Here is a 135,593-nt window from a genome sequence, read left to right as displayed (position 1 = left end):
ACATCCAGTCACGCTGGACTCTGTGGAGAACTCCGGTAGTGAAGAAGGGCCAGCAGCGCCTTCGCAATCAACCAGCACAACACAAGCGACAGCTCAAGGTACGAAAATGGCCGCTGGGCAGACTAGGCCACCACCAGACTTCGACTTGAGCCACCCCGAGCAATGGCCACAATGGCTCCGCCGAATAAAGAGCTATGTTCGGCTTCAAGGGTTTACTAGGGAAATTGATAAAGTAGATGTACTTCTCACTGTGCTGGGAAGTTCCGCCATCACTCTACTGGAAGGTCTGATGGCACCCAGGGACATAGAGGCCTGCACTTTCGATGAGCTGACACAGGCTATGACAAGACACCTCACGCCTCAGCCAACTAAGAACCACTGCCGCTACGACTTGGCGCACAGAGTGCAACAAGCGCAAGAGTCAGCGAGGGAATACATCACCGCGCTCCGGGCAATTGCGATGTATTGCCAATTCACTGACATCGAGGAACGACTTCTTGAAAGATTCATCACTGGAGTGCGAGACAGCCGTCTCCGCCGCAAGCTGCTGGCAAAAGATGACATCACAATGATAGAAGCACTAAATATGGCCACAGCCTTTGAGAAGGATAATGCCCATGAGGTGGCCTACAGCCTACATGCCGAAGTGAGAACTCACCGCATACAGCGAGACTGGTCATCTTCAGTAGATTCCCACAATGGGGATGTCCACCGAGCTTCGGACAGATCCGACCGATACCACAGCTCCCAAGCTACGAGCACATTGTCGAACCAGCGATCATCTGACGCACCTCAAGGGACCTGCGCCAGCTGTGGAGAAAACCACGAGCGGCGGACATGCAGGTTTCGGAATGCCACATGTCACCGCTGTGGGAAAACTGGGCACATTGGTCGAGTCTGCCGCTCCAAGACCTTCGGAGCACGACCCAAGCAACGTGTCCATGAGGCCTACATAGAGGAGGAGTTACAGTCCACCTCTTCAGCCAGGGTACTGCAACTTCCGTCCCCGGGGCCCAATAAGCTTAGGGTGCGACTCAAGATAGAGGGATCCCCGTGTACTATGGAGTTGGATACCGGCTCATCCTACTCCATAATATCTGCTAAGACTCTGAAAGAACTTTGTCCTGACGGCGGTCCTCCTCTCCGCCCGGCCCCCATAGTTCTGCGGGACTTCCAGAGGAAAAGAATACAGCTAAAGGGTATGGGCACCTTCAAGGTCCAGTTTAAGAAGTACACCAAGAATTTGAACCTCATCATAACTAAAGGCCCATTCACTAGCCTTCTAGGCCTAGCATGGTTCGGGCCATTAGGCTTAAGCATTTCAGGGCTTAATCAGATTTCCCCAGGGGCAGAATTCGAATCAATCTGCCAGGAGTTTCCATCAGTCTTTGATGGAACCCTGGGCCTGTACAACGGACCCCCGATTTCCCTATGGCTGAACCCCACAGTGCAACCCATCCGGGTCAAGGCCCGTAGAGTCCCATTTGCACTGAAACCCAGGATCGATGAGGAGCTTGATCGCTTAGTCGCACAAGGGGTTTTAGAGCCGGTAGATTCGGGAACCTGGGAAACCCCAATTGTCACACCGGTTAAGCCAGACGGCTCAGTCCGTATTTGTGGTGATTACAAATCCACCCTGAACCGGGCCTTACAGGACCACGCATACCCGGTTCCAGTAGTGAACCACGTGTTAGCGACCCTGGCTGGGGCCAAGATTTTTGGGAAGTTAGATTTAGCGCAAGCTTATCAGCAGCTGCCCGTTGATGAGGCCACCGCAGACGCCCAGACAATCGTGACTCACAGGGGTGCTTTCAGGGTCAAACGCCTACAGTTTGGAGTTTGCGTGGCCCCAGGGTTATTTCAGAGCCTAACGGATCGTCTCCTTAAAGGCATTCCCGGAGTCACACCGTTTTTCGATGATGTGCTGATTGCCGCATCATCAAAAGAGGACTTTACCGCCAGATTACAGACAGTGCTCCAACGCTTCCAGGCAGCAGGACTTAAAGTAAAGCAGAAAAAGTGCCTGTTGGGAGTTAGCAGTGTGGATTTCCTGGGGTTCCGGGTTGACGCGGACGGCCTGCATCCAGCAGAGGACAAAGTGCGCGCCATTTGCGATGCCCCAGACCCAAAGAACAAGGCAGAGTTACAAGCCTTCTTGGGACTTCTTAATTTTTATCATGCATTCCTGCCACACAAGGCAGCCGTAGCTGAGCCTTTGCACAGGCTCCTGGACAAAAAAGCACCATGGGTCTGGGGCCCTCGACAGGCCAAGGCTTTCCGAGGGGTCAAAGACTTGCTTGTGTCCAACTCAGTGTTGGCACACTTCGACGAAAAGCTTCCGGTGGTGTTGGCTTGCGATGCTTCCCCTTATGGAGTGGGCGCAGTACTGGGCCACCAGCTCCCAGATGGGAGGGAAGTTCCAGTAGCTTACTTCTCCCAAACTCTCACGTCGGCAGAGCGCAACTACTCCCAGATCGACAAGGAGGGTTTGGCAATAGTTAAAGGAATCAAAAAGTTTCATGACTTCCTTTATGGTCGGCCTTTCACAATCATTACAGACCACAAGCCACTCCTGGGACTCTTTGTGCCCGACCGCCAGACACCCCAGATGCTTTCGCCACGAGTATTGCGCTGGTCCATTTTCCTGGCTGGGTACCAATACTCACTACAGCACCGACCTGGGAAAGCCATGGGTCACGCAGACGCGCTCAGCCGCTTGCCACTGCCGGAGAGCGGCCCTGACCCTGCTCCTGCCCACCAGATCCTGCGGCTGGAAGACTTACCTGACCAGCCCCTGCATGTGAAGGACATTGCCGCCGCAACCGCGAAGGACAGACTATTGGCCCGTGTCTCGGACTGGGTGGGGAGGGGGTGGCCCAGGAAGCCGGGTCCAGAATTTTCATGTTACACAGCCCGCAAAGACGAGCTGTCTACTCACCGAGGATGCGTGTTATGGGGTAGCCGTGTTATAGTCCCCACCCCGTTAAGAAAAAAAGTCTTAGAAGGGCTGCATGTGTCTCACCCGGGAATTGTCCGGATGAAGGCATTGGCCCATAGCTATGTGTGGTGGCCAGGCATAGATGCGGAGATAGAGGGTTGGGTGAAACGTTGCGAGCCCTGCCAGGTCTCCCGGCCGGATCCACCCAAGGCTCCAGTACAGTCCTGGGAGTCCACACAGTCCCCATGGTCCCGGGTGCACGTGGACTTCACGGGGCCTTTTCAGGGCCAACTCTTCCTAATATTGGTCAACTCTCAGTCCAAGTGGCTAGAGGTGGTGCTGACCTCAACCGTGTCCACAAGAGCAACTATAAACGCGCTTAGGAAGCTATTTGCAACACATGGCTTGCCAGACACACTGGTGAGTGATAATGGGACTGCTTTTACTTTGGCGGAATTCAAAGAATTTGTAACAAAGAATGGAATCCGCCACATTCGTTCCACTCCTTTTCACCCAGCCACTAATGGCCAAGCTGAACGCATGGTCCGTACTACCAAAGACGCACTTAGGCGCATAGTGCATGGTGACTGGACTCTCCGGTTAGCGGAGTTCTTATTGGCCCAACACACCACTCCAAGCGCAGTGACCGGCCGGAGCCCAGCGGAGTTGCTTATAGGAAGGAGGCTCACTACCCTCCTTGATCGTATGCACCCCGACCGGGCTCTTGAGCAACGGCCATCGACTGTGGTGCGGGGGGCTCCTAGAGGGTTCTTCCCGGGGGACACTGTGTACGTCCGGAACTATGGGCCCGGACAGGGTTGGGTCCCAGGTACCATTGCCCGCTGTACAGGTCCGGTCTCCTACGAGGTAGGGTTGGAGGGGGGTCTGGTTTGGAAGAGACACCTTGACCAGATCAGAACCAGGACACCTCCGAATAGGGAACTTCAAGCGGAACCAGAGTACAGAGAAATGGGTACTTTGGGAGAATCTGTGCCCAGGCCAGGGTGGGAACCAGATGGGTTGCCGGTGACCGAGTTACCCCAGCAAGGTGACTTCAGGCCGGAGTCCTCAATGGTGCCATTGGCCATGACCCCTTCAGAGCTGGCCTCCCCACTTAGACCGCAGGTACCGGAGGAACCTCCTGGGTCACCCATTCGGGCACAGGAACCACGACGGTCCCAGCGGGAGCGGAAAAGGCCAGCACACTTGGATGACTATGTTTGTTCCTTTTGTTAGGAAGTTGGGGGGAGGAGTGTTATGTATTGGGTTTAACATGTTATGATTCTAACCAATCGCAGAGCATAGGTGGACGAAAGTTCTAATGGCAAGGTCTATCAACTGTCAACTGCCAACTGGCAGTTCTGGTTGGCTTTCAGAGTGTGTTCTTGTTTTAATATGGAGTGAGCTGTTGAATAAACGAAGTTACATTGGGCTTCTGACTTTTCCTGAATATTTAATACTTACGTTCCTGCCATTTGGTTGCCCTTTTCTGAACTTTTTCTAGCTCTTCGTACCTGTGTCATGCACCTCTCCCACTCCATTAAGCCTCCCTGTGTGCGCATTTAATGGAGAGGGGGAAGAGGCTCACAGAACTTCCCCTTCCTTTAAACAGCTGACTTAGGATGCCTCCCACTCGCACTGCTTGCTTGCTCACCTACCTGGCTGCTGTTCAGCCTGCAGGAGCTGGCATGGTTGCCAGTTGGCAGCCACACTAATTACAGCGTGATGACAGGCCCTCCGTTTTTATGTACAGTATATAGGAAGATATGTCCACTGCTGACAGGGCCAAACATATCCTGCTTTTTAAAAACCATTTCTTTGCAAAGTCTCAGAGTTTCGACTGAAGATAGGAAAATAAATCTGAGCTGACCTTGAGAGAGTACGTAAAGGATCCTGGATCTCTCCTCAGAACTGATAAAGCAGGTGAAGGACTGCTTCTTCTCAATACTCGGTCAAAATTGGATTCCTGTCGAAGGCGAAGTGCCCAGCTGCAGAAGCCAAATTAAAGGAGAGAAAGGATAGCACATAAAGATGTTCAATTCAGTTTGGTAAAATATAATGAAACAGACCTAAGCCATGCTGATTTCAACAGAAGAGACACATGCTGCCGTCTCTTCCCTGTGCATGTCTACTCAGAAGCAAGTCGCCAACATTTCTCTGATGAAAATAGGGACATCCAATTTAATAATAATAAGAGTTTGGATTTGATATCCCGCTTTTCACTACCCGAAGGAGTCTCAAAGCAGCTAACATTCTCCTTTCCCTTCCTCCCCCACAACAAACACTCTGTGTGAAGTGTGACTAGCCCAAGGTCACCCAGCAGCTGCATGTGGAGGAGTGGGGATGCAAACCCGGTTCCCCAGATTACGAGTCTACTGCTCTTAACCACTACACCACACTGGCTGAACTTTTTCTACCTCTTCGTAATAACAATAATAGCAATAATAATATTTCTACCCCACTAATCTGACTGGAGTTTTCTTGGCAGGGATACTGGAGTGGCTTGCCAGTTTATGCTTTTGAATTATGGTGCTGGGGGAGACTCTTGAGAGTCCCATGGACTGCAAGAAGATCAAACCTATCCATTCTGAAGGAAATCAGCCCTGAGTGCTCACTGGAAGGACAGATCCTGAAGCTGAGGCTCCAATACTTTCGCCACCTCATGAGAGGAGAAGACTCCTTGGAAAAGACCCTGATGTTGGGAAAGATGGAGGGCACAAGAAGAAGGGGACGACAAAGGACGAGATGGTTGGACAGTGTTCTCGAAGCTACCAACATGAGACTGACCAAACTGCAGGAGGCAGTGGAAGACAGGAGTGCCTGGCGTGCTCTGGTCCATGGGGTCATGAAGAGTCGGACACGACTAAACGACTAAACAACTACATCTGACTGAGTTGCCACCACTCTAGGAGGCTTCCAACACATATAAAAACACAATGAAACATTAAACATTTTAAAAAAACTTCCCTGTACATGGCTGTCTTTGGATGTCTTCTAAAGGTTGAGTAGTTACTTATCTCCTCGGCTTGGGGGTCATACCCTGCAACATTTCTCCGATGAAAATAGGGACATCATAAGGAAAAGTGGGACATTCTGGCATCCAATCAGAAACTGGGATGGTTTTGGTAAATATGGGTCTAGCCCTGGAAAAGTGGGGCACTTGGAGGGTCTGTTAAACCACAAAGCACTGTTAAAAGCAATACAGAGCAGTCATTAAAATGACTAGCTACTCAAGGAAAGTTTAAACAACTGCCTAGGCCTGCCTGTATAAAAAGGTCTTCCAGAGACAAATTCGAGCACACCTGCCAAATCTCTGCTGGAAGAGAGATCCCACAATGTGTGACTGTCAACACTTAATGCCTGGCTTGTGGGTGGAGGTCAACTGGGTCTCTGTGACATGGGGAACAGGTAACAGCACTCCTCTGGATGATCTCAGTGATCATTATTGGATAGAAGGACTCTGGAAGTCCTTAAAGTAACTCAGTTGCCCCTCAGTCTACAGATAAAAGACTTTAAAAGATTTTTAAAAAATGAATTATTAGACCAGTCATGAATTATCTGCCTCATATAAGAGTTCGTCCTCCCTATTATTGGTGCTGCCTCCATCCCCCTGCTCCCTTCAATGTTGTTATACTGAAATCCACAACTTGTTTACTTACAGTTGGTCCTATTAAACGTCAGTAGAACAGCCCAGGGGTTGAAGATTTCATCTCCAGAGAACGGTCTTGTGATTCTCACAGCGATTTACTAGCCTCTCTAACAGTTTCTGCGTTGAAGGCCATTAACCAGCTACCTTACAAGGAGAGAATTCCTCGAGCAGTTTTTGGTCCTGCGCTGTCTCACCTCTGCCAAATGGTTTGATTGTTTGTGTGCCAAATTCGGGATGCGTTAAGCCTTATTCACTCATTTTCTTTTGAAAATGGAAACCTTCGTTGCTCAGTCTCCACAAGAGTTCCTTGCTCCTTGGCTGCAGTCCACAAAGACTTAAGGCAGTGGATTTTTATATACTGCATGCAAACTCACTAGGGTCCCAATCCTGAAATTTGCAAGTGACCAGTTCAGTACCTCATGTCAGTGCCAGTGCATTTGAGAAAATCATTGTGCTTAGGAGGCAGAGGAGGAAAGTGTGGCTTAATTGCTCAAAGGATCGCATTTGTTCCCTAACAAAACAATGGGATGATTTCATCCTTCCCACCCAGCACCATGTGCAATGTTCTTTCTCCGTGTTGTTAATTGCTTCTCTAGATGACATTAAACAAAATGAAGCAACAAATGGACCCGCAACAAAATGTTACAGCGTATCCTGACTTATTGTTCTTATCCAGCCTCCAGTTTATGTACCACACAGATATGTTCTTTCCAGTTTCCCTTCCCAAAATTCTGTTCCGAAAGTGCTGCATTGGCTCCAAGTAAAACACCAGGTCCAGTTCAATGTGTTAGTACATTCGAGGTTCTGAAAGACCACCTTCCTCAGTATCAAGCCTATTGGGCTCTGTGATCAGCAGGTGAGGCCTTGTTGGTGGTGCCACCGCCTGGAGTTGCCTGGTTGGTGTTGACTCGTGACAGGGCCTTCTCAGTGGTGGCTCCCCATTTGTGGAATGCCTTACCTCATGAGTCGCACCTGTCTCCCTCATTATTGACATTCAGGTGGAATTTTAAAACGTTCCTCTTTATCCAAGCATTTCATGTCTGAAAAACACTGATCCTAGCAAACTTGAAATCACTGAACGAGATAATGTGATTGTTCTTAACTGTTTTTAGAATGTTTTTAAAGATTTTTGTTATTTATGTGTTTACCACCCTGGGCTTCTTTGGAAGAAAGGGTGGGATATAAATTTAATAATAATAATAATAATAATAATAATAATAATAATAATAATAATGTCCAGTTCCCATTAGACTGTCTTTTAAAATGTGTACAGTATAGTTTCCCCCTATTAGGCTCTTCTTGTTCTGTAAATTTTGGGCTTTCCTTTGCATGCTGATACCCTCCCGTCTTGCTTCTCATGGGCTCATTTTGGCTTCTTTGATGTACACAATTGCCATGTGAGTTTACTATTAGAAGGAGTTTTAACAATGCACCATATGCGGTGGGGGTGTAAGGTGATTAAACAATTTTGGACCAAGATACATGAAGAGTTGAAAAGAATATTTAAGAGCACAGTTCTCAAAAAGCCAGAAGCATACCTGTTAGGCTTAATAACCAACGATATCCCCCAAAGATAAAAAATAATACATTCCTCTATGTGACAGCAGCGGCTAGATTACTAGTGGCAAAAAAACTGGAAAACAGGAAAAATACCAGAATTATCAGAATGGAGAATTAAGATCTGTGAATTTATGGAGATGGCCAAATTGACGGCAACACTTAGGGGCTACCCCAAGCAAAAAATTAAGAGAGAGTGGGAGTGTGTAGAGATATATATGGAAAAATATGGATATGGAAATTAAGTTTAACATAAACCTAAAAGGAAAGACTTGCAAGGATACAAGATGGTATTATAAAGGATATGACTATTAAGTATAAATAGCTGCTAAAACAACAAGAAACAATAATAGAAATGCCAATAAGATCTCACATGGGTGAGGGGAAGTCGGGGGGGGGGGAGGAGTAGAGGAGAATGTGATATAAAAGCAAAATGATTGTGTTTTTAATTTGAATTATTTTGAATGATTTCCCCCTAGTTTTTACTTCTTTTTCTGTCACAAAAACTTAATAAATAAATAAATAGAAGGAGTTTTAAATATGCTATCACTGTGGCTGCGTGAACACTATGCCTTTGAAACACACTTTCCCTCAAAGAATTCTCTGCACCTTAGTTCACACCTCACACAGTTACAATTCCCAGCAACCCTTTACAAACTACAGTACCCAGAATTCTTTTTTTTTTGGGGGGGGGGGAATGTGCTTCGCATGTCCTTTAAAGGTATATTGGGCACGCAGCCGCACTCAATAAATTGAAAGTACGGGGGAGAAAAAGGCAGTCCTTGCAGCCTGACTGCAAAAGGGAAGTAAAGACGTGTTGTATTATTTTCAGTATTAATAGTGGTGGATAACTGAAAGGAATGAGAAAGGTTGTTCTTCTGTGCTCCTCAGAGACCTATTCCAAATTCCTTTTAATGCTCTGCACACCGGCTCCTTTTCAACTCCTTTGAAAAACCTTTTGATGCACATTATTTATTTTTATACTGTCAGCATTTATTATGAGGTTTTTTAAACATAAGCATCTAAGGCCAAAAAACGATACAAAAAAAAGTTCATGTACAAAACCAGAAAGAGATAATTTGTTCATTTACAGGACGGGTGGGTCTTGGGATCGAATGTGGCCCTCGAGAACACGCTACCTGGCCCTCAGGCCATGCCCCTTCTCTAGGGCATCCTGCTCTATGGTCTTTCTCAAAAGCTTTTGCTTGCCTGGATCGTGTCCTCGGACTGTGATAAAGCCTCTTGCTTACCAGGATCTCCATCCAGGTGTGTGTGTAGAAAGATCTGGGAAATGATATATAATGAAACGAAAAAAATGTTTAAAATAACCTTTATAAAGAAACTAGAAGCTTTTTTTATTAGGAATTGTAGGTACCGAGATCCCAAAGGAGCAGAAAAGACTTTTCATGTATGGAACGACTGACGCACAGATGCTACTAACTCAGAGATGCAAAGAAGATAAAGTCCCTACCAGAGAAGAATGGCAAATTAAGCTGTTGGAATACGCTGAAATGGCAAAACTGACCAGAAGGCTCAGGAACCAAGAAGACAAAAACTTCAAGAAAGAATGGGAAAGATTTATAATTTATTTAGGAGACCACTGTAAGCAGATGAAATTTTTTTTAGCAGGATTCTAATAACACTTGTCATGTAACAAAGACTATAGACAATATGGAGAGATATAAAATATGGATGATTAAATAATATGCAGTTGAAAATGTTGACAATAGGACCCAGGGAGGAGATGGTGGGAAGTCTGGAGGTTCAGAGAAGTCTCTAAACACGAACATGTATTTGGTATCGTTGTAACTTTACACTTGGAAAATCGAATAAAAATTATTTCAGAAAAGAAGAAAATCTGCACGGCTGCAATGTACTTTACTGAAGGAAGAGTTGCGCCTGTTGCTGCTCCCAATCTGGCCTTCAGCCAGTAGCAGCCGGTGAGGCAGAGTGGGGTGGCTTTGCTTATCAGAGGGAGAGCAGCAGGGCATCATGGATGTTGGCCCAGTGTGGATGGAACCAGTCCAATGCTCCTGGCACTGTGCCTACAAACTCCCTGCTGCGTCTGCCTCTTCAGCACTGGGAAGTCAGGTGAGCAATCCCCCTTCATCCCACTGGCTGCTATTATTTTTAACTCTACCCACCAGTTGCACGTGGCCCCCAGAAGGCTGGCTGTGAATGAATGTGGCCCTTAGTGTGGGAAAACCGTGATTCACAACAGTGCTATGAGTTTGGGGTGGGTGCCAGGCGCCTTTAATTCCAGTAAGTGATAGAATTTAATCAAGGCTTGGCATGTTCAACTGGGTGCCAGACACTGAACCCTTGGGTTCAGCAAGTGTTAAAATATAAGGTAGGTTAGCTTCCCCAAGAGGTAATTGCTTGGGAGATGAGCCATTAAGAAAATCATGATGGCACCAAAGCTTTCCTAAATCAGGGGAAATAGCCCTTTTCTCCTACCATTTGCAACAGAAGAAGGGACACTGTGGAGGGTGAGGTTCTTCCTGAGGTAAACAGTTGCCTTTCCTTCCTCTCAGTTTTCAGACAGTGATTCAGGAGGAGAAGAAGAAGAAGAGTTTGGATTTGATATCCTGCTTTATCACTACCCGAAGGAGTCTCAAAGCGGTTAACATTCTCCTTTCCCTTCCTCCCCCACAACAAACACTCTGTAAGGTGAATGGGGCTGAGAGACTTCAGAGAAGTGTGACTAGCCCAAGGTCACCCAGCAGCTGCATGTGGAGGAGCAGAGACGCGAACCCGATTCACCACATTACAAGTCCACTTGCTCTTAACCACTACACCGCACTGTAAAATATTATTATAATTGCATGGGGATCTTTGAAATGTTACGCTATATTAGAATACATTCATACAATGACGTTTAGGTTTAGGAGATTATAATCAGAATTTCTGTGGTAATGACTTGAGCAGAGTTTTAGAAAAGCCTGTGCTTTTCTTTCTCTTGGAAGTTGTATAAATGCAGTTCTGATTGTCCAGGAGATAATGTAGACAAATCTCTTTTTAAGTGCAGGCAATACCATGTCTTCAGTGTTAAGTGGGCAACCTTAGATTAATTAAATCATCCAAGTGCTTACACCATGAAAGGGAAATGAAATCCCCAAGAAACTGATTTCATCAAACTGAACAAAATTGCAATAGCTGTGTTTTGTGATGTAACTGCTAGGTGCTGTGATTCCGAACAGGCAATATTTTAAACCAAATAGGTGTTAAGTATAAATGTTTAATTGTACATTGAAATGGAAAATAACTGTGCATTGCTAAAGGTTTAATGCTGGAAAATTCCATTGAGTTATACTAAAGTTCTCAGAGTGCCTAACAGATTAATAATTAGTTGTTGGTGTATCTCCGCTAGCTCTCACGTGGTGTTTAACTTCGATCACATGAGAAAGGTATTCAGTTGCAAATCTCCATTTTGTGTGGGTCAGTCTTTGTTCTCTCTCTGAAGTACCAGAGAAGAAAGGATATGTGCTAAGGATTCTCTCCAGGAGAGGTATTATGCAACTAGTTGGATGTAGCCCTATTGTTCTGAGTGTCTGTTTTGGAACAAGTTCTGTTAGTAAATCTTATGAAGCATTTTTTTGAACTGGACAATTTTTATTTCAAGAGCAGTCAGTTTTTATTCATCCTGTTGCTTTCATATGTGCCATATTAATAACCACAATAATAGGATTTCAGGAGAGTTGGGGAGAAGCCCAAACCCAAGACCTGTGGGGATGAGTGGAGCTGGAATCGGCAAATCTCCAGCTGTCCCTCATTCCACCTCAATCAAAGTTATAACAGCGTAAGTTCCCCATCCCAGCTAAACGGCCTTGGTCTAGTATAGCCAAAGGTCCACCTCCATCGTTCTGCCCAGACACTGAGGTCCAGCACCGAGGGCCTTCTGGTGGTTCCCCCACTGCGAGAAGCCAAGTTACAGGGAACCAGGCAGAGGGCCTTCTTGGTAGTGGCTCCTGCCCTGTGGAACGCCCTCCCACCAGATGTCAAAGAGAAAAACAACTACCAGACTTTTAGAAGACATCTGAAGGCAGCCCTGTTTAGGTAAGCTTTTAATGTTTAACAGACTATTGTATTTTAATATTTTGTTGGAAGCTGCCCAGTGTGGCTGGGGAAAATTATTATTATTATTATTATTATTATTATTATTATTATTATTAGCTGGCTTAAGCCAGCTGAACCTGGAGAATGTCCTGGAAAGGGGGCATGGCTGGGATGTAGCAGGAGGGCCAGGGGGTAGAGTGGACTTATTCCTGTTCCAAAAGCCATTCCACTGGCAAAATAGGTGGCGTAAGTTGAACACTATGTTTTAAAGGCTTGTTTTTTTCCTTTCACAGGCTTGAGCAGCCCCACTCCTGAACGGAGTTTGGAATCGGGGTAAGTTACACTGGCGTAATTTTACGCCAATGTAAATTATCCTGTCTTCCTATAGTTTGGATTGCTCTTCCTGACTTTTGCTGATCCTGCCCTTGATTCCAAGTAAGCAGAGAGTTCCACAGTTCAGCCTTAGATTTATCTGGTAAATACATTTAGTACGGCAGGCTCAGAGTTAATGTTTAAGTCACCAGCAGCAGAATAACAATTTCTGCCATCCGGCAGTGAGTGGAACACAGAGTTCTCTCGAGAAACAGAGCGACCCGAGAATGACTCAGCTGAGCTGAGTTGTATGTTAAGTGGAATATCCATGAATGGATCTCCAAAGGTCTTTATTTTTACAATGTCTGGCTAAAGTGCACAGGCAGAGTTGTAAGTTGACCACGACTCGCTTCCATAAAGCACATGGCAGGACAGAGTTTCAAACAAAGATGTGCTCTCCCAAGCCCACATTTCCAGAATGTTCGTACTCCTGACTCAGCAACCTCTACACTGGCTTGGTCATGTCCGCAAAATGGAAGATGGCAGGGTCCCCAAGGATGTTCTCTACAGGGAGCTGACATTAGGGAGCAGGCCCTTTGGCTCAGCATTACAAAGATATCTGCGAACATGACATGAAGGCTGGGAACATCATCCCCGCCTTGTGGGAATTCCTTGCAGACAACCGCAGTGCCTGGAGACAGACTGTCAGGTTGTGCATTTGTAGCAGTGACCAGAGGAGGAATGGCCGCCGGGAGGAGCGCAGAGAGAAGAAACGCCATGGTGCATCTGCATCAGCACAACCGGACGCCTTCATCTGCCCCACCTGCAACAAAACATGTCTCTCCCGCATTGGTCTCTAGAGCCACAGCAGGTGCTGCAACCTTCCAACAGCTTGACCTCACCCCTGAAGGCATACTCCGTTGTCTCCCAATGGCTGCCAATGATGAGAATGATGAGATGAACCAGACTCTGATTAGGGAACGAAACTCAGCAGCCTATCACTGCTTACCGGTGCTACTTTCAAATGGAGGCAATTCATGCATTCAGCTGTGAGCCGTCAAGTAACGTATTATCAATTGCTCTCGATTAATGTATGTGGCATGTGAATCAGCACATATTTCTGAGAGTCTGAAAACTTTACAGATGTTTGGAACCTCCAGCAGATAACCCATTTAATGCCATAGGAGTTTGAATGGGAAGGTATTAGGCTGGAGCAGGTATCTTTGGCCTTTTCAGACCCAGGACCCACTTGTATACATTTGGGGACCCATTTCTTGATCTTTTACCATATAATTGCATGGTGCTAGTGTTCCTGTGGCAACCCCCTTTGTGGATCAGACTGCCACCCTTTAGTAGGTATTGGCCCACCATCTGAAAACCAGTGGGCAAGAGTGTAAGTAGGCACAGAACACCTGGGGTGGATCTACGCACAGGGGAAAAGCACTATAAATAAGTCAGAAATTAGATCATTATGACAAAAGTTTTTTAAAAAACTATGGAAAATTGTGTATAATTTTTCTTTGCTCTCTGGCACCACCTGGTGTTCCATGTTTATAATGCATCCAATTCATTGTTCTTTTGATTAATGTAGCTGAGTCCAAGGTACACACTAAGTAAGGGACTCTGGGATATTTTCCCCCAGGGATGAGTTCACAGCTAAGTCATTAAAAAGGTAGCTAGCTGTGGGCTGCACACAAGTAGAAAGGTTTGGCAGGAGCAGAGCCTGGAGCCACTGTGGGTGAAAAGAGTAGCTTGCAAACGCTACTACAAAAAGGCCCCTTTCGTTTGCCAGTTTAATTAGTGTTATCATGACAGACTGAATGGCTTTATGACCGTATGGGTTAATTTGAATTGGAAATTGAAATCTGGGCTCGAACTGCCCCAAAGTCTGGCACCTTGACACTGGACATGGAAGCGGGAACAGATGGAGAAGGAGACTGTCAAAAATGTCTGTCAAAAAAGGAAGCTATTCAATTCAAGAGAAGCAGTATGTTTATCGCTTCCCCCTCTTTCTAAGAGGCACCACTCAAAACTCTGCGTCACATTCTGGTGCGACTCTGAGTAACAGAACTAGGGGTAGGGTGAGGCAGATGAAGAGCTAAGGCTTTCTAGACTGGCCGTGTAGGATTGATGCTCAGAGGTTGGAAATATATGGACATTGTGTCACATAGTGCACCTTTTTAGTTTTTTCATATAAGTGAACGGTTGACACTGGCTCCTTTAGGCTAATGTTGCAACACTTGGAAACTCTATTGGGATGAGAGCAAAGGTTGTCCTCTTCCAGTCCTAGCTCTGGGTGATGGAGCCCTTGTGGATTCCTATCCTGTGTATGTTTAATGGAGGGATGCAATGCATCTCTGATCACAGAACATGTAGAGGGGCACTCAGGGGTCCAGCTGCTTACCCAGGGTTCATGTTTCCTTTGGAAATGAGGCACAGTAGAGACTGTGGTGTCTTTATGATATATGGTTTGTTTACACATATATTCAACCTGAGCCTATGATGGAGGGGCTCACAACATAAACACCCCAGGAGGTTCTTGTTTTCCTCACAGCCTCAGGCTTGGATGCCAGCAGAAATCAGCCATGGCCCTCTGCTCCAGCTTGCCGCATTTAACAGACTGCAACCTCTTTTACCCAGGTCACATAATCACCACTGCAATCCTAAACCCGACTCTGCCTTACCTCTGCTCATAATCTCTCAGTGGAAGGAGGGGCTCCACCACATTGCTGTCTGGTACAGCCTATGCTTTCTTAATGGCTATTCACCTCCCCTATGGTTCTTCTCCAAGGGGGAAATGAGTTTGGCTGTGGGGAGAGGGGAGATACTGTGTCTCCTTCCTTCTCCACCAGAGCAGGGGGATTCAACGTCTACATGCAGAAAGTTCAATCCTTGGCAGCTCCAAGTAGGCATGAGATCTTGCCTGAAATCCTGGAGAGACACTGCCGGTCAGTGTAGACAGTATTGAGCTAGATGGACCAATGGTTTGATTCAGTATGAAGCAGCTGTCTGCGTTTCTTCATTGAAATGAATGAAGTGGCTGTTTCGGGTCGTTGGGGAGAGTTGGGTATGTGACGCAGATCTTCAGACTCTAACGCACCCCCCTCCTCAAAAAAATTGCTTACGTCCATGTCCATCTCCTATAACAAATATGTTTGAGACAGGTGGAATTACTTGAATTGATTCCCCCCTCCCCATTTCCCCCCTCAGAATCTAGGTTGCTGACATACTGAAAAATTACAAGATTGAAATTAATTTCCTGTTGCTGTCCATTAACTTTTACAATGTCAAGTATTTCATACTCTCCGCAGGGGAAAGAGAATTCTGGGAAACAAACCTGGATGGTTTTTTTTTATATAACCAATAATATTTGACACACGCAAACTTGCTCAGAAATCAGAGACTGGATGCATCTTCTTGGAAGCGCATGGCAACCTCCGCTTTCTGAAATATAGAGATGGCCATGTCAAGTGCCAACATGTCGCCGTCGGAGCTCAGTCTTTCCATGTCACAACTTAGGTATGTCCGGGTTATTGTGATGTTGCAATTCTACTGAATCACGGCAGAAGTCAGGAGTTCAGGTCTCTAAACACATAATATGAAGACGTTATATAAATGATACTGTACCACTCATTTCTCCCCGTTCTGTCTGAAAGCTTTTGAAAACTCTGTCGTGGAATATGCTGCCAGATTGATTTATTCTTGGAGAGAGAACTGTGGCATTGTGTGGCAACTTTGAAACAAGAAATTACAAATCTTCCTATTTAGCTTTCTGATTGAGTTTTCAGAGACTTGTTTTTGCAGGACAGATGCCCTGTTTTCAAAATAAACTGCATTCTGGGCATGATGTGTCTGTTATATTCATATTTCTATATATATTATATATAGATGTTTATATATAGGGGTGTGTGTATGTGTGTGTGTGTGTATATATATATATATATATATATATATAATATTATATAATAAATATACAAACGTGTCTATATTTCCCTGACTATATAGCCCCGGGATTGAAACAATGGAGTCTGCTCCATTAGGGTGAACAGGGCCTTGCCCCACCAACCTCAGCCTGTCCTCAGCCAGCCAGCCCCTGCCATCTTACCTACAACTAGTCTGGGGGATGGCGGTGGCACTGTTTGCCATCTTCATCCTCTTTGGTTTCAGTGTTGCCCTTTTTTGAACTAAGCAGGAAGAAGGATGGGGACAAAACCAGGATTGGTTGGCTCTGCTTGCCACTGGCTCTGGCTCCACTTACAGACGCCAACCACTACTGGACTGAAATGTGAGTGTCAGGGAATGGTCTGAAGCAGAGGAGCGGGGAATGCATTCCCAGGCAGAGCAGCTTCTCTCAGAAGAGGAGCTGGAGGGGGAAGATTCGCCCCCATTGCCTACAGCTGTCTCAGAAGCGGAGACAGACACAGGCACAGAACAGCTTAGGCAGGAGTTACCTACCTACGAGATAACGGCAAGGGAAACAGAAGGAAGGGGGCAGATAGCAGAGACGTCATTAGAGAGTGTGTATACTGCTAAGTGACTTTAATTTAGTGCTTTGTACAACGCGGGTGGCGCTGTGGGTTAAACCACAGAGCCTAGGGCTTGCTGATCAGAAGGTTGGCGGTTCAAATCCCCACGATGGGGTGAGCTCCCGTTGCTCGGTCCCTGCTCCTGCCCACCTAGCAGTTCGAAAGCACGTCAAAGTGCAAGTAGATAAATAGGTACCGCTCCGGCGGGAAGGTAAGCAGTGTTTCAGTGTGCTGTTCTGGTTCGCCAGAAGCAGCTTAGTCATGCTGGCCACATGACCCGGAAGCTGTACGCTGGCTCCCTTGGCCAGTTAATGTGAGATGAGCGCCGCAACCCCAGAGTCGGACACGACTGGACATAATGGTCAGGGGTCCCTTTATCTTTACCTTTACAACCCTGAATACTTTAAAAATTAACTATCATTTTATAACGGTCTAAGTTTCTTTCACTTTGACTTGATACATAGAAGACATCTCCATAGCATCAAATTGCCATCACATCATATATGTTTTCTGATTCCGTGTGGGTTTTTAAAATGTTAGCATCCAGTTATAAATATAAACAGGGAAATAATATCAGACAAATTGCTCTAAAACCTTTTGCAATATATAAACACACCAGAAGTTGCTGTATGTAGCCAAAAGATATATTTCAGGGAGTAACCGTGAGAGACACACAATCTGACCACTTCTATCCATCAAAAGCCACATGGAGTAAGGGGGGGAAGATTTATTTCACTAACAGTAGATATGGCAAGGCCAATATAACAACTGTTTTTTGTGATAGCAGAGCTAAAAATAATTTAGGAACAGTTTTGGACTTCTTGATAAATCAAGCTTCTCTATAAAAAGAACACACCAATAGGAAGGGGGGGGGGAGGAATGTAATCTGGAGCCAAACTATCAGTAGGATTTAAAGCCTTTGCAGTTCCCAAAACACAGTATCAGTCTTTATCTGTATGATGGAAAGGAGTCAATTAATCCCTGGTCCATCTGATTCTCAAATTCTAAGGCAGGTCTCCCAAAGAGGGTACAACTTGCTTCGGCAACTGGAGATCCACACTGTTCCTTCGAAGCACATCCAACACAGAATCCTGGGAACTGTAGTCTCCCCCTTGCAGAGCTACACCTCCCAGCACCCTTAACAATGTTGCGGATTGCTCCATGGCACTGTAGCAGAGAATCGCAAAAGCCACAGGTTCTTCCTTGCAGTATTCTTTTATTGTGAGCTATATACATACAGACAGTTCATACAAAGACAAGTAGGACAACTTCACTCTCACTCTCTCTGACTCCACTCTACACCACCACACCCTGCTTAACAGGTTCCCCTTTAATACAAGACAACAGCCAATCATCTGTCGGCACACTCTTGCTGAGTCACTCTGACACAGTAAGGTTTGTAGGTCTATTGCATCAGCTTCTTTTACTTTACAAGCAAGCTCAAGCCTGCAGACTTACTAGGCTACACAACATTCTATGTATCCCGACAAACAAACTATGATTCCCAGGATGCTTTGGGGAAAGTAATGTGCTTTAAATGTATGGCCATCCACCCTCCATAGTTGGTTGTGTGAGTCTTGATACAGGTTGAGCCCATCTGGACACAATCCTGCCTTTTACTTTGTCTACCTGTTGTTGTTGTTGTTGTTGTTGTTTGTTGTTGTTGTTTTAAATTAAATTAAATTAAATTTGTATATCACCCTACACCTGAAGATCACAGGGTGGTTCATAACATAATAATACAAAATAGGAACACAAAATATATAAAAACAACAGCAAGAACAAAAACAAACCAATACCCCCCCTAAATTAAAAGGACATGGAGTGTTAATCAGCCAGAGGTGGGTTTAAAGAGAAACATTTTACCTGGTGTCTAAAGATATGTAATGAAGGTGCCAGGTGAGCCTCCCTGGGGAGAGCATTTCACGAATGGGGAGCCACTGCAGAAAAGGCAAATAAATACCTAGCTGCAACTGCTATCTGATTTGTCTGTCTAGCTATCTGCCTTCCTCTCTGGTCATGAAACACCAAAATTAAATAAGCTGCCAGGCACTAAGGGTTATATTCAATGTTAGTCCTAACTGTTTAGTTAGAACTCTTGCTTTCGGGTATCTGTCTATATGATTTTATAGCAATCGCACTTTAGCCACAAACAAAACCCGAACCAGAGTAAACAGGAAAATGAATAAAACCAATGATAATTTGCTGTTACAACAAAATAATTATCATAGATGCAACCACTCCAATAATAAATCCATAACAGGAAAATGCCTGTCTTCATCACTAAACCTGACAGATGTGTAAAAATTAAAAATACTAACAGATCAGGGCCTCTAGAATGAAAAACAACAAGCTGATACTCACCCATGGGCTTTGAGATTGCATATAAAACTTAAGAGGGAAAGACATCCATTGTAAACAACTGTTTTGGATAAACAAATGGTTCTTCTTTAATATGACCCATACAAACTTTCCCAGGCCAACTAATGCAGCCTACCACTTTCATATAAATGGATCTTCTTGTTCCAGACTCAAAGCCCATGAGAAGTAAGTGATGCAAGGATGTCTTGACTGACAGTTCATCCTTTGGGGGCGGTCGGTCCCGTCCCGTCACACCCCCCCCCCCGTTTAAAAGGAGGGAACAGCCGTTTTGACAGTGGAGAAGAGGGAGGGAAGAAGAAGGGTGTGGGGCCAGGATAGTGGTGGTTTAGGTTAGGATTAGGTTAACATGAAACTATAGATCGAAAGATGTTTCTGTATTACCGCAACTAAGATGGTGAATGCACGAATCTTTAAAACAATTATGTTCTCAAGAAAATAAAGTTCAGTTCTTTTTGGTGCCAAGTACAAATTGTCATTATTGGTCCAGCAGGGTATCAAATCTCACAGAGGAGTGGACTCAAGAAAGGGCAAAACTTACCTGAGGAAAGGGAGGTGATAGTTTGTGTCCTAGAGTCACACAGAAAAGGGTTAGATGGTGAAAACCTAGAGTGTCACGAAGTTGCCAGAGTGGGGAGGCAAATCGAGGCAGTGGGGATCCGAGCTGAAGGAGGCCCTTTACTGTAGGCAAGAGGTTGTTCATTTAAGTAACCCAGAGTGGTGAGGATACCAGGCCACGAAAGCTGGAAAAAGACTCTCATTACTATTAAGCCCTTGAAGTAAGAGGGGTTTGTTTTGAGGTGAACCAAGTGGAGGGAGGTTGGTTTCACCCCTGTACCCTTTTGGACACGATTTTGGTAATTGAGAGGTGGGGGTTCGTCGCAGAAGGGCATAGGAGCCAGCTCCTAGGGGCTGTGGGTTTTTTGGCTCCCACAATAAAATATCTGAGGGAGCTGGGCCCCCCAAAAAGTTAAGGGGCATTCCCATTCAAATGGTGTGTGTGCATTGCATCATCATGTTATCGATTATGTGGGGCAGGGCTTATCTGGGCCCCGACAATGTTTTATTCAAGTTGGCACCCCTGGGTCAGGTGTAAATGCCAAAGTTTGCCAAAGTTTTCAGGTACCACAAAAAGAATAAGTGGGCTGACATGCGAAGTTCTATTTCAAGTCCAAGTTCAGGAAGTGAGCAACACTTTCTAGACTCCCCTCTCCTACACAAAACCCTTTGAAACAAATGGGACTTGCGTATGAGCACAGCGGTACCTTTGCTCAAGTTGGGCCCGTTTCAATGGGTTTTGTGAGGGGGGAAGTCCCTGCTGCATTGTTGCATGACCGAAGCTGCTGTTTTCCCCAAAGTAAATAAAACGTTTACTTAAGCCGGCTGTGAAAATAGCAGGCTTTCCTGCTCTGACGTGTAACAAAAGATTTGGGGCGTCAGAACAGCGCACAAATTCTTTCCCCTCTAACAGTTCCCCTTTGTTGAGAATTGGGTAATGCTCTAGTATCTCGGTGAGTTTGTACACTGGATTTCGGCACTATTGCATGGGAAGGTGTTCCCTGGGACCGAGAACAAGCCAATGTCACAGCACCTGCCATGGAAGGGAAAGATAGAAAATAAAAATTGATTGAATCCTGTCCGTATAATTGAGTCATTCCCCACCTTGTCATAATTATATGGACTTAGTAGCAAAGGAAGGAGGTCTTTGTACATTGGCCTGACTTTTCAGATGCGGAACATAAAGGAAAGTAGTCCTAAATGATTCCAGTTATAGAACCCAATTATAGGGTCAATTGTGAAGGAAGGTGAACCCATTGTTTCCCTTGGAGTTAAGTAAATACTTAGGTCATGATTTAAACACACCCACTATGATCTTATATATAAAGGCATCACATCTTTTTTGTTTAAAAAGAGGCAGGGAGGGAACCCAAATGAGAAAGAATTTATTTTTATTTCGTCCCACCAACAAAGCCTGTTTTAAAGAAGCTGTTTTAAAATATATTAAGCATTTCAAGAAAATATATAGCAGTTCTAGGCAGTTTTGCTTTCCTAAGCAATTAGGAAAATCACCTCGATCCCTGGTTTTTTTTGTTGTTGTTTTTTTTTGCATGGATGAGCCAGTTTTCCAGACAATTGTCAAAGGCAAACTTGCAAAGAGTACAGGTATGTAGCAAAAGAATTTGTCCCGAAGCCTGCCGCACATGTTCTTCCAAATAGCAAAAAATCCCTGACTTTATCTAGAGATGATTTGGGGGTAATGGATGGGAGTAATTAAAGGGAGACAGGAAGGATCTGGAGCAAGATCTGCTGCGAAATAAATTGTGCACAAACAAAGCAAGGAGGAACTGATCTGGGGTGCGATACAAATTGAATTGAATTTGTCTGGAATGATTTGGATTGGGAAATTATTTGGCTTGCCTTCTGTGACATTTGAAATCTATATATATATATAAAATAGCCCAAGCAAATTTGGATCTATGAGCCCAGGTCCCAAGTGGGTATGCTGGAGAGGAGATCTTGGCAGATGCCGGTCTCTGATGCTGGCCCTGGATTCCAGTAATGAGAGCAGTATTATGTTTCAAACAGAGCCCTAGACTAATGTTTGTTTGCTTGTTTGTATTGTTGCAAGCCACCCCGATCTCTGAATGGTGCGAGATTTCAGGGGTTCCAGGGTTCGTGTTGCCTTTGGAATGAAGGACAGCAGAGACTGTGGTGTCTTCAGAATATATGGTTTATTTGCACATATAGAAACTTGAGTCTACGGTGGAGGGGTTCACAGCATTAACACCCCAAGAGGGTCTTGCTTTTCTCACAGCCGCAGGCTTAGATGCCAGCAGAAATCAGCCATGGCTCTCTGCTCCAGCTTGCCGCATTTAACAGACTGCAACCTCTTTTACCTAGGTCACATAATCACCACTGCATTCCTCAGGCATGGCTCTCTCTCCCAGCTGCCCAGCCCACAGACTTGCTAGCTGCCAACTTCTAGCTCACATAACTCTCCACTCTGGCTTTTGTCTTTCTAACTACCAGCAGGTTGAGAGAGGGAGGCTTGCCCATTTGCTATCCGGCATGGAACCACTTCCTTTGTTGCCTTAATGGCCCATGCTTAGAGGGTCATTACCTCATCAGGAAGCTAGCCTGGCTATTCTGGGAACTGAATCCATGCTGGACCCTCAAATTAGAAAGGGGCTCCCTCCTCTCCCACCCTCCTAGCAGTATTTATTAAAAGTATTTCTATATGCTCTACCACAAAATATCTGTACAAAAATACTGTACAGATAATCGTTAAGGTGACTGGCTAATAAAAAATTAAACAGTGGCAAAGGCCTATCAGCATTAAAAAAAAGGCATTCCTGAGATATAAAAGTCAAAACTCCCACAAGCGGGGTGTGAATGTGGTGCCTTTGTAAGCTTGTTCTTGTTAACAGTGCCTGGTGCTCAGAAGTAAATTTATTCCGCCTTTGAAAACTTCCCCCTCCTTTGGGTATATATTGGGTTTCCCTTTAAATAATGTAAGTAACTCTTGAAAATTAAAAGCTTTTTGGGGAGTGAATGTCAATGTGATTTAAAGGATAGTTACATCCAGGAATTAAAGCCATGCAATTAATTGTCATTCATAGTGCAAAATCTGAGAGCTGTACAATGCTGCCCATTGTTCAGTTTGACAGATCAAATGCATGCTTAATCAAGATGCTGGCTATTACTTGACATGCTTTCTCATCCCTCTGCACTCTAAGGGAGTATCCATGATGCTAAATTAATAATCTGTATTGCAATGCACTAACGGCTGTAGTGGCAGTGATGAGAATTGAACTGATTGACTTAGCACCCTGCCTATCACAAAGGAGTCAGTCAGAAGGCCTCTGGATTCTGCTGAGCTGAGCTCCTCTCTTCCATTGGCTGAGCTGTCTCAAAAGATGAGCCCTTCTGGGTCAGATCAAAGGCCTTTCCAGACGAGAATCTCGTTTCCCACAGTGGCCAGCCAAATACCTCTGAGAAGGCCACAAGCAGGACGTGAGCACAGTAGCCCTCAACTGCTGTTGTTCCCCAGCAACTGGTCTTGCAGAGAGGTTCCCTGCCTCTGTCGCAAATGGAGTTCAGCAGAATTTAGGGAGAGGAAGAAGGACCAAGGCAAAGAGGCACAGAGCAAGCAGAGACTTAGGAAAAGAGCAGGCAGTGGGGACCTTGGATTGCATGATAGCAACAGGGAATGGTCCTGAAGAATGCAAGGAAGAGGAGAAAAGAGGGAGAGAGATTAGGAGAGAGAGAAAATGACTAGAAATTTCAGGAAATGATGCAGTTCTCTGGTAGCCAGTGGCGTAGCGTGGGTTGCCAGAGCCCGGGGCAAGGCAAGTATTGTACCCCCAAGCCCATGGTCCGTGTGCTGCACTTGCCCCACGGAAGATGTTAAGAGGAGTGGCCAGGAGGAAACCTCTCCACCACCTAATAGGCCTCATGGCTGCCCTCAAGCCCAGCAACATGTCCACACAACCACTGTCTGTCCTCCCTCCCTCAGGAGATTGCAGCTGCAGAGATAAGAAAAGACGTTCTGTTCTCTGGAGAGTTCACTTCCTGGTCTGCATGGAGAAGCTGTTTTCAACAAAGCCCAGCAACGGAGGTGCGCTACTGTATTGAGGTAGCACTTTAAGAATTTTGTGCCCAGAGAAACCGCCCCTGTGGCCACCCCATGCTACACCACTGCTGGTAGCACATGTTTTGAATGTAGAAGTTCCCTGGTTTAGTCCTTGACATCTCCAGCTAGGGCTGGGAACGTCCCCCACCTGAAACCCTGGAGAAGCAGCCAGGGCTTTCCCGCACCTCCATTTGCCCTGCTGCTTCCCCCTGGGAAAACTCGCAGTTTACTGCTGAATCAGAACAAAAGGCAGTTGGGTTTTCTGCAAATTGCCAGGTTTTCGGGGAGGGGGGAAGGAGCAGTGGGGAAAAGGCAAAACTGCTCAGACCCATGCCTAGAAAGCATGGGGCAAGTGGAAAACCACTCGGACTGGAGTTATCTAGAAGCTGGGTAGCTCAGTTGGTTAGATTGTGGTGCTGATAATGCCAGGGTTGCAGGTTTGATTCCTGTATGGGACAGCGGCATTTTCCTGCGTTGCAGGGGGTTGTACTAGATGATCCTCAGAGTCCCCTTCCAACTCTACAATTCTATGATTTTAGGATTCTAGGACAGGGAGAAGTGTGGACAAGCCCTCGGTGTGGACAATACTGAGTTGGATGGACCAACAGTCTGACTCAACAGGAAGTAAAGTCTATGAACAAATAAACAAATAATAAAGTTGCAGACAAACGTATTTGGGATGCCAGCAAAGCAATGACACAACGGAGGAGCACCGTAAATGGTTCATTCACTTAAAAGCAACAACTTGTCTCAAAAGGACCTTTGCAAGCACAATGGAACTTGCCCCTCCTTTGGGTAAATATCAATTTTGTCTTTAAATAACGTAAGCAATGCTTTAAATTTAGCAGGTTTTGACAGGAAAACATGTTAATGAGATTCAAGATTATTTGGCGGGGTGTAAAGGAATTGCACAATCGACCAGCAGTCTGACTCATTATATGTGTCTCCCCTCATTAAACCCACCTCCTTGGAATCAGAAATTCTGCATTTTCAAGGCGCCAGCCAAGTTTGTCCCCTCCCCCCCAAGTGGGAGAAAAGTAATAACTCTGTGGCTTTTGCAGTAAGGGTGCTTAACCTGATAAGGTCTTTTACATCTTAAAATAGGGCGCCATCAATGGCGAAATGAGTCATTTTCTTAGGCTCTGGGAGGTTGTCTTTGAGCATCATTCAAACAGGACATTGAAAGGATGTCCCAGCAATGCTGCTTACCATCAGTTCGGCGTGTGCCTTAGCCACAATATTTCAAGGAGTATTTAAAATGATAATGAAGCAAAAAATTTTTTTAAATGATTTGACCCGCTAGATTCTCCGCTTGTATTTTCCAATTTTACAAGTTAAGCATTTTAGGGAGCCCCATCAGATGGTATCCTATGCTGTCCAATGTCTCTTGGCTTCACTTCATTGCCCTTTTCTTTGTCCCATCTATTTGTCCCTGTGCCATTGTCACAGACAAAATGCCACTTCTGCTTTGTATCTCTTGCCCTGAGGTTGTTTTTCCAATATGTCAGATCACATAACCATGCCAGCTTTTTGAAGTTCCTTTACAGAACAATATCTATTTGCTGGCGTTAATGTCTAATCTACAAGGTTACAAGATGAGGGATGGGGGAGAAGTTCAGTTTAGCTCACATTTTAACACGAGCCCACACAATTCAGACTTCCCAAGACGAAGTGAAGTGCAGCTATCCCTAGAAGTTCGCCCTTCGCTGAATTTTGCAATGCAGTTCTCTAACGAAAAAATGTGCCCCAAAATTCTGGGACAAAATGTGGAAAAAGCAAAAAACAACAACAACAAATGAGGGTTCTTACTGAGAATGACATACAAAAATGCACATATTAGGAGAAATTGTTTGCAAAATGTGTATATTAAACAAAATTGCATACGAAAATGTGTGTACTAGGGGAAATGTGCAGTAAAATGGTAACAGATTTTTATGAAGACCTTTTTTTTTTTTTTTTAAAGCAAACTGTTGTGGAAATGTGGGGAACTGGATTTAAGAACTGGAGAAAGGAGAAACTGCGAGAAACAAAACTGAGCAGATTCTTCCAGTCCTAGTATAGATTCATTAAAAGAGAGAGAGAGAGACAATGAGTTACCAGGCACTTTGAGAGCTGTGCTTCCTGAACTGCAAAACTACAAAGTTCAGCCAAAGCAGAGTCACACTGAGCACCGTGCTGGGAACAGGGGTGTAACTCACTTATGGTGTGCTGGGGCAGATTTGTCTTTGCTTGCTACACTTCTAGCAACTCATGAGGAGGAGATCCATATTCCCCATGCAGAGCTACAACTCCCAGACTTCTCTAGGAAGAGGGATTGTAAAACCACTCTGAGAGTTCCAGCTCTTTGAGGGGACTGGGGTGGTGGTGGTCTCCCAACAACTATTGGCACCCTTAACAAACTACATTTCCCAGGATTCCTTGGGGGAAAGCCATGACTGTTTAAAGTGGTATGATAGGAAGACAGAAGCACTACCAACGATAGAAGAATGGCAGATGAAAATGATGGACTATATGGAGCTCGCAGAAATGACCGGGAAACTCCGTGACCAGAGGGATGACGCAGTGGAAAAAAATGGAAGAATTTTAAATTGTATTAAAAAAAATATCGTATGATTGAAAGTTAGATATAATTTGAGGATAAATTAGGCTGTAGAGTAGATGATAGAGATTAAGATAGAAGATGATAAGGATTAAGATATAAGATTAATTAGTTAGGTAATGGTATAATATAGATTAAGAGAGATAAAATATTAATGATTTTGGTTATTAGAGAATAGAATAGAATTGTTGAGAATTTAGGAAGTTACGAAAAGGTATTTACAAGGGATGCAGGAGGAGGAGACAGGAGGAAGTCCTACCATGATGTGAGGAAGTAACATTAGTTTTAAGAAATATTTTTGTTGTTATGTATTGTTTTTATATGTAGTTAATGTAGTTGTGTTTATTTGTATGTGTTAAGTAAATTTTTAAATAAATATTATTTTTTAAAAGTGGTATGATACTGCTTTACATATGTAGTGTAGATGGGGCCAACACCAGGCAGAACCAATTAATCCCAGTGTTTTCTCGATCCTGCAAAACTAAAACTAAGGAGGAAGGAGATGAGGGGCAACACCACCCCCTCAATTGGGTTCTAACAGAGAAGACAGGAAGGTGGGGGCTGAGTAGGGGCAGAATGTGATCAATGGGGGCCATGGGGACGTGCCCCATTCACCGCAATGGATCAGCTTCCACTGCCTGAGAAACAGAAGCTCTTTTACTAAACAAAAACGAAACTCCTGAGTGTACTACTATGCAATCACTGCTCAAAAAATTGCTTTATTGTAATATTATCCAACCCGGGCTATAAAAATATAGTCCAAGGACAATTATATCTGTATTGACAAACACTGTATTGATAAACCACAAGGAAGAAAAGGCATTTATGAAAATGACACTTACTCTAGTTGGATAAAGCAGGCAAAAATAGAGAGCTTATTCTCATGGATAATATGCATAATAAGTAGAGGCAAGGGAGGTAAACTGTTACGTTGAAACGCCCTCATGCAAAATACATTCAATACATTCAACTAACATTTCTTCACAATGGTAAGAAGGCGGTACATTTAACAGCATTTGTCTCCCAGGAATCCTTCACAACCATTCATAGATAATTCAACAAAATCATGGACTTTTCGGCATTTGATAACTCCAGGATGTTTAATACTAGAAACAATAATTGCTAGGAATGAGAAGCAGATAGAACAAATTCCTTGTCGTTGTTGGTGGGAACCTACAGAAGCTAAAATGTACTAGCAACAAATTACAGCAAATATAAGAAGTATTTTGCAATATTCAGTTCAAAACGACCTGGTTCTCCCCCTCCCCCCTTACTTATTTGAAAAAGGCAGTAGGTAAAGATGATGGGAATTTGCTATTTCATTTTGTATCAGCTCAAGGATCTTATGTCTTGGTTACCAGATGTCCCCGTTTCCCGGGGACAGTCCCCGGATTTACAAATCAGTCCCCATACAAAATCCATGGAAGTTGAAAAGTGTCCCCGGAATCATTGAAAAAAATATAGTAACCTTATCTTATGCGAAAGATACAGTGGTACCTCTGGTTAAGAGCTTAATTCGTTCTGGAGGTCCGTTCTTAACCTGAAACTGTTCTTAACCTGAAGCACCACTTTAGCTAATGGGGCTTCCCACACTGCTGCGTGATTTTTGTTCTCATCCTGAAGCAAAGTTCTTATCCCGAGGTACTATTTCTGGGTTAGCGGAGTCTGTAACCTGAAGCGTCTGTATCCCGAGGTACCACTGTACTGGAGAAACAAAAAAACTCCCTGACTGAGAGAATGGTAAAATTTACTTGGACCCTTTAAATTTGACAAGGGGATAAAGGAAACAAAGAAACAGGTCTGAGCAAAACTGGCAATTGTTTAAGTTACTTTAGAACAGAAAACAGGAGACAACCCTATGGCAAGATTCACCGGGATGAGTAGTTTCGGATCTCTAGCTCAGCTGGTTGAATCCTGGCTCAGCTAGGCTCAGCATGTCGCATACTGCAGCTTACCCAATGATATGCCAGTGTAACTTGCTCATCCCAGCTCAGATCAAAGTGTTCTCATAGAAACATGTTGGGTAAGGTTTCCCAAGTTGTTTTGTAAGCTAGAGCCAAGCCATGGTGGGCTTTATATACCAATAGTAGCACCTTGATCTTGGCCTGGTAGGGAACTGACAGCCCCATGCAGATATCTGAGTAGAGGTGTGATACCGTAAGTTAGTGGATTTTCACTCCCATCAGAAATCATGCTGCTGTATTCTGTATTCTGCTATTGTGCGGAGTGCGGAAAATCCAGCCTCAGATAAAACAGCATAGTTAGCTTTAGTTAATGCATGAAGGTGTCTTTTTCCTAGATTCAGCTAGGTCACGTTCCCTCACCTCCTGTGACAAATTGTTAGGAAAGTTCTTTATTTGCTCCCCCCCTCACTGTTTGTCCTCTTCCACCATGTGAATCCGACCAGAGAGTTGTTCACGTGTGAGCTGTTCACTCCAAGCTCAGGCCTCATTGTTAGAAATGTTTTTACCAAGTTCTGTAACTTAAGTTTTCCTGCCTGCGCGTTTCTTGCTGCTGCACGGGAAAGCACATGAATCTGGCCTTCAAAAGGTTGTAAGGAAACCATTTTCATAACTTACTAAACTGTGTGTTCTTTTCTGTGCTAAAGGGGGGAAATGGGAAGCTCTTAAAGCAACTTATAAAGGGGATATTTTAAAGCTCTCCCAGCCTACATTTGTTGTTGTTGTTCAGTCGTTCAGTCGTGTCCGACTCTTCGTGACCCCATGGACCAGAGCATGCCAGGCACGCCTATCCTGGCCTACATTATCACACTTTATTTTGCTGCATGCTTTGTGGTTTTTAAATCTCTGCTGGGGTTCTCTTACCAGGAAAGTGCTTGCCCACACCTGAATCTAGGGATCCAGAGAAATTCTTCTTTTCTTTTTTTTTACTAACCAAAACCAATCATATTGAAACCAACACGGAGGTCTCAAATTTAAGCCTGCCCCCTGCTCTAAGAGTCACTATATATTTTTAGTTGGCCAAGCAGGCTGATTTCCCCCTTACCCCCCCATTCTACCCCCCCAACTAGTTCCATATATTCCAGAGGCACCCCGATTTTTGTCAAACTCTTTGTGTTTTTTAATAAAGTTATCTTTTAGTTTACAAGCACCTATACTCCTCTGTACCATATAATGCTTATGGATTTGTATTATACAGAACTGAGTCACGAAAGAACTATCCTGTCTTCTTAATGTTCTCAAAGATATAGAAAATGATATTTTTTTTTTAAATTTAAAATATCCTTCCTAAAGTGGAGAACTGGTAATAGCTTTGCTCTTTTTCTTCTTCTTGATCAAACAGCACCATATGCTCTACATCATTTTTATTGATGGCAAGGAATAAGTCACTGGTGCCGCATCTGTATTCCATTATGATTAGTGTTACAGAGTTGATTAAAGACATTATGTTCCAGATTAGCCATAAAGATTCTGGCACACTGTAACAGACACTCTCCTAGCATCTTTTACTAGCACATACAGACTTTGCACAGATAAATGGGCAAAGAACTGGTGCATAGGAAATGTTTGAGAAATTTCAGTAGGTCCGCATAATAACACCGAGTGTACATTTCAGCAGTCAGGCCCAGGTCATTCTCCAGCAGAAAACACGTGGGTGAAAAGGTAATGTGTGCATTAGCTGGTCGCAGATACAGTAAGGTAGCAACATTTCTGGTGGCTATTTTTGCATACAAATACATGAGATCAGACTAGCGAACATCTAGGCCAGGCATAGGCAGACTTGGCCCTCCAGATGTTTTGAGACTACAACTCCCATGACCCCTAGCTAACAGGACCAGTGGTCGGGGATGATGGGAATTGTAGTCCCAAAACATCTGGAGGGCCAAGTTTGCCTATGCCTGATCTAGGCCGTATTCACATATAGTGTAGTCATGGCTTCCTCCAAAGACTTCTGGGAGATGCAGAATAAGGAGACCCTTATTCCCCTCCCAGAGTTCCCTGGGAAGAGGGATTGGTTGCTAAATCACTCCTGGAATTGTAGCTCTGAGAGGGGAATAAGGGTCTCCTAACAGCCATCGGCATCCTTAACAAACTACACTTCCCAGTATTCTTTGGTGGGGGGAAGCCATGACTATATGAAGTGGTATCATATTGCTTTGAATGTAAGGTGTGAATGTAGGCCTAGTTATGGAATCATATAATTGTAGAGTTAGTTGGAAGGAACCACAAGGATCGGTCATCTAGTCCAACCCCTTGCAACGCAGGAATCTTTTTTGCCAAACCTGGGACTCGAACCCATGACCCTGAGATGAAGAGTCTCATGCTCTACCAACGGACCTATAGTCCAGCATTCTGCTTCCAACATTGCTTTTGGGAGGTCCACAATAAGACAATGAAGGGCAACAACTCTCCCCCTCGTCCCTTTACCCCCCCCCCAGAAACTAGTGTTGAGAGCCATTTCCATTTAGTCATCACAACTTGATAGATCAGCCTTCTCCAACCTGGTACCCTTCAGGCGTTTTGGACTATAACTCCCATCCCTGCCATGCTGGGATGTGGTATATGTTATGGATTAATCCACAGCCTATTACAGCTTGGTTGTGAGTCCTGGAAGACCAGCTCCCTGCCTTGCAGGCCTTTTTCCACCGAGCCTAGGAGGGCGGGACCCTGACTGACTCCAGCTACAAAAGCTGAGGCTGTTGAACAGACTTGTGCTGAGATGTTTTCTAGGGGGGTTGTTGCGGAGGGTGGGTGTTGTTGTCATTACAGTGGTACCTCAGGTTACAGACGCTTCAGGTTACATACTCCACTAACCCAGAAATAGTACCTCAGGTTAAGAACTTTGCTTCAGGATAGGAACAGAAATCGTGCTCTGGTGGCGCAGCGGGAGGCCCCTTTAGCTAAAGTGGTGCTTCAGGTTAAGAACAGTTTCAGGTTAAGAATGGACCTCCGGAACGAATTAAGTTCTTAACCCGAGGTACCACTGTATTGATATCATTTTTTTGTATCTTTATTTTAGAGCTTATTATATGATTTCTGTAGAAATTGTTTATTTAGGTTGTGTAATTTTAAATGTTTCATTGATTGTATATGACTTCTTTGGTTATGTTGTAATTATGGATTTTTTTCATGTTGTAAGCCACCTAGAGCATGGTTTGAACTATGGAAAGGCTACATACAAATAAAATTAAGCATATATCTATTACAGATATAATTTTTAAAGTACTAATTGTTTCCCTGTTTGCAAGTACCGCTTGCCTGCCCTCCACAGCATGATAACTCTTGTCCTTCCTGTTTAATACCCCCCCCCCCCAGTTTCTCTTTAAAAACAATTAACTTGTTTTACAGTTTGAGGCATGATTTCCTGGCTTTGCTACATATGCTCTGCGCTCCTTCTTCACTGGAAGTGAAAGACACGTTGATGTTGAAATGGCATTTCTGGCTGTTTAAAATAAGAGCACCGGGCTGTATGCAAGGATTTTTCTCCTTGCACAATGGAACGTGATCCCCCTCTCCTCCTGTTATAAGAAAAAATGGGGTTGGCTTTTACAGCCCAGCTCCCCAGCAAGGGATTCAGTGTCATCTAAGTCCATTATCGGTCAGAGAAGAATGAGTGGAGGCAGGAACCAGCCAAAGCAATGCAGATCTTTATTTTTCTGTTGCAACAGAGTTCCAAGTAAGATTGTCTTCCATAAACACGGTTTTAACAATGGGTCCGTAAGTGACTGTGGAGGCCAATTCTGGATCCACAAGTCCTTCAGCAGTGGGGACATTGGTTTCCGGGTGGGAGTTGATCACAGTGAGGGTTTGCCAAGTGTGCCTTCCCCTTAGCACGTTTCGCCCTTGCGTCCTGAGTTTGAGTGTCTTCAAAGCCCATAACACCTTTGGTCATAGCTGTCAAGTTTCGGATTTGAAAATAAGGGATCAGCAGCCTCACCTATCCCGGGGACAGTCACATGGCAGTGGTGGGCGGAGCCAGAATCAAAAGTGGGTGGCACTGGTGTGAACGCGCGCAGTAGGCTTACTGTATTTTGGAAACGCTGCCCGTGGGCTACAATGCCTGTAAGCACAGGAAATGGCTCCTGCTTGCTTTGAGGCTGCAAGGAGGCGAGGTCTTCCCAGTCCCTGGCCAGCAGGGGTGGGGAGAGGAGCTGCTTCCTTTGAAAAAACGGGAAATTAAAGGGATATAAAAAATAAGGGATAGCAGCGGGAAACTGCCTGAAATAAGGGAGATTCCCGGGGGAAACGGGATACTTGACAGCACTGCCTTTGGTAAAGGCTGTTCTCCAACTGGAGCGCTCGCAAGCCAGTGTTTCCCAGTTGTCTGTGTTTATGCTACATTTTCTTTAGATTTGCATTGAGAGAGTCTTCAAACCTCTTTTGTTGGCTACCAGCATTACGTTTTCCATTTTTAAGCTTTTAATAGAGTAGTTGCTTTGTAAGACGATAATCAGGCATCCGCACAACATGACCAGTCCAACAAAGTTGATGTTGAAGAACCATCTCCTGTCTGCCAAGATGCATGATAATGCTTGCTAATTGCCTTATCCTGGCCAGTCTGGGTCATTCTTTTGAAACAGTTAAATACCTTGACTTTTACAATCCATTGTCCTGGACCTCCTCTACTCATACACAAAAGGATTTGAAGGATTTGCAAATGAAAAGAAATATTGGGAAAGGTTTTTCCAAGATACTCCCTTCTACCACAGAGAAAATATTTAGAGAGCCAAGATAGTCATTTAGAGAGCCAAGATGGCTTTGGGATTGTTCTGTGTACTCATATACAGTGTCTATTTCTTCCCCCAGGGAATATTTCCTTATTTTGAAGAGTTGCTTTTCTGTGGAATGGGACCCTCTATTTGTGTGTACTTTAAAATTATTAAAGCACTCCCCCTGTGTGTCCCCTAAATATGTTCTCGGTTTCTTCCCAACTTTCTGCAGAATATTTGGGGACATCACAGGGTCCAAAGTGAAGGAAGGAGATGGGAGAAAGTCCCGTTGCTCTAGCTCTGATCCTTGCACTTGTACAATTATTTAGTTGGGTACTGGCCACTGTGTTAAATGTGATGGCTTCAGCGGGTTATTTTGGCCAGCAGACCAGAAGTCCTCCACCCCCTAGTCCACACTGCCTGGCAGTGATTCTCCAAGGTTTCAGATAGTGGTTTCTCCCAGTCCTACCTGGAAATACTGAAGAATGAACATGAAACCTTCTGCCTACAGAGAAAATGCCCTGCCACTGAGTGACACCCCTTCCCAAAGTTGGAAACAACACTTTGAAAATGCAAGCCGGACCTCTCTTAAAAGGTTGTTGTTGTTTAGTCATTTAGTCGTGTCCGACTCTTCGTGACCCCATGGACAAGAGCACGCCAGGCACTCCTGTCTTCCACTGCCTCCCACAGTTTGGTCAAACTCATGTTGGTAGCTTCGAGAACACTGTCCAACCATCTCATCCTCTGTCGTCCCCTTCTCCTTGTGCCCTCCATCTTTCCCAACATCAGGGTCTTTTCCAGGGAGTCTTCTCTTCTCATGAGGTGGCCAAAGTATTGGAGCCTCAGCTTCAGGATCAGTCCTTCCAGTGAGCACTCAGGGCTGATTTCTTTAAGAATAGATAGGTTTGATCTTCTTGCAGTCCATGGGACTCTCAAGAGTCTCCTCCAGCACCATAATTCAAAAGCATCAATTCTTCGCGATCAGTCTTCTTTATGGTCCAGCTCTTACTTCCATACATCACTACTGGGAAAACCACAGCTTTAACTATACGGACCTTTGTCGGCAAGGTGATGTCTCTGCTCTTTAAGATGCTGTCTAGGTTTGTCATTGCTTTTCTCCCAAGTAGCAGGCGTCTTTTAATTTCGTGACTGCTGTCACCATCTGCAGTGATCATGGAGCCCAAGAAAGTAAAATCTCCCATTGCTTCCATTTCTTCCCCTTCTATTTGCCAGGAGGTGATGGGACCAGTGGCCATGATCTTAGTTTTTTTTTTTTGATGTTGAGCTTCAGACCATATTTTGCGCTCTCCTCTTTCACCCTCATTAAGAGGTTCTTTAATTCCTCCTCATTTTCCGCCATCAAGGTTGTGTCTTAAAAGGTGGTTCTCTCTTACAGGGAGAATACCACTGGAGGTTTGTCTTGCCCCTTTATGAACTGATTCAACCAGAAGTTGTCAGGAATTATTTCATCCACTGAATTTCATTAAGCTCATCGTTCCCTTGTGTGCCTTGGAGAAGTTCTCTGGGCGTTTGCAATCGGTGCCAACTACTCTGCTTATTGTCAAGTTTCATCCGTAGGACGACAAAGCAGTCACTTTGTTAAATTCGTCCTGCAAACATATGGCAAGCGTTTTCTTAAACTTTAATATTCCGGTGCTCACAGGTACCATTTAAATTCCCTTTCCTTTGCTACAGCACCACTGTTCCTTTCCCATTTAATAGACTTCAGAGTGAATCACCTTGCCGGAGCCGGACGTGCAATTTCTCCACCTTCGATTGCTCTGAGAGGGAAGCTGTGCGCTTTCAGGGCCTGCTTCTGCTCAGCAAACAGGCCTGGAAGACGTATCTTATCTTAACTGCTGGGCCCTTAGCACCATTAATTCATCTTGTACACCATTCTTAGTTATAAAGTGGCATAAAGATAAGAGCTCAGAAGACAGTGAGTTGAATTCATAGCAGCATCTGGTTTCAACCCAGAACTGATAGGAGATGTACGCGCATATCTCATTGAGAGAAACTGGATGAATAGTTCTCTGTCCTAGGTATTATTTTAAAATTCATCATCTGTTATTTTATGTCTTGTTTTCAACTGTCTTTTAACTGTTTTTTTATTGCATCTTGTACATTGCCTTGAGACATTTGTGTGGAATGTGAAAATACTACTACTACTACTACTAATTATACTTATAATAGCAGCAATTATATCCCGCCTTTCCTGCTGAAGGAGCCCAGGGTGGCAAACGCATTCACATTTTTTAAAAAAAGGCATTCTAGAAGCAGTTTCAATTGAAAATGTCTAAAAACAGTTTCAGTTAAAAAACATTCTAAAAACAATTATATTTCTGCAGATGCCCATTGTGATGATGCCAAATCACAAATCATATTCACCTATGTGCTGACATAGGGCAAACATAGCCAGTTCAGAGCAAGGGAAACAGGCTAATAAAACACTTTTTGCAGCAACCAGATAAAAATCAACAAAGGGAGTCATCTTTCAACGCTGCTGTAAATATTCACCGGTCGGTGCTTTTTAACCAAACTGCATTAACAACCATTCTCCTTCAGATATACATAGAAGGAAGGAACCAATCTGTTTTAAACACAATATGACAACATCGGTAGCCTTGCCCAAACTGTGAAGTAAACTGTCTCACACATCATGACATGAGAACATTTCAGCCCCTTTGACATTCCGGGCTGTCAGCAGTTGTTACATACAGGGACTAACTCAGTAATAACACAATGTATTTTGTTCAGCCTGGCTTGGCTCCCTAGTTATGCAAAGTCGAGTCAAGACTGAGAAAGAACACCCTTGGGGAGGGTATATGAAACTGGATTAAACAGACACCCTAAATAAGCTGTAAGCTAGAACCAGCTCTCCCAGATTGCAAAAGGATCACTTACTAGAAATGTCACAAAGGGTCGATATTATCACGTCTGGAATCAGGAGAGTGAGGAGAAGTAGTTAGCAGATTTAAACAATACAAGCTCCACGAGCCTTCAGTGAAATCTAAATGTCTGTGCTGTTATTTTCATTGTTGCGTAGGAATGCACCACACTTTATCATCCCTGGTACCCCATATTGATTCTGTTCTACACCTGTGCAAGCCAGTTTGGCCCTGGGTGAACATTGAGTTGGGTAGGAGTGCGCAGCAACCACAAGAATAGGTTCAGATCAAGATATGGCCTGCCTCATCCCAAAGCTCTTGGTGGCTTGCCTGATTTGGCTTGCGTCTGCTTCATTTATCTTCCCTTCTTAACTTTTGGAAAATTAAGAAGAAGTAGCAGCAGCAGCAGCAGCAGCAGCAGCAGCAGCAGCAGCAGCAGCAGCAGCTATAATTCCCTTCCTTGATGGAAATGGATGGAGTTGGGCTTCTAGAATTTATCTCTTGATGTCCCTGCATTGCAGGGGGTTGGACTTGATGACCCTCAGAGTCCCTCCCAAATCTACAATTCTATGAAATGGCTGGATCAAAGCAACTCTTTCACCTGTAAACTGCACTGGAATTCTTCGTAATAGAGCTTTCTTTGGGCTGGGTCTGCACATTCAGGTTCATTCAAGGCTCTCAACTTTTGTGTCTAGAGCTGCAGATTCTTTCCTATTCTGTATTTAGAGCTGCTATTGCAACCATTATGTCCCCACTTCTCATTCCGTAGATTACTGCTTGTGAATTATTGTTATGTTGAAAAAGTACTTCAAATAGGCAAGATGGGATTTTGCACATCCTATTTGAAATTCTGATTTTTGAACTGGTTTAAAATTGTACTTTGCAAAAAGAAAGAAAAATGTTCTGTGCCTTGAGTGCGAGCATCCTGAATTTATGTAATTTGGCTATACAGAAATATATATATAATAGCTCAGATCCAGGGAACTGGGAGTGAGGCAGGAATATTCATTCCCTTTGCTGAATATGTAGACTCTTCCTCCCTTCCCCTTTACTTCCAAAGCCAAGGCAGTGCAGAGGACAGCCTGCCAGACTTCCCCAAGGAATATATGGGTTCCCATCCCTGCTCAAGCCATGAAGTCCATTAGGTCACTGGTCTTCAATTGGTGGGTGGGGACCCAGTACAGGGTTGCAGCCTGATCCAAGATGGGTCACAACAGGAGCATTGTTGTTGTTGTTCAGTCGTTCAGTTGTGTCCGACTCTTCGTGACCCCATGGACCAGAGCACGCCAGGCACCCCTATACTCCACTGCCTCCTGCAGTTTGGCCAAACTCATGCCAGTCACTTCAAGAACACTGTCCAACCATCTCATCCTCTGTCGTCCCCTTCTCCTTGTGCCCTCCATCTTTCCCAACATCAGGGTCTTTTCCAGGGAGTCTTCTCTTCTCATGAGGTGGCCAAAGTATTGGAGCCTCAGCTTCAGGATCTGCCCTTCCAGTGAGCACTCAGGGCTGATTTCTTTAAGGATGGATAGGTTTGATCTTTTTTGCAGTCCATGGGACTCTCAAGAGTCTCCTCCAGCACCATAATTCAAAAGCATAAATTCTTTGGCGATCAGCCTTCTTTATGGAGCATTACCAACAGGCAAATATATGGTAAAAGATTAAGAAATCAGTCCCCAAATGCATGTTTGGGTTAAAAGTATGCCCCAGGTCTGAAAAGATTGAAGGTGCATCCATTAGGTGACCTCCTGCAAGTCAGTATGGTGCAGTTTGCACATGGCTTCCAATTTTGGTTAGGAGACAAAATACAGTTTGTCCAAAGTGAACATTGCCCATTTAAGATGCAATGGCAAACTATGGTTTGATTAAACCAGGAAGGGAGAGAACTGGATTCTGTAAGAGAGGAGAAGGGGGGGTGCATGGGAGCCTGATGCCTGGGTGAAAATGGCCAAACAATAGTTTGCAGCATGGCCATCTGTCATGGATGATTTAGCTGAGATTCCTGCATTGCAGGAGGTTGGACCAGGTTGTTGGCTCTCTTTCAACTCTAAGATTCTATGATTCTATATGAGACAAGTGTGGTCCTCAGCCTAAATTGGCCCTTATGGTTGTAGTGAGAATAAAATGCAGAGGTGAAAGCCAGGTCTGCCATCAGGAGACGGAAGAAAGGATATCATGAGGGTTGGTACTGAGGATGTGGCTCTCATCTAGCCAGTTTTCCTACACCCTATTGATTACAACAACTCATTCCTTAGCACCACATTATTATTATTATTATTTTTAGTAAAGGTGGTACAGTAACTCTATTTGGGGACTTACTAGAGCCTTTGTATTAAGGCACCTGGACTTCTAATTGGTGAAACAACAAAAAATTATGCTAAGATCATTCTCTTAGCAACCTGTTTTTCAAAAAGTCTGAATTCCCCAAAATAGTTTCTTTACGTTTACAGAATTGAAAGACCTTAAAGGAACCCTCCTGTTAAACATTGCTACTATGTTTGTTAATGACTGTAGAACTGAGGAAACAGCTAGTTTTACAAGGGAAATTATAATGAAGGGTAAAAGCAATTTGTTCAGATACAGCTCTTCATAGAAACACCAAAGGAACCAGTATTGCACTTGTAAGAATTCTAGTTGAAGTGTCACAGCACAATCTCTCTCTCTCTCTCTCTCTCTCTCTCTCTCTCTCTCTCTCTCTCTCACACACACACACACACACACACACCCCGTAGCCACACTTCCACCAATACGGAACAGCAAAGAAGAACCTGTGACTTCCCAGATTTGGGCTACATCTGCCATCTTCCCTGACCATTGTGTGGGAATGTTTTGGGATGCAGGAGAGGATATATTGTTTAAGATATCCTATTCCAACTTGTGTTTACAAGTCCCAGAAATTAGCCGAGTTCTCATTCCCCTTTAAACACACACACACACACACACACACACACAGCGGAAAGCTTGCTCAGGTTCGTTAAAACCTCTGTAATAAATGTCCTGGTATTTTCCCCATTAATCTCTCTCAAAATAAGACATTACACAGTCTTCTATAAAAGCATAAAAAGTTTACTCACGAGAAATCATCTGTTCACAATTGGATCCCAGGCGGCAGACTTAAATTTAGTAAAAGTTACATTTACTCAGGAGACTGTTCCATAAGGGAAAACAGTTCCTTTGTGAGAGCATCCTAGCGATCTCACTTCTTTGAGAGCGTGGTCCAAAAGAGGAAGATGGAGTCTGGTCCCTGTGGTTTTGTGTTAACCTGCCCAGGTGAGACCACACCCATCTCCAGTTACACAGAGGAAGTCCATCCCAGCCCAGGAGAAACAGCAAGTTCCGACTGGCTGGCCTAGAGTTCCCCTTCTATGTCCACTCTAGCAATGTTGTGTTTGTCTGCTCCTGTGCTTTACATCCCACACATTGCCCATGCTGGAAAGGACTAATGGGAGTTGGAGTCCAGCAGTACCTGAAGGGTATAGAGGATATAGAGATTACTCCCAGGTGTGTCTGTATAGGGTTGCAGCATTAAGAATGAATGTTCTGATGGCGCAGAGGGGAGAAAGACTTTCTCCTCTTTTTCCCCCTCTCCTCTGCGAATGGCAGCAGCAGCAGCAGCAACAGAATCTTAGGATTGAGGCAAGCTGTGAGCAGATGGGGGAGTTTGGGGCAAACCGTGGGTCTTGATGACAGTAAAAGGGGGGCACATGAAGGCCTGCTGGGGCCTCCCATATGGTTGCCTGCTCGCTTATTCGATCGAACAACCACCCACCCAGATGAACATGCAGGGCAGCCCTAATTAAACTGCTTCACATATTCTCCTACAGTGAACACGCTTAATAATGCACTCCCTTGTGGACCTTTGGATCACTGACTTTCTCAAAGCCAGAGGGGAGGTGTACAGCTGTCCTGTAAAGTTTCAAGTCAGTATAAATGAGTGGTATGTCATACCATCCCTTAAAAACCTCTCTCTCTCTCTCTCTCTCTCTCTCTCTCTCTCTCTCTCTCTCTCTCAGCAAGCAAAGGTCCCTTTTGATCAATGAGAAAATATCCCAGATCAGAAAGAGAGTAGAATCATAGGGTCATCCAGCCCAGCCTCCTGCAATGCCAGAATCTCAACATGCAGTCCCCCATCCAATTTGAAACCATACCGGACTCCGCTTAGCTCTGCAAATGTGCAATTGTACTCTGAGGTGTTTTTTTAAATTGCTGCACCAAATTCTGGGAAGTAGCTACTTGTGCATTTTATGGCATTTGCAAGAGATGGTAAACAACAACCTTCCCACCCTCTTCTCACATACAAAATGAATGCGAAGAAATGGGATGAGTTTATAAGCTGTCAGAAAAACAACAACAACAACAACTCAAGGTCAAGGAAACAAAAGAGCAAACTACCCAGAGGTAGGAGAATGCATCAGTTGATCTTTGGAATCAGGTCTGTGGGACTTGTTGGCATTGCACGCTTCAGCTGCTCAAACCTACAGGTTTCCTTATGGGGACCCCCCCCCCAATAACTTGAAGAAAGGGATCTTTTTGGTCAGCAGCTTAGCTTATTGACTTGAGGAAGAGGAACTCTCTTTGTAGGAAGCAAATGCTTAATGGAGAAAAACCCACATTAAAGTTTGATGTGTGGAGGCTTATTTCTCTACTCCAAGCTGTGATTACATTAGATTTCCACTTCACTGCTGTATGAGTGCTCAACCTCTGCGGTTTCTTACTAGGAAGTCAATTGTTGCCTTTATTTTTAAATGTTGAATCCGAAGGAGCATAAGCACTGCAACATACAATAGTAGAAACACAGGTTTCCTTCTCACGTCTGCTATGGCATGCCAATAATACAGCCAGGACCAGCTCTGTCATTAGGCAGAGTGAGGCAACCGCCTCAGTTGTCAGTTGATGGGGGAAGCGGCGGCTGTTCCTCCTGAGTCCTCACGCCCTCTAGTTATATCCTTCCCATAACTACCCTGCTGCTCCTCTCAGGTAACTAGCTGCTGCTAGTTGCGAAATAACTGCCAGTCCAGTTCTCCTTGGAAAAGGAGGAGGGACACCATTTTGTCCTTCACCTCAGGCAGCTGAATGCCTTAAGTCAAGTCCTAAATGTAGCATACCATTATCTTCATTCTGATTATATGATGGCCCAAGCCACACCCCACACCCCCCATTCAATAGGTCCAGACCTTTCACTTCAAGTACCAGACCTCTAAACAACAATTTTTATTTTGTCATTTCATGAATTGGATTGGCCAAAACCGTCCATGTGACAGAAGCCTGAAGAAGAAGAAGAGGAGGAGGAGGAGGAGGAGGAGTTTGGATTTGATATCCCGCTTTTCACTACCCGAAGGAGTCTCAAAGCGGCTAACATTCTCCTTTCCCTTCCTCCCCCACAACAAACACTCTGTGAGGTGAGTGGGGCTGAGAGACTTCAGAGAAGTGTGACTAGCCCAAGGTCACCCAGCAGCTGCATGTGGAGGAGCGGAGACGCGAACTCGGTTCACCAGATTACGAGTCTACCGCTCTTAACCACTGCACCACACTGGTGAAGTTACCGTAAGGGGAGAAAACCAACATTAAAACAGAGCTCATTCTGATAACGATGTCAAAAAAAATTCTGACCTTTTTAAACCCATGCCAGCTGGTGTTTGTGTACAACTTTAATGCAGTGTGAATGTGCAAACTGCAGTATAATCTATGCTTGAGTTTGACAGGAGAAGATTCCTTTCCCATCCCTAGTTATAACCAGAAAGGAACTGAATGTATCCAGAAGACACCAGGTGTAGATACGCACGGGGGGACGGGGGACGCTATAAATAAGTCAGAAATTAAATCGTTATAACAAAAGGGGAAAAAACCCAATATGGAAAAGCACATATAATTTTTTTGCTCTCCAGCGCCATCTGGTGTTGCATGTTTATAATGCATTCAAAACACTGTTGTTTTTTTTACTAATGTAGCTGAGTCCCAGGTTGGGGAAGCCTGGCATAGGTGTGTGTGAGATCATGACATTGGTGCAAAAAGAATATATAGGTTTGGAATACTGTTGATGTAGGTTGTGAGAAGATAGTTGTCACAGGTGTGGGATCTTGCTTTGAAATAGATCCACACATTGCAGTCTGTGCAAATTCACATTGCGAGCCAGATATGATTGAACTTTACAGCATCACTATTCTTATACTTATTTCTCTTCCCGCTCACGGTTAGATGAAAGCAAAATAGCTTTCTTTTCTTTTCTTTTCTTTCTTTCTGCTGTGATTCATCAGCTAGTGCTTGGGGACTGGACAAGCTTTCTGTAAAATGAAAGCTAATTGTTGTGGTCTGTGGTTATCTGTTGCACTGGCAACGCGGAGGTCTGGTAATTCTACTTATTGGCAGAATGCATTTCTTTTTTGTGCTGTTTGCAAGACCTTGAAGTGTTGATTTACTGTCTCAGACAAATCTCATCTGGTGGCAGAATTCTTTGGAACTGGACACTTAAATCAGAGAAATAACTTGGTGAGATGCATTCTGCAAGGCAGTTGGCTATGATGAACATGGCCACAGGGATGAGAAATGACCGCAAGACTGTAAATGTAAGAAACCATAATGTCAAGAGCAGCTGCTGGCAGGGAGAATATTATACTGCCCTGGATTATGGATGGCCTTAATTTAAAGTTCTTTGTAGGTAATCTAGAACACTGGTTCTAGATTATTGGCATGGAGTTACATGGTATGGTGGCTAGGGCTGCCATACACCCAGAGCATAGCTGCCAACTTTTCCCTTTTCTTGCAAGGAATCCTATTTGGAATAAGGGGATTTCCCTTGGGAAAAGTTGACAGCTATGGCCCAGAGATTCCTGGGTGTTTCTGAGATTCTGCCCTTAAAAATGGGGGCATTTTCAGAATCGGCAAAATGTCCAGGAAAACCGGGAGGTATGGGGGCAGAATACATTGCTGGCACCTGTGGCAGTCCCCACAGCGATGCCGAGGCTGAGGCTGGCTGCATGCTGTCACCCAGAGGCCCGGGCATCCACATGAGGATTGGGGCACACACACACACACCATGGACTGGTAAGCCTGTGTTAAGGAAGTGAAAAGGCGGCAGTGGTTTGCGGGCAAGAGAGGGGTGGGCATGGAGAGTGCAGGCGCTGCTTCCATGAGGAGAGTTGGCAGCGATGGTTCTCTCTCACAAACTAGGCCCGAAGCCTCTTCACGAGGCGGGAGGAAGCAGGGTCAAGACAGGTAGACCGGAGAGAGATCAAGAGCTCTTATGTGACAGCAAAGGGAGGGTTTTGTGAGGTGGGCAGGTGAGGTGCAGGGATGGCAGAGGCAATGAGGGCAAAGGCAGCGAGGGAACAGGCAGGTTTCAGAGGAGGGAAGCGCCCTGCTCTTCTGCAGCCCCAAGCAGACTACATCTTGATGCTGGAGGTGGAGCGAGCGAGCGGTGGCTGTTTCCAGATCGCTCGTGGAGGCCTTCCACTGTCTTTTCGCTCTCTGCCTTCCCCATCATCGAGAGTTGTCCTTTCCTCCCTCCTGGGTCCCTGGCTGCGCCTCTCCATCCCTGGCTTGCCTCCTCCCGGTTGGGCAAAACAAGGTATTGTCCAGGAATCCTTGTCGTGCCATACCTTCAAGTTTTCCATCTGATCCAATATTTACATACAAGGAACGTTAGAATCCTCAAAGCAGCGATACGTGGAGCATCATAAGATGAGCATACCATATTGTAGTTATTGCCAATATGCCAGTTTAGGAACCGAATGGACTTTATCTCCTGACCATCCATGGGACTTTAATTTTCCTGATATGTGTGTACCAAAATACAAAACACACACACAGCGCAACAACTCTATCCAGATTTTCAGTTTGGGGAATATGGCAATTGTGACCATTGATTTATTGTCACAGCATCATAATATGCCAACAAAAACAAAATGTATCGGTTGTTCCAGCTAAGGAATTACAAGCAATAATTATTTTGGGTTTGCATATAAAGCCAATGATGTATTGGCATAGGTTTTGTGACCTAGTTGCGGGTTGTGTCCCACAGCTTGGGAAGCTTCTGATCTAGAAGATGTAATTAGGGTGCAATCCTGATACTAGCCACTGCCTTACAGAGCTTAACAGAGCAGTGTATGCTAGCCAGCCAGGGCTAAAGGGGGACATGGTGGGTAGGCAGATCACTGCAGCAGCCTGGAGCTGGGGTTGTGCTGAGAGCTGGGTTGGATCCAGCGCCATTATGGGGTTGTTTAGAAAGCCACGGGTACACTAAGACCCCTAGATCTTTTTCACATGTACTGCTTGTAAGCCAGGTGTTCCCCATCTGATATTTGAAGAAATCACCATCAAATAATTGTATGAGATACGGCAATTAGTCGACTCCTTGAGTGAATAAATGTAAAAGAATATATTTTATTTTTCTCTTGGAAGAAATAACAGTTTGGAAACAAAAAGAACGCCTGCTTTGTTTTTCAGTGAAACGTGTGTGTGTGTCACAGCAGGCATCATTTCAGAAGAGGCTTCTGCGTGAAAGAAAAGTAGAGCGGGGGACACATACTTCTCCAAGATGGCATTTGCCATCTGCTAGTTTTATAAGTGATTGTGCTAAATATAGTTTTTACAAATATCGTGACCAGGTTTAGTAGGGAACATGTTTATATTCAGTCAAGAGGAGTTTTATATGATTAATCCACCTGGCTAACTGATTGAGTCTTTTAGCACTGCATATTAGGATATATGACACCAGGTTTTAGAGGACCCAGGGGCAAAACACCCTCCAAAATCTCCCCGACTTCACTGAGTCTGCCTGTACTGCTCCCACCTGACATTCACAGACAGAGGCTCTTACCTGTGTGTAATGAGGAAATTTTATTTAGGCAAGTAGTGGTACGAGCTTGGCATAGTACCGCTTAGGAGCTCAAGCACAGAGCTCAGGATCCAGGAGCTCAGGAGCAAGGCAAGAAGTTCAAAACCTGATGGAAGGCAATGAAGACGTACCAACAAGTTTCCATGCCCGTTTCCACTACAGCAATTGTTGTTGAAGTATGCACATGTCATTTAACGGAAAGCTTATGCCACAATCCATTTGCTAATCTTTAAATTGCCACAAGTCTCTTTGTTGTTTCACCTGCAACAGAGTAACAGGATGACTTCTCTGGAACATATTTCTATATAATTCAACAACAAACACAACCCTACAGCAATGGGCACTTGTCCAATAAATGCGGTGACCTTCCCCATTTTGTTTTTCTAGTTCTCTGAGACTCTTGCGGCAAGGACTATTTATATCAAAACATAAAATCTAGCACTCCCCCAAGGTATCTCATGAGAAGAGTTTTCAGCATCCCACATTATGTTTAGTAATTTTGTGAACCTGGAGAAATACTGGTATTTTTCACATAGGAGTGCAGTCTGTGGCAGTAATGAGCCCTGTTCATGTGTTCAGGTAAACGCATGTGGGTTCAAAGTAGGGAGGGTGTGAGCTGAGCATGCAAGCCTATCCCATAATGTCCAAGCACAATGCAAACTTTACTGAGTTCAATGTGGAAGTCTGAAGGGAGATTCCAAGTGCATTAGAGCACACTTGAAGCGATGTGAGTTATTATCATATATTTATTTATAACCCACCTTTTCCCCTGACAGGGACTCAAGGAGGCTTACAGATAAAACAGGAACAGCTAAAAACATTTACAAAAAAAACAATTAAGCGTTAATAGAATTAAATCTCCCTCTCTTTTTCTTTGTGGTCTGTTAAAAACTTAAAGACAATCACATTAAAAAACAGCACAGCACCAGCCCTTTCTTTAAAAGCAGTCAGTTCCTGTAAGCGTGTTGGAATAAAGAAGTCTTCACCTGCCAGTGGAATGATAACAAGGAGGGAGCCAATCTACCAGTATGAAAGTATGAAATCTACCTATGAAAGGAGTTCCACAGTCTGGGAGCAACCATCTCCGAAAAACAATTGAAGAATAACAACAAGAAGAACAAGATTTCCTCTTGCAAGCCAACATAATATGGATTCGTTAAGCACAATGGAAAGTCCCATACCAGTGACTGTGATGGCAAGAAGGGGTTAACAGCAGAACTATGATATTGGGAACAAACAACATAGAAAACGCAGGAACAAAAATAAAAGGCTTTCTCCGGATCAGCCAGAACATGGGAAGCTCCACAAAATCAATTAATTTGGAATGTATAATTGACTTTTTAAAAAACCGGCAAGATTTGATATGTTATTAATTGGTATGTTATTAATGAATTTTTTTTTTTAAAAAAAGGAATGAGAGAAGGGCCTCCCCTGAAGATTTCAAAACCTGGGCAGATTTGTATGAGGGGATACAGTCTTTCAGATAGCCTGGACCTAAGCTGCACTGGGCTTTCTAGGACTTTATAAGTGCTTTAAAATACTTTGAATTGGGCCTGGAAATAGACCGGTAGCTAGTGGAGTTGTTTTAACAAGGGGGTCATATGCTTTCTATAACCAGCCATGTTCAACAGTCTGGCTGCAGCCAGTGTGGTGTAGTGGTTAAGAGCGGTAGACTTGTAATCTGGGGAACCGGGTTCGCGTCTCCGCTCCTCCACATGCAGCTGCTGGGTGACCTTGGGCTAGTCACACTTCTTTGAAGTCTCTCAGCCCCACTCACCTCACAGAGTGTTTGTTGTGGGGGAGGAAGGGAAAGGAGAATGTTGGCCGCTTTGAGACTTCTTCGGGTAGTGATAAAGCGGGATATCAACTCAAAACTCCTCCTCCTCCTCCTCCTCCTCCTCCTCCTCCTCCTCCTCCTCCTCTTCTTCTTCTTCTTCTTCTTCTTCTTCTTCTTCTTCTTCTTCTTCACACTTGACGTTTCTGAGCACTTTTCAACACAAACCCTTGCCAGAACAGCCTCAGACTGTCATTGGCTCAGCTGTTAAGACAGGGGTCCCAGACAGCCAGTGGTTGTAGCAATAGGCAATTGATGCCTTAGGGCCAAATAGAAAAACTTGTATCTGTCCTTCACCCTCTCCTATAATTATGAAGCCACATTATCTCAAGCTGGAAAAGGGGCAGGGGGCTCTCATTATTTCTTTTCCTTCATGTTTACTTCCATGACTCACCTCTGCCGAGGGATGGTTGTATCCATTGATTTTGCTTTAAGAAAAAACAAACAGAAGTTTCAGTAAATAACATTCGAGAAACTTGAATAAACATATAAAAAGGCAGCACATCTGAGATCTCTGAATAGCAAGACTGTTTTTATTATGAGTTTCACCTAGGATAATGATTGGGTCCAACTTATGGCTGTTGGGCATTACAGTGAACATTTAATAAGAAGTTTAAAGTTTTGCTCTTTTTACAGAAAGCTGTTAAGGGCTTCTGGCAGCGCTGATGAATCCTGCAAAAAGCTTTTCGAAGTTGCGTTTGAGCAAGCTGTTAAAAAGTAGCTCAAGGCAGACTGAGCACCTCAAGTTCTTGGGTCGATGTGGGAAGCAGTATACTGAGATACGCGTTATAAACTATCATGGCACCATAAAGCAAAGTTCTGCAGTGAAACCTGTGAAGACAGTTTTGCTTATGGGTTGCGAGAGCCTTCATAAACATCTATGAGCCATTTAGCAGATGCATTAAAAATTGCCTTCATTTAACGCAGCTGATATGACGAGACATGTTCGTTAGAAAGAAGAAAGAAAAAAGTGCGTGCGTGACAGTAAACAGATAGTATAAGAAAGGGGATTTAATGTTTTGAAACTGCAATGCCATGACACTACAAATCCAGACTGTGAGTCGTAACCAAATGCAAAACACTACTAAACCTTAGGTTACGTACCTGTAAAAACAATCCTAGACAACACACACAACGTAACAGGCTGTTTTTGACTATGTAACTTCTATTTCAAACACAATTCAACATATAATATCTCACTATGTGTAATTCCAAAGACCAACCCATCATGCCATACCTTCAAGTTTTCCATCTGATCTGATATCTACATACAAGGAACATTAGAATCCTCAAAGCAGCGACATATGGAACACCATAAGATAAGCATACCATATTGTGGTTATTGCCAATATGCCAATTTAGGAACACAATGGACTTTAACTCTTGACCATCCATTGGACGTTAATTTCTCAGGATATGTTCTGTTTACATGTTGGAATTACACATTGTGAGACATTATATGTTGATATTATATGTATTTCTGCCCAGGGCAGAAAACTCAAATGATAGAATAGTTTAAACATCATTAAAAATGTCTTTAATACAATTCTGATGCAGATGCAGAATGAGAAAGATCTCAACCTGAAAGACTTGTTGGGAGAGGAAGATCTTCAGCAGGCAAGAAAAGAGAAGAGAAATGACTGCTGTCTAACAGCCCTGCACAGGGAGGTTTATAATGTTTGATGTTTGATTATGTTTTTGGGTGTGCTGGAAGCTGCCCAGAGTGGCTGGGGAAAACCAGAAGAAATAAGAAAAATTATTATTATTATTATTATTATTATTATTATTATTATTATTATTAATCAAGGGGAGGGAATTCCGAAGAGTTGGTGCCACAACACCTAAGACCCAGTCTCTTTATTGTGTGGAATGGACCTCCTTATAAGATGGTAATTGTAGGAATTTGTTGAGAGGCCAGCAACATCTGGAGGATCACTGGCTTCCCACCCTTTCAAGATTCAGAAGGTGGCTACATAGGCTACTGTCTCAGAGTCAGTGCTGTCAAGTATCCCGTTTTCCCCGGGAATCTCCCTTATTTCAAGCAGTTTCCCACTGCTATCCCTTATTTTTTATATCCCTTTAATTTCCCGTTTTTTCAAAGGAAGCAGCTCCTCTCCCTCCCCCTGCTGGCCAGGGACTGGGAAGACCTCACCTCCTTGCAGCTTCATAGCAAGCGGGAGCCATTTCCCGCGCTTACAGGCATCGTAGCCCACGGGCAGTGTTTCCAAAATACAGTAAGCCTACTGCGTGTGTTCACACCAGTGCTGCCCACTTTTGCTTCTGGCTCCGCCCACCACTGCCATGTGACTGTCCCCGGGATAGGTGAGGCTGCTGATCCCTTATTTTCAAATCCGAAACTTGACAGCTATGCTCAGAGTTACCATCAAATTGGAAACCTACAAACAGCAAACTGCAGATTTTGCAGGAATTTTTCATAACGGCATCTCCACACATCAAAAAAACACCTCTCTTTTTTTTCAGAGACAAAGTTACAGAGTTCTGTGCTTACACCCCACATAGTCATGATATCTATTTGCACTGAGGTCATTTTGTAGCACTACAGATTAGGTGTTAGTTACATTTACACTCCCTAAAAAATTGCCTTTGCTGCAGCGTTGAAAACAGAATGGGAGAGGGAACTTATTTTTGACGTTTTTGACAACAAATTATTCAGCTTGGCAATGTTCACAATGCCACAGAATAACAGCTTACAATTTTAGGTGATGTTGCACTGGTAACAAACAAAATTCGAATGAGACTCGAATCTGAATGCGAACAGTTCAGTGGGGGGTGGGGGAGGTTTCTTTTCCCCACAAAAGAAAAAAAAGTTTGAGATATTCACTCATGAAATAGAAATTAAAAGTATTAAAAAATATCCACTTGTAAGAAAAGAGAATATTTAGGAATAGCTCACCAATATCACATTGCTTCCTGTCACATGGTTTCATTAGCATGTGTTGTTGTTGATTGTATCATTGTGGTGGTAGAAATATAATATAATATAATAGCCATATTATATAAGGATTGTTGTTAATTTATTCATCACCTGTACAATTGTACCAGAACTATCTACAATAAAAAAAAATAGTTTAAAAGGTTAGAAACATACAAGGTAAAAAGGTAAAAGGTAAAAGGACCCCTGGATGGTTAAGTCCAGTCAAAGGCGACTATGGGGTTGCAGCGCTCATCTCGCTTTCAGGCCGAGGGAATTGGCATTTGTCCACAGACAGCTTTCCGGCTCATGTGGCCAGCATGACTAAACCGCTTCTGGCACAATGGAACACTGTGATGGAAACCAGAGCGCACGTAAATGCTGTTTACCTTCCCGCCACAGCGGTACCTATTTATCTACTTGCACTGGTGTGCTTTTGAACTGCTAGGTTGGCAGGAGCTGGGACAGAGCAATGGGAGCTCACTCCATTGATGGGATTCGAACCGCTGACCTTCCGATCAGCAAGCCCAGGAGGCTCAGTGGTTTAGACCACAGTGCCACCTGCATCCCTAGAAACATACAACACCTCCCCCTCCCCCACCCAGAAATGGCCATTTATGAGAGGTTATGAATCAACACATTGGAGAAAACAATGCTAAGACTTTGACCATCAACCTTTGGGTAAAAATAATACAGTCCACCTCATCCCACTCATTCCTGTTTTATCTTAGGGCAGGAGTCCAAAATGGCCTTCTGGTCTCTCTATCTGGCTTAGATTATGGACTAGTTAGAAAGCCTCAGGGAACTTGGTACTATCAGATAAACAGGCCAGAGAGCCAAGATGCTTGATAATGTGGAGGAACATAATATTTTGTGGGTAGGTGCTGACAAGAGGTTGATATTTTTTTTTAAAGAGCATTATTTGTTTTAAGATACCCAAACCTGTTCCAGAATCCCAGCAAAAAACAATGACAGAAAGGGCATTTCAATTGTAATGCACACAGTGTGGAACTCTGTTCATAGACAAAAGTCAGGTCACATCAGTGTCCATCTTACATTGACAGATGATTTTTTTTTATTAGAAAAAAATCTAAATGCTTATCCCCTTTTTGTGATATCCTGTACTCTGCCAGTGACCTTTTAAAACATTGGTGCTTATTTCAATGTTTGTACTTTTCAAGGTATGCACAATCTTACACAGCTGTGAGTCAGCAGCATTTGCTATAGTGGGATTCCTGAATAAACATTCAAGGGCTCAGACCGCATGGCTTTTGCAGTTTTATTTCCTGTGTCTCGGAGTGTGGCCTGACAGTCGTGTGCTGCAAAACATCTGCCAAATAGGCCGGGACCTGGTCTGCATAGGAGACCATTTGGAATCCCTGCGTTTGGAAGGGTGGTGAAAATGTAACTATAATAAGGAAAAATGATATTCTGTTGTGTACACTGGGAAGCCTCGCTGAGTATTCCCATAGAGAGGCAGCTCAGAAATGCAAGCAAGCATAAATAAAACACATTAGAAAGCAATCTAAAATGTTTTCAAATATAAATGTTAAAAACTCAGCGAACATTGCCCAAAGGGTCTAATATTTCTGCAAAAGTGGTAACCTTTTCATAGTTATTGCAGTATTTTCCCTGCGCAGGAATTCTAATTTATATATTACCATTCAGCTCTTAATTCCTCACGCTTAAAATGGATATCCATCTTATTTCCAAACTCTATATCCGTCAGAAATGTTTTATCTGATTCATTTTGACACTTCTTATTAAAATAGCCCTATTTGGATTGAGTGCAAAGGAATGCAAGACAGGAGGCAGCAAGGCAGAATTTAGATATGAAAACAACTTGGTGGGGGGCAGTGCAGTATCATTATTTATAAATCCTCATCTTTGGTTGAAATCTCTAGGTGAATTCATGCCATCAAAACGTTACGAATAACTTTTTAAAAAGTTTTCTCCACCCTGGAGACACTATTTTTCATCCAGTCCTTATACTCACCCAAGAAGGTGTTGATCAGATAGCTAGCTAGGTCTTCTACACATTGGGCTATTTCCAGTATAGACGCACTGAAAGTGCAATGGATAACATAATTTTTTGGTAGAAGATGGATTCAGTGGAATGAAAACAGTGGTGTGCATGAACAATGAACAATGATGCCTTCTTACACCCCTAGCCTCGAGTACAGGAGAAGCAGTGCTCCCCCCCCCCCCCAGCAAGAGAAAATGAAATATACTTGGAGTCAAGTGTGAATTTCATGCTCTTTATTCAGCTTGTAGTAGCAAAAGAAGAATAAGAAGAAGAATGTCTCTTTTCCCCCAAAACGTCTGCTACATATACATTATTTACACAATGGGCCCCATGTGAATGGCTAATTCCGGGCTACTCCTGTAGGCCAATCAGGTTGCGGATTCACTTCCTCCAGGAGGCTGATTGGCTGCTCTCGCAGGCCAATCAGGTAGCTGATTCACTTCCACCTGGATGCATGAGCATCTTCAGTGTGCTCCACAACTCAGGCCCTCAATAATCCCCCCGCCTTTCAGCCCATGGCACTCCACTCTGAGGCTCTTAGACATGCCAAGACATGAGAACACGCCAAACTGAACAATTTATGTTTCATCCAGAAGGGATGAGCTGTTTAAGATCTTCTTCAGTGACCCAAGAATGCAGATCGAAAAATCGAAGATAAAAGAAGCTCAGATTTTTGTATGGATTATTCTGAATAATAATAATAATAATAATAATAATAATAATAATAATAATAATAATAATAATAATAATAATAGTAATACCATGTTTCCCCTATTTTAAGACACCGTCTTATATTTTTTTCCCCTCAAGAAAACACACTATGGCTTATTTTCAGGGGATGTCTTATTTTTATTACGTAAGCACGCACAGAACAACGGCGCTGGAAACTTACCAAGCGACGGAGCTGCTGCGAGGCTCCTGGGGAGCTAGTTAATCCGCCTTGACCCTGAAGGCTGGAGGGATTTTATTCGTCCCCCCCCTTTGGGGGAGCAACAGCCAACAGAGAGTTGTGGCTTTCCCTCCTCCAGCTCAGCCCGGCCACAGGTGGCTCATCGTCGCCACGCTGTGCGCTCCCGCCATGCGCCGCATGCGCGCCTCGCCAGCTGGCCTGAACAACAAGCAGGAGCCAGAGTGGGTGGCTGGAGAGAGCGAGGCGGTCGCTGGAGTCCCCGGCGAGTGCTTAGCCCCCAGCATTTAAAGGCACGGCTCTCCCGGGAGGGAGGCAGGTGCGCGCTTTCTCAGCCGCCCACCCGTGCCTTTAATGGGAAATTGAGCAGAGGGTGGAGGCAGACTGCTTCGTAAGCACATGAGAAGCTGGATCAGGCTGGAGCTGTTGCTGGGAGGTGCCGCTTCCAGCCCCGCCTCTTCCTTGGCGCCCTCCAGAACTGCGCCTATCACTATGGCTTATTTTTGGTGTACGGCTTATATTTCGCAAATGCGAAAAAATCCTGCTATGGCTTATTTTATGACTACATCTTAAAAACACGGTAGTAATGGTATTATTTATATGTCACCCATCTGACTAGATTGCCCCAGCCACTCTGGGCAGCTACCAACAAATTAATAAAATACAATATTTCACACTATAAATTAATACTTTGTTGTGGCTTCAGTGTCACAGAAATGTTTTTTTTTCTTAAGTACATTTCTATGTGTCTGTCTCTTTCCATACATTGTTTGTCGCCCCTAATAGGAAACGTCCGTATCATGCTACTGTCAGATTATCATACAGAGTGAAAATGTTATTGTTCATCTCTTAATGGCATATAAACAGGGCTTTTTCAATCTTCCTGGAAACCATTTAAGCTATACGACAGATGATGGGATGATGCGGGATTAAAACCACACTCTATATATCTACATATGCGTATCTTCAGGTCCTCTAATATTATCCAGATCATTGAGTGCAAAAAAGTTGTCATATTCAGTACGTAAGTACAAACAGCTGACCTGTACACACATTTTAGAAACTACAAATCTTCAATTTTGACCAAAAACGTGGAGCTACCAGTTGCGAAATATATTCTGAGAAACACTGTCTGCCGGACTTATCAATCATATTTCCTGAGATGCCAGCAGATCCAACGATGCTAACTGGATACACTCTCCGTTGAACACAAGCTTGTTTTGTGTGATAAAAGGCCCGGTGTCCTCACGAGCATAATCCTTTGCTCACCCGGCAGCCACAATCGGATGAGTCGACTATAGAGATCACATTATAAAGTGCTTTTAAAGGAATGGCGTAAGCATTGTGTTTATATTTTCTTGAAGATTCCTGTATCTTGCCAGCTTGAAATGAACAGGTGACTCATATATGATTGATGATACACCCTACATCTTGTGAATAAATAAATGTGTGTTTGTGTGTGTGTGTGTGTGTGTGTGTGTGCATAGGCATAGCATGAAGGGGCTGCTGGGGCGATGGCCCCCGGCACATTTTTTAAGAGGGTTGGAGAGGGGTGGTAGGCTGTATGCCTGAGCCCCTTCCTGGATCCACTACAGATCCAGTTAGCCAGGCTAGCTTCCTGGTGAGGTAATTGCTCTCTTAAGTATGGGCCATTAAGGTAACAAACGAAATGGTTCTGTGCCAGATAAAATGGGCCTCCAACCCTCAGCTTGCTGGTAGTTAGAAAGACAAAGGCCAGAGTGGAGAGTTGTGTCTGTGAAATATACTCGGAGTCAAGTGTGAATTTCATGCTCTTTATTCAGCTCATAGTAGCAAAGAATGGATCTTTCCCCAAAATGTCTGCAATATATACATTATTTACACAATGGGCCGCACGTGATTGGCTAATTCCGGGCTACTCCTGTAGGCCAATCAGGTTGCGGATTCACTTCCTCCAGGAGCCTGATTGGCTGCTCTTGCAGGCCAATCAGGTCTCTGATTCACTTCCACCTGGAGCTGGTTTGGGTGGCTCCTGCGGACCAATCAGATTGCTGCATTCTGGATCCTATTGTTCTAGGACCAATCAGACTGCTGCATTCTGGATCCTATTGTTCTAGGATTCAGCTCAGTACATAACACCCTGCAAGCTAAAGCAAGGCTGAGGGTGGGCAGCTGGGAGAGAGAGAGAACCATGCCTGATTTCTGGTGGAATCCAAGGCTTTAGCTATGGAAGAAGCAAGACCCGCTTGGGGTGTTAATGGTGTCAGCCTCTCTGTGTATGTTGTATATATATGTAAAAAACCCACATATCCCAACACACCACAGTCTCTGCTGTCCCTCATTCCAAGGAAACTGAAACTTGGATAAGCTTGGAACCCCTGGAATCTTGCACCACTCAGAGGTTGAGGTGGTGTATAACAATAGAAACACATTGTTTGCTGAGCTGTTCCCCATTGAAGTGTTAAATGTGTATATTTGTATTCTCTGTGTGTGCAATAAACATCTCTGTGTGCATGTGAAATACATGTCTATTGAAGAGGCTCACTGGAAAAGTTCTTAAGCCTTTTAACCACCGAGGGGAAAATATGTGGGGTGGGTAAACTCATGAGAGAATGTTTTCCATTCCAGTGCCAATCCCATCATCATCATGAACAATCTCTTTTAAAAAAAGAGAGTTCTGTGCACAAAGATGGAAATCGGACCTCAGCTTGCTTTCAACTTGTATGTATCAACAAGTTAATTTTTGTGACTGCATTTTTTTTTTGCAGCTGCCAGCTTTTAAAACTGCTTTTAATGATGCAGTTTAAATTGTTGAAACCCACCCTAGTTACAATAACATTATTATTGTTATTGTTAGTTACTAATGCTATATGTGTACAGTCTCGCCCAGCAAGATGTGAACCTCTGTTAGGTGCCCAGTGATATTGCCTCTCCCTCTCTCTCTCACACACAGCAGTTTAGGCCACAATCCTAACACTACTTACCTGGGAGCAAACACCATTCAACTTCTCTCTGAGTAGACACGGTTAGGATTGCAGCCTAAATCCCCAGGAATGGGGAAACAGTTTCCCTCCAAATGTTGCTGAACTACAACTCCCATCACCCCAACCATTGACCACAGGGCCGATGGGAGTTGTAGTCCAGTGACATTTGGATGTCTTACGACTTGTTCCTAAAGTACGAGGAGGCTTTCTTACTCACCCCAAAATCCCCTGTAAAACTTGAGCCGTTAAGTTAGCCGTTGTCAGAATTTACAGCAGTTGCTCAGTTGCCATTTCACAGTTGTGAGATGCCGCAAAAACATAAATCTGCTACGAGGGAAAACATGCTGTTGATTAAGCCCTCTCAATTTATAGGAGCCATAAAAACGTTGGCTACAGAGAATTAAGCGTTCCTTCCCGCTTCCCCCAAGCTTTGATTTTATTTTTTTATTTTTTGAGAAGTTGAGAGTTCCCGCACCCTGCCTCTGCTGTGCTGGTCATGTTGAACCTTTCCAGTTCCTTGGTCACTTAGGACTTGGGGCTACATTCATTTGGCTGTTCTTGTCTTTGTCCTGCCACTCCCCCTGCAGCGATGCAGCACCACTGTCTCAAAACATGGCTCAGATTTACCCAGGCAATCCTAGGAACATTTGGTGACTCCCTTAAACCACTCTGATTTCCCCCTTTCCATAGTGTTTTCTACCCTTTCTCTCCTCTTTTATTCCAGGTGAGTTTTCGCTTCTCCTCCATTTCTCTGAAAGGGCATGCCCCACTTTAATGCGATTCTGTCTCTTTCTAGATGCTTCACTCTGTCAGTTGCTCTGCTTAAGGGCTTGCTTCTGCAGTGTGACCCCCATACAACTGCAATCACGACTGAAAGCTGAAACCTTCGTCATACAGTTCCCAGCATTACGTAGTTTCTTTATCTTGGCCTTTGGCATCTGAGATACACATTATCAGGTCCCACTCTATTACTGTTACTGTGATTTGTTTTATTATGACTATTTTGTGTGTGTGTGTGTGTGTGTGTTGCATCAGATTGTTATAAGGTGTGCAATCTTTGTCGTTTCTTCAGCTTGCAAACCGCCTTGCATATAGTAACATAGAAAGGCAGTGTGCAAATTAAAAGTAAAATGGGAAAAAAGGAAGAAATTAAAATGTCAGGGGTCGATCCTGCAAGGGATGTGTGATTCCCACCCTGGATCCCTACCTCCACTCAACAGCTGTGGATCAGAGGGGGCGATCCTGTAAAGTATGGGTGATGCTTCGCTAGCAGCTTTACTTTAAGAAACCCCCAGGATTCAGTGGTGTAGGAAGGGTGGGGCGTGTTCCAGGGGAGGGGGGTGGCACTCGACGGCCCCTCCCCAAACCAAGCCCCGGCACCCGGCCGTACTGCTTCACGGACGGCCGGGGCAGCCCCACGACTCGCCTGACGTCATGATGTCACGACGCCCCCGCCTCCAGGGGGTTGCCTCCGTGCTGCTGCCCCAGGCAGCCAAAAGGCTTCCTCCGCCGCTCCCAGGATTGCCACCTCTGTTCAACAGTAGGGAGGAGAAGGAGACATGAGGGTACCATCTCCTGACCGTGTGTTTAAAACACTAATTAAACCCTGGCCCACCCCTGAACATATGCATACCACACACGGCCTCGGTCCAGTACACCTGAAGGAGCGTCTCCACCCCCATTGATCTACCTGGACACTGAGGTCCAGCACTGAGGGCCTTCTGGCGGTTCCCTCATGGCGAGAAGCCAAATCACAGGGAACCAGGCAGAGGGCCTTCTTAGTAGTGGTACCTGCCCTGTGGAATGCCCTCCCGCCAGATGTCAAAGAGAAAAACAACTACCAGACATCTGAAGGCAGCCCTGTTTAGGGAAGCTTTTAATGTTTGATGGACTATTGTATTTTAATATTTTGTTAGAAGCCGCCCAGAGTGGCTGGGGAAACCCAGCCAGATGGGTGGGGTATAAATAATAAATTATTTATTTGTTTGTTTGTTTGTTATCTCCTCATTTTGAGCAGGATATCCCAGAAGCTGCCTCAGCTTCTGGTCCCAATCCCAGGTCTCCTGCTTTGGTTCCCGTGCTCTGGCCGGTTTTGGTCCCACCCTGTGGCCCAAGTCAATTGACTCACACCAGAGTGCAGGACCAAAAAATGGAAGCAAAACTTACTTTGCTCCTGCATGTCACCACCCTCCTTCCTCCTTCTCCAGCCAGCTTCTGGAATTATGTCTGTGGTGTTGTTGGAGTGTCCAGATTTGCCCTACCAAAATGTTGAAGGGTATGCTTAGGCGGGAAAGGATCTGGGGAGGGATCCACCTTCCACCTTCAAACAACCCTTCCACTGCTGCAATAGGGAAGGGAATCCCTTCCACTCTAAAAGCAGTGGAAATGCACACTGGGTCAGAGCAAGAGTAATGGAGGAAGGGAAGAGCTTTGCAAACATAGATGGACAAGGCTCCCTTTTGATCCCACTGACCTGCTGCCAGCGGTGGAGGAAGCCGCTCGGGCGCCTGGGGCGGCAGGCCCACGATCAAGGCGAGCCACCCATAGGGGCAGGGCGGGGGCGGGGCGAGCCACCCATAGTGCACTGTGGGGCCTCCAGAGTCTGCCTGCCTCCTCCCACTCAGCCGCCCTAGAGCTGGGGAAAGGGAGCGGGGGGACGTTTGGGAAGCGTGGAGTATGCGCGTGCCCAAGCCACTGTGTTTCTCCCAGGCCTTGCGGTGAGGTGAGTGCCACCTGGCATTTTGTCACCCCCCTCAGTGGTGACACCCGGGGTGGCCCGCACCCACTGCACCCCCCTTCCTCCGCCCCTGCCTGCAGCCAAATAAATTGACATTCGGCATTTTCATGCATTCATCTAGCTGAGTTTTGAAACCAAAGAGATTGCCTTCGCAGCTCGTGCAGAGGTAAGGCCCTCTCATTTCAGTGGGATTGATATTCCCAAGCAAATGAGCGTAGGGTTGTGGCCTTATAGGGACACCCTTAAATGCCAATCCTGTCATCTTAAGTTGAATTTATAGGGCTAGATAAACAAGCCATCTGAACGTTAATTGTCTCTTACTGTGCAAACTGCCCCAGCCATTTCTTCCAGGCTTCAGATGACCTGTGTCAGATTATTGTTGCAGTCATTGTGTGTGTGTGTGTGTGTGTGTGTGTGTGTGTGTGTTTGTATGCCATGGCAATATGAATCCAATCTTATCCTGGATTCCAGCCTGAATTTATTAATTGATGTTTTGCATACTTTTGGACTTATGCAAGCTTCTCTCTCTCTCTCTCTCCTTTTACATAAATGGATCTCCTCACTTTATTGTAGTATAGCACCACTGAGGCATTGCAGTAGCAGCATGCATGGGTAGCTGCAAACTTCGGGGGTTCCTCCAACTCTGCCAGGGCCACTCTCTTGCACATGGTTCGTGCTGTTTCAGCTCCATAGGGCTGTCACTCAGAGAATGAATTAACTGTTAGTACATAGGAGGAGGGTCGTAAAATGTTCTCTTCTGGGTATGTTGTTAAGCAGTTAATGCTTCTCACTTTGACACAGGTCTGGCTCCAGTTCGCTATTTCAGGCATGCCCCACAGCTTTTGGCTTAGAACAGGACTTAGAAATTAATGCCTCCTCGATTTCAAAGGAGGATTGTCATATTGCGCAGGGGCCGCAATTTGAGAATCACAAACCTGCTTGTGTACAGAAGTGGCGATACAGTTCTTTGAATCCTGAACTTACTAATTTCATAGAATCATAGAATCGTAGTGTTGGAAGGGACCCCAAGGGGCATCTAGTCCAATCCCCTGCAATGCAGGAATCCATTTACAGGGTATATATGGATGGCAAAGGGACGCGGGTGGCGCTGTGGGCTAACCACAGAGCCTAGGACTTGCTGATCATAAGGACAGCGGTTCGAATCCCTGCGATGGGGTGAGCTCCCATTGTTTGGTCCCTGCTCCAGCCCTCCTAGCAGTTCGAAAGCACGTCAAAGTGCAAGTAGATAAAAAGGTATCGCTCCGGCGGGAAGGTAAACGGTGTTTCTGTGCGCTGCTCTGGTTCTCCAGAAGCGGCTTAGTCATGCTGGCCACATGACCTGGAAGCCGATGAAGCGAGATGAGCGCCGCAACCCCAGAGTCGTCTGCAACTGGACCTAATGGTCAGGGGTCCCTTTATGGACGGCAAGCAAGTTGTTTGCCAGATGCTGATGGACTCCCATCTCCCACCAGCCCCAGCTAACAACCATAGCTAATAGTCAGGGATGATGGGAACTAAGAAGAGAGCTTTTGGATCAGACCAAAGGTCTGTGTCACCTGGCATTTTTGTTCTCATAGTGGCCAGCCAGATACTCATGGGAAGCAGGATATATGAGCACGATAGCACACACTTGCTCACAATACACTGGGTCGAGAAAGGCCAAGAAGCGGTGCCAAACTACCAATTCAGACTCCTCGCTGTGTAACCAGTGGCAAAAATATCAGATGGAGAAAAGCCCTTATAGCTCTGTGGCTCCAATGCATGCACTCTGCCATAGTTGAAGGATGCTATCGCTGGAACCTCTATGAAGAGAGAGTTTGCCCAATGGGGGTGGGGTAGTAATGTGCCTAAAGATTTAGACCATTTGTTGAATCTACAAATGCTTTATGGAATCATAGAGTTGGAAGGGACCACAACGGTCATCTAGTTCAACCGCCTGCAATGCAGGAATCTCAACATGCAGCCCAGTGTCTTCTCCCTGTATCTCTACTTCGCCATCCCCCTTCGCTTGGCCAAGGAATGCGAGCTCCAAGTTTCTCATTCCTTGACCTAGTAAAGGAGGGAAAGGATTACAGCTTCCCATTCTGCATACCAGACAGATGTGTGAATGTATCATGGAGTGGGGAGGACAGAACACCAGAGATCTGTCATATAAAAGCTTGAAGGGTTCCTCGCCCCCGCCCCCCTTTTAAGTGTCAGTAAATGGTGTTTTGAAATCCTGGGCGGGGGGGGGGGGGAGGGCAACATAATCTCCTCCTCGAAACATTGCACTTGATATTCTGCTGCCATTGTATTTCAAAACCTAATTCTACATTTTCTGATTCCTGCAAGATGTTATAATGATTCATTAACAGGCTTCTGGTTTCCTTCAAGCCACAGAGTAATATCTCACATGTGGTCAAATTCTGAGGAATATTATGACCTTTTACACAATGTCTGATATGAAATAAACCTTATACAACAAAATTCTCAGAGCTTTCATTTTCATACAAATCTAATTGTATTTATCATGGTTCCATTAAAAGAGAAACCCATCATTTTAATAAAACCACAATCCTCCCATGAGGCAAAGCTTCCAAGTATATTTACCTTATTAGATCTTCCATTATGAAATATGAGTGCTAATGGAGAAACTTTTAGCATTCAAACTGGGTAAATTGTGAGTCCACTAAGAGTTCCTTTTTTAGCAGTCCCTGGCCTTTATATTTCATTATAAAATTTAAAATCTGCAACGTAGCTCTTAGTGGATCCCAGTATTTTGGCATGCTGCCACAGGGAGCAACCCTATTTACAGAAAGTTGGCATAAAGGAAGCCAGTGTGAATTAAGCTGGTGTAAAGTTACACATTAAATCTGAATCCCCTCATCTATTCCAGATTTGGCGACACCTTAACATTCTGATTACAAGCTGCCTAAATTTCTCAAATAGTTTGAAAATGAAAAAATAATAATAATCATGGTCTGTGTCAGTTTATGATAGTTTTGGTTCATAAAGAGGAATTTGCTGGATCCCTAGATCAAAACATGGAGCAGAATGCTCACCGGTGAGAGAAAGCCCCAGCGGAGGTTTTAAAACACAAAACATGCAGCAAAGTAAAGCGTGGAATGCACACTGTTAGAGCTTTAAAATATCCTCTTTATAAGTTGCTTTAAGAGCTTCCCTTTTCTTCCCCTTCATCACGGCAAAAGCCACACAATTTGGTAAGTTTACAATAATGGCTTTACTTACAAACTTCAAAGGCCAGATTCATGTGCTTTCCCATGCAGCAGCAAGGAAAACGCAGTTACAGAACTTGGTAAAAATATTTGGTATTTAATTTTGTTGGGACACTTTGAGCTTTGATTGTACAAAATGACTAACCAAATTCATAATTAATACAGTGGTACCTCTGGTTGTGAACGGGATCTGTTCCGGAGCCCCGTTCGCAACCTGAAAGGTCCGCAACCTGAAGCGCCGCATCTGTGCATGCGCGTGATGCGATTTGGCGCTTCTGCACATGCGCGTGACATCATTTTGCACGTCTGTGCATGCGCAAATTGCTGAACCTGGAAGTAACCCGTTCCGGTACTTCTGGGTTTGGTGCGTTCATATCCCATGACAAATGCAACCTGAAGCAATCGTAACCAGAGGTACGACTGTATTACAGATTAATGATTTTACCACAACTGAGCCTGGGTTACAATGTCATTTTGCAACAGAAACCAGATGTGCTTCTTTCTTTCCTCCATTCTCTTCAACGAGTTGTTTATCAATTTTGGAGGGCACCGAAGCAGCAAAAATCTGCTGAAGCTTGTTTATAAGTACTGTGTCAGTAGGCTGAATAATATTTTGATTACCCCCTTCTTTAAGCAATAAAGGAACAATCACAATGTTTTGAATTGTGGGGAGAATTAGAAATAATCATCACACACAAAACTGTGGTCAGTCCATAGCAGCGTTTTCAACATGTTCTATAATTCAGGGAGAAGCAATTACAGAATATTTTGGTTGGGTTTTTTGAATCCTATGTTTCTGTCTTTCTTGAGCCCCAAAGCAACTAACACAACACTAAGTAGTACTCCTAGCCTTTGATATTCAGCACAATATCCTCAACTCTGTGCACTATCAGCTAGTAAAAGAAACTGAAATCCCTACAAAATTGAGCATACTTGCCTAAAAATCTTATGAAAGATGGGAATTTGACAATAAGGAAGGCAAGCCTAAGTGGACTAAATTCAATCCAATTGGTATTTCTCTGCAACAGCGAGTGAGTTTGGAAAATGCTGTATCGTTTTCAAGTATGATTGCAATTACTTGTGAACCTTAAATGTGGTGTCTAATGAACTGGACGTTACGTAGAGATGACTTTTCCCTTTTCCCCAATGTCACGTTACAGCAGTGAGTTAAAACTAGTGTGGTAGATGTTAATTTGAGTTTCTTTGCTGTTTTTCTTCCTCCTAGCTTTTCGGGCACTGAAGCTCTCCTCCCTTTACCCTTTAACTCTGCACTCAGCAGAGCTGTGTTGCTTCCAATAATCATTCAGCCAGACCTTCTTCTTGTGGATTGCCTTGCCTCCTTCCCCCAGGCATCTGGCTGGCCGCTATGGGAGCCGGATGCTGGATTGGGCCACTGGCCTGATCCAGCAGGCTCTTCTGTGGCCCTTATGTGAAATTTGCGAATTAGATATTTGTCCAGAATAGACAGCCAGATGCCTAATTGCAAGGCATGCACCATGCCAAGTATGAAGATGGATGCATCTGGGTTAGATAAACACAATTTCCAGTCAGCCCCCTATCATGAGGCTGAAATACATTTTCGTAATGCAAGCCATCCATTTTATTTACATGAAAGTCATCCTGTAACAAGACCTTGTTATCCTTTATGCCTCTTCCCTCCTCCTCCTAAAAATAAAGAAAAAAAGACTACAGGCCATTGTGAATTATTATTATTATTTTTTTTAAAAAGAAATAATAAAAAGATGAGTAGATCATATTTATCAAATGTATTTCCTGAAAAGACAGATTAATGGCCAGCCTATTGTGCCAAAGTGAAAAAGAGATGGATGGCACACTTATAAAGTGTGTCAAAACTTTCCTAAGCGCTGTGCAGATATTAAAAGGATAAGGCAGTCCCTGCCACAATCATGATACTGGATTAAAAAAACAAAACACCCAAAAAGCAATGAGAGAGTAAAAGGAAGGCAAACACTGGAGCAGCCAGCTGCACCTTCTTTTGGTGAGGGTATCATAGAATCATAGTGTTGCAATTTGGAAGGAACCTTGAGGTCATGTAGTTCCGTGATGGGGGGCAATTTGATTTTTAAGGGGGGCAATCCGAGGATGAGTTATTAACAGTGAATCACAGACGTCCAGTGATCTATCGGCAGATCACGATCTACCTGTTGGACGTGCCTACAAGGGGGAAAGCAAGGGAACGTGGACGGCTCCGAGGGGGCGGGCGGGAACCGAGGGGCGTGGCTGGCGAGGATGGTGCGCCTCGCCTCGCATCTCGGCCGGGCACGCCGGAACTTTTCCTCCTGCGCCATGTGATTTTCTCTCCCTCTCTCTCCTCCTTCTTCCTTCTTCGCCAGCGGGAGCCGCGTAAACTTTTAAAGCCCCCTCTTTTTTTTTCTTTTTTTGCATAGGCTGCGGGCAGTGACGACTTTCGGAGGGGTGGTGGCGGCGGATCTCGCTGGTTGACATAGTAACTCCTCTCTTTCTCTCTCTCTGTGCTCGCCTCAGTCGGTGTCTGAGGGGCTGCTCGGTTGCTGCTGCTGCCGCCGCCGCCACCGCGTCCGCCGCCACCGCTACCTTCATGGACTGCAGCGAGCGACCCCGGCAGCAAAGCGAAGGAGAAGGGCTGCTCGGGGCTTCGCTGCCTCCGCTGGAGCTCCGGCGACCCCGGCTCCTTCGCCATGGGGACACCGCGCTGCCCGTAGCTGCGAGCGGGGCGGCAGGCGGCGGGCGCGCCCAGCAGGCGAGTCTCCTCCTCCTCGGCGCCGGGAACCCCGGGGCCACTTTTTCTCCTTATTTCTGAAGAAAAGGCAGCAGCCCCGAGTGCGAGGAGCGCCCCGCTCTCTCCCCCTTTGTATGTGTGTGTCAGGTTTTTTTTGGGGTGGGTGGGTGTCATCCTTTAAATAATAATTCGAGGAGAAGAAAACGAGGGGCTTTCTCAGGGACGACGACCCCAACCAAGAGCGGGGTGAAGCAGCAGCAGCAGCAGCAGCAGCAGCGCCATGAGCCAAATTTGCCAGCAGCCCTTCGCGCCTCGGCCGAACGGCTCTCCGGCGGCGAGCGGGGCGCGGAGGAACGACAGCCGCGACTACCTGCTGATGGACTCGGAGGCGTGTGAGGAGAACTGCGCGACGTCCTACGCTTACTACCCCGCGTGAGTGGCTTTTCCCGCCAAATCGAGGGGGGGGGTGGGCGCCGCTTTTTGTAGGGGGGTGGAAACTAAGTCAGGCGCGTCTCTCTACCTCACGCGCTGCCCAAACGACGACGACGGCGGCGACGGTGTGGAGAGAAGCCAGCTGCTGCCTCTCTCATTTTCGAAACACAAGAGTTCAAAGGGGGTCGTGTGAAACAGTAGCGGGGCTGCTATGAGCTGACTCGCTTCCCGGATCCAGAGAGCTTCCTTCAGGCAGCTCCTCGGGGCGCGCGGAGCTTTTCCCCTCGCGGAGCTGCACCTGTGGCTTCCAGCCTCCCCCGCTGGGAAAGGGAAAGCGCGCGGAAGATGCGGCAAGGCAGGAGGGGGCGATCCTTATCTAGGGAGCCTTTCCGCCATGGGGTTTGAAGGAAGCCTGGGAGCCAACTTCTAGGGGGCGAAGCCCCTTGGTCCCCCACAATAAAATATCTGAGGCCCTCCCCCCAAAAGTTGATGAGCATTGCCATTCAAATCGTGTGCAATGTCATGTGATCGATTATGCGGGGCGAGGTTTACCTGCCCCCCCTTCAATATTTTATTCAAATCGGCACCCGTGGAGGGAAGATAGGGAATAGGTTTGGTCACAGCTGCTTTCTCTCGTGTAAGAGTGCAATGGAGTCTGTGTGTTTCTCTCTGCCAGAGAGGCATCCTCATGAGTGTAGCCAGGATTTTTGTTGGTGTGTGTGTGTGCAGAATCTCAGATTTGTATTGATGTTGATTGATTTTTTTTTGGGGGGGCAGCCCTTCTTTCCATCACAGGGTGGTGTGTAAGATTGAGGGTGGCATTAGCTACAGGTAAGAATTAAAGATGTGGGCTGCTCGCTGCCCAGCTCTCTAGGCGTGGGGACTGAGGGAATGATGGGATGTAGAAGGTAGCCGATGCCCATGCCCAAGGGGCAGAGGCGGCCAACCTGTTGTCCACTAGCAGCGGAGAATTTGGGGCACCCCATGCATAGGAATGGAAGCGCCCCTGTGGGCTGAATGTGGCACAAGGGGGAGGGCTCCTGCCTGCCTGGCACCCCAGAACTGTTAGCTGCTGGCTGCTTCCCAACCCAGTTGAATGAATAGGCAAAGGGAAAACCCACACCAACACACTTATGTAGTGCCTATTTATAAGCATAGGAAGCTGCCTTATCCTGCATCCGATCATGGGTTCCACCTGGCTCAGTATTGCCTACACTGGCTGGCAGCAGTTGTCCGGGATTTCCCAGCCCTGCTCAGAGATGAGGGGGAGCTTTCCCATGCCAAGCATGCGCTCTCCCGCTCTTCTTGAGCACATTAAGATTTGAGGTTTTGAGCGCCGCTGCTTCTTCCATTGAGGTTGGCAACCATTTGAGCATGCGCCTTCCTGCACAGGTTTAGGGATGTGTGTCCGCGGGGAGTATTTTGGTGAGGACTGTAAGTGAGCAGCGTATTTGTGTGTGTGGCAATCAATGGGAAGTGTAATGTGAGGAAGAGAATGTATGTAAAGTGTATGTCGAAGGGGGGAGGTGACACACAGGGATGCAGGTGATTTCTCTCATGATGAGGAAGCCTGTATGGCCCTCTAAGTGTTGGTGGGCTCCAACTCCCACCAGGCTCTGCCAGCATGTGCAATGGTCAGGGAGGGTGAGATTTCTGGTTCAGAAACATCTGGAGAGCCACATGTTCCCCCATCCCTGCTCTTAACAAGGCAGGGTGCATAAAGAAGGTGGCAGTTCTTACACAGGATTGACCGTGAGCTTTTTGTTACAGTTACAGGTGTTTTTTTTTGGGGGGGGGGATAAGGTGAATGTGGGGAACTCCTATACTATGGCACTATGTTTGTCAGGGGGTGCTGTCAAAGGGAGTGTGTGTAGCTACGCTACAGTACAGTTCCATTACTAGCCTTAAACATCTTGAGGTCCTTTGTAGGCTAGAAAAGATTCCAGTGGGATGAAATGAACAACAGTTTCCTTCTAACTAGGGCAGTTACAAAATAAGGGAGGTGGTTGGGTGGGGCAGATTTCTCTCTCTCTCTCCCAGTGCATTTTCTTTTTTTTCCTTTTTTATATTTTTATATGAACTTTATTTAGATTTAACAATTTCACAACAAATTTAAAAACAGTGCATTTTCACATGTGCATTTTCACATGGAGTGAGACTCCTAAGGTCCACAAATGATTGCGAGTACAAACTAAGGGAACAGGATGCAAAGATGTGAGTTGATCTACCTGCTGCATGCTGGAGGAAGGCTGCGAGGCACCAGGAGTGTGTGATCGGGTTGCTTTTTGCCAGCAGTATGCAGAATTAATGGCTCACAGAGGGGTGGGGAGACAAGAGACCATCGCTGCTCAGTGGTGTAGGAAGGGCGGGGCGTAGGGGGCGGGGTGCCCTGAGCTCCAGGGGAGGGGGGTGATACTCGGCGGCCCCTCCCCAAACCGAGCCCCACCGCCCAGCACACGTCCGTACTGCTTTACGGACGGGGCAGCCCCACGACCCGCCGCTCGCTCGGCCGCACGCCCGTTCGCCGCGAGAGCAGCAGCACCGGCCTGGATGCACTGGGCATGCGCGGCATTTCCGCGTATGCGCAGTCCGTCCGATGTCGTGACATCACGACACGCCCGCCTCCAGGGGGGTGCCTCCACGCTGACGCCCTGGGCAGCCAAAAGACTTTCTCCACTGCTGTTGCTGCTTCCTGGGGGAAGCCTGCACTCTGGCCAAGGGAAGCTGGAAGAGAGATCTCTCAGCTGGCATTGTTCTCACCCAGATGCATCTCCGAAACCTCAAAATATCTGCTTCTCCTCCTCCCACTCCATTCTGTCTGCTGGCAATGATGCAGAGACCTCCGTCCCCCCAGGTTGACACTCAGTGGTCTCTTCCAAAGGAAAAAAAAGGGGGGTGGGTGGGTGGGAAGGGGACCCACAAGGAAGGTGGAAAAGAAAGGGGGGTGCCTCCAGGTGCCCAGAAGTACCTTTATTGAGAACTCTGTATTTTCAGTTACTGTATTTCTTGAGAGGCACTTTTAGGCACAGCCAACCTGAGTCTTTGGCCTCCCACTCTACTGCAATACACATACTTGAAAAAGATTTGAAGAACTGACAAATTCTCTCCAGATGCAGTGAGTAATGCTATCTCCTGCCTACAGCCCAGTGCAGGAAGTGGAGAGGAAAAAGGAAATGATAGATGCAAAAGAAAAAAAAAGAGGCATCTCTTTTCAAGTGTCAGAACTAGGAGTTGCTGCATAACGCTAGTCCGTCTTGGACTCAACATATGTGTAGGAAGGCGGTGTGTGTGTGTGTGTGTGTAAATGGAGCAGAAATGTGTATTTTTTTGGGGGGGGGTTGGGGTGGGGAGGGGTTGGGGAACCAAAAGCATCTGCCAGGTAAGTGAATTATGCTTCAGGGAATGTTAATAAGGGTCTGCTGAAAAGGAGAGATGAGCACTCTCTGGCAGTGGAATATCTGTGTAGGTCCTTGCCAGAGAGTTCTCATTTCAGCAGACCATTATTAACATCCCCTGAAGCATAATCCAGTTATGTGACAGATGTTTTTGCTCCCCTCCCCTCCCCAACCAACATTTCAACTCTTTCCCCTCCCCCGAGGAGTAGGGGGGTAACATCAGGAGTCCATGCCACACATGAATGGGTCACAACCAGTTGTGCATGCCTTGTGAATATAAGGGAAAGTTGGACACGAACCACTGCCATCTGCAGCAATAATTTTATTTTGCTAATCTGCATGGCATATTCCCTCACCCTACTGTGAAGACTTATCCAAAACAAGGTGCAGATGATTTTAGTTGGCTATCCATCCTAACAACACTCTAGTTAGCAAGACATACACACTGGTATATTCCAAACAGAATAATCTCCGCATAGGTTAAAGACTGCTGACATCAAGCTGTTGCAGACTGCAGCTCGATATGCAAAATTCCTTGGAAATGTTGACACTTAGTTTGGGATTTAGGTCACATCTTCTCACAAATTTTTGTGTGAAAGAAACCGAGGACAGCACCTCACTTTTCCACGCCTCCTGAGCTGCCAAGCCAGGTACATTCTGGGTTAAGCAGGAGAATCAGATTTCATCAATTTTGTCTCTGGCTGAGTAAATCTGAAAGCACCTTTCAGTGTAGCCATGCTAAACACATTAGAAATAAATTAATGAAGCTATCTTAAATGGTGCATTTGTGTTTGGTTACCTATTTTATTTTATTTATTTATTTTTAAATCCAGAAAGTATACTGTACATTCAAAATAATGCGTAGAAATGTATACAGATGTCTACAGGAATAGAGTTTCTGAGAAATTACATGAACTTCACATGCTGTGCTTCCTGTTTTTCTGTTTCTTGATTTGATGGTGACAACTTTAACTTGTTGATGTGTTTGAGAGGTACAGTCATTCCTCAGCGCAGAATGAGAACTGATTACACTATGTAACATGACAAGAATCTGAAACGTTCAGTGATGGCTGTAAGAGGCATAGTTTCTTCCTCGCTAATGCTTTCCCTTTGTATCTTAACTACTTAACATGAGTCATTTTGTTATCCACCTCTTCTGATTTATATCACTTAAACTTGCCAAAACCTATTAACACAGCCTGGCACAGAATAGGACTGTTGGTAGGAGGCAGCAGCAATAGGAAAGGATTAAGATTAAGGAGTTCAGTGGCTATAAATCTACATATTATTATCATCCCTATTATTCATTTCATTTCTATACTACTTTATATTTTTAAGGGGGAGGGGGAACAGTTTGCAGCCTACATAAAAAAACATTCAATAAAACATTTCTGAATAAAGTCAAATATGAAGTATACATTCAAAACAACATAGGTAACAGGAAACTAAAATATTATCTTGAAGATTTCAGTATAAAAATTTGCAAAGGAGGTCAAGTACAGAATATACATTTAACGTGGCTAACAATTTTTTTTTTTAACTTAAGCGTTTCAAAAGAAAACATGGCTAAAGGAAGTCAAATGCAAAATGCACATTTTAAAGCAGCATAATTAGCAAGGGGATGAAATGTTATAAACACTGAACGTATTTGCTGCTGTCACTGCCAATCCTGCCAGTGGTGGTGGCTGTGGAAGCTCAGGCTCGATGACCTGGGTCTGCACTAAGAGACAGCCATGATGGTCATACATACATGCGTAGCATAAAAGAAACTTGACAAATACGAAAACAAACTCTTAATTTTTTTTTTTTGGCGCTACTAACAATAAAGATACTAACAATAAAAACATAGAATCATAGAAATGTAGAGCTGGAAGGAACCACAAGAGTCTTCTGGTCCAACCCCCTGCAATGCAGGAATCTTTTGCCCAATGTGGGGCTCGAACCCATGACCCTGAGATTATTGTGGAGGATGACTTTGCAGGAATGAAAAAGGTTTTTTTTGGGGGGGGGGTTGCACTTGCTGGAAACAATACGGTGTAGGCGGTTTGGGAATTGTAGGCAGCTGCTGTGAAATAAATGGCCTTCAGTAGCCAATAAATTAATTCATCATAAGGATGTGACTTGAACTCAACAAAATCAACTCTCAGGCCACAAGATCACTGTGATTTGCAACATGCCCTCTTAGATTGTAAAACTGAGCAAAAATTGACGGAGTCTCTGGGTGAGCGCCATTGATCATTGTTTGTTGCCAACAGGAGGTTGCTGTGTGCTTGCTTAGAGAAAATTTGAGTCAAAATGACTTGCCTCACTTCATATCCTTTCTTTTTTCCTAATCGGGGAGAACAGCATTCAAGAGGGAAGCGATCCATCCATCCTAGGGCCTGGTTCTCAGAGGCAATATACCTTTAACATGTCTAGGTGTCCACTATTTGAGTGGACAGTCCACTTTTTCACATTATGTTCACTATTTCCCCCCACAAAATCGTGGACATTTTTTTATTCAAAAGCTTTACGATGATATGGTATTTTAATACATGTTAAAATGTTTGTAAGAAAATATATAATTCAATTTAATTTAACACCCCCCCCCCCCGCTTGTCCGCTATTTTTTGGAAGCAGACATGGCAACCCTAAACATGTTGTGAAATTAGTACGCCTGCTTTGAAATAATAATAATAATAATAATAATAATAATAATAATAATAATAATACATTATTTTCAGAGTGGGATGAAAATAAATTTAGGTGTGACCCATATGCTCATCATTTCTCAGATGCAGAATCTTAATGACTTCTCACCAAAGTTGTAGGAATAATAAAAGTTTGTGGGTGTCGAATGATTAGCACTTTAAATGTGTAAAGCAAGCAAGTTAATCAGAAGTAAAAGATTACTGGGTCATTCCTCCACCCCAGTTTAGCACATGACATACAAATGTACATTTTCTCTCTTCTGCAGACTTCCTACATAACCATATGTTTCCACATAAATCCATTACAGTTTTCTTATTAAGTCTAAAATAACTGCTTATAGGTTTGTGCACATGTCTTAGGCAGAGATGTGGTTGGGCTCCAACTCCAATCACCCCAGACTCACTGGCCATACTGAAAAGTTGCCTCATTCCCTACAGACCACATGTGGCAAAGCGGCCCTCTGCAACATCTGAGGCCCTGCCCCCAGCCCTCACTCTGCTGGGGAAGCGAGGCACTGGACTTTGGGAAGAATGTGTGAGGGCTCTGACAGGGTCCTAGAGTCCTCTTGCCTTCTTCCCAAAGCCTAGTTAGCACATTCCCAGCTTGGGGGAAAAGGTTGGAGGGTTTGAGGACCCTGCCAAAGTCTTGCACCTCCTACCCAACGCCCAGCTCCTCGCTTAGATAGATATTGACTACCAAATGACCCTGAAATAATATTACTCAAGCATAGAACATATCTGCTGCTGTTGCTGCCAATCCTGTCAATGGGACAGTTATTAAGTTACACAACCCTTTGGAGGGATCAAGGGAAAAACTTAATCACCTGTACATTCATTTACCATTAGCACTTCTATTAAGCTGCCTTAAGACTTCCCTAGTTAACACCAGAAACTCACATTATGCTGTGAACGAGTAAGCAATCTGCATGGATGTGGAAGGTATGCTTATTTTAATAGGTACAGACAAGTGTCCCAGTAAATATACAGTAGCCTGCAGTTCTGCAAGACAAAAATGTTTCTGCCTGCCACACAGCACACACAAACACTGTTTGCACAATCCAAGGATTGTCAAAATGCACAAAGATGGAATTCCCATGCAAGTGCAGCTTTTCCCATTTTCAGACTTAAGTTCCTGGCTGCATTCACCTTTACAGACACTTCTACACTGCAGCTTCATTCTGCAATGAATGATAAACAGGGTGCTGTTTGCCTGCAAAACATACTTCCAGTGCCCCAGGCACTGGGGAGGGAGGATGAAAGGATTTGAGGGTGAAGTAGTAATTAGAGGAGGGCAAATCCTTGTCGTGGCGAAGGGGCTTGAATTACTCAGGCAAGCTATGGACAGGTCAAGATGGACAGGTCATAGCGGAGAGTTTGGACCAAACGTGATCCACCTGGAGAAGGAACTGGCAAGCCGCTCCAGTATCCCTGCCAAGAAAACTCCATGGACAAAGACAACAGGCATATAAAAGATATGACGCTGGAAGATGAGCCCCTCAGGTCGGAAGGCGTCCAACTTGCTACTGGGGAAGAGCGGAGGACAAGTACAAGTAGATCCAGAGCTGATGAAGCGGCTGGGCCAAAGCCGAAAGGACGCTCAGTTGTGGATATGCCTGGAAGCGAAAGGAAAGTCCAATGCTGTAAAGAAAAGTATTGCATAGGAACCTGGAATGTAAGAACCATGAACCTTGGTAAGCTGGATGTGGTAAAAAATGAGATGGCAAGAATAAACATTGACATCCTAGGCATCAGTGAACTAAAATGGACAGGAATGGGCGAATTCAGTTCGGATGACTATCATATCTACTACTGTGGGCAGGAATCCCGTAAAAGAAATGGAGTGGCCCTCATAGTCAACAAAAGAGTGGCGAAAGCTGTACTGGGATGCAACTTCAAAAATGATAGAATGATCTCGATACGAATCCAAGGCAGTCCTTTTAACATCACAGTAATCCAAGTTTATGCACCAACTACCAGTGCTGAAGAAACCGAAATTGATCAATTCTATGAAGACTTACAACACCTTATAGAAATGACACCAAAGAAGGATGTTCTTCTCATTATAGGGGATTGGAATGCTAAAGTAGGAAGTCAAGAGATAAAAGGAACAACTGGCAAGTTTGGCCTTGGAGATCAAAATGAAGCAGGGCAAAGGCTAATAGAGTTCTGTCAAGAGAACAAGCTGGTCATCACAAACACTCTTTTCCAACAACACAAGAGACGACTCTACACATGGACATCACCAGATGGGCAACATCGAAATCAGATTGATTATATTCTCTGCAGCCAAAGATGGAGAAGCTCTATACACTCAGCAAAAACAAGACCTGGAGCTGACTGTGGCTCAGATCATCAGCTCCTTATAGCAAAATTCCAGCTTAAACTGAAGAAAGTAGGAAAAACCACTGGGCCAGTAAGATTCAATCTAAATCAAATTCCTTATGAATACACAGTTGAAGTGAAGAACAGGTTCAAGGATTTAGATTTGGTGGATAGAGTACCTGAAGAACTGTGGATGGAGGCTCGTAACATTATACAGGAGACAGCAACGAAAACCATCCCAATGAAAAAGAAATGCAAGAAAGCAAAGTGGCTGACCAATGAGGCCTTACAAATAGCGGGGGAGAGAAGACAAGCAAAATGCGAAGGAGATCGTGAAAGATACAGGAAATTGAATGCAGATTTCCAAAGAATAGCAAGGAGAGACAAGAGGGCCTTTCTAAATGAGCAATGCAAAGAAATAGAGGAAAATAACAGAATGGGAAAAACCAGAGATTTATTCAAGAAAATTGGAGATATGAAAGGAACATTTCGTACAAAGATTACCACAATTAAGGACAAAAGTGGAAAGGACCTAACAGAAGCAGAAGACATCAAGAAGAGGTGGCAAGAATACACAGAGGAATTATACCAGAAAGATATGGAGGTCTCATACACCCCAGGAAATGTGGTTGCTGACCTTGAGCCAGACATCCTAGAGAGTGAAGTCAAATGGGCCTTAGAAAGCCTTGCTAACAACAAGGCCAGTGGAAGTGATGATATTCCAGCTGAACTATTTAAAATTTTAAAAGAGGATGCTGTTAAGGTGCTGCACTCAATATGCCAGCAAGTTTGGAAAACTCAGCAGTGGCCAGAGGATTGGAGAAGATCAGTCTACATCCCAATCCCAAAGAAGGGCAGTGCCAAAGAATGCTCCAACTACCGCACAATTGCACTCATTTCACACGCTAGCAAGGTTATGCTTAAAATTCTACAAGGCAGGCTTAAGCAGTATGTGGACCGAGAACTCCCAGAAGTGCAAGCTGGATTTCGAAGGGGCAGAGGAACCAGAGACCAAATTGCAAACATGCGCTGGATTATGGAGAAAGCCAGAGAGTTCCAGAAAAACATCTACTTCTGCTTCATTGATTATGCAAAAGCATGTGACTGTGTCGACCACAGCAAACTATGGCAAGTTCTTAAAGAAATGGGAGTGCCGGATCACCTCATTTGCCTCCTGAGAAATCTGTATGTGGGACAAGAAGCTACAGTTAGAACTGGATATGGAACAACTGATTGGTTCAAAATTGGGAAAGGAGTACGACAAGGCTGTATATTGTCTCCCTGCTTATTTAACTTATATGCAGAATACATCATGCGAAAGGCTGGACTGGATGAATCCCCAACCGGAATTAAGATTGCCGGAAAAAATATCAACAACCTCAGATATGCTGATGATACTACCTTGATGGCAGAAAGTGAGGAAGAATTGAAGAACCTTTTAATGAGGGTGAAAGAAGAGAGCGCAAAATATGGTCTGAAGCTCAACATCAAAAAAACTAAGATCATGGCCACTGGTCCCATCACCTCCTGGCAAATAGAAGGGGAAGAAATGGAGGCAGTGAGAGATTTCACTTTCTTGGGTTCCATGATCACTGCAGATGGTGACAGCAGTCACGAAATCAGAAGACGCCTGCTTCTTGGGAGAAAAGCAATGACAAACCTAGACAGCATCTTAAAAAGCAAAGACATCACCTTGCCGACAAAGGTCCGTATAGTTAAAGCTATGGTTTTCCCAGTAGTAATGTACGGAAGTGAGAGCTGGACCATAAAGAAGGCTGATCGCCGTAGAATTGATGCTTTTGAATTATGGTGCTGGAGGAGACTCTTGAGAGTCCCGTGGACTGCAAGAAGATCAAACCTATCCATTCTCAAAGAAATCAGCCCTGAGTACTCACTAGAAGGACAGATCCTGAAGTTGAGGCTCCAGTACTTTGGCCACCTCATGAGAAGAGAAGAATCCCTAGAAAAGACCCTGATGTTGGGAAAGATGGAGGGCACAAGGAGAAGGGGACGACAGAGGATGAGATGGTTGGACAGTGTTCCTGAAGCTACTAACATGAGTTTGGCCAAACTGCGAGAGGCAGTGAAGGATAGGCGTGCCTGGCGTACTCTGGTCCATGGGGTCACGAAGAGTCGGACACGACTGAACGACTGAACAACAACAACAAATCCTGAGGCTTTCTTATACAAATGTGTTTCCTTTATATCTTGTTAAACTAAGATTAAATTCCTTTTTATTTAAGAGCCCAGAGAGCCAGCTGGCCTTTGTATTTAATTACGCCCACCAAGCATACAATTTTACCTGTGTTTGCAGACTGCAATTCTATGCCTTATTAAGGCCAAACATATATAATCCCTTGATGGCAACCTGGTGAATGGTGGTACTTTTTAATACTGCATGAAGCAAGAAAGTGGAGAAATTCAAATTCCTACAAATGGAACAGTCCCTAAAGAGGAATAACAGCTAGCAGGCATAGGTAGCATATGAGTTGGGCCAAATGTCCCAGTTTTACATAGGAGTGAGGCCCAAATATCCTAAACCGGCTTACTTTCAAATTGAGCTACATTGGATTGGATGGCATAAAGAGCACACATGCATTGCTGAATAAAGCAAAGTTAAACAAGGCGCTGATGATACTACCTTGATAGCAGAAAGTGAGGAAGAATTAAAGAACCTTTTAATGAGGGTGAAAGAAGAGAGCGCAAAATATGGTCTGAAGCTCAACATCAAAAAAACTAAGATCATGGCCACTGGTCCCATCACCTCCTGGCAAATAGAAGGGGAAGAAATGGAGGCAGTGAGAGATTTCACTTTCTTGGGTTCCATGATCACTGCAGATGGTGACAGCAGTCACGATATTAGAAGACGCCTGCTTCTTGGGAGAAAAGCAATGACAAACCTAGACAGCATCTTAAAAAGCAAAGACATCACCTTGCCGACAAAGGTCTGTATAGTTAAAGCTATGGTTTTCCCAGTAGTAATGTACGGAAGTGAGAGCTGGACCATCAAGAAGGCTGATCGCCGAAGAATTGATGCTTTTGAATTATGGTGCTGGAGGAGACTCTTGAGAGTCCCATGGACTGCAAGAAGATCAAACCTATCCATTCTCAAAGAAATCAGCCCTGAGTGCTCACTAGAAGGACAGATCCTGAAGCTGAGGCTCCAATACTTTGGCCACCTCATGAGAAGAGAAGACTCCCTAGAAAAGACCCTGATGTTGGGAAAGATGGAGGGCACAAGGAGAAGGGGACGACAGAGGATGAGATGGTTGGACAGTGTTCTCGAAGCTACTGACATGAGTTTGGCCAAACTGCGAGAGGCAGTGAAGGATAGGCGCGCCTGGCGTGCTCTGGTCCATAGGGTCACGAAGAGTCGGACACGACTGAACGACTGAACAACAACAAAACAAGGCGCTTCACTGAATTTTTAAATGGGAAGAGAGCCAAGAAACTATCAACTGGTACATGCTCTATGAAGTTTAATCAAGTGCACATTTCCTCTGCAACTTGCAAATTGTGGTTGATGTCCAGGATCTACTTCAGGGATGCTCAGTGGAATATTTGACTTTCTCCTTCTGAGCAGTCATTCATAGGGATGTAGGAAGCTGCCTACTACCAAGTCAGTCCATTGGTCCCTCTAGCTCACTTGTGGCAGGTCTCCAGGGTTTCTGGAAGGAGCCTCTCGCAGTGCTACCTGGAGATACCAGGGACTGGACCTGGGACCTGCTGCATGTGGAACAAATCTCTTCCTCGAGTCTTACCCATTTCAGAAGAGGTTTGCTATGCATCATGGGGAACTGCTACACGAAAAACAGTCAAAGGTCCCCCGTGTGTGTAGAACTCATCATAAAAAGGTAAAGGACCCCTGACAGTTAAGTCCAGTTGCAGACAACTCTGGGGTTGCGGCACTCATCTCACTTTACAGGCCAAGGGAGCCGGCGTTTGTCCGCAGACAGTTTTTTCTGGGTCACATGGCCAGCATGACTAAGCCACTTCTGGCACAACGGAACACCAAAACCAGAGCAACGAATGGAAATGCCGTTTACCTTCCGGCCGGAGCGGTACCTGTTTATCCACTTGCACTTTTGGGCGTGCTTTCGAACTGCTAGGTTGGCAGGAGCTGGGACCAAGCAACGGGAGCTCACCCCGTGGCAGGGATTCGAACCACCGACCTTCTGATTGGCAAGCCCAAGAGGCTCAGTGGTTTAGACCACTACACCACCGGTTCTTTAAATCCAGGGCAGTGTTATAGCCAGCCTCCACATTACAGAGGGCTGCTTACAATTGTGGAGAGCACCATGTGTGGAAAGGAGCTCTGTAGAGAGAGGTTATGTGCTTGCCTATTTGGGAAGGATGAAATGTTGCTTTGGTGCTTGAAAAAAATTGGTTGTGTGGAACTGAACAGAGTCAGTTCCAGGGAAGGGAAAGGCCATAGCCCATCCAGAGAACATATGCTATGCACCCTCACCCCCAAAAACAACTGGACAGGAAGGTGGACATTCCAGTGGTCACCAACCTTTACAGAAGTATCTTCCTTTCTTAAATCTTAAGTGCCAATCTTAAATGTTGGGGAAGACCTCATACACAAGTTCCCAGGTTCACATCCCAAAATTGCCAGATAGTAGGAAAGACCTTCTGTCTGGAGCCCTGGAGAGCCGCTGCATGAAACTCTTAATCTCAGGGTCATGGGTTTGAGCCTCACCTTGGGCAAAAGATTCCTGCATTGCAGGGGGTTGCATGAGATGACCCTTGTGGTCCCTTCCAACTCTACAGTTCTATGATTCTATGACGTGTACATAATTAGACAGTGCTGAGCTAGATGAACCAATGGTTCCTGTGAGTCCTTCTCAGGCTGCTTTTTAGAAGATCATATTGCTGAATGAGCTGCACATTGCAGCAATTCACATCCAGTGAAGCTAGGAAATACAGCAAAGGCGTTGTGCCTGATTTAGCAAACAAATCCATGCAGAAAACACACCCTCCAAAAAAAAAAAAACTTTATGAAAGAAAATGAAGCTACGCAAGTGACAGGGGCGTGCAAATGGAGCAGATTGGCTCCATTTGTGATGCCACCCAGGGGCTGCCAGAGACATTTGCACATCCATAAGGAGAGAGAAAAATAGTGACTGTACCCTAATCAGCTGTTTGGAGTCAGGGAGGTTGTTTGCAGCCACACCCACATTCCAGCAGGTGATCAGAGCTTTTTAGCATTTGCAGCTTCGCCATCTGTTTAATGCTGAGACTCTGCTTTAATCTTGGTGTTTTGGTTTTCTTTCAAAAAGAAAAGAAAAAATAGAATGGATGCTGTAATTTATGGTAACAGCACAGATGAGTGCATTCTGCAATCACATTCAGCCACAACATAAAATTTGTTGTTGCAGTCCTATATTCATTCATTTATTCCATCAGTCTCAATGTTTAACTTTGGATGGATCGTGCCATGTCAGCATCAGCCCTCCATTTATTGCAATTAACAAATAAGGAGAGAGAAGTGACACCACTGCCTTAATTCCATAAATTGTCTTTATTTTCTTTTTCCATTTCCTTGCCAAACAGTAGCTTCATTTCATATAGGAAAATAAGTAAAGGTCCCAGCTGAGACTGGTTTAACATTTTTATTAAACACTTTGGCTTCTACAGTGATACAGCTGGGATTTCAAATGACTGCTTGGAGCCAAGGTGATACAAAAATTAGCATAAAAATGTAAACAGAAAGATGTAAACAATCCAGTAGTTATTTTGATGATGAAAACTGCCTGCCATACAATCCCAGTATCCTCTCTCAGTTCATCATTTCACTAAATTGCATAAATTCCCAAGAAATAAAAAAACCCTGTAAGTGACTTACTGGCCAACAGCTGCATTATATTATCCTCCAGTACTGAAATTACCAGTACACTATAGCCTCAGTTGGGAATGAAATAAATCTCTCTCTCTCTATCTCTGTACATAATGGGGGAAGTTCCATAGGATAATGATTGCTAACATTTATAATGGATATGTGTGCATATAATCCCAAACTAATGATACTTAATGCATGGTAGGACTTTGCCATGAAACAGATGCTCAAAACACCCCAAATAATCCCACACCTTCTGCCATTGGCTGATTGCAGATTTTTGCAGCACTGAGCAATATATGCTCTTATGAGTACCGGTATATTCTGCCGTCCTGTTCTAGTTTATGGTATAGTTCAAGAACAGTTTTACCACGTGCTGGAAGTCGTTTGCCCAGAAAGCCTTTCAAGTGAGGCTTTGAACTCAGATCTCAGCAGTCCAAACTCCCACGCTGCAGGTTTCACCCCACAATAGCCATTGGTCTGCCTAGAGCAGAAATAGCCAAAATGGTGTCCTGCAGATGTTGTTAGACTATGACTCCCACCATCCGTTGTCCATGTAAGATGAGGTTGATGGGAGTTGCAGTCCCAACAACATCTGGAGGGCACCGCAAACCTCGTCAGGAGGACCTCTCAGCAAACTGAGTGGCCTTGGGCATCCAGCTGTTTCTCCACCTGACATAACTCACAAAAAGGTTGCTGTGAGAACCAAGCTGGTACCTATCAGCACCAACAATACTAGGCTATGTGGCCAATGGTCCTCATAAAAGGCATCTTTTTAGGTTCATCGACAACTCCAGAAGTCCCATCCCTCCTTACAGCTGCACCTTCATTATATGGTAGTATGCTTGTCCAAGTGATGGGAAGAAAAGGGCAGAAGGTTTAGTGCTCCCTGGAGATCCTAAGTTGTGTATGTACAGGTAAGTGTCAGGAATGGATCCAGCTATTACCGTAATCTGAAACTCTGCCAAGGGGCACCTTACAGGTTCATTTTATTCTTAAAATGGAAGCTATTGGAAACCTGCTTGTGAATACCTAAGAGCGTGAGAAAACGGTCAAGATTGGAGTATTTAGCTACTGTATATGGGATAGCTGTTTCTAACTCTTTCTCTTCTTTACCTATGAAATAAGCCCTCAGTTGTACATTACAACATAAGGAGATCGATAGTTAATTAAAAAAATATATATGCTGCAATACTTTGAATCTCAGATATTTCGAAAGCGTGTCGCTAATTGCAGTTCCATTCTCCGAATAGTGCCCTGCTAAACTCTGTGGAACATTAATGCACAAATGGTTTATAGCACAACTTGAAAAACTTGTCTGGAGCAACAGTAATTTGTAGTCGTATTTCTGCATGGCTGACTTTCATTTCCTCATAAATGCTAGAATAATGAATCAACTTTGAGCAGAAAATGTAATTAGCTTGTTCAGAAAATATGACCAGTGTTCCTTATCAGTTATCAGACAGTGAGTGGCCTCTCCCCCGTCACCCCTCTGCCTCTGTATATTTTGCTTGACATTTTCACTGAAGCCTCAATACTTGAATCTTGCACAGACCCCATTCATTTCGAAAGGGTTTGGTGCAGGAGACCTTATTGAAAGAGCATCCCCGAGATAATAATTCTTCAGGGAGCTGGGTGCTGATGCTGGCTTTCGGTGTCGCAAGTTGTTTGGGTGACCACCCACCCTAATAGAATTTAATAAATCTGGCAAGGCCATTATGGCAAATTTAGCAAGCCTGTTAGGCATTTTTAATAGTTTTACACAATAATTGTAATGAACGATGAAATGATATGTTACAATAAACCCTTCTTGTTGTAATGCATATCCATAGTTCTCATTATTTCATGTCTGGCTAAGGGGAAAGGGTGCAAAGGAGGAATATAAGAGTAATACTGCTGCTTTCCAGTAGTTCCAGGCACACACTGTTGGTTGCCTTCAGTGTCTATTGTGCAGAGTTATGCTTCCTCTTGCACTTTTTAAACTCTTCTGCAGACAAGAGGATTTTGGCAGCTGAATGTTCTAATGCAGGTTAGAACCAGTGCAGTGTTGTAAGGGTTTTGGACTAGGGACTCAGCTACATTAGTAAAAAACAAAACAAAACAGCATTTTAAATGCATTATACATTTGCAACACCAGATGGCACTGTAGAGCACAAAACTTTTCTATGCAATTTTACATACAGTTTTTTTTGTTTTGCTACAACGATTGAATTTATGACTTATTTATAGCACCCCCCCCCCCGGTGTGTAGATCCACCCTAGGATCTGGGAGACCAGGGTTCAAATATACACAGGATGGTTAGAGCATGGTACTGATAAAACCAAGGTCACAGGTTTGATCTTCATATGGGGCAGCTGCATATTCCTGCATTGCAGATGGTTGAACTAGATGATCCTCAGGGTCCCTTCCAACTCGACAGTTCTACAGTTCTATGCATGACACTTACTGGGTGACCTTAGGGCTTGGCACTTTCTCTAAGCCCAACCTCCCTCACTGGGTTGTCAGGATGAAATGGTAGCTGTACACTACCTTTACACTACCTTGAGCTCCTTGGAGGAAAAGTGAGATATAAAAATTATTAAATACCAACATTTGCTAAAATCTTGCACTGCTGTTAAAGGCACACTCCCATTGTGATTGGCTCTGAGCTCCTGCCCTTTACATTTCAGTACCTTTTCCTCCCCCTCTGCTCTTGTGGATGCACTTTATAAGCTGCCAAAGCCCTGCAGTTAGCTCCCCCTGATCTGCAAATGCTTGCATGCTGTTTTCTCAGTGATGCCCCTGCTGCTGAGCACCTGCTTGCTATTAAGGCCACAGCACTGATCGCTTGTTCCATCACTAGTGAAGCAGTGATGGAGAGCACTTCCCACTGCATGATTCTAGATTGTTGACTGAGGCATTCTGTTCTTTCCCCAGTATATGCATTTCTTGAGTTTTCTGAACTACCGGTAGTTCCAATAACACCCCACCCCTAAGTGTTTTTAATTGTTCTTTCATCTCTTTCAAACAGCATTCTAAAACTAGTTTGGGGTGGGGGAATGTGTTCACAGGGTAAAAACATTTCCAGAAACATTCCAGTCTGCGGAAAAAAAGTCTTTAGAGACCTCATCAGAAAACTGTTTGTGGCATTGTTAAAATGAACAGTTTCAGTTGTGAAGAAGGAAAACATGGATTTCAGGAAAAAAACACCTGTTGCAACAAAATATTATGAGCAGTGATCCATATGTCAGGTTACAGACGCTTCAGGTTATAGACGCTTCAGGTTACAGACTCCGCAAACCCAGAAATAGTACCTCGGGTTAAGAACTTTGCTTCAGGACGAGAACAGAAATCGTGCGGTGGCGGCGCAGCGGCAGTGGGAGGCCCCATTAGCTAAAGTGGTACCTCAGGTTAAGAACTGTTTCAGGTTAAGAACAGACCTCCAGAACAAATTAAGTTCTTAACCCAAGGTACCGCTGTATACTCTTCTTGCAGTGTTCAGTACTGGATAAGAATCCTGTGCACTTAATCATTGAAAGTCTAGGATTTGGCAGCCTTTCTGAAGCTAAGCAGACTCGAGGCTCTGAAGTGCCTGAATGGAAAACAATGCACACAGCCTTTCATTCCTTGAAAGAAACCTGTTTCACTGCCAAAGGATAAATTTACAAAGAGCAGGTTCATAAAGGAGAAGGTTGTCCCTTGTTTGGGGCTTTACAGGTTAAAACCAATGCTTTCAGTTGTGATGATACTTAATTCAGTGCTGATCTTTTAATACTGGGGATTGGAAATATGACTAACAGGGTGAGTAGTGATTAACAGTCAAGCACTTGTGCTTGGAACATACTGCAGCCTTCTAAGAGTCTTCGCAAGTATCCCCACATAAAGTACATTCTAGTATCTAGTAATCTCACCACGACACCACCAAGGTGTGGGATATCCAGCTTCATATAACCAACATGCTTAAAACAAAATCAAAAATTCTTTCCAGTAACACCTTAGAGACCAACTGAGTTTGTTCCCGGTATGAGCTTTTGTGTGCATGCACACTTCTTCAGATACCTGGTATCTGAAAGCACACGAAAGCTCATACCAGGAACAAACTCAGTTGGTCTCTAAGGTGCTACTGGAAAGAATTTTTGATTTTGTTTTGACTATGGCAGACCAACACGGCTACCCACCTGTAACTGCAACATGCTTAAGTTTAATTGGTGCATGAAGGGGTTAATACCATAGAGTAAGCTGTCCTGCTAGGCTCAGCCACGCTACTCCCCCTCACCTTGGGAGGAAGGCAATCAAGGCCTTTGTTCACCTCAGTCTACCAGAGAAGCTTAGTGGGTGAAGAGGCTGAGCTGGTTGCTGCAATTTATCCACATGGCTCTAACAAGCCTTTCTTCTGTACCTATACCAATAATTTAGGAACTTTTCATCACTGTAACTAAGCCAGGTTTCACTGCCTGTGTTTTCCGATGGCTATATGGAAAGTTACTTATTTATTATTTGTTAAATTTGTATGGTGCCCTTCATCCATAGATTTCACAAGATAAAAATGCAAAACAAAAAACAAAAAATACATAATAAAAACAAGAACAAAAACAAGACAGTGACACCCCCCGCCCTCCCCACCCAGGAAACGCACATGAATGGACCCTTGAAGAGTTTGTAAGTAAACCTATTTTTAACTTACCAAATATGTGTCTTTTTCTATGCTAAAGGAGGTGGGGAGCCTTGGAAGGAACTTAGAAGAGCATATTTTAATGGTCTAACAAACTATATTTCCATGCTTTACTTTGCTGCATGTTTGTGATTTTGTGACTCTCACCAAAGAGTGCTTGCCCCAAACTTGAAACTTGGCATCTAGGAATTCATCTTTTATATATATCTATTTTGGCCACCTCATGAGAAGAGAAGACTCCCTGGAAAAGACCCTGATGTTGGGAAAGATGGAGGGCACAAGGAGAAGGGGACGACAGGGGATGAGATGGTTGGACAGTGTTCTCAAAGCGACTGGCATGAGTTTGGCCAAACTGCGGGAGGCAGTGGAGGACAGGGGTGCCTGGCGTGCTCTGGTCCATGGGGTCACGAAGAGTCAGACACAACTGAACGACTGAACAATTTTTTTTTCTTCCCACCAACATGCCATAGACAGCTATATCAAGGTTAAAGTTGGAAATATGGACGTAGTAGCCACATCATGGGATCATTTCTTGCCACTTAGATCTCCCAATGCTTCCAGAGCAGAACAGGTCTGGCATAAACTGCAACTGTTCCTCCACTGCCTTTGTATCAGAAAGGTCCGCACAAAACTTTAGAAACCACATTTTACACTGCAGTCCTTCCTTCGCAATGAACTGGAATGTTTTTTATTTATTTGTTTTAATTGCTCCTAAAATCAGTTTCCACTGTCCCTGTAGAAAACACTGCTTAGATCATTTTGAAAATAAGTCATGCCTTGTAATGCAGTGTGCGCATTAGAACAGTATTATTTAAACCAATAAAGTTCATTTTTGTTCCTACTTATGCAAACTTTGGCATTTTGAGTACGGTAATTGCATTAGTCTGGCGACAGGGAAGCAAGAAACAGGGGCTAATGACTCCTGAGGAGCTTCATCCCCCCCCCTTTCCAGGCAAGTCTACAACCTATTGGTCCCTGAGCTCTTGGTTCTTATGGGCATGTGATCTGATTCATATTGAATTGATTTATAGTTAATGGTTTGGAAATTGTGGGATGTGGGTTTTGATTCATTGCTTACGGTATATTCCAGGAACTCCAGGGACAGTGAGGTCCCGTTGCTCGGTCCCAGCTCCTGCCAACCTAGCAGTTCGAAAACACATCAAAGTGCAAGTAGATAAATAGGTACTGCTCCGGTGGGAAGGTAAGCGGCGTTTCCGTGCGCTGCTCTGGTTCGCCAGAAGCGGCTTAGTCATGCTGGCCACATGACCCAGAAGCTGCATGCCAGCTCCCTCGGCCAGTAAAGCGAGATGAGCAGCGCAACCCCAGAGTCGTCCGTGACTGGACCTAATGGTCAGTGGTCCCTTTACCTTTAATCTTAAATTATTCTTGTTGAACAGGGATAGGATTGCACGTAAATTCCCCTTGCACTATCAGAGTTCAAAGATAAAGCAGGCATAGAGAACCCATGGCGGTAGCAGATTCCATAGTTTAACTGTGTGATGTGTGAGTAAGTACTTTTTTTCCTCCGTTCTGGATAGTCCAGCATTCAGGTTCATTGGTTGCTCTTGAGTTCTAGTATTACGAGGGACGTGGGTGGCGCTGTGGTCTAAATCACTGGGCCTCTTGGGCTTTGCCGGTCAGAAGGTTGGCGGTTTGAACCCGCGTGATGGGGTGAGCTCCCTTTGCTCGGTCCCAGCTTCTGCCAACCTAGCAGTTTGAAAGCACGCCAGTGCAAGTAGATAAATAGGTAGTGCTGTGGCGGGAAGATAAACAGCATTTCTATGCACTCTGGTTTCTTTCACGGTGTCCCCGGAAAGCTGTCTGTGGACAAATGCTGGCTCCCTTGGCCTGAAAGCGAGATGAGCACCGCAACCCCATAGTTGCCTTTGACTGGACTTAACTGTCCAGGGGTCCTTTACCTTACCTTTTACCTTAGTATTATGAGAAGGATGTCTCTTTCTTCAGTTTCTCCACACTAGGCATATGACAAGTCCTATGTTCTCTTTGAGGTTGTTTCTTGCCCCTGGTGGAAGACATTATTTAAATATTTTAAAAATAATTTTGTAATTTGTGTGTCCTTGTTTTCACAATTGGATCCTTTTAAATGGTCTTTTGGGTATTTCATGCACTGTGACTTTCCGTTATTTTTATTGATTATAGTTTAGCAATTCTTTATTGTAATTCCAGGAACAGGTAGGTAGCCGTGTTGGTCTGCCATAGTCAAAACAAAATAAAAAATAAAAAAATCCTTCCAGTAGCACCTTAGAGACCAACTAAGTTTGTTCTTGGTATGAGGTTTCGTGTGCATCTGAAGAAGTGTGCATGCAATTGAAAGCTCATACCAAGAACAAACATAGTTGGTCTCTAAGGTGCTACTGGAAGGAATTTTTAATTTTTTCTTTATTGTAATTGTTAAGTGTAAACTGTTTAGTTATCATTTGATTATATTTAATTTTGCTGTTCACTAATATATTCTAATGGGTTATTGAATATTCTTTATTTGATATAAGTTGTTCATTTTAAAGTTACGCTTTTATTGTGACTTTTTTTAAAAAAAAATTGGATCTGATTGTTATTAGGTGTGTGATCCTTGCGGTCTGTTTTGTTGTTTTTTCAGCTTGCAAACCACTTTGTGTGTAGTAATCTAGAATGGCAGTATACAAATTAAAAGTGAAATGAAATGAAGACACACACCTGTGTCATTCCCAGCTACATGGACTTCTTAGATTTCCCCATGGATTTATATGGACATTCTCAATTCCATCCCTGGAGACATTTAAAAATAGTGAACCAGGAAGTGACCTAGCCAGACCATGGTTGTTTCTAACACGCACGCACGCGCGCGCACACACACACACGCACACAAAGTTATGACTGTGTCTGAGCCTTCCTCTTCCAGCCACTCCAGCCTACTCCCACCCAGTTGTCAGTCCTCTGCAAGTTTTTCAGTATTCTGTGCTTTGAGTTCTTACGGAGATGTTTTTGGGGCCTTGTGTCCATTGCATTATTTATTGCAGGTTTTTTGCACTTGTTTAATTTGCAGATCTTCCCCCCCCCCTCTCGTGTGTGTGGTAGTTTTGGCACTAACACACGAAGATTCAAAATGGTGTTATACACCCACCCACCAAACCTGTACCCCCCCAAATAAATAAATAAATAAATAAATAAATAAATAAATAAATAGGAGATTACTTGTCCCTGATGCAAATAGAGATAATGAATGTTCAAGCTCCTTGCCTTATGCTAAGACATTTCTACAAAATAAGGTAGCATGTTCTCCAAGACAGCTTCATTTGTAGCTTTCTTCCTGTCCAGAGTCCAGCAAAAGGCAAACCCGATTTGGCATCATATGTCTTGCTCACCTGTTCTGGACCTTTGCTTGTCCTGTTAAATCTGATCTTCACCGCTCCCTGTTGTCTTCCGCCTACTCAAGCAATAGTTCCACCACAAAAGCTGTGTGTAAACCCAAGCGCATACACTTCAGGCTTGCTACAATCTGACCTTCTTTCCATAGCAAAAATTTCCTTCTATGGCTATTGGCTGCTCAACTGGGTGTTTGCCAGTTTTCAAGCCTGCTACACTGTTTGGACCTCTCAGTTACACTTCACCGCAGCTCATTTTGCCTGCTCTTAAATGTGAGGGAAAAAAATTGAAAACCAAACAACTTCATCAAGTCAATGTATAGATAGGTAGATATGAAGGACAGAAACTCAAATTCTTGTGGTTTTCTGGAATAAGCTTAAGCATTTCTGGGACGATAACAGGCCACGGCACCCCCCCCCCCTGCCCTTTGGATCCCTGCTGAATGGAGTTAAGAAGCTTGCAGCCAAATATTTTGGCTGGTTATTTGAAAACTATATGTGAACTTCAGCTTTTCTCACATCTGCGGTTCCTACTGCACCTCTCTGTGTCCATTTTCGCTCTCAGTTTTCCTTTCCCTCTCAGGGACAAAGTACACGTTATGTGAGAAGTGATAATATACATTTAGCAAAAAGTGGGTGGGAGTTGGTTTCCGACACCACATATTTTCCCCAACCGCTTTGCCTTAAATGAATGTTTTTCCTCTTTCAACCATTTGTGGGGAAAGGGTTAAAACAAGGATGGGGAACCTCAAGATCTGGCTGGACTCCAGCTTCCATCAGCCCCAGTCAGCATAGCCAATGGCTATGGAAAATGGTGTACAACTGGAGGAACACAGGTTCTCCACTCCTGGGTTAAGTGCTCTCTCTCTCACTCCCCACCCAAGTCAAGCACTAGTGGCCTATATGATTGGGCACCTGCTAAGACCATCCCTGGCAGGTCACCCACTGTCAGCCAGAGCTTCTTGGGTCATTTTGGAGGCACGTGGAAGCAAGGAGGCTCCCCAAAGCACACACCTTATCAGGGACAACTGCTTGCCCTTCTCCCAGGCTCTAGGTCCTGAGTCCAGGTTCTAGGTCCAAAGCCTATAGCATGTAAGGGATGAAGTCCTGTACTTCTCTAAAGCTTAGGAAAATATCAGTGTGCTTCTTTCTGATATTAGAGGCACACAGAAGCCCAACTGGGTAGTCTCCTGTCCTGGGTTGCATGGCAAGCACAGAGCATTGTTTGCCAGTTCAGATAAGACGGCAAACACCATGGTCTGGTGAATGAGCAGTGAGGAGCCTCAACATGTAGATTCACCTCTCTCCTTTTATGCAGTCTGTGGCTCCTCACAGTTTGTTCATGACATCATGATATATGAAACATCTCACAATTCTCTCTTCTCCAGGCTCAAGTCCTGGGAAACCCAAGCCTTCCAGTTTTCAGCAGAAGCTGAAAGATGGGAAATGCAGGGCAGAAGTCCTCCTTCACTCAGCACATAATTAAACTGGAATTTGCTGCCATGGGATGTGGCGATGACCATCAACACAGATGCTTTTAAAAGGGGAGTTGGGCAAATATCTATTTTGTTTCATTTATTGAAATATGTTTAACCCGCACTTTCATAAAAGTATATTAAGGCAGTGTACAACATGCAACATTATGAGTAAAAACACCTGTAGAAACATCAGTAAAACCTCTGTAAATATTGGCTAGTTCAGTTGCGGTGGCTGTATGCTAGCAGGCTAGTCTATTTTCCATCTTAAGATGGTGTGCAAACAGTGAGGAAACACAGCAAGCTGTTGATGCAGGAAAAGAAAAATCTTGTTCCCTTGCCTGCTTGGCATTGTAACTCAGTGAGGTTGCTTCATGTATGTGCTTCATGTAGATCATGTGGGAAACATAGTAGAGGTGGGAGGTTGAATCCTCCTCTTCTCACAATCTCCTCCCTCATCTGATCCATAGGAAACAGCTGGAAGGCAGGGGAAATGGGGGAGGGCAGGAGTGCCTGGAGGTTCCACATCTATGCTCTGCACAATTGTACTGTAAGATTAAAGCTCAACAAAAGGTGGGTGAACAGATCTATAAAGGTGGCAAACAAGACAGCAATGTGGTGGGTAAAATCAATTCTGACAAAGGTTGAAGACAGCCTTTGAGGCATGGCAAGCTCATAACTGCGCACGCAGGGTTTTTAGTTTATAAACAGCAACTTGCAGAACAGACAGATGTTAGTTCAAGCTATGATGATCAGTGCGATAGACATTTGACTTGCGGTAAGCTGCAGCTGTTGATAAATTTACGGTGTAAATGTCAGCAGGGCTTCGAGAAGCTTGGGCAGTCCGATCATTAAGAAAAGTAAAAGGCCTCTCCTCCTTTTTATTGGCGCTTGTGTCAGATTCAGATGATCAAAGGCTACACAGATCACTGCAGAATGTGTAATGCACGGCTACAGACACCAAATAATTCAACACTAATGACAAAAACAGCATCCTAGCTACACAGAGGAGAGTTGCAGTGATTGAGATACAGGAGACTGCAGAACTGCTCAGAACCAGGGAAAGTCATGGAGTACATTCACTACTTGTTTATATATTAGATATACAGTGGTACTTCGGGTTACATACGCTTCAGGTTACATACTCCGCTAACCCAGAAATAATGCTTCAGGTTAAGAACTTTGCTTCAGGATAAGAACAGAAATTGTGCTCTGGCAGCGCAGCGGCAGCGGGAGGCCCCTTTAGCTAAAGTGGTGCTTCAGGTTAAGAACAGTTTCAGGTTAAGAACGGACCTCCAGAACGAATTAAGTACGTAACCAGAGGTACCACTGTAAAAGAAATAAGCTCCTCGACAGTGGCCTTGTTCACATATTACGCTTTTCATGGAAATTGGCACCCTCTCTGATTTAGCTCTACCTTGCAACCATAATACCCAGCATAACTCACTGTGTTATTTACTGACATCAAAACTTTCCTTAGCCCCACCAGTGTCTGCCAATGACTCAGTGGCCTGCTTTGTTTGTTTTTCTCAGAGGGTTGTATGCATCTTCATTTTCACCCTTCCACCTTTCTCCTTTACCTAATATAGATAATTCCTTTTGTTGTGGAAAGGCTGGAAGCAGAGCAGCAGCATCAGCATCAGCAAAAATAATTGAATATAAATAACTGGGCAGAAACATAGATCGATATATTTAATATTGACCGTGATAGTTTCTCTTTGGAGACTGTGATCACTTCAGTCTGTTGTTCACTTTCTTCATATAAGAAGTCATATAAGTCTTAACGGCTAATAAAATGTTCACCACCCCTAATTTAATCCAAGGCAATGCCTGCAACTTTTCATGGGCCAGAAAGATATTTTTATGTTAAACCCTAGATACTATTACAGCAACTATTATTATATTAAATTAAATTAAATTAAATTAAATTAAATTAAATTATATTATATTATATTATATTATATTATATTATATTATATTTATTTTTCTTGATTTAGTCTCTCCTCCCTCTTATGGCTGGAGCTCTGATAGCAGCTGTGCTAAGGATGAAATGTGCATCTACCTGTATCTTATATAGCGTTCTTTTACTTCGGAGGTTGAGTTTACAGTCGGCGGTGTCATTGCGAATGGGCTTCAGGGCAGAAGTCCAGGACCTTACAGATGAAGGGGCTCCCAGAGTGAATGATGGCAAATAATGAGGACATTGGCAGGAGGCCTCAGAGCAAAGCAGAAGTGGCAGTCGATGTGCCTCCAGCCAGCCATCACCCTCACTTGCATAGAATGTCTTTGAGCCATGAGGCTCAGAGACATTTTGAGTAAACGAAGATGACAGGGAGCTGGAGGAGCATCTGCCGGTAGGAAACTCCTTGCAGTGAGCTCTTTGCGACCCAGCCTCACCATCAAAATAACTTTCCTGCTTGCTAAACATATAGGGGAAGGACCCTTTAAAAGCCATCCTTTCCCATCTAGTAAGCTTATGAGGAGAGCAGAACAAGGATGGTAGGCAAAGAGAGAGCAAAGCAGCCAGTCCAGGACTATGTAGAATCATATAATCATAGAACTGTAGAGTTGGAAGGGACCCCAGGCATCATGTATTCCAGCCCCTGCAGTGCAGGAATCTCCACTAAAGCATCCATGACAAATGGCCATCCAACCACTGCTTAATATGGGTGGGGACAGTTCAGCAGGTGGTGAGGTGATGCAGACCCCACCTTGCAAAAAGGCACCCTGCCCAAGCCTGACAGCACTCCTGATCTACAGTATGAGGCAGTATATATTACAATGTGAAAAGCCAGTTAGGTTCCCTCTGATACTTTTCTAAGGATTGAAGCTTACAGAGCATCCTAGGCGGTATAAATTATGAGCATTTTCCATACGACTAATAAAAATGTGTTCTGCATGAGCAAACACTCTAGGCTTTGTTTCCTGTGAATTGAATAGTGCTTTAAGTGGAGCATGACTTGTATTTTTACCTGCCAACAAAGGGGGATCTTTTCTATTAGCACTATACTAGGTTTATATTGAATGGGCACAGTGTAATAAAACAGGGTTGCTTCTGAATTAATCAGGTGTCCCTTAGTTAAGCACTGGCAGAAAGCTACCCGGCCTTCCAATATTCCCTTCCTTTCCTTGTATATAGTGCTAGTTTGCAGTCAAGGAAGCCTTTGCCTGCTCATCAGATCATAGAATTATAGAGTTGGAAGGAGGGACCTCAAGGATATCTAGTCCAGGGTTCAGCAGCTTTTTTCAGCCATGGGCTGGTCCACTGTCCCTCAGACCATGTGGTGGGCTGGACTATATTTTGAAAATAATGAACGAATTCCTATGCCCCACAAATAACCCAGAGATTCATTTTAAATAAAAGTACACATTCCACTCATGTAAAAACACACTGATTCCTGGACCATCCGTGGGCTGCATTGAGAAGGCGATTGGGCTGTATCCAGCCCACGGGCCTTAGGTTGCCTGCCCCTGATCTAGTCCAACCCCCTGCAATGCAGGAATCTCAACTAAAGCATCCATGGCAGGTGGCCATCCTACCTCTGCTTAAAAACTTCTAATGAAGGGAGAGTCCACCACCTCCTGAAGGAGTCTGTTTCATTGCTGAACAGCAGTTACTGCCAGAAAGTTCTTCCTGATGTTTAGTCGGAATCTCCTTTCTTGTAACTTGAAGCCATTGGTTTGAGTCCTGTACTCCAGAGCAGGAGAAAACAAGCTCACTCCTTCTTCCATGTGACAGTCCTTTAGAGCACACAGGAAGAAGGGAGCATACATCTCTAAATGGGTTTTGCCAGACTCTCTTGTTTAACTCTCTTGCTGCCCATAGTTGGGCCAAAGGCATGGAAGCATCCCTCAGGTTGGTAACAACTCACCCAGCTTTTGAAGGTGTGCCTGCCCAAACAAGGTGATATGAAGTTATTCCTGAGATGTGAGGTGCCCTTTGTAATCACACTTTCACACTGTCTAATTCATCCCTTGATGTTGCAGTTCTCCAAGTGGTAATAATAGTACATGTGAGCATTTGGGTCTGCTTCTCGTGCTGGGTCATCCAGCAACGTTGGGATGCCCAATTCTCTTGAGGCAGAGCCCACAGAAGGGTCAGAAAAAGTGAGGTTCAGCAAGTTATCTTGAGCTGATGTCAGTGGGTTGTTGATACACAGGGGTCTGAATGTCCCGTGTGAGGTTGGGAATCATGGAGCAGAGAGCAAAGGTGGTTGGGGCAGCAGGCCTTTCAGCACCCTGGACAGATCACAAAAAGAGATGATTTGTTCCTTAGTTCTAATTGGGCCTAAATTCCTTTCTGCAAACCTGCATCACTGGCTACCCCAACCTTTTACTCTGCGTCTCTCTTTACTTTACTGCTTATAACTGGGGTCACTCAGGACACCCACCTCCGTACTTAAAACATGACATGTATCTTCGCTGACATCCACGCACATGATGCCTTTCATGGTTTATTTTCCACTACCCACCTCAAAAGAAAAATGGAAGGAATGTGGGAAATTGTGGCTAAATAGCACATATAACCTCCCAACATTTCTCCAGGTTCTTTATTATTATCAGCTGAAAGTGTTATCGATGCTGAAACATGCAAGCAGATATGCTCAGGGAAGATCACTTTACACCCCACAGTGTGTTTAGTGGCAGATCCATAGTTTTCCCTCATTGGGATTTACTAATGTCTTCAAGAAAAAGTTAATAACATAAAGGCTTTTAGCATAGATCCTCTCCACATCCAATTCCGTCATATTTCTAGCATGAAAACAATTTCTTTGCCAGCGATAATGCTGTCTCAAGTCTTAAATGGAAAGCCTTAATGCCCATTTGTCTCTGTGGATGTCTGCCACTAGGGAACTAGTTAAGAGATGTCTTGGGTTAACACAGATATGCTTGCTAATGGTCGTAGGGCAGCACTAAATTTATTTGTTTCTTGCATGGATAGCTTTCTTTTCCACCAAGGAGATCAATAATCAATCAATAACAATTTATTCGACCGTCAGTCAGAACAACCAAGGAGATCAGAGAAGCAAGTTTAGCCATATAATAACTGTCAGTTAGGTTAGACCAGTGTTTAGGGGCTACAATTCCTATCACCCCTAGCTGGCAAGACCAGTGGTCAGGGATGATGGAATTGTAGCCCCAAAACAGCTGGAGTTAAAAACAAAGTTGTTGAGCTTTTTTTAGAAAGGAGGAAGGCCAGGCCGGGGGGGTCAAAGTTGTTGAGTTTTTTCAGGGAGGAGGTAAAATGTCGAGTTTTTTGGGGGGAAGCTACAGTTGTTCAGCTTCTTTGGGGGGAGCCAATGATCTACCAGTGATCTATCACAGACGTCCAGTGATCTACCGGTAGATCACGATCTACCTGTTGGACATGCCTGGGTTAGACCAAAGCCATACAACTTGCAACCCACAAAGCTGAACCAGGGGCAATGAGAGCTGGAAGCGATTCACAAAGAAGACATGCTTTTTGGTTTATTCTAGATTTGCTGCTTTTACTTTGTATGCCTCATAATAATAGATATAGGGGGTTCCGGAGGCATGAGGTGCAGAGTGGAATGGGACGCCCCTGAAACACTAAACAGAACCTTCCCCTCCAGAATCCCCTTAAAGATGCAAGCTGAAATACTCAGTTGATCTACTATATTTCTTTCACTTTTCACCCTAATTTCAATGGGTGTACTCTGAGTAGCATTATAGGTGCTTGTTGAAGAGTAAGAGGGACTTGATTATACAAATGGGGCTGGTTGACAAACTTGTTGGACTCTGTGCCATACCTCACGTCAATCAACATATTCTGACAAACAGTGTTGGAGGTTAACACCACTTACTCATTTAAATGTGCTTCAGTAGAAAAGAAAAGTAAAATTGGAAATACTGATTTTTTTAAGTCAATGTGATCATGGGAACAAAATAAGTGTTTAAGGATAAGATTTTACAAATCCTCACTAAGACTGCAGTCCTATACTCACTTAGCTGGTATGAAGCCCCATTGAACTCAAGGGGGCTTGTTGCTAATTAGATATTATGTGGCCTTATGGATTCATCCTTAATCTACCAGCATCAGTCTTTGATGTAATTCCAGGAATGGATTTTTCTTCCCCATGAAACTTGCCCAATGGAAACAAAAACCAAAATCAAGCATTGATCCAAATGCCTTTCTGCTTCGGTTAGCGGTGGTGACTGGCTACAGCAATGTATTGGTAGCAACTGAGATTTTACTGCAGTGTGGGTTTCTTGGGTTTTGATACTGATGTGTTAAGTTACATGCCAGGGTAGCCAATGTGGTTCCCACCAGATGTTTAGCAGTGTGTGTGTGTGTATATATACACACACACTGCTGTATCATAAAAATATATCGCAGCAGTTTACAGCAATGTAAAAATGTAAAACCAGGCAATAATAGCACAAAAAGTTAAAAAGAAATTAAAAGCAAACATTAACAAACCATTGTAGGGGATATACTCTGGTGGAATAGAAAAGTTTTCAGGAGGCATTTAAAAGTTGGCACAGAAGGTGCCTGTTGAAGGTGTCTATTGGCAGGGTGTTGTACAGGACTGGCCGATGTCACTGGCTGGACGAAGAAGAGTGGTAGAAGGCACCAGAAGGGAAATCCCCAAGGGAAACCCCAGAGGAGGAAGGCTCAGAACCAGGAGATTGGTGGTGGGACTCTGAGGAGAGGTCAGAGGGAGAAGAGGGGGGAGGAGGTGCCATATGCTGAAGGGGCAACAAGGTTTAGTGAGCAGGAAGAGTCTGTGACAGGGAGCAGTTCAGACTCTGAGGCTGAAGCAGAGGAGGGGAGTCAAGAGGCTGCTGAAGAATCCAGGGAGTCTTCCTCTCCTGCTGCAACAAGCTCCTCTCCACCCTGGTCTCCAAGAACATGCAGAATTATGAGGAGAGCAGAACAGAGGCCAGAGGTGTGCAGATGCAGTTTGAGACTGGTTGGGAAACATCCAGGGGAGGAGGAACCTTAGAAAGGGTTTATGGCAGATACCTTCAGTCCTGGCAACTGATCCATAGGGGCAAGACCTACTGGAAAGTGTGCTTAGACCACTAGTCTGAGTTGTATGTTTGTTTCCTTGAATAGAGAATTAACTTCACTGACAACAGAGATCTGCTTCTTTCCTTGCTGACGTGTGTCTGACTCCAGCCTTGACAGCCGATGATGCTAATGGCTCAGTTTCTCATTGTTGTCAAACAAACCCTCACCAATTCGGGAACAATCAACAGGGTCACACTCCCTGTCTGTTTCCAGCAGAAGTCATCACACAGAGCAACCAAAGGAGTTTCCATGCCAAAACCAGCTCTAAACCCTGATTGAAATGAATCTAGAAAATCTGTCTCATTCAGGAGAAACTGGAACTCTCTTAGGAATGTTTGCATCCATCATAAGATGCTTGTTTTTTATATAAAAACATAGGAGAAGCTGATTATTTTAGTATTTTGCTTCCAAATAATCATTTCTGAGACTTCCAAATAATCATTTCTGAGGAAAATATATCAAAATGAGGTCTTCTGCTTCTGGACTTCACTGTCTTCTTGGAAAACTAATTCCAAATGCCACTGTGGGAGTCTTTGCAATTAAAAGTCATTCATGTCAGTGATTTTTTTTTTTCATGCTTCTGTGCCTTCTTGAGTTCTCTGCTGTGTTCTGATTTATAGTGGATGGTGCAGTGTTTGGAGTAAACACGAAGCTGATGCTAATGAAATTTTAATAGTTTTCTTCTATTTTCAGACTCAAATATTGCTGCAGTTGAAGTCAGTGACAGCTTACTCTAGACAACGGTCCCATTCCTTCTTGAGGGTTGTCCATAAAATTTCAGATTCAGTATTTTGTCAATAACAACACTAGCAGGGCAATTCTATGCATGTATCCTCAGAGGTAAGCCCTCAGAATTCAATGGAACTTACTCCTGGGTTACATTCCAAATCAATACTGGACCTTTATTAGGTACTATGAGGACACGACTAAATGACTAAACAACAACAAAACCTTTATTAGGCCAACCAAAGCATCACAAAATAGTGTGCGAACTTTGAGTTCTCCAGAAATTTTCATTTTGTTGTTGTTGTTGTTGTTGTTGTTGTTTAGTCGTGTCTGACTCTTCATGACCCCATGGACCAGAGCATGGCAGGCACTCCTTTCTTCCACTGCCTCTCGCAGTTTGGTCAAACTCATGTTGGTAGCTTTGAGAACACTGTCCAATCATCTCATCCTCTGTCGTCCCCTTCTCCTTGTGTCCTCTATCTTTCCCAACACCAGGGTCTTTTCTAGGGAGTCTTCTCTTCTCATGAGGTGGCCCAAGTATTGGAGCCTCAGCTTCAGGCTCTGTCCTTCCAGTGAGCACTCAGGGATGATTTCCTCAAGAATGGATAGGTTTGATCTTCTTGCAGGGGACTCTCAAGAGTCTCCTCCAGCACCATAATTCAAAAGCATCAATTCTTCAGCGACCAGCCTTCTTTATGGTCCAGCTCTCACTTCCATACATCACTACTGGGAAAACCATAGCTTTAACTATACGGACCTTTGTCGGCAAGGTGATGTCTTTGCTTTTTAAGATGCTATCTAGGTTTGTCATTGCTTTTCTCCCAAGAAGCAGGCGTCTTTTAATTTTGTGACTGCTGTCACCATCTGCAGTGATCATGGAACCCAAGAAAGTGAAATCTCTCACTGCCTCCATTTCTTCCCCTTCTATTTGCCAGGAGGTGATGGGACCAGTGGCCATGATCTTAGTTTTTTTGATGTTGATATTTTGCGTTCTCCTCTTTCACCCTCATGCTAAACCAGCAGTGGGGAATGCCTGATCTTCAGCCCTAATTAGGTCCAACAGTTAGCATCAGCTCTGGTCAGCTCTAACTTCTGAATATATATATATATATATATGGTGTGTGTGTGTGTGTGTGTGTGTGTTAAATGGACTAAGGATATTTTTCAGATTTGAAATCTTTGAACAGTTCCCCTGCAATAGATATGTTTCATAACATTGGGAAACTTCAAACACCCATCAGTATCTGCTTCCCCTCTCTTACATGCACTTGAAGATACGGACTCTTGTCACATACCACTAACAAGCCACCCATTTTTGTATGTAGTTTACGGACAACTCTTTCAGGCTTGATTTTGAAGAAGCTGATCAGCTTTCTAGTCCTCCCAGGACTGCATCCTTGACTTGAGTTCTAAGCATCGTCTTGGAATTTGTGGGATTTCCCTTCCAAAATATATTGAGGAAAGAATGGCAAGCTTTTGCTATTGCGTAAATGCATACATCTTGTTTGAAAACTCTAGTAGTAAGCATGCTAATATTGCAAATATTGCAATATTTGCTCTGTGGGACGAAAAGCATCATGGATCTGCTGTTGCCCTGTCTTTTGTGAGCTCAAAATTCCCATCTCCATTTCTGTCAGTGATGACTTCAGTGCCAACCCTCCTTTGCTCCGCCAGTTGCTTGCTTCTCTTGTTTTCAGGTTTCTACCTCCCTTCTTCTCTGAGCTCTCTGCATTTCCATCCCTCTCTCTGCCTTCCCTGCCCTTCTATCACATCAGTTAGAGGAATCATGAACACTATCATAGCCACAAAATCCCTCAATGCATTGCAATATAAATTGCTGCAGCAATGGTTTCTTTCTGGCAGTGGATTAATTGCTCTATCTTGTCTGAAAGACAAATGAAATAGATGAGTGCTTTGGTTTTTTTTATGGCGAGTTTACCCTTGTTATCTGGAGCCAGCACTGGATTTTTTCTTCTTCTCTTCCTTCTGAGTACAAACAGCAATCAACATCAGGCCTCTAAATAATTCTAAGCTAAACACACCCAATCAGATAAATATTTATTAGAAATGCCCAATTAGGCAGAAATAATAGCTAATTTTCCTTGCTACCATTAAAAATGGCCGGCCATTTTCTGCTTCAAGAAGCGGAGATGTGAGCTAGGAAACATAAAACAAAATATTGCATCATAAAACAGGACAAGGGCAAGCACATTTCTGTTACATTTTATTTATTTACTTACGTGTTTATGAAATTTGTATACCACCCTCCACCTGAAGATCACAGGGCAGTTCACAACATAAAAATACAAAATGAAACACAAAATACATAATCACCATAAAAAGCAAACCAGTAGCCCCCCAACTACAAACACATTTTAAATGCCTTACAATGTTTAATTACATGATCTAATTACATGGATTGATTTTACCTAAATTATATGTTTTGAACTCTGCCACGCCTCTCCTGGCTCCAGGTTGGATACAGATGAAGGCTGCAACCATATAAATTACATGGGGCGTATGCCTCATTCATGTCAATGAGATACCGATAAGAGTTGTGCTGCAAGTTAGTTGAACTTCAGCCCCATTGAAATCCATTGGATAATTTATTAATGACTTAAGTCACATTGATTTAAATAGCAACTAAGTTCAACTAATGTAGTCTGGCTCCAACCACCCATACTTTGTATATGCCCCATTGAATCCTTAGTAGAGCCCGGAAAAAATGGTACTCATTGTCCTTTCTGTATTTTTTTATATGGTAGCCATATTGGAGCTTGCTTTCTTTCTTTCTTTCTTTCTTTCTTTCTTTCTTTCTTTCTTTCTTTCTTTCTCTCTCTCTCTCTCTCTCTCTCTCTCTCTCTTTCTTTCTTTCTCTGTTATCTTTATGAGGACTTTAAAATGGGTGCTACTCAACAAATTAGATCTGCTAGCACAATACTTTGGGCTGCATAATGGAACTTTCCTTCCTTCTCATTTCTCTGTGCACCCCTTGAATCTGTTCCAGGGTTCCCCTAAGCCCTTCAGAGCAGATTTGGGGAGGGCGAGGAGATGCATAGGAAGAGCCTCTGAAGGGAAAGTTCCATTGCACAAGTGGAAGTATTTCGTCAGATACTGCCTAATGTAATTATTCTTTCTAACTGGGTGAGGAAGCCATGGTAGTGTCCATTATATAATTTCACGTAAAGCAAAAGGGAATGAGTGTTTAATGTTTTAGCTGGAATGTGTCAAGCTTCCTGTTTACTGCATTGTGTGGAAACACATCCAGTTAAAGGGAATCTCAAGCTGTTGGATCCATTTACTTTGGCTGCTCAAAGTAGAGCACCCAATTTATTCCGCCCAGAAGTTAAATTGCATTGCTGACATTTCAAATGGAGATGGATGGTTTCATTTCATACTACCTCGGCATGTTTTGCTGCGCAGCATCAGAGTTGCACTGTTTCACCAAGAGTGAAAGGAATAGGAAAATGAGACAAGAGATTTGGTGCACAACCAGCTCTGTTTGTAATGGATCACATATTCTGCATATATTTACAAATGTTATTTACAATTAAGCAGTATATAAATGTTGTTAAATAAAAACTTTGAAATGGGATGACTCATTTTCTTTAATTGATTTCATACAATGCAAACCAGTTAAGCGTGGTCAGATCAATGCTAGCCTATTAAGCTCAACTCCTAAAAACAAATTCATTTTATTAATATAATGTAATTATATTGCTTAGAAGGCAAAAACAAATTGATGGCTGGGACCCAAAAACCCAACCCATCAGTTCCACATACCCCAAGGACTTGCTTGCATTCCTTGAGCTGAAAGTTCACCATGCCACATAGCAAATTTGCTTTGAAACACGGACATTCAAAAGCAAGTTGTGTTGTAGTGACATGGGGTGTGTCTGATGTTCAAAGTAAGCAAGCCAAATAAATCTTAACAGCGACACTCAAGTCTTGGGGAACCTAAAGTAGCTCTTTGGATCTTGGCCCATGGCTGCCCTGAATTTAGTAAATTGGCTGTGGGTGAGTTGCGTGACATGGATCAGCAGGTGGCTTTGATGTCCAGATCCTACCTTTGTTCACTACCCCACATTTTTATGGCCTTAAAAAAACCAGCACCTGAATGAAGTAGCTTGGACTTCCAAAGAAGCATAGCTTCTCAAGAACCAAGTGAGTTGATGTGATTTGGTCTCTTATTACAACTCTGCCACTTCATTCATTGAGAGCCAGTGTGGTGTAGTGGTTAAGAGCGGTAGACTCGTAATCTGGTGAACCGGGTTCGCTTCCCCGCTCCTCCACATGCAGCTGCTGGGTGACCTTGGGCTAGTCACACTTCTCTGAAGTCTCTCAGCCCCACTCACCTCACAGAGTGTTTGTAGTGGGGGAGGAAGGGAAAGGAGATTGTTAGCCGCTCCGAGACTCCTTAGGATAGTGATAAAGCGGGATATCAAATCCAAACTCCTCCTCCTCCTCTTCATTCTCTAATGTAGTCTTTGCCAACCTGGTGCTTTCTGGGTGATTTGGATTATGATTTCCATCTTCCCCAGCAAGCATGGTAGCTGGGCCTGATGGGAGTTGTAGTCCAAAGCATTCAAGGGGCACCTGGCTGCTGAAGGATGCATGGATAGTATTAATCTCTTAATGTTGGTCCTATTGCAAGGCCAGACTGTGCATGTGGCTGAAAGTTGCATTAAACCTAAACATGTTGAGCCTAGATCCAGGAATTCAACTGTTCCTACTCGTTGCATTTATTGCCTAGAAACTTGGAAGAATAATTAAAACACTTCCCCCCCCTTTTCTTCCTCTCTTTATATGAAAACTAATTCTGGTATTCCATCTTGACTATATGGGACACTTTAAAAGCCTTTTAGCAGGAGGTGGTTGTTAAGAAAAGCAGTCAGTAAGAGGAAAACCAGATTGAGAGCTGATATTCTGAAAGATGCTGAAAGTCTGGAAGCTCAACGTAAAAGCTCGAATTCCAGCAGAGTCTACCAAAGATTAATAGCTGCTGCCAGAAGCAAGTTTAAACTCTGGGAAACTTCTAAAGCAGAAGCATCTCTTATCCACTTTTCAAGCATGTTCATTACACAAGAAACAACAAAACAGATTCCTTGCACTTTAATAGACTAGTATTCCTATTTCTTATATTGATCTGTGGTGGTGATTAGTTTTGAATCTCACTCCCCCCTGTCCAGTCACAAATGCAGTTCTCTCTATATGGTTATTTCAAATAACATTATTAACAGTTACGTTTAGAAAAGTAGGCTTATGCAATATAAAAGAAAGCACTGCTCAGCATCTTTAGGCGGGGTCAGTAATTGTTTCATTAAAAAAAAAAAGTCTGGTCAGATGTCTCCAACTCCCAGTAAAGTTTTAGGCCGCGTTGATTTAAGACACAAAGATATTTGTCTTTGTTAGCTCATAGAAATGAACTAATCTGGTTTCATACCTGGCCTGAAAATCCTTGAAGGCTGTTTGTTCATTAACAGCTCCCAGGTGCTAGGAAGTAATGGCACTACTTAACGGTCACAACTGCTAGGACCCAGTGTGTAGCAGCTGTGAAACAGGCGAATTCCATGCTGTGGATCATTAGGAAAAGAACTGAAAATAAAACCGTGAATATCATCATGCCGTTATGCAAATTCATGGTGCTACTGCACTTGAAATACAGTGTACAGTTCTGGTCGCCTCAGGATATTGTAGATTTGGAGATGGTTCAGAAAAGGGCAGCGGAGCAACTTACCTATGAGGAAAGGCTGCAGTGTTTGGAACTTTTTTGAGTTTAGAGAAAAGATGAGTAAAGGTGGCGTGATGGATGTTTGCAAAATTATGCATGTCTTGGAAAAAGCAGATAGAGAAACGTCCCCACCCACCTCTCATAACACTAGAACTCATCTCTCTCGTATTTTTTTCCATGTAACATTTTTACAAGTCAATTTCGTTTGTTGAGTCATTAGGAAGAAAAGGGGGAAAGAGGTGGGCGGGATGGGGAGATGGGTGGGGTGGGGACCTGTGCTTTCAGGAGAATCTCTCTATTGCACTGAATCTGTGGGTTTTCAGTACAATACTGTAGAGAGATTCTCATGAAAGCAATCTGTTCACTTGGAGCTGTCTGTGGTCCTGTAACTTCTGACCTGCCTGACCACCTTGAAGCCCAGTGGGATTTGGCATCAGACCTGAACACGATGGATGTCTTTTCTTCAAATATTCTGCTTCCGGCATCAGCCAGAAGCTATTAAATTTGAGGATCCTTACAGAACACAGCAGGAAAGTGATGAAATGACTTCCTAGCTTTTTAAATTTAAAAAAAAAAAACAATTGGCAAGCAGAAAGTGTTGTCCTCTGAGACAAATACATGCACAGATGTTAAGTCTTGTATGCAGTCATCCACGTGGCATCAAAACAAACTTGGAAAATCTTTTACATTGCAGATTAAGATCACATCCACAGTGTATACTTATGAATCAAATCAATAATAATATTTTGTTGTCCTTGTTTCAACTAGTTACTTGTGTTTATATTTTGTATTTTTAGTCTTGAGACTAAAAGTAAAAACGCAAGTAGCCCTGAGATCTTGTGAGGAAAGGTGGTATATAAATCTATTTAACAACAACAACAACAACAACAACAACAATACTTCAGTCTGAAGCATTAAGATTTCCATAGTGGCTGCTGTGACTCAATATGCTACTTTGATTATGGTGTGTTGCTGTAACATAAAGTGAAAAATAGAATATTAAAACAATCTTTATTATTAATGACAGCTATTATTTATTAAAGCTATATGTTGCCTCACACTTCCTTTTGGCATCTATATTGAGGATTTGACAGTATGCAGATTTATTTAAATTTAAACCATTAATAGGCGGATGATTGATCTTTCCCAGTTTTGTAATTGCTTGACAACCCTAATTAAACCCTTGATACTGCAAGACTGAGATGTCTGAAATATGGGAATAGATTTGGACTTGTAACGTATTTATTTGACAGGGAATCTAACAGAAATCATCAAATGACTTGACTCTTTATCAGTAAAATTTATTTCCGCTTTTAAAATATCAAACCCTTGTTTATGTTCCTGAGGATGTGGAACTTTGTGAAAAATACTCGGTCGCAATTTGTTTCGTTTTTATGAGCAAATCTTAGAAGAAACCATTTTATGGTTTGTAAATAAATGTGAGCATGGAATCACTGGACTGTGCCAAGAAGAGAAAAAACTCTGCACCACTGCAGTGTAGTGGACCATCGCAGACTCCGAAGCAGGGTTATTTAATATTATTTCAGTGTTCTTAGCTGCTGCTGCTTTTTCTACTGGTTCAGCGGCCTTAATTTTGTTGTTTTACTCCTTTTTTGGCATTGCTTTTTGGTATTTCTGTGTTGAAATCCCGGGGTGCTGAATGGGCGTTCCTGTTCAAGAATGAAAATAAATCAAATGCAGTGCCCCCTATCATTTGGTTGAGGTCCTTTTATTCTTCATTCATCGCCAACCTATACACCCCAGGCTTGTCTCTTATTTGCTTAGGAGATTTGGACAACAGATAGTGAATTCTATCAGATTTTATCCAGGGTGTGTGTGTGTGTGTGTGTGTGTGTGTGTGTGTATTTGGTGGTGGTGGGTGTTGGTCTCTTTATTGTTGAAAAGCCTTTGCAATCTCTCTGAAGGTCTTTCAGGGTTTTTCTTTTAAAAGCAAGCAGCATTGTTCGGTTTAATGGTTTTCCTTCTGCAGAGGATTTTCTGCAGAGTGCTTTGGCAGGAAAGTGTTCTGAGAGGCTGTCTTGCAAGTATACTTTACGCTGCATACATTGTGGTATTAGAAAGATTTGGGGAGTGATAGTAGGTGAAGTAGCACGCTTAGTGACCCAAGTGTGCTGAGTCATGATAGAAATCGATGGTTCTCACCATGTAAAAAGAGGCCTCTCATGCAAACAGATGTTAAGAAAAGCACATGTGTCCTTCCCAGTCCTGGGGGCAGCATAAGGGCACCCTTGGGGAGTTGGTGGAGACCAGTGGGGTCAACCACTGATGCCTGTCATGGGGACCCCCAAATCAATGGAAGATATCGCAGAATATTGCTAGAAAGGACCCAGCAAAGGGCACATTGCTCAGTCAGAATCTGGTTCTGTTTCTTAGCCTGCCAGGCCCATTTTGGATTTGGGTTTCCTACTGTGGTGCATATTGAGAGCATCAAAAGCAAGCCCTTTCAAACTGACTTCTTCTTCTTCTTCTTCTTCTTCTTCTTCGCTTCCTCTTTTCTGCTGGGTTATTGAGAAGGAGGAAGTTTTATGATTTCATCCATCTAATTTTAGTTCCCATTTTATAAACTGTGCTGCTTTGAAGTCTAAGTCTATATCCAAAGATAGCAGGGCCAAAGCAGAATTTGGAGAAGGGGCTTGACCTGTAACTGCAGATTATAATGGAGAATACACGATTCTCCAAAAGTTTTTAACGTAAGGGCATTCCGACCAAACATGAATAAATGAACCAATGAATCCAATAACTGTTTTTTTTTTTTTTTAAAAAAACTTTTTAAAATTGGTTTATAAATACCATATTTTTTTGTCTATAAAATGCCCCCATGTATAAGACGCCTTCTATTTTGGGGGACTGAGATTTAAGAAAACGGGGGGAGATGTATCCGTGTATAAGTTTTTTGACAGTATTTTTTAGGAAAACAACCTAGTCTTAGGCACGGAAAAGTACGGTAAATACAAATACAGTAACCATTAAACACTTACCCAGAAGTACAGCCAATGGTCTTCGATTGAATTCTCTGCTAGTGGGTTTTGTAAGGAGCCGCTCTGGAATATGATCCCTGCCACTTGTTGGTAAACGTTTTAACTGTGTGTTTTCATCCAATGCGGACAGGTCTTGCTCAGTTTGAAAACTGGTTGATGGCTGAGGTCAACTATGCCTCTGCAACTAGAAAAGTCCTAAGCCTAAAAAAGAAAAACAGAATAATAATATCAACTGTTTAATAGGTATTATCAGCTGGGCATGGAACTAAGTTTTGGAACAGTTTCCTGTGAGTACCCTGTGGGGGTGGTTCATAGCGCAGAGAAAAGTCTCAGAAGCCTCTCGGAGGTGACCTGGCTTGGATATTGTCGTAGGCTAGACCCAACCTCTAGCTGTGGTTCTGCTTTGAACTGTCTTGCTTTTATTAGCCTTACATAAGCTACTCTGGGGGGCATTTTTTTTGGCTGAGGAGAAGGATAAAAAAAAGCTTCACATAAACAACTCTTAGCAATATGTTAACATTTGACCCAACACAGGCGAGTCATTGAGGGTAAAGCGGATAATTTAGATGTTGCATGGATTCCAGTTATATCAATAAATGTCATGGTTCCTCCCGCATCCCAAACAGCACTCCAATAATGAGGATAACAACAATAGAACTCTTTTTATGTTTATTGACAAGTTATTTCATGCAGCAGACATGTTGCTCTTTTCATACACGTTTTTTTGTTGTGATTTTAATGCACATTTGTTTAGTGGCATCCAGTGTAATCTTCTTATGTACTTCTACAAAAACAACAACAACAACAACAACAACAACAACAACAACAACAACACACACAAACCCAATCAACAAAATTCTCTTTAAAAAAAACAAAAGCCAATTTCAGTTATTGTTTCAGATGATCAAGTTTCTATGATTTTTGCCAGATGCAATGCAAGGGATACATTTGATTTGCTTGTAATTTGTGATGACTTATGCAAAGGAGAGAGAAGGGGACCAAGTGAAGCTACCGTATATGGATTTGGTCTTAATTCAGATTGGGGATGAGGACTAAAGAGCAGGTGTGAGTTGAGATTACCTACTGTTACGCTGCTGGGATAAAGGTAAGGCCAGTGGAAACGTTTCTGACAGATTATCGTGGTGCAAGTAACTTTTCAAATGCCATCGGCCCTGCTCTTCCGCATTGGAATTTCCTTCCTTAAACGTTTCTGAGAATCTGGAAGTGAAAGTGCTGCTGATGCTGAGAGAGGTTCTTTGAGAATAAACAGAGAACAAGCAGAGAGTGAGAAGACAGCTGATCTTCCTACAAAGTTCCTGTTTTCTCTGAGCTGAATGAAATCATGAAGTGGGTGGGGTGATATTGGCCTGTGTCTACTCACAAAGCAGGGTGTACCCATTTCTTCTATCATTTGGAGAGCAGGTTGTTTAAATTATAGTTCCCGGAATGCATATGATTAGCCCACACTGCAGTAGTGAGATGCTGAAGCTTCTCCATGAGGTTAACTGCAGCAGCAACCACGGTGGGGCTGTTGTAATGCAGTGGTATGCAGGGAATCACTTGTTGCACAGTTATATTTTGTGCATTGGCACCCAAACACAGCGATGGGCAACCTGACCAAACAATATGGGTGTTATGTAATTATCAATCTGCTTGGTTGCTGGGACCTATCCTCTGCAACCAGGTCAGCTCTGTAACGTTGGGACTTAAGTTGGGAAGGTTAGCGTAGAGATGGTGACTTGTTGCACAAGGGGGAGGCAGGGAAGGAGAAGGGCCCATAGCTTAGAGGTAGAGCATCTGCTTTGCATGCAGAAGGCCCCAGTTTCAATCCCTGGCATTTCCAGGTAGGACTGGGAGGTTCTGTCCAGAACCCTGTCACTACACTGCCAGTCAGTGTAGATAATACTGAGCCAGATAGACCCCAATGGTGTGATTGAGTATAAGGCAGCTTTCTATGAATTCCTATGAATGTGCCATGCCACTTAGTTGTCCATTGTATCCATTTCTGCTATTTTATTATAGTTGTTAGCCATATTGGGTGCTGCTTTCACCCGTTCTTTCCACAGTTTGTTTTTAATGTTAAGTTAATTTGGTCCTGTCGGTCTATAACTGGAGGTGTTGTTTAGTGATATGTAAGGCTCAAAGCAGGGGTGGGGAACCCACAGACGGCAGGCCTGCCCATTTGGCCTGTGAAGCTGTTTTCATAACCTCCAACATTCCTCTGATGATAATCAGGGCACGTGTCTTTTGGAGCCAGCTGACTCACACGAGAGCACAGCACCACTCCAAGCGCCAGCTGCAAGTGTTGGCTCACTTGCAACATCCTGGTATCAAATCAGAAGCCAGGATGGCGTCTGTAATTCCAGGACAGTCCTGGGAAAATTGGGACACTTGAAAGGTATGCTTTTTGTCCAAGCTGCACCCACCTACCCTACACCTGATGCCAGGCAAAACTGGGGTTTGGATGAAAGGGTCTTTGCAGGAACCACTGAGCAGCTTATTAGAAACCACTGACCAGAAACCACTGACCAGCGTGTTTCCTGCTTGGCAGGGGGTTGGACTGGATGGCCCTTGTGGTCTCTTCCAACTCTATGATTCTATGATTCTAGTAGTGCACACAGATTCTGAAGCATTGACAGTCAGCTGATAATTGGTGCTTGGGAAGCATTGTGCAAAGGGGCTTTGCAAGTGCTTTGCTGATTTCAACCTGCACAGGCAAAAGTAGGTCACTTGGCATCACTTGGGTTGGCCCCATCTGTCTATCAAATTCAGCCCATGGATGTGAATGGAGATAAGGATTCCTCTGCCTTGGCTCAAAGAATCTTCCCTTACACAGGTCTAAGAAATGAATTAAAAAGAAAGCAAAGCAAAGCAAAGCTGGAGACTTAATTATTTCTCTCTTTCCCTGCAGTAGAGGCGCCGAGAACAGACATGCCCTCCGACAGCAGACTGTTGTCCGAGAGAAAGGCAGGAGGCTTGCAAATCGCGGACCGGCATATATGTTTAATGACCACTCAACTAGCCTTTCTATTGAAGAGGAGCGTTTTTTGGAAGCGGCAGAATATGGCAACATTCCCGTGGTCCGCAAGATGCTGGAGGAATGTGCCTCGCTCAACGTGAACTGTGTGGACTACATGGGGCAGAATGCTCTGCAGCTCGCCGTCGCGAATGAGCACCTGGAAATCACCGAGCTCTTGCTTAATAAGGAGAACCTGTCACGGGTTGGGGATGCCCTGCTCTTGGCCATTAGCAAAGGTTACGTCCGGATAGTAGAAGCCATCTTGGGTCACCCTGCGTTCGCCGAAGGCAAGAGGCTGGCCACGAGCCCCAGCCAATCGGAGGTGCAGCACGATGACTTTTATGCCTACGACGAGGACGGCACCCGCTTCTCTCACGATGTGACCCCCATCATCCTAGCTGCTCACTGCCACGAGTACGAAATCGTGCACACCTTGCTGAGGAAAGGCGCTCGCATCGAGAGGCCTCACGACTACTTCTGCAAATGCAGCAAATGCAACGAGAAGCAAAAGCACGATTCCTTCAGCCATTCCAGGTCCAGGATCAATGCCTACAAAGGTCTGGCCAGCCCTGCTTACCTTTCCTTGTCTAGTGAGGACCCTGTAATGATTGCCTTAGAACTAAGCAACGAGTTGGCTGTGCTTGCTAACATTGAAAAAGAATTCAAGGTAAGTTGTTTTGTTTCTCTCTCTCCTGGGGTTAGGGGTTAGTTTTGTAACAGGAGGCCACTGCTGGATCATCTACTTTAGCCTCCTGTTTCCATTGGTTAACGTAAAAACGTAAGAAGATCCTGATGGATCTGGGCAATGGCCCATCTGGACAACCACATGGGGAACCTGCAAGTAGGACCCAAACACAAGAGCACTCTTCCCTCCTGCCAAGATTTTTTTTGATGGGGTATGCGGCTGCTGCCATCTCTGCCGCCACTTCCCACCCCCACCCCCGAGGTGTTCTGGCACCACCTGCCAAAGCTGGTCTACTACAAAGTGGGGGGTGGCTAGAGCTTCTTTCCCCCTCCTTTCAATGACACATGGGCCACTCTAGCCATGCGACTTTGTGGTAGAGAAGGACTGCTTTGCTTTTTCCACTGATAGCCTTATCCTCCAAATGTCTCTAGGAAGTCCACAAATAGGGATTGAAGTTTTGTCTCCTCAGTGTCCGGCATTCTGAGGTATACTGCCCCAGAGTGTGTGTGTGGGGGGGGAGGGATCAATTTAGTTATGAAAATGTGGAGCTGTCATTGTTTGGCCACAGGGTAAGAAGCCAGGCACAGCTAAGGATATTATTGATTACTCAGCCTACAGTGGGGGGGGGGGAATATATATTGTCATGCCAGTTTAGGGAGAATCTAATGAACCACCTTTAGATCGCTTGTTGTTGTTCAGTCGTTCAGTCGTGTCCGACTCTTCATGACCCCATGGACCAGAGCATGCCAGGCACCCCTATCTCATGCCAGTCGCTTTGAGAACACTGTCCAACCATCTCACCCTCTGTCGTCCCCTTCTCCTTGTGCCCTCCATCTTTCCCAACATCAGGGTCTTTTCCAGGGAGTCTTCTCTTCTCATGAGGTGGCCAAAGTACTGGAGCCTCAACTTCAGGATCTGTCCTTCCAGTGAGCACTCAGGGCTGATTTCTTTAAGGATGGATAAGTTTGATCTTTTTGCAGTCCATGGGACTCTCAAGAGTCTCCTCCAGCACCATAATTCAAAAGCATCAATTCTATCGCTTACATATTGCCAAAGATGTGGACAAAAGAGGGTGCCAGTTGGCACAAAACATGCTCGTGCTAATTTGCGTGTACAGGTGCAAATTGATAAATAATTACAGTGGTACCTCGCAAGACGAAATTAATTCGTTCCGCAAGACTTTTCGTCTTGCGGAAATTTCGTCTTGCGAGGCACCGTTTCCCATAGGAACGCATTAAAATTTAATTAATGCGTTCCTATGGGAAAAAAGTCAGGGAGCGCCGGTCGGAAGGGGCGCCGGCCGGCACCGGAGCCGCGCGGCGCCGCATTTTAAGGCTGCAGCGAGCGAACTGTTCGCCCGCTGCAGCTTTAAAATGCGCCGTAGCTAAAAAGGCTTACCTTTTGGCTCCGGTGGGGGGGGTTTCCGAGTCGCGTCCGCCATTTTGGATCGACTCAGACATGCGCAGTCGATCCAAAATGGCGGGCGCGACGCGGAAAACACCCCCCCACACCGGAGCCAAAAGGTAAGCCTTTTTAGCTGCGGCGCGACGCCGCGTTTTAAAGCTGCAGCGCTCGCTGGAGCCTTAAAACGCAGTGCCGTGCCGGTCGGGAGGGCTTACCTTTTGGCTCCGGTGTGTGGGGGGGTGTTTTCCGCGTCGCGCCCGCCATTTTGGATCGACCGCATGTCTGAGTCGATCCAAAATGGCGGGCGCGATGCAGAAAACACCCCCCCACCACCGGAGCCAAAAGGTAAGCCTTTTTAGCTGCGGCGCGACGCCGCGTTTTAAAGCTGCAGCGCTCGCTGGAGCCTTAAAACGCGGCGCCGTGCCGGTCGGGAGGGCTTACCTTTTGGCTCCGTTGTGTGGGGGGGTGTTTTCCGCGTCGCGCCCGCCATTTTGGATCGACTGCGCATGTCTGAGTCGATCCAAAATGGCGGACGCGACGCGGAAAACACCCCCCCACACACACACCGGAGCCAAAAGGTAAGCCTTTTTAGCTATGGCGCGATGCCGCGTTTTAAAGCTGCAGCGCTCGCTGCAGCCTTAAAACGCGGCTCCGGCGGCTCACAGTGGTACCTCGCCAGACGAATTCGTCTTGCGAAAAACAGCCATAGACGAATTCGTCTCGCGAGTCAACTAAAAACTCGCAAAACCCTTTCGTTTTGCGAGTTTTTCGTTGTGCGAGGCATTCGTCTTGCGGGGTACCACTGTACTTTAATTTAAGCAATGCATCTCACCATAGTGGGGGAGACTGCGGCCTGGTGACCTGTGTGACTGCTTGGTTTGCTGCTGTGCAGGTGATCACTGGTGATGGGAAAATGCAAGCCCCACCTCCCGCTCCTCCTCCTAAAATGGACTTGGAGCAGACAGGACTTGTGCCAGTCACCTTTGAATAAAGCTAGATGGGTCACTAGTTAATGTTATGCTTGTTGCTTATTTAAAAAATGGCCGATTTCTATGGCTTCTTTTCCTTCACAGAATGATTACAAAAAATTGTCTATGCAGTGCAAAGACTTTGTGGTTGGACTTCTTGATTTATGCAGAAACACAGAAGAAGTAGAAGCTATTTTAAACGGAGATGTTGAGCTGCACCACGGGGAGCACGGACGCCCTAGCCTTAGCCGCCTTAAACTTGCCATAAAGTATGAAGTCAAAAAGGTAAGCTCTGGCTTAAGCAGCTGATTGGGTTGGAGATGTTTCCATTAATTTCCTTCCCATTTATCTTCCTATCCAAGTATCGAGCATCAAGTAACTCACAGAGTTCCATGAACATTTGTCCTTGTCCCAGTGAATCAGCATAAACCTTCATGAACTTTCTGGATAATTTGGAAGTGCTTTTGATATTCAATTTAGCATTTATATATCCCGCAGTACATAAGCAGAAACCTACAGGACATACAGCCCACATGCAATACATGTTTCAGGGCTATAGGTAAGTGGTAGAGCACATGTTTTACACCCAGCAAATCCCAGGTTCAGTCCCTGATATCTCCTGGTAGGAATGGGAAAGATCCCTTTCTGAAACCTTGGAGAGCCACTTCCAGTCCGACGGAGCAGTGTTGTGACTTGGTGCAAGGCAGCTTAAAGGCAAATATCAATAATTGGAACTACTGTGGTCCTAAATGTTAACAGACTGCCACTGAACTGCTTTCAAAATTGGCATGTTCTGCATAAACCTGGGCTGCACCAGTCAAAATTATAATATAGCCTGATTGCATGACAGTCCCCCCCCAAAAAAAAACTCATTTCAATGAAATGGAAGCCCCCACATGGGTGGGGGAAACCCAACTTTGGAGAAAGTTGCTCTATAGCAGGGGTGGCCAACTTCCAAGAGACTGTGATCTACTCACAGAGTTGAAAACTGGCAGTGATCTACCCCCTTTTGGGGGGTTCAGGTCAAAGTTGTTGAGCTTTTTTTTTCAGGAAGGAAAGCCCTGTTTTGGGGGGTTCACGTAAAAGTTGTTGAGCTTCTTTACGGAAGAGGAAAGCAACGTTGAGCTTTTTTTTTTTAGGAAGGAAAGCCCTGTTTTTGGTGGTTCAGGTCATTTTAGGGGTGCAGGGCAAAGATGTTGAGATTTTTTAGGGGAGCCAAAGTTGTTCAGCTTCTTTGGGGGGAGCCACTGATCTACTGGTGATCTACCACAGACGTCCAGTGATCTACCGGTAGATCACGATCTACCTGTTGGACATGCCTGCTCTATAGCTTCCACGAGGTGCCTGCTGTGCAGATTTTATTTAAACGTAGCTAAAGTGCATGTCACATTTTCAGAGGCACAAGGCCTCTCCTACAAAACGCTGTGATCCAATAAAAGGGGATGGATGCTACCACCGTGCCTAGATTGAAAAATTTCCCAGAGGCATCCTTCAAGCCGTGTCTGAACACAATTTACACCATCTGCTTGACCCAACCTGGCAGTTTTTATTTGTAGCGAGAATCTTGCGGGGAAACTTGGAGGGGGGGGAAAACATTTCGAAGGATGAAACTGCAGAAAACGTAAAACCCAGTCAGTGTGTTGTCTTGACAAGGAAACTTCCTGCCTCATAGAGCCATGTATTTTGCACACAGAAGATTATTTCATCCACACTGCTGCTGTTCCCTTTTGTGATAATCACATGAAGATTACCTGGATCGTTTCTGTTTTGATACCTTCGTTAGCAGGCTAATTATGAAATTTGCTTTGTCGTTTAGTTTGTAGCACATCCAAACTGCCAGCAACAACTCCTCTCCATCTGGTATGAGAATCTGTCAGGTTTACGACAACAGACGATGGCGGTGAAGTTTTTAGTGGTTCTTGCTGTTGCTGTTGGGCTGCCATTCCTGTCGATGGCTTATTGGATCGCTCCATGCAGTAAGGTACTAGTTGGTGCAAAGGTTGCACCAGCCTTTTAAAACCGTTTCTGTTCTTCGCTTGCATGCAGATTTGAAAGTGGGCTAAAGTGAGGCATGCACACAATAAACAGGAGAGGCACTCAGCAATGCTTTAGTAGCAAGTTGTTTATTGTAATGGTGCGAAGGCAGGATCACACACCTTGTTCTCAATAAAAAGCAGCGAAAGCATTATGTTCAACTTAATTTGCTTTTCATTTGTGAAGGTGGCAGGAATGGGGGAGAAAACAGTGACTGAAAGGCATCATTTATGCCTTTTGTGCTCGTGCCCGTGCTGTTTGTCAGGAACGCACGTGCATATAATCTCTCTCTCTCTTTCTCTTTCTCTCTGTGTATTTTATCAGTTGAAGCCTTAAGCCTTTTAAACTAGTGTACTGGTACTGAAAATGGGACAGCTAACAAAAAATCTGATTGCATTATGAAATACCAACATCCAATATCAACATTACGTTATGAAATATCAACAGCAAACACCAACGCAAAACAAGAGGCCATGCTGGTGCTGCAGTACTGTTACATGAGCAGAGTAGCTAAATGTTTACATTGCTGTGCAATTGCCTTTAAATTGAAGACCCAGGGGAGTAGGCCTAGGGCAGTAAGAAGATAAAGAGATTTGTGACATGTTGAACACTAGCTGCTTTTCAATGGCCCAGTACACATGTAACGCTAAGCCAAACTATGGTTGAGCATAAATGAGCAAGTGTCCATGGAGCGAAAATCATGGCTACTTTGCTGCTGGCTGGAGCTAAGTCATGTTTAGTGCTTAGTGGTATGTCCAAACCCAAGCTCCCTAAGTCAAACCATGAGTGCCAAACCAAACCTTGTGGTTTGTCTAGAGTAAAACAAGCCACTAGCCTGGGTTCAGAAGTAATGCTGAACCAAATCATGGCTTAGTGCTGTGAGGCATGATAGCAGCTGTGATTTTTACTCCATGCACTTGCTCATTTATGTCATGGCTTGGCTTAGCATTGCATGGCTTAGCATTATGTCATTTATGTCACGGCTTGGCTTAGCATTGCATGTGGACCAGGCCATTGCGGCATAAATGTCCCCAGGCAACTGAAAGTCTGGAGAGCCACTGCCAGCCATTCTGGCTTCTTTTACTGCTACTTATTACGTCCCGCATCTGTCTTTTGCCCGCTCTGACCTGCTTTCCTGGCACCTTCAAGTGACGCTGTTTCCCAGCCTCATCCTCGCTTGTGAACGCAGGCAGGTAATCAATTTGAAAGGGCACTGCCAAGGTATTTTGCTTATCATTTACAAAGTGTGTTTTAATCATTGCTGTCTTTAACCATCCCCTTGGAAGCTTTAAAAAGGAGCTTGTCGGTATAAACAACAAGCTTTATTAGGGGGAGGGAATAGTCATTTAGCCTCTGAGGGGACTGGCAAGAGTGTTTTGCAAAAGAAAAACAAAACTATTTTTAGGCTGTTGCCCTAAAGAAACTTACTGGAGCATTAGTCCCAATGAATTAGAATTAGTGTTGCTACTTATTTATCTGGCTGGAGGATGAGGGTGGAATGAAGATTTGCTAAAGAATTTAGCAAACTAGTGTGCCCAGCATTTGGCTTTACCAACCTCTATTAATATTAGATTCAGCCACACTTAACGTACCGTAAACAGTTTATTTATCTTTGGGCATTTTCCACTGGCCTTTCACTCCTTCCCAGCTTAAACATGCTTAAGAAAAGAAAGAAAGTAGCTTGAGATTCTTCGTAATGGTGCCTATTAAATAGTTGCTCAAAATAAATATCTCCTCAAAATAAATTCTCCTGCGTACTCCTCATCTTACCTTAACAGCACATGTTAATTTATCATCTAATCTCATTCTAAAGCTGTCCAAGTTTCTGGCCATTGCTGTATCTCGTAGAAGTGAATGCCATAGTTTAAATATGTTAAGAAAGAAATATTACTTTTTGTCTGTCTTGAAGCTTCTACCATTCAGCTTTATGAATAACCCTGGGTTCTAGTATCATGAAAAAGGGAGAAAAACATCTCTGTATCTGCTTCCATGCACAGTTTTTATACATCTCTATCTTGTTCCCCTTTACTTGCTTCCCCCCCAAACTAAAAAGCCCTTAGCCCCAAACGGTTTAACCAGTACTCACAGAGATGTTGTTGTAGCCCACTGAATAATTTTGCTGCCCTTTTATTAGCCTGTCCCAGCTGTACCATATCCTTTTTAAGGTGAAGCAACCTGATCTCCAGAATTCCAAGTGTGGCCATGCCATAGATTCATAAAACAGCTTTATGTTTTGGTAGTTCTGTTTTCAATCCCTTTCGTTACAAACCTAGCATGGAGTTTGACCTTTCCACAGCTGACGCACACTGGCCTCGACATTTTCGCTTGACTATCCATCGCGACCCCAAGTTTCTGCCACTCCAGACTCCATTAGCATACATTTGGAGTTAGGACTTTTTTGCTCTTCTCTGAATCACTTCACACTTGCTCATGTTGATCTGTATTTGTCATTTTTAAGCCATGCCTCCTGCACCCTTATTACCCAGGAAGCCACCTGCCTTCAGTTCCCCAGAGCCTGGCGGGGAGCTGTAATCCCAGAAAAGGCTCCGAAAAGACTGGGATGCATAGATCTTCTCAGGCAGCTCTTCCCCCTTCCTGGACATCTGCTGCATCCCAATGGGCGCCAGGTCCTTCTCTGGCTCCTCCCGAGTACAGACCAGGAACTAAGCCCTCTGGTTGCCAGCCAGGTGCATCTGTGCCAGCTCTGGACTTCTTGCCAGGCCAGCAATTACATCTCTGCTCCTGGGAGAACTGCAGGCAAAGGACGATAGGGGTCCAGGTGGGGGTCTGGTGTGTGGCGTCATCAGGGGCAGACATTGTTTTTTGGGGGCGGGCTGGGTGTTTTTGTTGCTGAAGGTCTATGCAGGGTTCCACTCCACTTCTTTAGCTGAGGTCCTCCTGGAGTTATTGTTGGTCTAGACGAGTCTAGACTCTGTCTGAGGCAGACGGTAAGGGAAGCAATTATCCCACGATGCACTCCTGTCACACACAAGTGCCACAGCCTGGCTGTCTCCTGGGTTGTTGTTGTTGTGTATATATATATATATATATATATATATATATATATATATATATATATATATATAATAAATCTTGATGATATGCAAAGTAACAGAGTAGCTTACAGCTAGGAAGCTAGGTGATTGATAGCTTCTTTGTAAAGACAATGTCCAGTGTCTTTATATTCAAAAGAACTTTACTTTCATAAACATATGACTGAGAAGAATATATTTACAATCACATGCTTAGTCAAACATGGGTATGTTCTCACTTGAATTGTAGATGGAAGTCTTTGAAGTTTCTTATGAAAGGATTTTACTTTCACCTCAACAGTATTTTCTTTATTCCTTACAGACACAGACACACACTATCCACAGCAGATCTCACAGACACACACTATCCATAGCAGATTCCCGAAAAGTCTCTCTCAACAGCCATTCTCACTCACACAGAGAGAAAATGGAGGAGAGCAGTTAAAAAACGACAGTTACTGGAATAACAGTCACAACAGAATGGAATGCCTCTCTCATGTGACTCACAGTCAGCCAATCACTTGAGAGCTACTGCCAAAGGAAACCCCCCATGTTAAAAGTACACAGTAATTTAACATTTATCCTTCACATACAGTGAAGGATAGGCGTGCCTGGCGTGCTCTGGTCCATGGGGTCACGAAGAGTCGGACACGACTGAACGACTGAACAACAAAAATTTAACATAAGTAAACATTCCCTTTTCAGGAAATTAAACAATTATCCTTAACATGAGTTGGAGAGGGATGTCCTGTAAGTGGACCACTGCCTGACTACGCTGTGGTCATTGAAACATTGGAAAATGCTTTTATACCAAGTCAAAACCATGGCTCATCTAAACCAGTATTGTCCATGCTGGTTGGCAGCAGGTCTCCATGCTTACAGACAGAAGTCTTTGCCAGCCATCCCTGAAGATGCCAGAGATTGCACTTAGGGACTCTCGCATGGGACTCATGTGCTTTACCTCTCAGTTATGCCCCTTCCCCAGCTGTGTTTCTTCAATCTGTGGTTCCCACCTTGAAGGTGGCAGCAACCATTGTGCCATAGCATCACCTGGCATTTCTACTCCTCTGTCCCCTGCACCGCTGTAATCCTGAAGTCCCTGGGCAATTTGAGCAACATACAGAGTGTACAGAAGTACAGAAAACTGCAAAAGGCTAATTAGAAATAGCATTAAGGGGTAATTATTTTATGCAAAGCATTCTCTCCTGTTTCTTTGCTGTGCCTGGCTGTTGTTTCTTTTCGATAAATGTATTTGGGTGGGGGAATGATGTAATCTGTAAAATCTCTCTCTTTTATTTTTGCAGTTGGGTAGAATAATGCGCGGACCCTTTATGAAATTTGTGGCACATGCAGCCTCCTTCACCATTTTCCTTGGTTTGCTGGTCATGAATGCGGCAGACAGGTTTGATGGCACCAAACTGAAGCCCAATGAAAGCAGAACGGATGGAAAACAGCTGTTCAGGATGAAAACCTCGTGCTTCTCGTGGATGGAGTTGCTTATTATCTCATGGGTAATAGGTAAAAAACATATCGCAAAGCTGTGTCCTGCAACCATAGTAGAGGACTGTGTGTCTGTTAAGACTCTTTTCTCTTATAGTAGTGAAGTACGAGACACAAAGTGAAGGGTCTTGTTGAATTCCACATTCATTTATGTGTATCCCTTGCGTAGGTTGTGGGTGGAAAATGCCACAGCGTTCTTCCTTTCTTTCCTCTTTGGTACTTTTCACAAAACACATGCATTTATGTGTTAGCACATCAAACAAGGAACATTTGAGGTGCATTTTCAGAATGCTCTGATTATATCAGATGATCTACTTATTCATACAAGCAAACACAATGTGAATCAGATCTGTTAAGTCTCTGCCAATTAACCTGATTCCAAAACCCAGCTCGATTATAGAGAAGGCAGTTCACCCCAGAAAACACAGTTGATTGTCACATCTGAAAGCACCCAGCACCTTACAGATGACATGTTGTTATTAATTCATTTAAAATTTACATTTCAGAAGCCTAGAAAAAGGGGTGCAAGTTTCAATGTGTACACATGTTGCTCTTGTTATAGCCGCAAGAAAGAAAGAAAGAAAGAAAGAAAGAAAGAAAGAAAGAAAGAAAAGTAATACACCTTCTGTTTCCTTCTTCTAAGCCTTATGCAGAAAAAAGAGGTGGCATGTTACTTTGAAAGAGACAAAAATTCAGGGAAGTGCTCTATAGAAGTGACAGCATGTTACATCAAATGAAACCAATCATTTCTGGCTGCATTATCTAAAATAAGAATTAAATCTTTTCAAAAGAAAGTTGATAGTTAACAGGCAAGACAGAAACTTGATGCTAATGAGTGTATTCAGATATTGTCAGTGAGCACTGGAGATTACTAACATGCAACATCAGAGAAATCCAAATTGGTAAGAGATAGAGCGTTTCTGGTTGATTAGGTGTTATGCATTAGAAGCTACTATAAAATGTAATAAAAAGTTAATGAACCGAGAACTGTGAGAGACACGAAGGAGCAAGTAGATATCTGAAAGCTGTATAAACTGTGAAGGAGAAACACACACACAATCACAAACATAGGATAATAATTATAACACACATTCATTCGTTTGAAATGCCATCTAAAACTCATAGCGAGCTGAAGATCTGTGCAGTACCTTTACACTTCCAGCTGCAGGAGAAGGCGGATGCAGCTCGTCCCAAATATTTTTCAACTTTGGTTAAGATATCTCCCTCTTTTGCTGTATGGTAACAGCAAGGGGTGCTTTTAGGGTGCAGCTGCTCAAGGTGGCCCAGTGTTAAATTAAATATTAAATTCAAAAGGGACCCCAGCTGCATGAAACATGCACTATTCTTAAGTAGTGTAGGGTGGTAGAAGAATGAGAAGCTCATTGTCCAGAGGCTGGCCTCTATGCTCAATTCTCTCTCTCTCCTCTCTCTCTCCACACTACCTCTCAGCTCATATCAGCTTCTGCAGCAAAGCTCTGCTCCCAAGTCACAGCAGTCAAAATGGCGTGGTCACTTGCTAGGCTCTAAACACCTCTTCTTTACGAATTCACTACACCAGAAACCTTATTTGAATGATCATCCATGGGGAGGCACAGCTCACCTTGGCACATCTAGCAGGGAGGGAGGGAGGCTGTGACACCCTCTGCCATTCCATGATTGCTAGCAAACTGGCCTCTCTCGCCAGTGTTTGCTGTAGAAGGGTTACTGATAAAAGCTGTTGGTGTATGGAAACCCATAGCTGCCACATCTCCTGCTGTGCTGGTAAATTCAAAGCTAGAGTGCCGATATCCAGCTTGCAATATGACAACTCTCCACAAAGCCAATTGCCACTCCACCCCCCCCCCACCCCCCACCCCACCAATTTTACATAATGAAAAGGGAATCTGAATAGAATTGGTTGGTATCCATCTGTCTCGAGAAACAATGGAACGGACCTCCGGGGGCTGAAGTCAAAGAGCTGCAGGATCACAGCGCCTGCTGTGGCTGCAGCAACCGGGAACTCATAAGTGCTGCCTTTGGCGTTTTTGCTGAGTTAGCAGCACTGAACTGGCCTCCCTGCGCAGAAGCCTAGGCAATGTGTATGGAAGTCCTGGGCTGCCCAGATGACAAGACCCCACTCTTCAGCCTTGCTAATGTGGTCCAAAGGAAAGCAGAGCAATATGTTTGGTACCAGCTTAGTTGTAGGAGTTGCCGGAAGGAGGCATACAACCATCTTAGGGACTCCAGATTTCCTTAGGCTTTTCTTCTCCTGAAGATGTCCCACAAAGCAGTGGGTGGAATACTACTTGTATAAATAAAATAAGAGCTTGGCTTTCATTTTTTAAAGCAGGTGTCTCTGCTTCTCAAGATATGGAACTCAAGAAGATATATTTGATATTTTTCTGTGACATTTTGTGGAAAGCTAATGCTGTGTGTGCTCTCTTCTTTCCCCCACTAGGTATGATATGGTCTGAGTGTAAAGAGATTTGGTCCCAAGGTCCCAAGGAATACCTGTTTGAGTTGTGGAATATGCTGGATTTCGGGATGCTAGCTATTTTTGCAGCTTCATTCATTGCGAGGTTCATGGCATTTTGGCATGCTTCCAGAGCCCAGAGCGTGGTCGATGCGGATGCAGATATGAAGGACTTGAAAACGGCGACATTGCATCCCAATATAAAATACTACACTTTGGGTGAGTTTATGAACCATTGAGATTTGTGTTGGTTGAGCACAGGAGAACTGTTCTAGTTTGGGTCCTAACCTCCAGATCAGGAGAAAACAGGCTTGCTCCATCTTCCATGTGACAGCCCTTGAAATATTTGAAGATGGCTGTCCTATCTCCTCTCATGTCTTCTCTTATCCAGGCAAAACATACCCAACCCCCTCAACCATTCCTCATAAGGATTGGTTTCCAGACCCTTGATCAGCTTGGTTACCCTCTTCTGCACACGTTCCAGCTCATCAATATCCTCCTGAAATTGTGGCACCCAGAACTGGACACAGTACTCTAGGTGTTATCTGACCAGGGCAGAATAGAGTGGTACTATTACTTCCCTTGATTACTTCCCTAGACTTCTGTTGATGCAGCCAAGAATAGCATTACCTCTTTTTGCTACTGCATCACACCGTTGACTCCTGTTAAGTTTGTGGTCTACTAAGACCCCATGAGCCTTTTCACATGTAAGGCCATTGTGGGATAAAATGTTTTCATCTAGAGTTTATAATACAATAGTCTTTTTTTTCTCCTGAAGGACTTCTCACATGGCTGAGCCTTATAGGCTTTCCACCATGAGTTCTTGTCTGCGTATAATCTGGCTGGGGAACTCATTACTACTGAGTGGGGCTGCATGTCCTCTTCTTTTCACAACCCATGCAAGTGGTGGAGATTTTCAGTGACTTTCAGTGAGCTTACAACTCCTGCTGCTTGAAGAAAATGCCCCAATGGGAATGACGCTATCCTTTGGATGGCTTTATGGACTGATGTAGTTGTGGTGTTATACAGATATACATAAACACATCAGTTTTTTTTATGTTTACAACATCATTTAATTTTTTTTTTAAAAAATATTTAGCTTATTTTTTTATCCTTAAACCATTTGATTTCCTTATACTGTGAACCCCTTGGGAACATAACTATTAATACAGTATGTAGAAAGAGTGCTGTAAGTTGCTCTGGGCTTATAGAGCAGGTTGTAATTCAAATGAAGAAATGGGAACGCTCATTTTTAGCTGCAGTTTAGACACACCCTTACTGTATAACTAGTTTCTTCACATAAAATCGAGAGGTTATGAACAATCAGGAGTTGTTACAGTGAGATAAAGTGATGTGTGCTGGACAGAAAAAGCAATAGCCAGCACAGTCCTCTGCATGTCTACTCAGAAGTAAGCCTCACAGAGTTCGACAGGACTTTCTCTCAGATAAGCGTGTATAGGATTGCAGGCTGCACCACCAGTTTCTAGGGAGCAATGGCAATTTATAACAGTGGAGGATCTGCTCTTCACTTCCTAAACAACATAATTCTGAACCCACTGCAGTTGCAGTTGTTGAGTTTGAGAGTTGTTAGGTTTTTAGTTTCATTGGAGGTTTTAAAGCAGAGGTTGGATGGCCATCTGTCATGGATGCTTTAGTTGAGATTCCTACATTGCAGGGGGTTGGACTACATGACTTTCGGGGTCCCTCCCTATTCTACAATTCTATGATTCTATCTTTCACAATGCAGTTTGTATGTTGTTGTTGTTTTTTGTAATGGAGGTGACTCTCAACTTACACAGGAGTTACGTTCTAGGGGTAGCACATAAGCCAAATTTGCATATAGTCAAAACGCATTGGCTTCAATTATGAGTGGGATCCCCAAAGTCTTGTTTCCTGGATGACGACCCCCTTTCCACTCCCTTTTTATTTATTTATTCTTATTTTGCCAAGTTACCTGTATTTCAAAATGAAGAAAGAATAATTAATAAAAAGATAACCGTGAACAGAATTGTTCATTTGTTTATTTCATCTCTCTCCTATCTTTTTTTATTACTCTAAATGTAAAGCCAGGTAACTACATAGTCATAAAATTAAATGAAACAACATTTAAAAAAAGAAAAAAAAGAACGAGACACTGAAATGTCAAAAACCAGAGGGGAAAATACAACTGTATTCAAAACCATTACTAGGAGTGGGCCTGGGCAATGATGTATCAATTCATTGCCCAGGAACGGTTTGAAGGCCAGAGCGTGATGGCACCTTCTCCTGAGTCTTGTTTTTCCCTCGGTGCGCCAGGCAGAGGGACTTCATCCAGCACCCGGCGCATGGAGGAATGAGCTGGCATTCACCCTGGCCAGGGTGGAATCCACTGCCACTCCCACCGAGGGAGCTGAGGTGATTTCACCCTGGCGCCTCACGGGACCAGGCCTGATGCAGCTTGTTCCTCCCTCCGCTTTTCAGCATCGCGATCTTTCACTATATTGCGATGTTCGACTGGTGATACATTGCAATGTTGAAAAGCTGATATTGCCCAGCCCTAACTAGGGGCTGCAGTTCATACATTAACAGCCGCAGAAATGGCATGTGGGTAATGTCACAAATTTGCCTGAAAAGAAGCAGCCATTTTGTTGTGTTGACATCCCTCTGAACGGTGCTTCTCTCTCTTGTTCACAAGCACTTTACTTCTGATAGCAAGGGGATGCACAGCAAGATCTCCAGACATTGGCATAATAATAATAATAATAATAATAATAATAATAATAATAATTATAATAATAATTTGTACCCTGCCCATCTGGCTGGATTTCCCCAGTCACTCTGGGCGGCTTCCAACAAAAATCAAATACATTAAAATATCACACATTAAAAGCTTCCCTAAACAGGGCTGCCTTCAAGTATTTTCTGAATGTCAGGTAGTTGTTTATCTCCTTGACCTGTGATGGGAGGGCGTTCCACAGGGCGGGCGCCACTACCGAGAAGGCCCTCTGCCTGGTTCCCTGTAGCTTTGCTTCTCGCAGTGAGGGAACCACCAGAAGGCCCTCGGCGCTGGATCTCAGTGTCCGGGCTGAATGATGGGGGTGGAGACGCTCCTTCAGGTATACAGGACCGAGGCCGTTTAGGGCTTTAAAGGTCAGCACCAACACTTTGAATTGTGCTCGGAAACGTACTGGGAGCCAATGTAGATCTCTCAGGACCGGTGTTAACATTTGGGCAGCTAAATATGGAACATATATAAAAACATTAAATAGATGTTCTTGTGGGTTTTCTTTTCTTTTGTTTTTTTACAGCAAGAATAGACTGGGATCCATCCGACCCTCAAATCATATCTGAAGGCCTGTATGCAATCGCTGTGGTCTTAAGCTTCTCAAGAATCGCCTATATTCTGCCAGCCAATGAGAGCTTCGGACCTCTACAGATATCGCTTGGCAGAACTGTGAAAGACATATTCAAGTTCATGGTCATATTTATCATGGTTTTTGTGGCCTTCATGATAGGAATGTTTAACCTCTACTCTTACTACCTGGGGGCAAAGCAAAACGAAGCCTTCACTACGTAAGTAAATGTTGAAATCTGCTTTTGCTGTAGTAAGTGTAGATGATTTTGTTGGAAGGCAATCAGTCGGATTTAAGCGCATTTGCTGTTGTAACGTTAAAGCCCCTTCCGCCCTTAGAAAGGAGGGGGGGGTTGCAGTCAGCACGAGCCCCACACGTGCGCAAGGAATGGCTCCACCCCCTGACGCTGTTGGCTGAGCCCTGGGTGCGGTGCCTGGCTGGCCGACCAATCGGTACGGCTGACAGGCGTGGCTGGCTGCATTTAAGCCAGCGCGCAGCCAGGGCTCAGCCTCCTGCTTCCTGCTCCCATCCTGCACGCTTTCCCCACCCACCCACCCTATAGGCAGCGTTTCTTTTTGACCTTGCTATGGACCGCGGTTGGTTGCCGTTGAGGGGCCTGGTGGGAATTTTCCCACTCGGCAAATTGGCTCCAGCCTGGTGGTTTTCGCCTACCTCGTAGCAATTCGTCACAACTTTGGTCTTGGCGGTTAGGCATTGGATTATCTCAGAAAGGCTGAAGGTGGTGGTGGTGGGGAGGTTGGGCCATCGCCTCCCCCCAAAATGCTGAAGGGTACTTCGTTAAATGAGTCCGGGGGGCGTGTCCCTGTCCGAAGCCATGGTAGGTGAGGGCCAAAGGCACGCCCCATATCGGTAATCACAGGGTGAGTCCCTAGCAGCAGGGCTCTCTCCCATCGGTGGTTAACCCTTCCCAGACTGCCAGCACGATGTGCTGGAGTTGGATATAGTCGGTTAGTTCCAATGCCTAAGCCAATACTGCTCAACATCCGTAACCAATAAAGTTGTGGCCTTTTCATGCCCATTAACCTTACTCATTGAGTCCTGTTTCTTTATTTTACCACGGTTGGGATCGGGATCTTGACATGCAAGTATCAAAACCATGGCCATGGTTAGCCACGGTCTGCAATTCCTAAATATTGAATTATGGTGCTGGAGGAGACTCTTGAGAGTCCCATGGACTGCAAGAAGATCAAACCTATCCATTCTCAAAGAAATCAGCCCTGAGTGCTCACTAGAAGGACAGATCCTGAAGTTGAGGCTCCAGTACTTTGGCCACCTCATGAGAAGAGAAGATTCCCTGGAAAAGACCCTGATGTTGGGAAAGATGGAGGGCACAAGGAGAAGGGGACGACAGAGGATGAGATGGTTGGACAGTGTTCTCGAAGCTACTAACATGAGTTTGGCCAAACTGCGAGAGCAGTGAAGGATAGGTGTGCCTGGCGTGCTCTGGTCCATGGGGTCACGAAGAGTCGGACACGACTGAACGACTGAACAACAACAACAACATGGTAGCTCTGAATAGCTGCAACAACCAGCAGATAGAAGCGCCTGCTTTGAATTATAGATTAGGTCCTCTTTTATATTATTTAGTTTGCATAAATACATAATGCGCTCCTATGTGAGATGTATTAGGACAAGGTCCGTTTGTGCATAACAAGAGTGTGATGTAGACATCTTTAGTCAATACTGCATAGTTTAGTTGCTAGTGTCCATATATGTCACTATGTCCATTAAAATTTAAATTATGCTTGTGCATGCTAAAGTATATATCGACTGCAGCTACTTCCATTGCACGTTCTCCCCAATGTTTTTTGTGCAAAAGCAGAGGTTGATCATTTAAAATGCGGACATTTTTAACATTATCATGACACACCTGGTTTTTCTGCGCCATTAACATGTGCAGAGGAGGGCAACCAAGATGATCAAGGGTCTAGTAACTAAGCATTATGAGGAACGGTTGATGGAGCTGGTGTGTTTTAGCCAGGAAAAGAGGAGAGTGAGAGGAGATATGATAGCCATCTTCAAGGACTGTCACGTGGATGTTGGAGCAAACTTCTTTTCTCTTGCTCTGGAGGGTAGGATCCATACCAATGGATTCAAGTTACAAGAAAGGAGATTCCGACTAAACATCAGGAAGAACTTTCTGACAGTAAGAGCTGTTCGACAGTGGAACGGTCTCCCTCAGGAGGCTGTGGACTCTCCTTCCTTGGAGGTTTTTAAGCAGAGGTTGGATGGCCATCTGTCACGGATGCTTTAGCTGAGATTCCTGCATTGCAGGGGGTTGGACTAGATGATCCTTGAGGGTCCTTCCAACTTTGATTCTATGATCATGAATTGGAGGCAAGTTGGTGCCGACATAGGGCTTGTCCCATGCCTAGAAAGCATGGGCCTGAGGTTTTTCGCTTCTCTTGCGCTTTCTAGGCATTTCCTTGCCCCGCCCTTTTCTCCAGGAAAACCCAGTCTTAAGCGATATATCAGAGCAAACAGCAATCTGGAGAAAACCCGATTGACATTTGCTCTGATTCAGCAGTAAAAGTCAGGTTTCCCCGGGGGGGTGGGAATTGGGGCAAGGGTAAGCCTGGATGGTCCCATACTCAGCTTTTACAGATCTTTTACTCCACTGTATGTTCATGTTTCTGGGATTTATTTCTCTTTCTTTCAGAGTGGAAGAAAGCTTCAAGACTTTGTTCTGGGCAATATTTGGACTCTCAGAAGTGAAATCAGTTGTCATAAACTATAGGCACAAATTTATTGAGAACATTGGTTATGTCCTTTATGGGGTTTACAACGTCACCATGGTTATTGTTCTGTTGAACATGCTTATCGCGATGATCAACAGCTCATTCCAAGAGATTGAGGTAATAATGCTCTTTTGAACTGCCTTTAGCTTAGTCATCATTGAGTAATGATGTGGTCGGGCTCCCAGCTCCCCTCAGCCCCAGCCAGCATGGGCAGTGGTCAAAGTATATCAGGAATTATAGTCCAGTGGCACCTGGAGGGCCACAGTTATTCCATCCCTGCTTTATTAAATCAGTACAGTTTTTCAGAACAAATATAAATTCATGATCAAAAAACAAACTCTCAGTAGGACTAGCATCGGTTACAACCTCGAGTTGCTTAAAAGTGCCGTTATTTCAACAGGACTTAAGCTAAGTCAGTATTAATTTGTCCTACAAATTTCAATGGAACCTAAGTTCAACTACATTAGACTGCTTCCAGTAGCACCTTAGAAACCAACTAAGTTTGTTCTTGGTATGAGCTTTCGTGTGCATGCAGTATCTGTATCTGAAGAAGTGTGCATGCACACAAAAGCTCATACCAATAACAAACTTAGTTGGTCTCTAAGGTGCTACTGGAAGGAATTTTTTATTATATTTTGTTTTGACTATGGCAGACCAACACTGCTACCTACCTGTAACTACATTAGACTGTGTCTAAGTCATATTCCTTAGAATCATGACCTGCCAGTGAGCTTCTTCCAACCACCTAGCTGATCACAGTCAGAAACGGGCTGACCACAGGTAGAACCTCAATCCACCCGTTATCTGATCCAGGCAAGCTCTTCCTATGAAGTACTGTTACTGTTATTTCCTGCAGTTTAGTTCAGAGCAGTGCAACCCAAAATGCCGCTAGCTGGAGTCTGAGCATCCAGCAAAACAACCTTTGCGTATCATTTCAAATGACCACTGCTTAACTCTTTCCTCTGCCTTCTAGGATGATGCTGATGTGGAATGGAAGTTTGCAAGAGCAAAACTGTGGTTCTCCTATTTTGAGGAGGGCAGAACACTCCCAGTGCCATTCAACCTAGTGCCTAGCCCCAAATCTCTGATTTACTTCTCGCTCAGAATAAAGAAGTGGATTTTTAAGTTGTTGTTTTGCAGTAGAAAAGGTTTCCAGGAAGACGCTGAGATGAATAAGGTAACTTCGCAATGGAGTAAACCCGCCACATTCTGGAATTGTAAACAATTTTACACAATGCATGACTTCATTAAAGGTAAAGGTAAAGGGACCCCTGACCATTAGGTCCAGTTGCAGACGACTCTGGGGTTGCGGCGCTCATCTCGCTTTATTGGCCGAGGGAGCCAGCATGACTAAGCCGCTTCTGGTGAACCAGAGCAGCGTACGGAAACGCCATTTACCTTCCCGCCGGAGTGGTACCTATTTATCTACTTGCACTTTGACGTGCTTTCGAACTGCTAGGTTGGCAGCAGCAGGGACTGAGCAATGGGCAATTCATGCCAGACCTGCACCACTAAATAAAATGGTTGCTTTCTTTCAAGGGTTTCTGGTAGAAATTCCCTAACTGACAAAGTTAATTTTACGGCTGCAATTTTAGAAGCAGGCAGAGCAATCCAAATTCCTGATCTGCTATGCTGGAGGGAGTGTGGAGGTGTCCAAACGCCTAGCCCAGCCTGGCTCTGCTGGCCGCAGGGTTTCTAAATGCAGTCTTGAGATTGCAAATGCTGCCGGGGGGGGGGGGGGCTCTTGATAGAGAGAAAAGCATCCTTCATTTCTTTTGATTACTGTTTTGAAGTCTGGGGAGTGAATTGCCTCTGATTCAGTGTCCATTGTGGTGGAAATGTGGAACCTAAACCAATGGTCGTATGTGCAGGAAGGAATGTCCATGGGCTTAGCTTTGAACACACAAACAGATATCCCAGAGAGCAGCACTGCCTGCTGACTAGTTTTACTAGTGATGGATTGGAATGTGCATATTACTCAAGAGTAAGGTAAAGGTAAAGGACCCCTGGACGGTTAAATCCAGTCAAAGGCTGGATTGCGGCTCTCGTCTCGCTTTCAGGCTGAGGGAGCTGGCGTTTGCCCACAGACAGCTTTCTGGGTCATGTGGCCAGCATGACTAAACCACTACTGGCGTACGGAGGATCGTGACAAGTGCCAGGGCGCACGGAAATGCCGTTTACCTTCCCGCCGCTGCGATACCTATTTATCTACTTGCACTGGCGTGCTTTCAAACTGCTAGGTTGGCAGGAACTGGGACAGAGCAATGGGAGCTCACCCCATTACGTGGATTTGAACCGCCGACCTTCTGATTGGCAAGCCCAAGAGGCTCCGTAGTTTAGACCACAGCGCCACCCGTATTGTAGGGCTGACAGGAGATCTGCACTTGACGACATGCATTCATATCTGTATGGACATAAGCATTTGACCTCTAGATCCCTTCCCCCAACTAACTTGAAGAGGAGTTTATCTGTGCAACTTTCCATCATTTCTGCCGCTAAGTGGAAAGTAAAATTATGTAGAATACTGAAGGTTCAGGATTATTGTCCACATCAGCAGGATAGCAATTTCTGCTAAGAAAATCTTAAATCGAGTGACCAGGGCATCCTTTTTGCCCATGTTAACATATATCTATTTCATACCTGCAACTTATACAATTGGGAGGAAACTCCTAATTAGGTAGGGTGGCCATGTATGCATCACCCCGTAAACACATAAATCAGAAGGTGGTATCAGTTTGCGTAAAATTTGCATTTGCTAATTTATATGTATACATGCCATTTTGGAAATAATGACTGTAAGGGAAATAGAATGCAAAACATATCACCATAGAAGGAAGTCGGCTGCCCAGGCCCCACATTTTTAATGGGTCAGTTTCTGATGGTTCTTCATCTTTGAAGCAGAACTGAGGTGGGCAGCCCTTCAACTAGATGACTACCCCGTGACAGCTCTTCCAAAAGAGGACTCTGTAATGTTGGGACACACACCTACCCTATAAATAGGTGTAGTGAAAGGACATTCTGTAAGCAGGAAAATCTTTGGGCAGTGTATTGCTGTCAAACTCCGTAGTCCATAGTCAAATTTGACTGGGATTAACCATCCAGGGGGCGCAGGGTTGAATCCCACTAAGTCATTGCATGAGCAGAAAAACGTCTGCAAACTTCTGCAAGTGCAGTGGAACTTTTCCTACCAGCAGCAGCAGCACTTCCCTCAAATGTGCTCCAGAGACTTTGGGGGACTCCCGTAGCAGATTTGTGGGTTGCACAGGAAGAAGAGATGGAGGGGAAGTTCCGTTGCACTCATGAAAGTCATTCTACTCATGCATACAACCCAAAGTAATAGAGAAGGGCAAGGAATGAGAGCTAGAGGAAGATAGAAACTCCGAGACCAGAGGGAAGAGACGGTGCAAGAGGAGTGGAAGAAATTTAAAGACTATTTGAAACGACGTGAAAAGATAGACATTTGAAATGAAATCAGAGGACATTTAAGGCTACAGTATTATCAGACGTTAGGTTAAGATAGGATACAAGAAGTTTGAATTGTGTTATGTTTATTTGTATTAGGAATAAGATTATAGGTATATGATGTGTATGATATATAAAGATTAAGTCTAGTTGAGAAGGAAGAATTCACAATGTTATAAAGTTACTATAGTTAATTAGAAATGTACGCAGAAGAGAGGACGTGAGGAGGTCCCAAAATAATGTGATGAATAAGATAAGAATAGGTAAACAAGTGTTTGTTTATTATGTTTTTTGTATCTGTGTTTTTGTAGTATTGTAGTTTTGTTGTAGTGTTTTGTTTATTTTGTATTTTGTATTTGTTTATTTTGTTATATTTTGTTAAAATGTAATAAATTCTTATAAATAAAAAAGAGAGCTAGAGGAAGATAAGCTCCATAAAAACTCTTATTCTCTGCTATCTGACATGCACCCCCCTTTTTCAGGAAAAAAGGTTAAAGTCAATAGTTAGGATGTGCAGATGTTCTAATAAGAGCTCAGCCTGAGCGTTTCCTCATCTTCACAGAAATGTTTATTAGCTCCCCAAATTCGATGATTTACTCCTGCAGGTAAAATGAATGGCTATTTCTTACCCATCCAATTCTGCTGATATAAAACCTTCACGGCAGCCATTCCAACTCCTGTGAGAGAATAAAAGGCTTCTTTAGAAACTGAGCATTGCTTGCCACCAAGCGGTCACATTCTGAAACGCAACGTAACGTTATCTTGGTATGGCTCGCTTACACAACTGAAATCCAGGAATCAGTCCAGACGTTGCTGTAACAAGTCTTAACCGGTCCAAGCAAATGTTTTGTGAGAACTGTCTGCTCATGTTAGTAGTGTAATTAAAAAGAAGATTTTCCACAATTAGAAGAAATGAATTCTTGCATATGGCCCCACAGGCACTTGGGCTTCCCGAAATCTGCACTGCAAAAATCTCAAGGCAGCCTTGTAAATAAACCCACAAAAGTTGCTAGCCCTCAAAAAACATTTTACCAGGTAACTTTGCTCCAAGGGATCTGTGTTTCTGGGATGCTGCAGAAGAAAGGATGCCCCCACCCTCCATGACCTGCATGATCCCATCTTCATTGTAGGCTAGTTATAAAATTTAAAAGCTTTCTTCCAGTGAATTGGTGGCGGAGGGGTTGAGCAATCCTTTCCGTTCCCCCTTAACCAGTCCTTTGGATTTCCATGTTGGTCTTGGAGCAATGGGATTTCTGTAATGCCTGCTGCTGAAGCATGCTGTTGGGCCCCATTCACACCACACATTTAAATGACTATGATGCCACTCAGGGCTTCCTCCAAAGAATTACGGGGGCTGTAGTTCCCTGTGGAGGCGGATTGATTGTTTAAACCATTCTGGAAATCGTAGCTCTGTGTGGAGAACAACTCTCAGCACCTTTAACAAACCATAGCTCCCAGAATTCTTTAGGGGCAAGCCATGATTGTTTATAGTGTCTCAAGTGGATGGTGCGAATGTGGCCTTAAACAAACTTGAAGACATTCATTTATTCAGCAAACATTTACATTTCATTTTCTCCCCAGCAGTTTCCCCCATTAAGAGTTATTTTGTCCGAAATACCTCCAAATCTTGTGCATAGGAGTGATGCTTAAGGAGTACAGTATTCTAATGAAACATGTGGTAAGAAGGGAAAGGGGGAAGAAGAGATTTATTAAACAATCCTCAGTACTTTTTTCCTTCTGTTTTTCAGCTAGGTCAAAGTAAGGAATCGAGTATAAGAAGCTCAGATGACCTCAACTTAAACAGCTTAAGGAACCCTCAAAGGAAGTATCAGGTAGGATCTAGATGCTAACAGAGTACAGTAACTGTTAAGAACTTGACAGCCAAACAGAGAAGGATTATCCACAGCCCTCTTCTTCTTCCTCCCTCTCTCACTCAAGCCTGTTGCTTGTTCAGCACCCAACCATTCTGCTCCCCCCTTTCATCTTCTGACCTGTCTCTCACCACCACTCCCCTGGCTCTGAGCCTTCCTCTTCTGAGGCTTCCCTAGGGGATTCTCAGGCTGGAGCCTCCCACCACTGACAGATGGATGCACCAGTGCTGCCTCCCCTGTTCTGCCCTCATTGGGTAAGCTGCCTCAGTGCCAGCGATAAGGCTGCCATATGTTCTCTTTTCCCAGGACGTGTCCTCTTTTTCATGGGTATGTAAAAAATGAGTCGTCCTAGATGTCCCCCACAGAAGTCAGCAAATGTGTCCTCTTTTTTTGCTTTTCAAAATATGGGTCTACGTCAGACACAATTGTGCCTCACCCCATGTGCCGCTACTGCTGTCTAGGATTCAGGATGCACAAGCCAATACTTGAAAGGCTTTTCTGCTTCTCTTTCTCAGAAAATTATGAAACGTCTTATAAAGCGATACGTACTGAAAGCTCAAGTGGACAAAGAAAGTGACGAAGTCAATGAAGGTAGGCTTCCAAAATGGATGTGGTTTGGAATATCGGGCAGCAGAATTAAAAGGCTAGCAAAAATTGTTGGGTTCCCCCACCCCATACCTAAATGGCACCTTTGCTACAATGCTTCTGTTTTGTTTTGCAGCGTACCCTAGCATAACAGCTTCCGTGGCTTCTGGGTTATAACTCTGGCATGCTGAGGGGGAGCTAGAGGCAATGGTGGCAGAACCCTGTTTGAGGCCTGCCAATTTCCTATGCTCCAGGGGGTTGTAAGGTTTTATTTGCCAGACCAAATGGGCCTTTGGGTCTGATTCATCAGGGCTCTTCGTAATGCCGCTGCCCCCTCCCCACACCCCCCTGGCTTCTCCTTTTTCTTCTCGTAAGCTCTTGATCTCTCTCTCTCTCTTATAGGTGAGCTGAAAGAAATTAAACAGGACATCTCAAGCCTCCGTTACGAGCTCCTTGAAGAAAAATCACAGAACACAGAAGACCTGGCAGAACTCATCCGGAAACTTGGGGAGAAACTGTGTATTGAGCCAAAACAGGAACAAAGGACTTCTCTCTGAAAAAGAAAGTGGGGGGGGGGGACACTCCTCCTCCATGCAAGCTGGCAGTCCAGTGAAAGCCATATCAGTTCTATCTACACCCCACTCCCCACTCCCCCCGCAATTCTTCTTCAGTCGTAATTGACACTTTTGCAGCAGCTACAAAAGTAGATACATCTTGACAATTCTTTTTCTTTTTGGTTAACTGGGGAAAAACCGGCATTTTGAGCAGATGTTATTTAACCCCATCCACGGAGGCCAACTCAGCCATTGGAAGGAACAGACATAAAATATGGTTTGAGAAGCCGCACAATTAAAGACTTTAATTACTGGTTCTACTGGTGCCAGGGAGCTCTCTTGTCCTCTCACTCTCTTTCACACTCCCACTAACGTGCACACATATTTTGACACTTCAAACGTATGCACACTTAAGAAGTACATTCCACTGAGATGAATGAGGCTTACAAATTAAGCATTTAGGAATAAGGTTCTGATCACTTTCTTTTCTTTCTTTCGTTCTTTTTTTTAAAAATGAACTGGTCTTTCTTTAAATAAACAACAGCAAAAATACAATTACATTGCTTTAATTAAAGTGAAAAGAAAATAATTTCTGTTCCGTTAACTAAGCGCTTGGGATGGACAAGAGGAAGGCTCAACAGAACACACCCAAAAGCCATGATGTTAGTGTGACATTACAGTGTTTTCTTCAAATCCCTCCATTGCAAGAAGGCATTCCGGTACATTTCTTTGGGAGTGCATCTACAAAATAAACCCGTATTGGCTTAATCGCCAAGGGTTTCTCCAAAGAATCCTAGGTGAAGGTGCTAAGATCAGTAGTTCTCTTCCTCTTCAGATAACTACAACCCCCAGCAATCATTGGGGAGAAATGTTAAAATGCTTTAAGCCTCTATTGCAGATATGTCCAAGGACCAAGGTGCCAGGAGTCTTTGATGTCCATCCCACGAAAGGCGTTCCACTGCCAAGCAGCAATTCCTACTATCTGCCTTGTCAACATTTAGAATTTTTCCTTGGCAAATGTTTATATGTTGAGATACACAATATGAGTTGCATTGAATTAAGTCATAGAGTTGATGCACTACAATCAGTGGGCATTTATTTCAGTGGGTCTACTCTGAAAAAAAAAAATCAGTCCATTTGTTTCATTGGGTTTCCTCTGAGAATAATGCAGTGGGGTGCAACCCAATATATTTAAAGCTCTCGTGTCTAGGAGCAAATGACTGGAACCATAAGTGTTCTTAGGGAGGTACGCTGTATGGTCTATGACTGCCTTACTCCCTTCTTGGCCCTGATCCGTTGTGCAGCCCTGTGATAAATAACTGATAACCAAAAGCCAGCCCTACCTTGTCTCATTTCACATGTTTGTATTGCTACCACCTTTCATCTAGTAACCTCAGCACCACTGAAAGAACCACCCACAAGCAAACCTTCCATTAGTCACGGCCAGGTATTTGACGGCAGTTGAGTCTACACAAGTTGGATACAGATAACCCTTTTGCCCAGCGTGGCCGTTCGAGATGTTATTGGGCTCTTAACTGCCATCAACCTCAGCCAGCATGTCCAAAAGTCAGGAATGATGGGAGTTGTAGTCTAGCAATACCTGGAAGACCTTGCCCTATGCCTGCACCCAAAGTATGTGCAAAATTCCTACTTGGCAGATTTATCTTGGGGTTGTTTGATCATTTTAACTGGCATCCAAGCCTTGAAGGCAGGACCTCAGGACCATTACTACCCACTCCTTTATCAATTTTCTCTTATATCTGCCTAATCTGCAGATTAGTATGGGTTGACTTAATCATGCAAGTGCCCATGCAAGTCCCCTTTAAACCAGGCACCACAAATAAAAGAACTCTGCTTAATAATTAGTGGTATGTGGGCCAAACGGATAACAAGCACTGTCACGGATGCTTTAGCTGAGATTCCTGCATTGCAGGGGGTTGGACTAAATGACCCTTGTGTCCCTTCCATGTTTCTATGAACTTTCCCCCCTTTTCCCACAGCACCAGGTAGATGATTCTCCCCAGGAACCCCTATTCAGTCTGCTATGGAGCAACCCCCCCCCCCCGCTTATGTCCCACAAGGCCATCCAGGGGTATTCTCTGATGACACAACCATCCATCCATAAGTGTAGAATTGCAGCAATTTAATGCTGACCTGAGTCACTTAGCAGAAGGTGGGAATTATGGAAACAATACAAAGCAGATATCAGGTCTGTGGTGGCCACATTTGTAGTTTTGAGTGAGGGCCATAAGTCTTGGTCACTTTTTTCTCTATTCCCCCAGATCAGCCCAGCCCCACAAAGAGAGAAGGCACACCCAAAACTTACTTTTCCAAGGGATCCAGATGAAAGCTGGTTTGAGTATACAGTAATTAATCTGAGCCTTGAAAAGGGCATAGAGCTGAAAGAGGAAGTGGGAAAGACTGTCACTTTTCCAACTTCCTCCTTCAGCTCTATGTACTTTTTGAGGGAGTGAAATGGTAGCCACCCTCACCGCCTCAAGGGGGCAATGGGGGTGGGTGGGTGCTCAGAGGCTTTGTAGCAACTGGGGGAAGCCCTCAAGGGTGCTACTCCAGCTGTGAGTGCTGTGTTCGCAATCCCTGATACAAACATTTATATAAGAAGTCCAAAACATCCTCCTTTTGCTTCCAGGATGCAATGGGGAAGATGAAGAATGTTTACCTTTTTCCTTAGCGATCATTCATTTGCACAATCGTCCCACTCCCATCTTGTATGAATAACCACCAACAAACAGAGTTTCAAGAAAGCAGCAGTTCTTTGGAGAAATGAAGCATCCGGTTGACCTTCCTTGACCAGTTGCCTTCTCTGTTTAGAATACATTGTACCCACAGTATATCACTTGATTTGATCATGGAGGTTTAAACAAAGGCCATCAATGAAGTGCT

At 44.2% G+C, this 135,593-nt stretch overlaps 1 protein-coding gene across 1 annotated transcript; it reads left to right on the top strand.

Annotated features, from left to right (window-relative positions):
- Positions 1-64,641: 64,641 nt before the first annotated feature.
- On the top strand, positions 64,642-133,180 carry TRPC6 (transient receptor potential cation channel subfamily C member 6). The gene is made up of 12 exons (XM_033146166.1): positions 64,642-64,805; positions 107,944-108,718; positions 111,214-111,393; positions 112,925-113,089; positions 117,479-117,692; positions 120,112-120,345; positions 123,414-123,678; positions 126,139-126,334; positions 127,191-127,394; positions 131,428-131,511; positions 132,066-132,141; positions 132,538-133,180. The coding sequence occupies exons 1-12, from the start codon at positions 64,654-64,656 to the stop codon at positions 132,690-132,692; spliced, it is 2,700 nt and encodes an 899-aa protein (XP_033002057.1). The 5' UTR covers positions 64,642-64,653; the 3' UTR covers positions 132,693-133,180.
- Positions 133,181-135,593: the final 2,413 nt, after the last annotated feature.

This window comes from Lacerta agilis, chromosome 4 (genome assembly GCF_009819535.1).
Source record: "Lacerta agilis isolate rLacAgi1 chromosome 4, rLacAgi1.pri, whole genome shotgun sequence".
NCBI classification, from domain to species: domain Eukaryota; kingdom Metazoa; phylum Chordata; class Lepidosauria; order Squamata; family Lacertidae; genus Lacerta; species Lacerta agilis.
The sequence above is the reverse complement of the archived record's forward strand: the minus strand, read 5'-3'. Positions and strand labels throughout refer to the sequence as shown.

Excerpts from the sequence above, each read along its gene's own strand:
- TRPC6 (XM_033146166.1), top strand. The coding sequence starts at position 64,654 with ATGAGCCAAATTTGCCAGCAGCCCTTCGCGCCTCGGCCGAACGGCTCT. Across the intron at positions 111,394-112,924 it reads TAAAGTATGAAGTCAAAAAG|TTTGTAGCACATCCAAACTG; the intron begins GTAAGCTCTGGC and ends TTTGTCGTTTAG. Across the intron at positions 113,090-117,478 it reads GGATCGCTCCATGCAGTAAG|TTGGGTAGAATAATGCGCGG; the intron begins GTACTAGTTGGT and ends TTATTTTTGCAG.